Genomic DNA, 144,179 nt, shown 5'->3' with positions numbered 1-144,179 from the left:
GGGCAAAAGACTAAGAGAATTCTTCAAACTTTAAATCTTTATTCTATCATAATTTCACATGTGTGGGAGGGAGAGATATTAGCCTTTTTTTCTCTTTTTTTTTTAATAATCTTTGAATGAAAAGTATCCTTTCTGCCAACCTTGATATGTATAAATGACAAAATCTTTGGAGTAAGGACAATACATCTTCAGCACACAGGCTCTACATTAATTCCAGAAGCCCAGAAAGGTTTAACCATTTGTTGCTTCAAAAACCTTTTACATAACTATGAAAGTCAGAGAGAATGGCAAGAATATAACCAAAAACATGGAATAGCTTCTGTATGAGGAAACGACTAGATAGATGGGGATTTTTGAGTCTTGGAAAAAAGATGGCTACAGGGACATAGTAAGAGACTTACACCATTCTAGGTGGTCTGAAGAATAAAAACCAATTATTCACTGTTTCCCAAATTGCATAATGAGGAATGAAGAAACAGGTTGAAATAACAAGTGGATAGTTTTTCAGAAGTCCCTTAATTCTCTTTTGACCTGTTTGCTAGAGGATACTGTGGGGACAGGTTTATAGAAGAGCCTGGATTGCAAAATCCCAAAATAAAAATACAAAAATCAGGTACCAAAGTCAAGGAATAAGCTGCTACTAAAAATAGCTTTATTCACTCTCTAACTCCTGACTACTCCTGGGATGAAGTTCCTTGCTTTTCATTTCCTCAACCAACTTTCGTATCTATTCAACTTACAGACTTTCTTATTTCCACCTTTGTGAGAGGCAGCCCATGAACTCTGATTTCAGTGAATGTGAGAGAACATTGTCACTACCTTCCAACAAGTCAGGATTTAATTTTCCTCTATGTGAGCAATAAATAGAAGTAGAATTTGGCCCATCTGACTTTTTTCTAGCCAAACTGAGCAATACTTGCACAACTTCTACTGTGGAAGTCTAAGGGTCTGAAAAGAAATAATGAGTATTTAAAAGGAGGAAAAAGGCAAGTGTGTGCTACAGTACCACTGAGAGTCAAACACATCTGCTTCTGAGCACTAGCACCAAGCAACAAGCACAGTGCTGTGTATGAGGAAAATGGGTTGTGAACTCAAAATAGGCCAATCTAAACCAAACAGAAGTATATTGAAATGTAACCACTCTTTAGGTCCAACCAGAAAATTAATAATCTCTATATTTGTTAAATTTTGGCTTTTAAACATAAAGGCTTTGAGCCGTGTTTTAAAAATACTTAATTTTGATCAATAACAATTCTTTCTTCACAGAGCATCACATATGAAAGGGGAGAGGACTATGGGTTAAAGGGTGACTTATTCTCACTTCAGTCAGGTTTGTTTCTTTCACAAACTAGGACTCATGAAGCCTTATGAATCCTGATGTGGGAAGGCTTTGGCGTAGGTGGAGGAACCAAAGCACTGCCTGCACAGAGGTAGGAAGGGTCTGTAATAACTGCCTAGTGCTTGAGGATCATTATTCTGCTACAGAGCTCTGTTTCTAAGATAAGGATATTTGTACTGAACATATCTAGTTTCTTTGCAATAGAGCTTAGGTATCCTGAGCATTTCAGGGCTGAGAGTGGTCCCAGAGACATAAATGAGGAGAAGGAAGGTGAAGCTGTAAAACTGGCTGCAAGTCCTTTGCCTCCACTGAGTTCTGAGCTGCCCGGGGTGATGAAAAGAGCTACCAGAACAAACTGGATCAAACCCAAGGTGGAGAGCAGGATGAGCCCTGTAATACATTACTTATTTGAATTCTGCCCTCTCAGAGTAACCTCTTTGCTGCTGAGTGCTTCCCTTTATTCTAGTGGGGGTTTCACATTGCTGAGACCTTTGGAAATATCCTGACTGTAGAGCTATAAATAGCAAGAATTTCCCACTGACTAAAACCTGCAGCATAGCAGCAGGCTGATGTGGGTTTATTTTCCTGCTTGAGGACTACATAAGTGCTTGTGTCCTCTCTCCACTGAGACATCTCTTCGCTTTAGGCACTGGTCTCTGCTCGCTGCTGGGGTGTGTTATTGAACCTGGCTCTCATTCCTGCTCTTTCTGATCTTTTTATCTCTAATGAAAGACCTCTCCCTGGGCACACTTCCTTTTTTTCCCTCTCCCTTCTCTTATGGCAGGTCTTTGCTTTTCATAGGTATACTAATTTCTACTGTTTATCAATTTATGCTAATTCCATTTCAATTCATCTGCTGTTCACACATACTGTGCACTACCTGTGCATGCTGCTGTGTCTGAATGAGCTTTTAGTCAAGCTTCTTATGGTTCCAGAGCTTCTCTCGGCCTTATCTTGCATTTAGATGGTGCCTTTCAGTTCCCTGAAATCCAACTCTAAAAATAAATGCAAATGTGTACCCCTGCACCCATCAGCGCTTCCCTGAGCAGGATCTTGACTGATAGCTGACAACATCCTGCATTACTAGAGTTTAGGAGAGGACTTGTCCAGTCAAAACAGCACAAGGATCAGAAGCGGATACAAAGTCATCACAGAAGTGAGACTATGCCAATCTAATCCCTAGAAAAAGAACTGCAAACGAGCACAAATGTGTGTGCCAAGTGCACCTTCCTCCCTCACATCACGAGCAATAGCACTTAACTGCCCTGCTCAGCATCTTGCTTGGGGACTATTCAGGAGCCAAGCACCCAAATACCCAAGTTTGCCCTTGGAGGAAAATGAGGTTACTTGTTAGGAGGAAAGGAAAAAACTGCGCTTGGCCATGATGTTCAAGTGGGGTTAAATCCTCGAGAAGCCTCTCCTCCCTGTTTGGTAATTCAAGCACCACTTTGTGAGATAAGGGAAGGTGTCAACTCCAGCAGCACCTGAACTCACACTCCACTTAGTCTGATTTCTGTACCCTCTTCAGTTTGCTAATGAAAACAAGTTTCCGCTGAGTATTTCTTATCCCCAGAGGGTGGAACTATCCTCAGAAAATTAAAGCTGTCTTATCTCTTAATGTGTCATCACAACTAATAGCCTGGGGACTGTAAACAAGTTTAAATATCAAAACAATTTGGCTGGTGATTGTCTGTGATTATGGATTAAGAATACAAAATTTGCGCTCACTGATATTCAAGGTAGATTGAAAACAAGGAGCCAGATCCCCAGCCGGTGTAAACGGAGGTGTCTGAGCTGAACTTGGGAGAGAGATGCTGCTGAGCATCTGACCCTGTGAGCTTTTCAGAAGTTTCCATTCTTGTTCTTCAAGGTGCCAGATAATACATGACAGCATGGGGCTGATCAGGAGCAGTGCTGAGGGCCCGTGGCAGAGCCTGGACCACCCTCCCCTCTTCTGACTTCCCAGGAGCTCAGATTCTGCTGGCTGAGCCCTGCACTCACAGCCTCTTCAGGGAGCTTATAAATAATGACTTAGAAGAGAAATGATTTAAGATTACAAAACTTTTTCAAGATCAAGTCAAGGTGCCAGCATATTCAAAAGCTGTCAGATATGTCAGGGCAGGTACTTTGTGAGGGATGTGCTTTGTATCTTCAATGTGACAAACATACTGCAGTAAATTCACAAACGTGCACTTGCTGCTGCCTTTTCCAAAGTCCTGCCATCAAGCCATCACCTTTAGATCAGTCACACTGAGAGTGAAGAGACACAAAAAGGATCTTTTGCTAGAAATGCTTTTGCTAGTTCACTGGACTCTTTGCAATGGCAGTGATGTGCAGCAGGGCCCACAGGGGTAGGAGGTATATTTTATAGCACAGTTGGGTTTGAAACTTTTCATGTTAGCATCTCCCTCTTTTAGAAGTATTTCTGGGACCTCATTTTTATTATGGATCATTTTCTGCCATAGGCTGAATAGTCTGTTCTTCAAAGAATCCCATAGACGAGAAACTGAGGCAGAGAGACTAACTGGATTTTCTATAGATATAGAAGTCAGCAGTAGTGCAAGGACATGAATAGTGTAAGGAGTGTCCAAACCACTGAACTGTCCTCGTCTCCCTGTATAATGCAGAATACATGGAATATCCATCTTTTAATGGATAGCTTTCTAGAATATGTATATTTTCAAAAGGCTGATGTTAGATTAATGATGAATCATACAAAATGAAGTAGGAAAGACATTAATTTTGATGTGGTAGGAAAGCACTTTCCTAATGAGGTAGTAATTAAATAAGAAGTATAGTTATTTAAAAAAAAAAGGTAAATCTAGTGCTCTCTAGACCTCCTATCTCAGCAGTTCTAGCAGCAGTTCTGAGTAACAAAAAGGAATGTTTCTGACAAGCATGAAGTACCACCAGAAAAATATAAAAGGAAAAATGTGTCATAAGAATCATAAAAATATTAAATAATGTCAAAGAAATTAAATCAATTTCCGGAAAAGAATAATAAAGGCTGAGAAAAGGTACCCAGAAAGCCAGATGACTTTTTTATCTTCTTAATTAGGGTAATTATACTAAAACTGACAGCAAGTATTTCCCCAATAGCAAAAAACACCCACAAACCCCAGCCAGTCAGAATACCGCTCTGAGCATAAGATCTGTGAAGGTTAAAGGCTTGAGTCAGCCATTAGGAGGGTGCTCCTCTTCTCCCAAGGTCAGTCCTTACATATAGAGAAGTAATTTTGATTTTGGTCTCTTCACAGTTCAAAGTCAATGCTTACCTTGATTTCAACTGTGCTATATTTGGCAAAGTATTAATATAATTGTATTTGGTCCCAGTCATGTTCTGTTTGAATGTTAAACTCCTCTTAATACCAAGCCATTTTGTGCTCCCTCTTGTAGTTTAGGCAATGTATAAAATAGGGAGCAGTGTGGACCCTCTGGACCAATCTCTCCAGAGAAACCAGTGGTGCCAATGCCCACACTACACATGTTTTGGGGGTTTTAATTCACACCAGCTTCTGTCTGGACACCTACTGTCATGGACTGAAGTTTTCATAGTGCACAAAGACCTCCTGGAGCACATCTTTGGGTGTAGTTTCATCCAAAAAGGACACGGTTCATGCTGTCCCAGGCTGCATCATAGCCCAAGCCAAATACAACACATAGGTACACAGAGATGACCTCTAACAAATCACACTGTGCATCAGCCCACGTATAAACTCTCAACTACTGATGCCTCTTTGCTGATCCTTTATGTTTTTCATGTTTCAGCCACCAGCTTCTCTGCACATATTTCACTGCATCACACTGAGGACCTTCTCCCTCAGTTAAGTGGGGAATCAAGTGTCCCTTAGCAGGACAGAAATGATCTGGTAGTTCAATTAATGTTGGTAGTGTCTAAATTTGAAACCACTCAGTATTTCCTTGCTAATAAACAACTTGCAAAGAGGAAAAAAGTGATTGTACGACCTCAGAACAGAGATCATGAAGCCCAAGGACCCCCACTTTTCCCATTAGCCAGTAATGGGTGCCTGAGAAAGACTTTAATAACAAGGCAAGGATGTGGTGGTACTTCCCCAGAATGGTTTTTGAGCTTCCAAAAAATTCACAACTCAAGGATTTCTTAAGCCAGAGGCTTTGTCTTTGTATCTAATAACCTTTGATATGTTTTCTTTCTTTGTGAATTATTCAGGTACTTTTTAGATTTATGTTAATTTTAGGATCTAGTGTTCTGCAGGAAAGTTTGACACTAACTTCATGCTGCAGTTTGTGTTATTTAAGAAAAGACAGGGGTTCAGATGCTGTCTGAACCCCCATGCTACCTCTTCTCACAGTAATCCTAGAAATAGGATTGCCCAGTGCACGTGGTGCAAGGTCACCATAGCAAAGTTAAGAGTGCCAGCGGCTTCAGTTCATGTGCAAAGTCACCCCAACTGGGGCTCTGCACCACTCCTGTGAGTTTGTGTTGATTTGAACAGGAAACTCTGCCCAAATCATGGGATGTAGAGAGATTTATTATACTTTCTCTGGCTTTTTTCAAGCCAGAAGGGTTTGGGTGTGACCATATTTCTATGAGAACTGGAGTGTTGAATTAAGAATGTTCAACTCTTGTGGGAACCAGCCAGAAAGAACTTTACTCTCCCCTCAAATCCTTGCATTCCAGGCCTGGGGTTTTTATTAGACTGTATTTGTAATCCCAGTGGATTTCTCAAATAAATGGTGAAATGCAAACAGTTGGCCAGAGGGAAAACCTCCATTTACTGAAGGGGAAAAGAACACAATATCCAAATGACTCATGGCTCTGTGGGTGAAGTAATGGCTGCGTGTCATATCTTGAGATGTGGGTTTGTGGTCTGATGCTGCATTGAGTGGATGTGCTTGGGTTGTGACGTTATTGTAAATGGCTTTGGTAGGAATTCTCCTGTGACTTCCCAGACACAAGTTGCTTGTTAAGATATGATTGACTGCACAGTGGCAATTAATAAGATAGGTAAGTAGCCAGGTGCAGCCAAGCCCTCCTTTGGACGCTAGCTGGGGGTAAATATGACAAAACCCTTCTGCTGCTAGAAGAGGTAGGTCCTGCAGGAGTTGCAGGTGGCTGTAGCTGAAAGAATTGTGTTCTTTCCAGGGAGTTTCCAAGGGTTGGAAGGAAACCTGAAGAGGCATAGCAGGAACCAGTATCCCTGGGAGGCACCTGGTGCCTCTGAAACTTTACTCTCCTGGGGCAGGTTATCCTAAGACCCGTTGAATGAGCATGCTCTGATGTTTGATGCAGTACCCCTCTGCCTGGTGCCCCCTGCTCCCACTGACTGTTGTCTACTGTGAGTTCCCTACGGTTACTGACTCCCTTGTTCTTTTTTTCCCCTGAATTCCTTGGTTGTAATAAGATAAAACACATAAATTCTAATTCAAGTGTAAGTGCAAAGGCCAGTGGCACCTCTGCAGAGCCCCACTTCTACCTTACCACTAGCAGCTGCTGTGATTCCACCACTTCCTAAGAAGTTGCCAGCAGTTACTGTCCTATATATGAACAACTTGCAGATATGACAAAATACAGGTTGTTTTGCCTGGATTCTTTGTTTTTCCTCTCAGTTTCTCCATTGCAAGACTTCCTCGCCTCTCCCAGTCCTTTCCGTCCTTTCAGTACTCTGGTTGCTGCTCCTCAACTGCGCAGCACTGGAGCTTGGAGGAACTGCAGGTCAGGGCTCCCCTCTGGTGATGTGAGCTGGAGGGGACATGTGCCCACAGAGGTGGTGGCCTGCTCTCAGGGCACCATCACCACTCTCAGTATATACACTGCACAGGATCTAGTGGTTTTGCTCTGTGAGTTAGTGGAGGGAGGAATGAGGGTCCACTAAAGGATCAAACCAAATCCCTCCTTATAGGCAGGAGCTCTGGAAGAGCATTTTTTCCCTACATCCTACCAGTGCTTTCTACAGCAGAAACATGATGAGAGATGGTTTATAGCTTGGGAGACAACAGCAGGACATTGCCTGAACCCAGATGTTGGCAGATCAGTAGGCATTGGGAAATCAGCCAACCTTTCTCAGTTTTCTGGGACACTCTGGTTTGCCCATGTGATTAAAATTTGCAGTAGATAAACACAGATACATAGAATTTATCCAAACAACCAGATGTTTACCCATGGCTGGAAGACCAAGGAAGCTTCTTTGTTTGTGGTTGCAGCTGTGCTGGGAGTAAGGGCTCATCCCACATTTGAGGAATCTTCTTTTTTTTAAGCAGTTCAGAGGCTAGGGCTGCTGCTTGGGAAATGGTTGTTTTCTCCCTGCAGGCAGATCGATACATTTCAGCTCACTGCACTGCAAGTAACTTTTCATCGTACATTAAGAATGAGGAAAATAAAAGCCAAGATGGATGTTATTTTGGTTTTGCTTTTATTTTGAATTATTTATTAGGAAGTCACTGCTGCCTTCTCGTCAGGAGACAAAATGCCTTTGTCTTTGGTGATTTCCTCTTGAAAAGAAATAAGGTCTTTCCAGTTTTATTTATCTCACTCGCTTCTTGGTACTGAAGTGTAAATCTGGGGTCTCCACAATGTGACAAGATGGTCTCCTGCAGTCTCAGTGCAGGCAAAGCCCCCACTGATGCCAGTGGAGTCACACCTTGTCAGTACACTTCTAACCAGTTTTACAATGACATTGCAGATGAGTTATGTGTGTTAGGAATGATTGCTGTCACTTAAGCAGAGGGTGTTATGGAGGGTTATAAGTACACTACAGGCTAGCTGAACTATCATTTTAATTAAGCATTTACTAAATAGCTAGTAAAAATATGAACCCCATGTGTTACTGGGCAAAAATTCGGCAACTGGCTCCACTACTCATATGAGTTTGGAAACTCAAACTAACAACCCATTTTGATGTTTTTGTTCCTAAATCTAGGTCATCCTGAAGGGGACGATAAAGAAACTGGCCACCAAGATGGTAATCACTAGTGGAAATGAAGAAGATAAAGGCAGTCAAGAAAAGGAAAGCAAAGAAGAAACCATCTTGGCAATGCTTGGAATTATTGGGACAATTCTGAACCTCATTGTGATCATTTTTGTGTATATTTACACAACATTGTAAACTAGGAGGCATGCAAATAGACCAGATAAAATGGTCATTAAGAATAACAACAAACATTGCTGACTATTGACAAGTTCTTTAATCAGAATTGACTCTGTATTATATTAACACATCATAAAAGCACTGCCTGCAGGCAGCGAAGACTGAAGCACAATTAATTTAACAAGACTTTTTCACACAGTAATAAGCTTAACTCTTCTGTCCTGCCCTCTCCCTTTCGGTTTGGTTTTCAGTTTGGGGGAGAATGACTGCAGTTATGTAAGCTGTAGCTTTGAAGAAATCCACCAGGGATATGTTGTTTTAACACAATTTAAAAAAAAAAAAAAAAAGAAAAATAGAAAGAAAAAAAAGAAAATAAAGAAACTGTACACTATATATAATTAGAAATGTTTGCTGTATACCTGCAACGATTGAACTTAAAGATAGCTTCATAGCACAGATCACGTGTCTGTTAGGTCTAATGGTTTTTTTCTCTTGGTTTTTGCTTTTACTTACATTGAATCTGACAAGCCTTTTATTTAGAATGAACATATGGTGCAATCATGAAAAAAACAATTCCATTGAGCAAGGTCTGCCTAAACCTGATAAAATGTTGGGAGAAATACATTACATGGTTATTTTTCCTTTCTCGTTTGCTTAACATCTGTGTCTGTTCATACCAATGTTTATAAATATATATTTTTAATAAATGTGCTATATTTTTAGCATGAACCAAACATTTGGAGACACTTGTATTCATGCAGCTAAATTTTGTTTGATGAAGTGCCCCTTTTGACAATGGATGTTGTTTTTCTCAGCAATTATACAGCAGTCTTTTTTGCAGCCCTCTCACTGTGGTCTGAAGCAAGCTCACATCATGCTCATATGCATGACTTGAAGTTGGAATGTCAGCTGAAAAGCATTGCTGCTTAATACGGGAAATAGCAAAACATTGTAAGGTGACCTTTGGAGACTGGTTGCAGAAAGAAGGCTCTGCTTAAAAAAAGAAAAAGCAAATGAAAGGAATATTGAGGAGTCTCAGAGAATATTACAAAATTCATCGAATTTATGGCTTTCAAAATCTGGTCACGTTCTCTAAGTACTTATGCTGAGAGAAGCCAGTAGAAATTTCTACAGTTGAAATGAGAAATTTAAAGAGCCTATAGTAAGGGGTTTAAGGGAAATCCAGACTGTAAATACAGAGTTGTATTTTAAATGTGAGGATCATTAACTCTTCGCTTTTCTGACATGTGCTTTAACTGAGGTTGGTGCAGTGAAATTCTCTGACTTGTGTTTTTGACAGGAATGTGCAATGATGATGCTCAACATTTTTCTTCAGAGTTCAGTACTTATAAATATACAAAGCATTAAAATTATGAGACCTCAATTCTGCCTCAAGCTGCCTAAGTACATTGCCCATTAACTCTGACATATCTTCTTAAAAAATAGGTCAATTAATTGTTTACTGACTTGTGGTTTGGATTGCATCCTCAGATGCACAAGGAGGATTGCTGTTGAAGTCAGCTGGAGCTGTAAAATGTTTGATCCTAGAGTCTCATTGATTTTAGTGATCAGTCATGTCCCTCTGGAATCAGTAAAAAGTTTTCCACCAGTTTCAAGGGGCTAGGAATGGCCTCAAAAATACAGAATTTCATTGCAGGATATAAAAGCAAGCTTGGAAAACCCTGAGGGGCACCTCTTATAAACAGAGGTGATAGTCTGTTGTGTTATCATTCATTCAATAACAAAGCCATTAGGAGAAGGGAAAAGGTCAGTAAATCCAGTATGAAGACTGAAGGGAAAAAAGAGCAAAAGTAATCTCATGTTAATGAAAGCATGACATGATGAGAGAGGTGAAAAAATGAGCAGAGATTGAAAACAGGGAATGGTGCAGAAAGACAGTGGCATGCATGCCAGCATGGCTGAGGAATCATTTGTGTTTCTACGGTGCTGGTAGAGCTGCAGATCTCAGAGAGGGCAAGAAACAGTAGTGGCACCATTTAGTGTAGCTGAGTGAGGGTGATCTTGGTTTTGAACTTATAGTTATTTATTGATAATTCTAAGGAAATAACTCACTATGATCATCCTGATAGCTAAAATATATTTTCCTCCACTTGGCATTTTTTCTTCTGTTTAAACCACTGCTGTGCACAGCCTGTGGCAATGGTGTTGGCGCTCATGTCCCAGAGCACACCTGCACATGCTCCAGGCACCTGCCTATCTCCAGCCTGCCTCTTGCCTGGCAGGATCCTCTCTGCAGATTATTCCTCTTGAACCTCTCCTCCTCCTCCAGCAAACGCTGCAGCAATCTGCCTGAGGCTCATACTCGTCTTCTAGAGGGGAAGCCTGGATAGAGCAGCGTCTGAGTTAAGAGATGAGCTCTCATGCCAGATATTTCTTTGCCTCCCTCTGCATCAAATGATGACCTGTCATCCTCTTGTGGGCTTGAAGATGCTTAATGAATCAAATTTCATTAAGGGCTTCTATTAATATTACAAATTAAAGCTCTGCATTGTAAAACAATACAGAACACCTCACCCACCAAAGTAAAGTAGGAAGTTTCGCTGCTCATCACAGTTGCACTCATTCAGACATGGGCTAGAACCTTCACCAAGGCTCGCACTGCAAAGAGCCCAAATAAACTGAACTGGAGGATAAAAAGCATAAGGACTTCATGTTTACTCTTGTTTTATTTTGCATATTAGTCTTGATGCAGGCAGTGTGTTCAGGTGTCTATCACACTTCACCAGCAGCAGTCACGTGCTGTGTACTTTGCCATATGACTTTTATTCCTCTGAAAGAGGAAGGAAGGTTTATCCCATTCTATAAAAAGTTTAGCACTTAATATTTTAATTTTACAGGTTTCTGTTCACAGATAGTTCTAGAAATATCCTGGGGCAAGTTCTTAAGTAGATTCATTAAGTATTCAGTTAAATAAAAATGAAGAGTTTCCTTCAAGGGCAATTTCTTTACCTTTTATTTGGTATTCATGAACACTGATATGGGAAAAGTATGTTTTCAAGAATGACTGTGGAAGAGGAATATTTTATACAAAGATCTGAAGGTGTGCCTACCCAGGCAGCTGTGGGCAGGCCTGTTCTTGGCTGAGTGCCAGCTGAAGCCAAATTACCCTCATGCTTTTTTTATGTGAGCAGTTTTCAGCATGCACCTATAAGAAATATTCAACAAGGTAACATATATATCATGGATACATTATAGTCAGTAACTGTTGTATAAACAGATGAATAAAACTTGTCATTACAGGTGCTGAATGGTAAATCTGCTTTGGCAAGGAAAAATCCGGTAGTCTCATTTTTGGCTTGAATTGTAGGTAATGCAAATAGTTTCCAAAAAAAATTTTTTAATATAAAATATTAGTCCATTAGTGGTGACAGGAACTTCCATGTTTGCATTTGAGTAGAAGGAAATTAATATCCAATATCTTAATAAGATATTAAAGCATCACCTTTTGCTTCAGTCAACTAAGAATATGATTGTATTTTTAAATTATCCTATTTAGTTTTTGATGGTTTGTATTAGGGGAGTGAAAAATATTGTCCTGAGGTGATGGGAAGGTGACATTCTCCTTGCTAGTGTCTGGTGTGTTGGCTGGTGGGTACAGAACACTTTTAAGAAGGAAGAAGATAAAAATATTTAAATCATGTTATACATGCAACGAAGTGAGGAGAAAGCAGACATACAGGCTTCTGCCATCTTCTCTGATTCCTACAACTGCCACTGAAAACAACATCTCAGGAACAACATCTTCATGCAGGAATGTACCATCCTGTGTCTGGCTGTCAGGGCAGCCCTTTCAGTCATTTACCTTCTCCTCCTTCTACCTGCACCTCTGTAGCAGTGCACAGCTCATTGTGCCTTAGGAGAGTTTTAACATGTACCCAGCCTGGCAGCCTCTGGAAGCAGCTGTTTGGGTTTATTGTGGTGTAAAGGTCTACTATGGGGCTGAGTTTTATTATTTTAAGGACAGTCAGTAATCACCATCTTGTTACTGTCTGATAATCTACGAGATACTTTGCTTGTTGAATTCCCAGACCCATCCCTCCCCTGACCCACAGGTAAAATTTTGATTCAACAGGTATCCAAATACAAAAGAAAGCTTCAGTTACACGATGACAAAACTTTAGTATGAAGCTTTTTTAAAATCCATGTTTCCTGTATTTGCATATATTATATTAATCTGTATCCTGGAGCTCACTCCAAATGCCCCAAGGTCTCATCTGTGTCAGAAGGTCTCATTGCTTGAGTCAGAGTTAACATTTCAGTGTGAATTATGGCATACACAGAGCCCAGAGTGGGCAACAGGGATAAAAATTAACTGAATTAAAACTCCAGGGAGGTAACACTGCAGAAATTACTAATTAGTTTGAGGCTTGGCTGGAGTACTTTGTTTCTATATAGCCAAGATTTTGGAGAAAAAATGTTATCGTTCCTTGGAAATTTTCTGGAATATGTCTCATTCAAAGAAAGAACCTAATTGAAAATGTTTTAGCAGCAATTTCCAGCAGCAATCTTCCAAGAAAAACACTGACCAGGCCTCTGAGTGTCTGGCTTCCTTCCCAAGAGTAGTGTTTGGCAACTCTGCAACACTGCACATATATGTAAGCACCTCTTGTTTACAGAGAGGCTTTGTCTTGTTTGGAACAGAATGCACAGGTTTACAAAGATTTACAAATTTATGGAATAGTACTTTACACAGTCAACAACAACAAAAGGTTCTGTTCACTTTTATTTCCAGCAGATATGCCAGATATGCTGCAGACACCCTGCAGAACCTGTACTGATTCCATGCCTGGCTGTGTGTTTTGGAGGCTCCTCCCAAAGGGTCTTATAGACTCAGCGAAGGTTTTCTTCCCCACCACTGATCCAAGAGAAACAAAACCTGTTCAGCGTGGAACCCTCCCCTCCAGGCTGAAATCCCACATGCATCCATATGCCTTTATCTACATATGAACCATCTGGTATCCAAAAAGACTTTCCTTGCCTTAAGCATTAGGTTTGCTTACTTGCATTTCACCTGGGGACTCAGATGCTGAAGGCAATCTGTAGGGCTGAAAACCCTCTTTCAAATGAAACAACTTTACATAATGTAGCCATTTCCTGGAGAGGTGCCTGTTCCTCCTGAAACACACCTGTGCAGTGCCCTGGGCATGGCACACAGCACACCACCCTCCGTGTGTGGTCTCACACTGACAGAGCATCATGACAGTGAGGGAGTCACTCTGGGCTGCAGCTGGCCCATACAGCAGGGTTTTGTACAAATGCCTGGATCCCAGGCTCTGTAGAGTGAAAGGAAAAGGACATCCTGCCTTGTTCATAGGAGGTGCTTAGCTATGCTCATCAGGATCCTTTCTTCTGCAACCAGTCCAAATTCAGGTGAAGGTGATCCTTGCAGCACTCTGACCCTCTTGTGGCAGTTGCAGAGCTTCCTTCCGCCTGAGTGAAATAAACAGCTTTGGGCTTCCCTAGTCTCCTAGAATAGGGGACAAAGTCCTTCTTACGCAGCAGAAATAGCAGCAGGAGCATCCATTTCCTCATGACAATGACAACATCACCCGCCTGGAGCACCGATGGGAACCTTTTTTCTTCCCATCATCCCTCATAGTCTGGGAAATGCAAGTTAGTTACCTGGACTCCAGCTTCTCCACAGGCTCAATCACTGTTCAGGAAGACTTGTTTTGTGATGCTGAGACTTTGCTATGCTCAAATGGCTCCTAGAGCCAGGTTTTCAGGAACATATTAAAGGTCCTGATATCTTAATCATTAAGACCTCACCATAACAAGTCTCAGGCATTGTTAGTCTCTGGCAGCAAGGCATTAAGGGATCAGCATTAGCAAGACACACCATATGGAAGCCATGGGTAGCCAGAGATAGTGCAGTTGAGGCTGGCTGCTTTCCACAATACTTACCTTCTTGAGGACCAACGGTATAATGGTGGTTTGAAATTGGTGGTGGGTAAATGTAATAAAATGTTTGTGTAGCAGGGCATGATTTCTTGCCTTTACTTCCTGCAAACTTAATGGGAAAGGCTTTATAAATAATTCTGGCTTTGTCAATTTAAAATATCAATTAAAATTTACTATATATGTTTTCAAATTTTAATGTGCTGCTTTTTTTTTTCCTCTTTACCAAGCAATTCAATTTTAGTTTTGCAGATACTATTCTTGTTTCTGTAATAATGATGGCTAATGCAAAAGCATTAGTATTGGATGCAAAAGGAAAGAGTGAAGATTATATTGTCAATGTTTTATTAATCTGTACTTGTGAGCAGGACAAGTGGTTTTCTTTGCATCCAGTGCAAACTGTTAGCAGTATTTTTATAATTTGATACCATTATTACTGGAGTCTAAAGGAATTCTATGGGACAAAGTTTCATCATTTAGGTCTGCGTGTATTCAAACAAATGTCAGCAAATTGAGAAGCATATGAAATTTTTGCATTAACAAAAAGAAAACAATGTTAGACATATGCATTTTTAGCAGATTCAAACTCAAAAGTGAGACCCCACAACTATCATTCATTACATCTTTGCTGACATTGCGTAACACACACCAGGTCATAATTTAGAAGCTCACTCTGCTAAGACTATGCATGTACATAACTCAGACTAAGGGGCTAAGTTCCTTTACAGTTAATATGCATATGAATATGTATTTGCGGGTTTGGGGCATTAGTTGACAGCTGACAACTTGGCTGTAGCAAAAATGCAACTAATCAGACAGGGGAAAATAGGAAATTTCCTGTACAACGAGCTATTTCGCTTTGCCTCATTGACCTTATTTTCAGCTGATTTGTTTCAGACTGTGTGATTGATGAGAATGATGCTAAGGCCTGCCTAACCAATGAAAGAATAAAGACAATGGAGGATTATTCAACCTACATCTTCTATCAGAAACTAAGCATTTCCCTAAACAGCTTTAAAAAATGTCAGTTCTGAATGTTTAGCATTTTCCTTTATGTTTTACCATCAGCCAATACACTATTTGATTGTATAATAATATTTATGTAGAGTTTCACTAAGCTGTGCAAACACCAGCAAATGGATTTTGCATCCTTTGCTGCTTTTTAAGTTTTACAAGCCTCTTCCTAATATATACCCATCTCCTGTTTTAAAGATCAAGAAGAGAAATACACCACATCCTAGAGCACTGTACAATTATGCAGGCCTCACTACAAGTTTAGGTTGAAAGTATACAGCCATTTACACAAAAGAAGGAGTCTTATTTCTTGAGCCTGTTCATATGGCCCAAGTGACCCTGATATGATGCTGAGAACAATATTACATTCTTTTATTCCTAGAAAAAAAGAGTCCAGCTGTGAAACTCCTTGAAGCAGTGCATTGCACTATATTTGCAATTCACAGAGCAAAGCAAAAAATCTGATGACCACAGGCAGTGCTCAGCTCCTGGCTGACCTTCCCCCATAGGGCAGCAGCCCTTGGTGTACCCTGAGAGACCAAGTGCCCAGTGCCCTGTACACTTTATGAAAGGCAATAATAATCAGGTAATTAACTTTACAAAATTTGAAATATCACCACTGCTAACATGTCTGGTTTCATTGGTGCAAAGGCATAAAATACCGCCAGAGCTATTATCAAGGCGATAACCAAACACTGGCACCACTCAATGCAAAACTGTTGCTGTTGTGTTTAGGTGTTAAAACACACTAACTTGGGGCTTTCCTCCCATTGCTGTGACTTCCTATCATCAGAGATGGTAAGAAAATGCTTTTTCTACCCACTCAGTCTTATTCTTTGCAATGGTTTTTGACCTGAGCTGAAGAAAAACCTCAGATTTTCAGAGACCGTCACAGAATGGCATTTACAAACAATTTTTTTGTTGCAAATTGGTTTTATATGTTTTAAACATATCGACATTCTGGCGATTTTTCTTTTTAATAGAAAAATTAATTTCAGACTGAAAAGTTGGTTCAGATTAAAATCAAAACTCAGTTCCAAAAAACTGTAATCCTTTGCCCACCCATTTCCTGCATGAATTTTCATTGGCATCAAAGAAATTCTGTAGAGAAAAAAAACCCAACATTTTGTTGAATTATCACTTGCTCACTGAAAATTACCTGGATTACAATGTTCAGATGAACTCTCTCAATCATCAGTAGTCCTTGTATGTGGTAGAAGGTATCAAATAAAGATTCCTAATGCTCTTTGATTTCTTCCATTATGTTTTCCTGTTTCTCCACTTACTTTCACACAAATAGATGATACCTCTCAGGTGCAGCAATAAACCTCATAGCTCTTGTGATTTAACTCCAGCATCATGGTTTCCTCCCTGAGATGGGCAAGCCCTAGATATGGAGCCCAAACCAGAGCCTGTATACAGGCAGCTGGAACCTCCCCAGCCTTGCCTCCGCTCCAGCATTGGTCCACCCTGGAAACACTGTCCCACAGACAACAGAACTTCTCAGCAAGAGGCAATGCTGGCTGCAGGAGGCTGAAAGTTGGCTTATAAAAATTGCTATGTCAATCAGCAGAGTATTCAGGACTATTCAGCAATGAATGCTTTTTTTTTCCCCCATGCATTTTGTTTTGTGGGTTTTTTTGGTCACTCATAAATCTTTCATAAACTCAGACCACTCCTCACCACATAACTTCTGCGTCAGACTGCTTGTCCCATGAGTTTGGGAGCACTAAGGAGAGGTGGAATGGAGAGGTTGTTGACAAGACTGTAGCAAGTCTTCAGAGGTACAAAATTAAACCTGCAAGCACACAGCCTCCTCTTCCCCGTGCCTGGCTGTTGGCCATGTTGTCCCTTGTGCTCTCGGGGGGAGTGAGGGGAACATGCACATTTTTCCCATCCTAATCGAGTTACATGCTCTGATGGCCTTGCTGTGGTGAGAGTGACTATGGCAAAACCTAGGGCATCAGGGAACCATGGCTGGGGTGTCTATGGGCTTTGAAAGGTTTATGTTCAGCACTGAAGTCCTGCTGCAATCAGTGGCCACCTCATTCTTCCACGGAGTTTATCTATCACCCACTGGTACCAGAGCTCCCCATTTCATGCTTCCCAGAAGAAAAACTTGTCACATCTTTGTTTGTCAGTGGTTTGTTTTTGTTTGGTTGGGTTTTGTTGTTGTTGTTTGGCTGGGTTTTTTATTACCATGCTGAAGAAGGAAAAATAAAGCAATGTGTATTATAAAACAGAAAAGCAGACAGTGAATTCTTAAGGTGGTCCTGAATGTCTCTCCTCAAAACACATTTTTTTAGAGAAGTGCATCTCATGAGCTTTGAGGGGCCCTTGGCAGCACCTGGTGTTATTCCCATTCCCAGAAGTCACGACTTGTCTGACTTGAGCGGACTGAAAAGGTGTCTTCGTGAATGGGACCATGCCAACGCCTCTGAGGATGTTGTGTGATGCTGCAGATTTCCTGTATGTGTATTTTCCTATAGACTAGACTAGTTTAGACTAGATTAGAATACTTCAGTTGGAAAGGACCTACAGGACCTACAGCAACCATCTAGTCCAACTGAGCTGTCCAAAAGCTAGAAGACATTATTAAAGGCACTTTTCAAATGCCTCTTAAACGCTGACAGTTTTGTGACATCAACCACCTCCTGTTGGCCTGTTCCAGACCACCCTCTTGATAAAGAAGTATTCCCTAATGACATGTCTGCCTCATGCAGCTTTGACCCATTCCCAGGCCATCTATCACTGGACCCTAGGGAGAAGAGCTCAGCACTTCCCTCTCTACTTTCCCTCCTCAGGAAGCTGAAGAGAGCAATGAGGTCCCCCCTTATCCTCCTTTTCTGCAAACTAGACAAACCCAAAGTCCTTAGTTGGTACTCGTAGGAGCTGTCTCACTTCTTGGTAGAGTTTGAAAAGGGATAGGGTTTCTGCATCTGTATTTCTCAGACTCCTGCCACCTCCATGTGACAGTGTGGGTGTGATGACCACAGGTGAAGGTCTGGAAATCCAGCTGATACTCTTGTCTAAAATTTCTTTCTATTTGGTTTAAGTTCTTGGATCGTTTAGGGATAATTTTTAAGTACAGCTTGGCTTTTAAGTCATGAGTCCTATTTGACTTGTGACTTTCATGACATGGTGTTGTAAGACTTATAGTAGTAGCATGTTTCATCCACAGTGCCTGGAGTGCTCAAAAATCCTTCATGTAATTTCTGGAATACTCCCATCATGTGAGACACTAAATGAAATAAAATACTAATAATCACAATAGAATCATAGAGTGGTTTGAGTCGGAAGGGACCTTAAAAATCATCTAGTTCCAACCCGCCCCTGCTGTAAGCAGGGATGCCTTCCATTAGACCACATCAGACCCCCTTCCAACCTTGCCTTCTACACTTGCAGGGATTGAGCATCCACAGCTTCTCGGGGCAACCTGTGCCAGTAAAGAATTTCTTCCTATGCAATCTAATGATATATTGCTTGGCAACTACATCAGCCAATTCCCTTAGGATTCTGGGATGCATCTGATCAGGTCCCATAGACTTGCATACATTCAGGTTACTCAGGTGGTCACAAACCTGATCTTCTCTTACAGTGTGAGGCACTTTGCTCCCCCAGCCCCCGTCCTGCTGTCCAGCCGCTCAAGAGGTGTGGGAAAAGAGGTTGCCATTGAAGACTGACACAAAAAAAAAGTTGTTAAGTACTTCAACCTCCTTCTAATTTGTTGTTACCAGTTTTCCAGCATTGTTTGTCAGGGGGATTACAACCTCTTTGACCTTCATGGGTAGAGGTTAGTAATCTGAATTGATTCAAACACTGTTGCTTATCTGAAAAGAAAGGGTCCTCACAAAATTAACATTAGGGTTGTTTTGATGACATGAAACCTGAAGAAGGTCAAAATCTCATGTTATTAAAACACCATAATTAATACCAGCTCAGAATTAGTTTTGGTTCTGACACATCTCTGTAATTGCCAAATGAGCTCAAAAATTTTGTATACCTTTTGGTCACTTCACAGAATAAAGCAAAACGGCTGAAAACAGTGATCCTTGTGCTGTAATTCCACTGCCTGGAAACTAAATAAAGAAATCAATAGGCATGCAGAGTGTTTCTCCATTAGCCCATGCTGGGTTTGCAGGAGGATGTACTGAAGTGTGGCTAACAGTAAAACAGTCTGTCTGGTACTTTCCAATATTCTTTCAGATCAGTAATTTTTTATTTATAGTCTTGTCCTCTGTACAGAGGATGGATAGTCTTCCTCTCAACCAGATGGTTTCTTCCTTCTGTGTGTCTTTTTACTTGTCAAGACTTGTGTGATACAACTGTTGATATGTCATTGCTGAGAAGTAGTTTTAAGAAAAGAAATTAAATAATCCAGCTGTAAAAATAAAAGAGATCTGTTTGTGTCAATCAATTCAAGCTACACAGAACAAAATGTATAGATCTTTGTAATAAATAAGTATTTTTTAGATTGTACATTTAGATGTATATGATTTCCTGAAGAGTGGTAGAAGAATAAGGATGTACAGGACATATTCAAGGGCTCTTTGAAAACTACCTTGAAAAATATAACTTTATTACATAAAAGTTAAATATATTAGTCCAATTCAGTAGCTTTCCTTTGGTAAGGTTTCTTTCATTACATTCATGTATACACAGGGTGGTGTTTCCCAGCTGTCAGTCCAGCCTTTATTGAAGTTACATGACTGAAGCTGAAGGCAGAATCTAGCTTCCAGGTCTGAATCCAGCAGAGCATTTATATTCATATTTCTCTCCAAGAAAGTGCATAGTCCTGTTGGCTTTCTGGGTTGCCCATAAGCTTGAAAGTAAGTATGTGCTTAAGTGCTTCACTGGAGCAGGGCAGCATCCCGTAGCTGCACTAAAGAATTCAGTCCAATTTGCTTTTCAGGGAGGTTATTACAACTTGAAAGAAGTATTTCTCTGAAATAGAAGAAGGGAAAAAATGTCCCAGAGCACTCATTCATTTCCCTCTCAGTCCCTCTCCTACTTTCTGCAACTCCCTTCTCCTGGTTTCCTGGCTATTAACATCAGCCTTGTTGATTTCTTACAAAACATCACAGCTAAACAGTCATGCTTAAATTGCTACCTCTCTCTGCTTTATGTGCCTTAGATTTAAAATGAACACCTCTTATTTGCCCAAGGCCCTATTTTATCTTCTGGTCCCATTTCAACCCCCAATGACACCAGCTGTGTTGAGCATCATCGTTTCCTGCAACCAAATCAGCTGTGGGGTGTTCTTATTGCATGCCTGGCATGTTTTGCTCTTTCTACCATTTCTGTTCCTTCCCTTATTTCAAGCTTGCGAGAAATACATCCGCACCTTGTAATGGTACTACAGCTACCCCTCACCAGAGCTCTTCTGTCTGGGAACAAAAAAGGCTAGTGAGGGAGACACAGTACCAGGGTAGCTACAGAGAGGACTCTGCAGGGTGGTAAAAGCTACCAGAATCCCTTGAACTGAAGTGCAGCCATCAGAGCCCCTGGTGAAATGCTGTGAGCCCGTGCTGGAGTAGGTTTTTCCCGGGTAGGACTTGTGGCCCTTGTGGGGGACCCACATCAGTACAGCTCATTCGTGAAGGACTGCACCCCATGGAGGAGTGACCCATGGGACAGCAGTTTGGGAAGAGTTGCTGCCCGAGGGATGGACTCACGCTGGAGAGGTCCATCAAGGACTGTCTTCCATGGGAGGGACCCCACGGGAGCAGGGGAAGGACTCCTCTCTCTGAGCAGCAGCAGAAACAACAACTGACTGCAACCCCCATTCCCCTTCCCCCTGAACAGCTGGGGGAGAGGAGGGAGAACATGGAAGGAAGGAGGGGTGGAAGAAGGTGTTTTTAAGACTGTTTTATTTCTCACTCTTTGGCTCTTATCCTGTTAGTAATAAATATAAGTATTGTCCCCACTTGGAGTCTTGTTTTGCCCATGAAGGTAATCAGTCACTGACCTTTCCCAGCTTTTATCTCTACTCATGAATTCTTAGCTGTTTTTTTTCTCTCTGTCCTCTGTCCAGTTGCAGAGAGAGAGTGAGAGAGCAGCTTTAGTGGGTACCTGGTGTCTGGCCAGGGTCAACCCACTACAACTGAAGTTCAGCCATCAGAGCCCCTGGTGAAATGCTGTAAACCCCAAAGGAAGATCAGTATTCATGGTCTGTGACCACAATGATGTAATGAGTGCTGCATTGCAAGGAGTTCTAAAATTCCTTCCTTACACACTTTGGTTAATAGAGAAAGAGCTGAGGGGTGGGGATGTCAGAGTCTGTTATAATGAGGCCTCTGAGATTTTTGATAAAGCTGCTTAGAAAAAAAGACATCACTTTGGTTTATTGTTTGGTACAATCCCATTTTTCCCGGCAGTGTTAGTCTCTACTTACAGAACTAGTGATGGTGATCAAGCTGATTTCATGCTCACAAGGTCACAGCTAATCTAATCGAACATTTGCAGCAGTCTGTAAAGAAGCTGCTGTCCTATAAATCTGTCTGTTTGTGATTCTCTATGGGTTTTGAGCTGTTTTTTGTTTCAGGGGATTGGAAAAACTCTGGAAGACACAGGCAGATCTGTGGATGGTCTTGAGATCTTACGTGCTCTGTTACAGCAGATGTGGTCGTGCTGGTGGTGAAGAGGATCTGGAATCAGGCAAGTGCTCTTAATGAAGGCAGATGGCTCCATAAGCAAATACATTTCCCTCAAGATGACTAAGGGCAGGCTTCAAGGAAACACTGGAAAAAAGCAAGGAAGTATGAGTCATCTGTAAAATGTCACTTTGCATGTGTCTTTATGTAGCATGTAATTATTTTTATACACATGTTTAATTAATTTTTCTTTGTGTTTCATCTGGGACTAGATTTGTTTGTCATTCTCCTTTCAGGGTACATTGTCATGCAATGTCATTGGCTGTTTTGGCAGTGGGAAGCCCTTGAAGAACGCTGCAGTGAGTGCGACTGCCCTTAAAAGCAGTCTGAGTTGGAGACAACAGTCTGAAGGTATTCTGTGATGAAAATTATATGTTCTGTTGCACAACTCCATCCTACACCTGTATCTGAGGCCAAAGCTCCTGGTCAGGCCAGAGCTAGAGATGCTTCAGCTTTGGGACCTGCTGTGCTGGCCCTGGCCCTCCCCTGACTATAGAGAGACAGACAACTGCCACATGAGCACCCTGCTCGGCAAGAGCAGCCTGGGGAAGGGCAGCCACATTAGGGGCACAGCTAAGATGCTGCTGAAACTTGTACACTGAGGTAGCAAGGACTGCTTGGGAAAACAAGATGTATAAAGCCAGCTTCAAAGTACAAACACAGAGAAGTGGTCTCAGAGGAGGAGAGCTGAAAGTGTGGTGTGGTAGCTGGAGGTCTATGGAGGCAGCTGAGGAAGGGGCAAGGGCTTGTTTCTCCCTGTTCCTTCATCTCCACGGGGAGAAATCTGAGACAAAGGACTACTGAACTGTTTGGAGTAGGAAGAAAGAAAACTGTTTTGTCCAAAGAGAAGTAAAAGATGATAGGATTTACCTTTGCCATCAGGAGAAAGGTTGTATCTTAGACAGAGCATGGGACTTTTCTAGGGGGTTTTGGTTCTTTTTTACCCATTACCCATGAGAAGAGAGCTCTGACTTTTCTGGAAACATAAGTTGTTAAAGCTATTTTCTGATGATACAGTTTGCTCATGCAAGGTGAAAGCAGCCCATGGCTCTCTTGTGTAATAAAGCCTTGGACATGAAGGAGAGAGGAAATCTTCCTGCAGTAAACTACGGTGTTACTTTTAGCTATTAATATACTTACTACTGTTGTATATAAATCTTTGGGTTTTCCTCATGTAAATGAGCATGTGCCATTGGAGTCTCCTGCAGTGGCTGCCCTCTGAGCATGTGGTGGGTAGCAAGTGGGAGGGGGTCTGCTCTGCCCAGGCTGGGATACCACCAGAGCAAAGGCATGAGGACAGCTCTGGCCAACTCTGTGAACCCCGTCATCTCACCTAGATCCAGTGCCATTAAACCAACATCTGACAAAATTGGGCAAATTAAGGCATACCAGCTTTCTGTCAGAAGTGCAAAGAGTTTTTGAGAATGCCCCTACTCTCAGGAGTAAAACTGAAATAATCCAGTTCAGCACAGTAGAGTCTCTCAAGGAATGAAACTAGTTTAAGCAGAATGAAAATCCTATCTGCCACTTGTTTCTGGCATTTTCCCAGCATGTTTTCTGGGCACAGGATGCTCACTGCTGGCCATCTCCCCTTGTCCTCTCTCTCTGCCATCTAATTGGCATTATTTCAAGTTTTTCGTTGCTCTTCTCAGCCTTTGTTTGCTGGCTGGTTTAGCCTTTAATTTACAAGAGATGTGAAAATTTGCTTTCCTCTTGAGTGTTTTTGATTTTGGCTTGTGTTTAGCCTATGTGCTTTGAAGCATATAACTTTTTCTTATATGGTTTCTTCTTTTGCAGTGTCTGGGAAATCAAGATGTTTTGATATTGTTCCTTTAAAGAAAGGCATGATGCTTTTATTTCCATTCTCTATGGCTACCTCATAACATGGATTTGACTCTTCCTGTGCAGAGTTGTTGCCAACATTTTGCTTGTCCTAGCCTTTTAAAAGCCATAAATAACACTTCTGCATTCTTGCATATTTTGTAAGAGTGAAAATGCATTGGAAAATGTAACTTTTCCTATCCTTTGTTAGGGCAGGAGAGGCCTTTAGCAATTCTGTCATTTATTTCAGTATCCCTATACTTACAGCTAGAGATGTGAGTCCTGGGTGCTGCATCACTGCTAACAGAGTTGTTTATACTCTTTTCATAGTAACTTCAACTGGTGTATCTCCACCCATGTGTGAGAAGAATGATGTGCTTGGATCTCATCTCTTTGTATTTACAGAGTATTACAGGTAATGACTTCATCTTTCCTGGAATAAGCCAACAAGCCTCTGGCAACCCATGTGCTGCACAAAAAGATTTCCCTCTATATGAAAGTAAATCAGGACTTTCATAACTGCAGGACCCAGACAAGGAAAATTGGAGAAACTGTTGAACTTGCCAAGACATAAGGCAAAACATAAAATAAACTTTTCTTGTCTACAGTCACAAGTGGAATGATCAAATTAGTAGCACGAAAGCTTCCTGACGTCATATGTATTAAGATGTTACTTACTCATCTACACTTTTCTGCAAGTACTTCTTATCTTTCTAGAAAAAAAGATACATTTCCTGTGTTTAACTGTTTGGTTCAGAGCTTCCACTTCAGAAAGATGCTTGTACAATGCAGCATGCACTGTGGACAATTCAGTAGAGACTGCACATCTTTATAGAGCTCAGTCTGACGTGTAGCTGAATCACCACAAAGAGGAAAGTTAAGTGTTGCCATATCCCACAAAGATGACTAGAAACCAGAAACCTTGATCTAAAAGCTTGTTAATATTTTTAGTTGAAACTTTTGAAGTGAATTTTGCATTTGACTCCATCTTCCGTAAAGTTAACAAAATCGGCAGAAAGTATTCCACAGTTCCCAGGTGGTACTTGACTATGGAGGAAGCCCACACTGTACAGCTAGTCTGTGTTTGGGGGAAGGTTTGACTGGTCCCTAGGATTTAGCCTGTTTTAGCAGTAGTTCTAATTCAGATGAATACATCAGTGTTTTCCTGAAAGTGAATGTTGGGCATTGGTGACACACAAGCTGTTTGAAAGTGTTGTATGGTCCTTTGAGACATGCTGCAGGTTCCTGTAATATTGTTTCCTATTGCAGTGACACTGGTGGCTGTTCCTGGGCAGAGAAATATTTGTCAAGCTGGGGGATTAGTCTGGGCAGCTGAATGTTTCCCTTTCTTTGTGACTTCTGTCTTCATTGCTGGTCAGGATGTCTCCTTCATGGAGATACAGGGAGACGTGGGGGCTGGCAGCTGGCTGGTACAGACTCTGCAGTCCAAAAGCCCTACGTAACCCAGCCAGCCCTCTGTGGGGCACATCAAGAGTATTCAAAACTGAAAATTATTATCCTGTTGATCCTTTTCCCCTCTTTTGATTTGGGAGCCTATGGATCTTTTCTGTGAGATGTGAAGCACTGGGCTACTTAGGCTTGTGTTCCTCTCCCAGTTGTGGAGGAACCCAGCATCCAAGCAGGATCTGCCCCTGTAGAGCTGTTTGTGGAGTAAGCTGCCAGCCAGCTTACTGGCTTTCCCCCATGGCTTGAAATATTGTCAGAGGGAGAATCTGTGGAAGATTGCCTGTCATCTGATTGCATTATTTTTAAACCACACAAGCAATAAATATTTAAAGTCTGGTTGTAGGCAATGTAACAACTCTGTAAATACATGCTTCTGAATACAGAAGTAAGAGGCTGATCTTTTCTTTTAAGAGGAAACAAATACATCTCTGTTTGGCATAAAGTGTCCTCCTCCCCATTCAGTAAGGAAGAATATGTTGAGGCAATTTTTCTGCTATGAATGAAGATGAAAACTAAAGGCAGGAAAGTACTGCTGCATATTTATTGCTACCTCCTGGCGATCCTCTGTTCTTTTCCATTTGTCAGATCGAAGTATTAGATCAAAGCCTAGAAAGAAAAGGCAGAGAATAAGATAGGGAACTGAGAGAAATGAACAGCTTCACTCTTGCTCCTGCTGCATGTTCTCTCCCTGCCTGTTGCCACCATGTTTTTTCCCATGACAGAGAAACTGTGATCAGTAATAGAGGCAGGAAGCAGTATGGGAGTTCTTGCGAGGTTTTCTGTCTTCTCTATAGTATTACAAGGACTTCCACTACTGCAAGTAACTTGGTTTTACAGGAATACTTACAGGTGGTTTATGTAAACTGAAATCAATATTGACGTGACCCTGAAGATGCTGGGCCCATATCAGCACTAGTGGAAGATGGCAGCAGTGGCCAAAGAGGTGAGAATGATCTATGGAAGTGACTCAAAAATAGGTGCACTATCCTTGTCCTTGGACACTGACTACAGAATTTCAAGTGTGGAAATAAACTCAGGCCTGTTTTGATGCCCTTTATTATTATTAAATTAAATTTTGTGCCAGTTGATTAAAGTCAAGTAGCAGAGCTACGGCAGTGGGGGAGGATCTAGTTCTGCACGTTTGCCCTCTCTAGCTTTCCTGGTCTTTTTTGGTTGGGTTTTTTTTGTTCGTTTGTTTCTTTCTTTGGGTTTTTTTGGGGGGGGTTGTTTTTTTTTTGTTTGGTGTTTTTTTTTTTTTTTTGGTTGGTTGGTTGGTTTTTAGGGTTTTTTTGGTTTGGTTTGGTTTGGTTTTCAAAAGAGCTTCCTGTATTTTTTGGAAGTGATTTTATGAAGTGCTTTTGCAGTTCAGAAGTAACCTGGTGATTTGACTTATGTGGTTTGTTTCTCCTCTGTGAGGAATAGTTAGTAAAGTTTTTTGAATGCATAAATGAATAGCTAAATGTGATGAGATGGGATGAATCTTATAACCCTGCTGTTTCTAAAATCCATTTAATGAACTAATTCCTTAGTGGTCATCTCAGAACAAACAATTATCAAACAACTCTTACCTACCAAGAGAAGTTCTTTTTCAAAAAGACTAGCTGAGGCATAGTAGAATATTTATTACATGGCTGGCAGTATCCTTCTGCCTGAGGGATGGACTGCAATTACAGCATGGTAAATATTTCATTAGAACAAAGCAAAACTGCATGAGAAGTAGTCTTCCCTTTATTTAAAACATTTATTAAAATACAATGTTAGAATCTACATGGGAATAATTCTTTCTAACCAATCTATCAACTAAGCTACAATTTTAGGTGAGACATTTTGTTATTACAAAACTGTGCATATTAGAGTAATCTATCTTTTCCTCTGAGGAAGATGGACACCTTAATACAAATTAAACTTAGTGTACAGTGATGTTCCTTATACCATTCTGGCTGCATTAAGAAAGTAAGAGCAGGTGTAGCAGATTTCAGTGCCCTTACAAAATCCCTTCTCCTCACAGGACAATGTAAATGTAATTTAAGTGCATGACCTAAACATAAATGACTGTTGAAGTCTGCACACAAGAGTGGGAAGTAGCCACTCAATAGTGCGGAATGATGCATGTGCAGTTTTGAAGAGTAATATTCTATATTAAATACTTTCTGAGATTGTTTTAAAAATGTTTAAAAATGTCCCCTTCTTTGGACAGTGAAAAAAGGCACAAAGACAATTTTTGAGGGCTCATCCAACTGCAGCAATTTTCTTAGTGAATACAGAACACATGCAAGAACACACATGAAGAATGAGGTCTCATTGAGCAGTAATCTGGCAATAAATTCTTTTCATGGGAGGTCATCTTTTTACTAGAGTACCAGATTACACAATGTTTAGGCAATACTCCACTTTATCTGCTAGAGGACTATGGTGAGATCCCAAGTCGGTAGCCTGGTCCTACAGTGATAACAGCTTTCTTGCTTCTTCAAAGGCTAACAAACTAAGATAAAATTATCACCTCTTCACTGTACCAGTCACAAGCAGCCTTAAACCCTTTTTTGCCCCTGTTTTCTGAGATTATTGGAGAAACGGTGCTTCCAGTTCAGGTTTTTAGGCAGCTGAACTCCTTTCCCATGATATCTGCTGTCTGAGCTGACTTTGCTCAGTGCCTTTCTCTCTCCAGCCTCCTGGTTAGTCCTTTTCTGCCAGTGATGAGAGTGCTACCTACTTTGCTTTGTATAACTTGTAGGTCAGATGCGCAGTTTCAGTGTGGAAAAACACGGTTTCTGAAATTGCATGCCACAGTCACATAAGAGTATGGATCCAACCTCTCTGTTGAGCGTCCTACTGTCCCTCATGTGTTGGAAACTCAGTTTTGTTCTTGATCTTTTCTCTAATCTCTCAGAAAGTTTCAAAACTACTTGACTGTGCTGCGGTATGTGCAAAACTATTTCTCATGGATCAGCGTTAACCTCAAAGCATGACTTTCCATCTGTCCCAGCTGCTGCCTCTGCTGCTGTCCAGCGACAGGGAGCTCCGAGTTGTCTCTGGGCCAAATGCACCTCTTGATGACTATGTGAGTGACCACCAAAGCCTTTTAAGCTGTTGTGACCTGTAAACACGCAGGATGACTTTAGCAGAGAAGAGTCAACCAAGATTTCTGGCTCATGTTAGCTAATCCAGAAAATGCTATTATCTTATTGGTATGCTTTGTCCTAACACCCTGAGCTCGGATAGTGACTTCTCCAACTGCACCGTAAAGCTGACACACTGCAAAAGTTAATGTACAGTGAAACCTGTCTCTAGAGAGCCCTTGCCATTCTTGATGTTAGAAGAATACAGATGCCAAAGAGATGTGTCCCCTTGTTTAAAGCCATGGCAGTTTCTCATCCTGAGAAAGGAATCCCACAATAAATGTGCTCCAGGGCATAAAATGGCCATTCATTGCAAATGGCATGAGCTAGCTCCCAAAACGCAGCATCAGCTCCAGAGCCCAAAAGAAGTTTAGGTTCAATGCTGTTTTCTTTTGGATGGCCTCCAGGCTCTGAGGATGCAACTGCAAAGCATTCTAGCGAGACTCACAAAAGTAAGTAAACAGAAAACAACCGAGTCTCCAAAATTGCATTCCTAGGGCTGGGCTTCCTTACAGTGCAGTGCAGAGGTCCTGAGCAAACAGAGGCTTAAGCCAACACATTGCCAGAGGACCAGACAAGTGAGGCCCAGGAACCCTCCAATATGCTGCTGACTCTCCCCAGCCTGATGGGCTGGCGGTGAGGGGAGGCCATACTCTGCTTCCCAATGCGTCCTCCTCCAGGGTTAGCAAATACAGAATCATTTCAGAGCCCTGTGAAGCAGCTCTGAGCTACTTAAACTTAGATGCTTTAAGGTTTTGTTTTTTCTTTTTTTTTTTTTTAATTCCTTCTGTTAGAGGTAGAAATGAGTTACTCAGAGACAAGAAGTCTGAATGCATAAAGCTGGCCATTGGAATGCTAGAAGTGCCTGAGCAGTGGAGGTCGAGGATTTCACGTGATAAATAAAGTAATGCTAAAATAACTTTTATGAGCCTAATTTTTTGGGAAACCTAATGCTTGCACTCTCCGTTTGTAGGTCACAGTGTTTATGCAGCAGCCACACGGCTGCTCTCCTTGAGAAAGGTAGTAAGGCACTCTGTCCCTGTCTTTATATTTAGCACTAATACATGAAGCACTCCACATGCAAATAATGATGCCAGGATTTGTGTCAAGTCCTGTGCCAGAAGACAAACCGTACAGCTCCATCTTGATAATGCTGCTTTCCTTCACTAAGAAGTCAGAATGAAATCCCACAGAAATGCATTAAACCACACTTACATTGTATTTAAAAGCAACAATGGTTACGTACAAACGTAGTGCTCAACAATGCCCAGCAAAAGAACTAAAGTGGGTTTATAGCTTTAAGTTAGCAAAACTGACAGTAAAGGAACAAGTTTAGTTGCTTGCTGCCTCCTGGGAGGTTTATGAGGATGTACCAAAATGGAGATGGGTCTTTGGAGTTGCACTCCTCCCAGAGAGTGCTCTCCCAGTGGGGATGTTGTTGCACTTCCAACAACATTGCTTCTGGATTTTTCTCATATAGATGGATAGATAGATAGATAGATAGATAGATAGATAGATAGATAGATAGATTGATATGCATGTGTCTTGGATGGAGTGATGCGCTTGACTCGTACGACAGAAGCAACCATACAAAGTAGTGAGCAAATGTTCAATGGGAAATGACAGTGATTTGATAAGATTCGATGGCAGGGTACACTTGATTATTTACTACAGAGAGAACAGGGTCAGACAAAACTGTCAGGGAGACCCTCCCATTGAGTCATGAGGTTCAGAATAGACCTTCTTGCTTTCTAAAACCGTTCTCAGAGAAGAATCTAGGTGCAGCTGGATCCTACTCCTAGTCCTGACTTGGTCAACAGTTTATGTCTAAAGGATTATGTGTGCACAATCAGTCCTTTATACCACTTAGCTAAGATGTCAAAGTTCATCATGCTATTAATCACTTAGTGAGGATCTGTTGTGGGAAGGGATCTCTCAAGTTTGAGTAGTAATCTTGGGAGGTGTTCCTGTTAAAGGAGAGATCCTGGCATGCAGCCTGCTGCCATACAGAAGAGCTCAGTGGGCCCTGGGCTGCCCGCTATTTATAGAGTAAAATAAGTGACTTATAGTCATATTTGCACATCAACAAGATGTCTGGGTCACCATTCCAGACAGCCCTTGGCTACCATGTTGCCATCTATCCCCAGAGTCCAAAGTAAGCTGGATGCAGCCATCACCACACCCGCTGGTGGTTATTGCTCAAACAGGGTGGGGGAAAGCACGTCTCACAGGATGTTAGGAATCCCAAGGAGTCCCAACACTAGCAATTTGCAGTTATATTTAATGCTTCAAGTAGATACTGAAGGCATGATATGTTGCTATCAAGTGATAAGGTACTCCTAAATTCTATAAGCTAACATCTTTTCTGAAAAACAAAGCATGGGAACAGCTGCCTTCTGGAAAGGTGCCTTGGTTTACCTTTTTGATCATGAATTCTATGTCTCTGTGCTTGTCTGGATTTTGTTAGAACAATTTTTACATCCAAACTCACATGTATGTCATCTGTCAACCAATTACTGGAGGTTATTCAAAGGTTATATTTGAAGTACTCGTTGGAGATATAGAGCAAGTGTTTCATTCATTGATAACGATTGCTGAACAAAGGCTTGAAAATCCTAAAGGAACCATCAGAATAGATTTGAACTTCTACACTATGGGAAAAGTGTTGTGAATTCAGTGTGACCTTGACAGAAACAGCAGGTAGCTGTGCTCACACCTTCTGAAGTATGAGGGACACGTTTGCATAATTGACTGAAGGTGCTTTTGATGTGACTGACAAGTTGACAACGATTAATTATCTTAATATTTGCTTGGGGTTCTGAGCCTGAAGCAAGCGATTAAAGATACTTTTGGAAATTAGTGGCTCTGTTTGCACTCCTTCCTCTAATTGTTTGCTAAATAATTTACCATCATTGTATTTCAAATCTCTGAGTACTGCAAATAGTACTTAAATAGTATGGTTTCATGCAGGGGGAAGTAAAGACAAATGTGTAAAGGGTTTGTGGAAGAAAGGAGGAAGGATGAGCACAGTAGGCTTTAGGGGCAGACCTTAAAAGGAACAGGAGTGCCTTCCTGACCTAAATTGGAAGTGATCATTTCTGGATGGCAGGTACCAAACAGCTGTAATGTTTCAGGCAGACCTGCAGGATCTATATTCAATAAATGGATGTTAAGTGGACTGTTACAAACTTGAAGACTAGCAAATTTTTCAACAGTTTGCATTTGTGGATATCAAGTAACACCAAACTAGGTCCCTTCAGAAATCAATGTCTCTACCCCTCCCTGCCAGATACCTCTCTTGCTGCACCCATTTTTGCTCAGTCACCCTCATCTGAAACTCACCAGGTATCTTTCTATGTATTCCACTATTTTCTTTTAGATTATAGCGATGCCTGCGGTGTTCAGGCTGTTCTGTTAACATTACTATGGTAGACATCCTTTCAGTATGAATTTCACCTCTTCATGGCTCCAGTTGGTAAGCATGTCATGCATTGATGCTGTATTTTTGATTAAGATGAACTAAAACATGATGCAGTAAGGTTTTTTTAAGCAGAAATTGAAATTCTGGGAAAGAGGTAATGATGGAAAAGCTTTGTCTTTGTGATTTCTAATCTGAATTCAGAGTTGTGAGCAAAAGGGCAACTATGAGTCTCTTACCTTTTTGACTATCATTATCTTACTTAAATCACTGAAACCTCCATGACTTTGCTAACACCATGCAGTCCGGAAGTCAATTAACAAATTGAAGGCATTGTTCAGTCTGAGATGTCACTGCTATGCCTCATTTACAACAGAAACTTTTAGCACTAGGAAAGAACTCTGGCAAGCTCAGACATTGCATCCTTTGTTAGTCCTGAGGCAACTACTTACCTTCTGTGTGGCCCAGGATAAGCATATATAAGACTGATAAAATTGATTAGGCTGATGTGTGGTAAAACAATGGGTGAAAGCACTAATTTCCACAAAATACTGACCAGCTTCCCCTCCTCCTGTGTGATAAGACAGCCTTTCATTAATCCTTAAATGATTCCACTACTAAGGTCAGCTAAGGTAAGCCTTAAACCATAGCCTGGCATCACTGGATGCTGAATGGTTGTGATAACACCTTTTTTGTTAGATTTAATTTAAACATTGGTGAGTATTTCCCCATTTTTTTTATAAACATAGGAAGAAAAAATTAAACAAACTATTAAGAAAGAATGGATGGGAATCCTCTTACATATTTATGAACAAACCATCTGCTTCTATCCTTTGGCATGTCTGGGTTGTTCATATGCTAAATCTTTGGTAAATGTAGTTTCACTCTACAGAATTCTTTCTCAAAAAAAAAGTGGAGAAAAATTTAATAGGGATAATGTAGGAAAACGCCATTTGCAAACCTCAGAGCAATCCTGATTAACTACGTTTAGTCATTCTTTACTAGATAAAAAAATAAAAGGAAACAAGTGTGGCATGCATTGTACCTCAAATTTCCCCATGCCCCTGTTCATGTAGCAAGTCCTTCCCATTCCCAGTGGATGTATTGGTATTGCTCTCCACCCAGCCAACCCACTGTCTATCTCTAAGCTCATATGGGCTAGCTCTGTACCTGTATGTATAGACCTATATGGTCTATTCCTGTAGACTTCTGGCAGTATATCAATCTACATAAGACTTTCTGTATGAATAAATAACAACGGCTGAATCAAAAGACACAACAGTAAATACCCTTATAAAAAAATGAAAAGTAATCTATACAGTCAGCATCTCTCCTTCCTGATTTTCCGTCATATTTCACCTTGGCCTTTTCAAGTAAACCTTTTTTAACACTCTTCATGCTTTACCTTGGATTTCTGCCTTTTCATTTATTCTAATTTTTCAAAGAGACTTCTTGGATCTCTTCTTTCTTTAGCTAAATATTCAAGGTATAAGCAACATTTTAGCATCATAGAAATTTCCTTGTCTACATTCAGATGATTGAACTTAACATTTTCCAGATTTTGTATTTAGGAGTGTAAAATGAGGTCTGAGATATAAACCTCAAGTGAAAGAACCACAGAAAACTTTTCCTAAGCATTACACTGTCCAAAGGAGCCCTTGGTTTGTTTCAGATTATCTAGGTACAGAAAACAGCATGCTCACCAGATCACAAGATTGTTTTATACACAAGTGTCACTTTTTGCAATTACAGTTTTCTTTTTCTTTCTATAGGAAGAATGAAAAACAAAACTTCATATTGAACAACTTGCTGAAAATGTCTCATGTCAAACCCAGAACAGCACAGGCAGAACTGCATCACCTAAACCAACACTGATTCATCTTAAAATGAAATGCATGCTCTCTCAAGCAAAATTCTTATGCTTTAAGCACATTAAGACTGGTACTGTGCTCTTCTTGCAGCAATTGTTAATACTGCCTTCCCCCCAGTTACCTTCTGCAGGTGTCATCAAAAGCCCTGTCCTTCACTGGTACCCAGTATATATCCCCTCCTTTGTGAAAAGTGCATATATCTGTCCTGTGTCCTAGGTTAGCTGGTTGTTGAAAGCTGCTTCTTCCTCAGACTCCCAGTGTATCTCTTCTTGTCTATTTGGCTTCTAATATTCCAAATGTCTCTCTCCCAAACTGCTTTCCCAAAAGCTGTTGTGTCTATGTTCCAGGGACTTGCTTATGATATAAATTAAAGGAAGGACATCTTTACATATGCATGTCAATGTGATACAAGAGAAATCTAAGCCACAGTCTTGGACACCATGATCTGGAGTGAGCTTTGAAAGTTGTGTCACATCTCCTTGTGCCTGCACACCACTACTGTTGCACACAGCAGGAGAAGGTAAACTGAGCTGCTGTGTGCTGGTGGCTCCAGCACAGCAGTTTTCCAATTGAAAGCCACTCTTTGGCATACAGCCCCCAACCTTAACCACTTAGTAGGCACTATGAAGGTAGTTAGCTCCAATATTGAGCCATTGTGTTACTACATCCATACTAATAAACCATGATACTCAAACTTTCTAAACAACCAAAAACACTACTGCTTTTCGCTGGATTAATACAGGCAGATCCTTCCAGTTGTTATCTGGCCATCATCTGTTCCTCTCTGCTGTGTGTAACAGGGCTGACAGCTGGGGACAGGAGTCAGAGCTGCAGTTCTCCAAATTCAGAGGGAGACAGCAGTCAGGCTTCCAGCCCCTGAAGGCTACTTATTTCTTGGCTGTTAAAGCAGAAAAACCATTCACATGTAGAGAGTGGGGACAACCTTTGGAGACAGAATGGGAAGACAAATTCTCAAATCTCGTTGAATATCAAATAAATAATTATCATTCTGCCACAGAAATCCACAGAACTGTTGCAATGCTATGCACAGACTCGTGCATGCCAGACATGTTCTTACCTTTGGTCTAGGCAAAGCTATGCACTCTAATGGAAACAAAAGAGCACACAGCCTGATTATTGCCTCTATTATGCAAGCACTGTATGTGTTCTTCTTGGCTCCATATAGATTCATAATGGCCAGAATATTTTTGACAGACCCGAGGCAGAATTCATTCTTTTCATCCGCAGAAAATAATTAAGTCCTATTTGGGAGAAAAAATGTTTTTGTTTCACGGATGTTTGTTTATGTACCAAATAGCAATCTTATGAGTTCCTTGAGCTGAATTTGCTAGAGGAACTACACTTATTTGTGTTCCTTCTTTTGTTTGCCTCCAGCTGCCTGTTCCAGAACAGGGACTTTCATTCTTCTCTGTCCACCTATTACAAAAGCATAGTCTACAGGGGAGTATTTAAGCAGAAAATGGTACTGCTGCCATCTACTCGTTGAAGAAAGCATTAACATTTCCTTGTTAATCAAGAACACAGCTCAGTTTATGTCCCAAATCACCTTTGTTTTCCCTAAGTCTAAATATTTAATCAGAATTTTTATCTCAGTTGCGATGTGCATCCACCAGACAATCCACCCACACGTTTTCTTTTCCCTTAGCCACAGCAACACAAAACAAGTAGCTGCATGAACATTACAGATTCCTATTTCACGATGGGACTAGGAGTACCTAATAAGATGCCAGCTCTGTCCTGCAGCTGTGCCATTAATAAAGCCTCTCTCTCACATGGATTCTCTTAACTTCTGTTGTTCCTGAGCTCTTAGTACAGTGGGGACCTTCATTTGGCAGGCTGCCCTTGCAAAATTTATCCATATGATGTAATAATATACATCTATTGGAAACCTAGCTCCTAATTTATTTTTTACATTTGTCTTTGACAGATCTTTGGGATTCACTGAGGTCCCTGACTGTGATTAAGAGAAAGTTTTGTTTCTGTATGTCCCAGTCACTGCGACTCAAAATTTAACTAAAATTGAAAGACTCCAGAAAGGGCTGTTACTTGCTCAGCAGGACTCCAACATCTCTTTGACATGAGCAGAGGGCTTTTCCTGGTGTATGACATTCCTTCCGGATGCTGCTGTGATTAGCACACAGTTGTGTGCATTTTGCTATCTGTGTGTCTGACAGGAATTCTGCAGTGAAAATTTTCTCTATAATACCTTCAGCTAAAAAACCCCTTGATTTTCTGATTTTCTTCTTGTGCTGCTTTTTAATTTTGCTACCTGTTTGATTTCTTTATAGAGTGAGTATTGAGGACATGCTTAAAACATTTAAGGGATGTTGTTTCCAAAGTGTCTCATTGCTGAGCCTTTCTCTGTCTGGGGATTTGCTACACTAAACTGCAACTATATCTTGGATTTATTGGAAAGTCAGTTTGCAGCTACTTTGGTTCTGGCAATGTTTGTGCAATATATCAACGTCAAGAAATAAAGACGACATTTTCTGGTTTACAAGTTTAGCCCTCTTTAGGAAAATGTCTTGATCTTTCCTATGATACTCTTTTCATATGGCACAAAATCACTCTGGGTTTTAAAACACCCTTGCTGAAAGTTTTATACATTGAAGTTTCCTTCTGGCCTCCATAAATGCCATTACAGCACCCAAAGGAATACTGTGGTCTGGAAGCACTTCTAAAAGCCTAAACAACAGAAGAAATATGTTAGATCCTGAAGAAGTAGAAATTCATTAAAGCATCCCACGTTCTTTCTTTCTTCTCTATCTTGTTTTAGAGCCCTTTACCACTGGGATGTGAGTTCCAAGTGAATTTAAACCTGCTTGTCTCAATTTTCTCTTGGAGCAGTGCTAAGTGTTGCAAACAGAACAACTCTGGATTAGTCCAGGGAAGCGATGTGCTTACCATGAGGCATCTCATTCACTCAAGGAATTATTGTCTGCTTAAGGGCAGCTGGGAGGGGCAGCTGGGAGTCATTCAGAAAGACACATTACAGTAAATGTATCCATAGGTTGTGCATTACTATTTACCAATTAACTTGTTTGGCAAAGAAGAGAAACAGTGTCCAGCATCAAATGATGCCTCCTGTTGGTACTGGTCAGAGTCTCCACAGAACTACAGCTATTCTTCACTATGATCACTTCAGAGAATACTACTTTTTATTATGATTTATTTCTAAATATCTCTGCTTCACTTGTGTGCTGCTAAATTAAAAAACTACTTTCCTTTTAAGCCCTCACATGAGTAAATCTATTTTTTAACTGCCAGATTCAGTGATCCAATGTGTCTTTCACATCTAAAAACACTGGGTCTATAATAGTAACTTTGCAACAGGGTATTTTTAATTGTAAATATTTTGGTAGATACACTGTAGAAAGCTCTTATAATAAAATAATAATTTCATAGTAGTAAGATTTATATTTGGAACACGATGTGCTAAATTATGTCCAAATTTCAAAATGTAGATTTGTAGGGTGTGCATTAGCAATGAGTTTTATCAATGGTTTTGAAAGAAAGAGTTGGAGGTAGGGATAAAGAAATAAATTAATATGGAAATCAGGAATGGAGAAGTAAACATTCGAAGGAACCTGCAAAAGATCTCATATTTAAGAGACACCTTAGTGCTTCAGCAGTCTTTTCTTCATGCTAGAAAAGGCTGAAGTTTCTGTCCCATCAACTTGGAATGTGACTATTTTTTGTGTGAGCACCAAGAGCTCCAGCAGGGAGAGGGGGTGAGCAGGTGGGTCTGGGCTGAGAGGAAAAATCCAGCTGTGGTAGACAGTCACTGTTTGATGCAGCAGCTGACCCAGGTAGGAAACTCTTGGCTGTTCCCTCTACTTTATTTTCATCATCTTCTGGAATCTTTCTCATGACCTGGATGTACATCTCTGTCCAGCCATAATTCACAGGGAAAAGAGGAGCAGAGCTGAGAACAGGAAACTTAATAAATCCCATCAGTACTGAATATATGTTATTTCACTAAATCCATCGATGCCTATGGTGTGGCACTGTACAGGTCAGTTAAAGACAGTAGTTTCAAATATTTCTTTTGTAATAGAGAAACATAAAAAGCCACAGAAAGGGCATCTCTGAAAGCACAGGAAAGGTTTTACTGAGAATTGGAATCTGGGAGGATAGGAAGAAGAAAAGATTATTTTGTATTTCTGTATTATTATATTCCTTCCTCAAACATTTGCTTCTGGGGACTCAGGAAGAGGCCACAGGGCTGGAAGGACCTCTATGCTGACCCCGTGCATCTGGGCTTATTCCGAGGATCAAGGATCAAGGGAAGATGCTGTGCAGAAGGCTGGCATGGAAATTCCCAGTGGAGTAGCAACACACACTCCCAGAGCCACCACTGAAGGCAGGCAGATGAGCACCAGGTCACTTTTCTTTGCAAAGTATCTCATGGTCACCATCACATTCTAAGGTTTCATCAGAATATTCTCCCATATCCATTTCTATTGGATCACACGTGACAAGAGCAGTAGTAGTAAGTGTGTTACAGAAATGCTGGAAAGCTGTGACAGCCTGTACTGTTGTCCACACAAACCATCTCTGTTCTGTCACAGGCTGTGCTCGGGGAGGGTGGGAGAGAGGCAGGCAGGAAGGATACTTCCCATATTTCTTCCCATTTTGGAAACACTACTCCAGTTGATCCAAAAAATAAGGGTTTTCTCCTCTAAGGTGATTATCTGGATGGTGATTTCTTACATGGCAGGGACATCTGCTGGTGCTAAAGGAATCCTGCAGAGCACCCAGCTGATGCCAGAGTGCCATCCAGGTGCATGATCCAGGGCTGGAGGAAAGGGGCTAGAATGAAAGGGAGCAGCCATCAGCCCCTTGGCTACCCTCTCTTTGTTTGCAGAGATGCATGATAACGCACCTTGGGAGTAAAATGTGTTATGGAGATGAATTTAAAATTTTAATAATTATGAAAACTCACTATAAAACAATAATTATACTTGTTTTAAGGCACAACCAAAATATAGACCATACGCTTGCCTAGCTGCAGTGAACTATGCTATATGAATAACACGGTTAGTACACAACTCCTGTATGAACAGCCAGGATAAAAATGCTGGTATTTCAAACTCAAAGCAAAATCCTTCACATTAATGTCTGTAATAATTTCAGATATTAGGAGGAAAAATGGAACAGGGTTGATGTTCAAGTACCTGCAGAAGTCACAAAAGGATGGCTGTTTGCCACATGTGGTCAGCACATCTCATGCACATCACCATACCTGTTTGTGCCAATCACAGCTTCTTTAATGACCCCCATGAATGTTTTCCCTGCTCCTGAAGGTTGTGATGCTGGAATGGCTGAGCTTTCCCCTTCCCTGTCTACACCCTCATTCTCCATGGTATTATCATGCAGAAGGGATTTCGGTAACGTGACTTGCAGATCACTAAGGAATTCCTAGTTTATAGTGGCTCTGGAGAAGTTCATATGATAATAAAAAAATTATTGTGCATTATTATCATTACTGAGTTTTGAACAATATATTTAAAATTTGGAGGGCAGGAGCTTACATAAGGACCCTGACACTACCAACTTGCAATGTAAAAAGCCTGTCTTGCTTTAAAAAATTTACACTTTTGTAAATTAGGCCAAGAGAAATTATTTTTCCCAACAATCATGAAAAAAATAATTCTATGAATTCATGAAATTCTACCTGAGGAATAAATTCCACTTTTTACTTTCCCACTTTCTGTGTAGAGGGAATCATCAATATTTTATAAATAGTCTGTGTTCTGATAGGTTATGCTAATATATGTGAAAGCAGGTGTGTAAGGGACAAAAAGGGGGGCTGCATGTGGTGGTATATATGATATGTGTGTGTATATATGTGATGTTCTGAGGCTGTTACGGTGTGGCCTTGCAATCTATCTCACTTCAGCAACTCTGTATGTGCCTGAGGGCTTTGGCCCAGAGCCCAAGGAGTTAAAGAGCCTCTCCCTACAAGTGCTGGGGAGAAGGATGGTGCAAGCAGCAAATCTCTGATGTTTTTTGAGCAGACACATATTCAAAAATGGTAATGGAAGCTCACTGGAATGAATCACAACTGAGTGGCTTATCTGGGCTCCAAGCTTTGTGATATTTAAGGACATGTCTGTTAAATCTTACTGTGTTTGAAAGTTGCTTTAATATAAGCAACATTAGCAAGGAGACCCTGCACAGCACCACTCTCAGAAGGTATCTGCAGAGGCAACTATTATATTGTGTTATGTTATATTACATTGCATTACAATTCCTCCGTTATTATTTTCATTATTATTATATTATGATGCAAAACCTCCATTTTGCAGCTGGAGAAAACCAAAGTTATCAGAAATCTGTTTTACGAGGTGAGTTTGGGGTTTTTGATTGTGTGTCCTCCTCTCCACCCCTCCCCCTGCCTTCCTCTTCTAAGTAAATTTATAAGGCCAAAGGCTTCTGCTTTCCTCTGGGCAGGGAGCCCAGGGATGGGGGAGGTCTCTGCTTGCGTAGCCACAGCCACCTGCTGGCACGCTGGCAGCCTGTTTTGAGAGTGTGAACAAGAATAATTGTGGTGTATTTACACAGCAAAGAACTGCAGAAAATATGTCACAGTGGTCACAAGAGGGCAGAAGCAGTCCAAGATCAGGTCTGCAGCTCAGAGGTGGCTTTCCCTACCCTGAATTTCTTTAGCGGTCAAATTCATAAAATTCTCTGTGAACAAAAATGTAAGCACATGACTTAATACAATTATGCCCCGCTGTATTAGGAGCTCAGTCCTGAAAAAAAACTCAAGCAAAATTCTGAAAGGATTTTTGTTTATAGTCTGATGGAAAGATCAGCTTTCCTGAAAGCTGATTCTTGGGAACAAGGGGCTCTAGGGACCCCAGGGTTTTAGTAGCATCCTTACTCCCTGTCTCACTTTTCTCTTAAAACCCAGTTAAATGCCAAGTTCTGTCACTCAGGAAAAGAGAAAATGCAGAAAATATGCTAATTATTTCAGGTGCAATATGCTTAAAAACATGATTATCTCCTCTTGCCCCTCTTTGTATATTCAACTTTTGTTTCTGATACCAAGAAGTTGTTTTTATGCACTCGACTTTAATTATGTAAATATCCTTGTTAATTCCACTGAGGAATTAACAGTAAAGCAAAGATACAAGGCTTTTTGGGATTATGACCCTATGGTGTAATCTTTTTAATGCACAGATAACACCACTCCTGAAAATCTCTCTACGCACAGAAATTAGCTCCAAAATTATTTCAAATTACTTCAAAGAAGAATGATGAGATCGGTCTCTTTGCATCGAATTATATAAGTTTCTGTTTTTAAAGCTGAAATCCAAATCTGAATCTGCTCCTTCCTGCCGACAGCTCTGGATCTGACAGGCATACAGCATCTCCCTGTGCCATGTAGAAAAATGTTTTCATGAGCTCTCAGTCTGCTGGCAAATGGGTTCCAGTAGCATAGAGGAGCCCACATGGGCAAGCACAAGCCCTGTTGGACTGGACACAGAATCTGAGCCACTCCAAATCCATTCAGAACTTCTGTATTAATCAATAGACCTTTACTTTCAGAGGTCTGAATAACGACTGATTTTTTCCGTATTGCTGAAAAACTTAGCGACTGAAATATGCATTAGGGACAAAACTTGTAATAACCATATTTAGAAATTACTTCATTTATCATGTAATAAAAAAGGCAGACAGAGCCCCGAAAGGACCCCATTCCCTTAAGAGTTGACTTGATGATCCTTGTCAATACCTTCCAACTCAGAATATTCTGTGATTATGTGTGTGATTTTGTGAATTCCTTGCTTAATTTAATGCACACCTAGTGAATCAAATCTATCTGTTAATAGGAAACTTAATTTACTGGGGAATGGAATAATATAAATAGTAATAATATAGTAATACAATAATTAAAAACAAAAGAAATACAATAACATGAACAGTGAATAGAATCAAGACTAAACTCCTATCTTTTGGTCTCATTTGCATGTTACTCTGGGGTAAAAAGACAGACCTTTGCACATGCTAGACCCTTGGGTAGCCTGAGACACCAAAGAAACTTCCTATTGCACCAGTCCAAAGTGTGTGACCTTCATTACAACTTAGAAGTGGCATGACATGAAATCTTGATTCTTTTCAGGGACTTAAAACCATGATTCATCTTGTAATGTAGTAATGATGATGGTTTATAGTTTCTACTAATTAATTCTTAAATTAAAATTGGAGATGTCAGTAAACCAAGGACAGAAATTCTTCCGATGATAAAAATAGAGTTCAAAAATGTTACTGGAAAATTTGAAAGTGGACTTAAAAATAGGATGAAATTAAAAGGAAGCTAGAATGAAATTAAAATTATCCAAAGACATGATATGCAAATTGGATTAATAATCCCTAATGATACAGGATGGGGAGCAACTTTCTTCAACAGCTTTGAAGAAAAAACTCTGGTCAAGTAAGGTCATAAACTGGTCTTTGGTCAACCATGTCATATCATTACAAAAATTGGAATTGTCATCCTAGGATGTATTGTCAAGAGTAAAACTTCAAAGATACGTGAAATAATTTCCTCCAGTATACCCTTCATTGGTAAAGATTCAACTCAAATACATTATTCAGTTTTCAGTGTTGTCATCCAAGGAATAGACCAATGGGATCTACTTAGTTTAAAGAAGTGACAGTGAAGAAGAGTATTGATTCCCTGCTATGAAGTGGGAAGCAGCAGAATTCAAGGAGACTTACCCTCAAAACTGGGCTTTTATGGCTTTGACGTGTAAAAAAGCCCACCAACCTTATCTTAAATCTCCAATTTGAAAAAGGGAAGAACAGTAGGATACAATAAATTAATAAATTAATGTGTACAAATTAGGATGATCAAAAGTAATTAAAAGCAAAGAATTTAGAAAGTTATAATCTGTGTTTTAGAAATCACTAAATAATGATTAGTACATTTGAGTTGAAAACTCTGCTAACTTCCCTGACATCCAAAAACCAAAGCTTCTGAGAAGCCCCAATAATTTCTCTGTCCGGCCATCTAATCATGAATTCAGCTCCCAAGGAACACTGTTTGAGAAGGAAGCTCTTCCTGCTTACCATACCAGTAACATAAAACTGTTCTAATATATTGTATGATAAGTGGGTCTAATAATGTTGTTATTTGTAATCAAGCTCACTTTTTGAACTGTGTGCCTAGAAAATTCTAGTTCAGCTCTTGCTTCTGAAGAGTTTTATCCTGGTCTTCTCTTTCTGATAAGCTTTACTTAAGCTAAATAATGCTAAGGAAAAGCTTTGGTCATCTATAATTCTTATTGCTCATGTTTTTCTGTATTTCTAAAGCTACCTTTAGTTAAAACTCACTTCATTGAATTGGATTGAAGAGGATAGATACTGTATCTCTGGTCTATAAAATGATGTAGTAACATTCTCTAAATGCTTAATAGGTAGCTGCAAGGAGGTGTGGGGGGTTGACATTGACTGTCTGCCAGATGACCACCAAGCCATTCTCTCACTCTCCCTTTTCAATAGGATAGGTGAGAAAATAAAATGAAAAAGCTTGTGAGTTGAGATAAAGACAGAGATATTGCTTAGCAATCACTGCAATGGGCAAAACCAGCATCCTGGTGTCTCCTCACAGACGCCAGACCTCCTGCTGTCAAAACCTTGCCATGTAAACCCTCTACAGAAGGACAGTCTGTTCTCCATGATGGTTTTGAACAGGATGAGGAATATGTGGTTAAATTGCCACAGGGAAGAAAGGCTTTAGCCATCTTGGTGGTGGGGCCAGTAAAACAGAAGGATTTCATAGGAAGGATATGAAATTTTGGTTATAGAATGAGTTTAAAACAGACTGAAAACCCTTCTATCAAAGTGATTGTGTTATACAGTAGGGTAGAGGAGGGGGTCCTTTGAGATCTCTTCTAATTCTGTGATCTTGTCAGGTTGAAAGAATTAGTTAACTGGTGTCACATAAGGCAAATTTATGCTGTAGGGGCAAAAGCATGACCTGTGACTTCAGCTGACTGTTTTATTATATTTGCTTATTTAGTATTTTGTCATAATTTCTCTGGAGGTTTTTTGCCCCTTCTTTCTTACCTTAAAATAGATTTTTGCCCTTTTGTCCCTTATCTGTAAGGTATTATCTGTTTGACTGTCTGGAAGTTTTATAGTGCTGTCCATGGCCATTACTGTTCTAGTTTAGTTTTTACTGCATGTATTTGATAGCAATAGCTGTCTCTATCAGGCTTCATAAAGAGTTTGGCTTTTTTCTGCTTTCTGGCTAAAACATTCTGCTTTGGGGTTTGCCCTTTAAAATGTAGAATATATTCATTTATGTTTTGTTTGTGCCATCAGCGTGGCTCCTGTTAACAAGCAGACTGTTTCTGAGAGTGGATATTTTCTGGTTATTGCATTTTTCCTCAGGTGCAGACATCATACACTCGAACATTCGGTTCTGACCTCTTTCTTTTGCACTGTCTACACAGGCTGTTAATGAGCTTGAATATTGCATTAAAGGTTTGATGACAGTTCCCCAGAGAAGAGTAATCTGTGGATGGAGTAATAGCAAGTAAATATTAAAATCTGTTCCCAAGATACTCAGCCTGTCAGCTCTGCAAAGTGAGGAAGGCATTTTGCTCTCCGTGTAGTGCTGTAATGGTAGAGGAGGGAGCACGGTACTGCTGCCCATGTTCTGGTGTGCCTTCGTGGAATCCTGCAAAAACCTCCAAGATGGCACAAACCAGATAGCACTAGCCATTACCTCTTTCCCTGCCCTTTCATCAGTGGGTCCACAGGAAAAAAGTGAGTTGGGAGAGCTCCCAATCTGTACAAGTAGAGAACCAGGAGTGCTGAATGTGATGTGGGAAATACCAGCCTGGCAGGCCACGCACAGCCTGTGTGAATCTTGTTTGGTGCAGTAGACGCCCAGCCCATGCCTAAGATTTTCAGGCACTGTGGATATACCCATGAACCCAGTAATACAAGGTCTCTTAATAGCTATATTTGTCTGAGAATTACTTTCACATTAAAAAGAATATCCAAGGCAATTAACTTTATTGCAGTGCTGAATTAGAGACACTAAACTCCTCAAGGGCAGGAAATTTAGATAAACTATAAACTTTTCTAAAACACAATTTTACCTCTCATTTCCTGCCCCTTTCATAAACACTCATAAAGGTTTCCCAATACATGATGATACAACCAAGATGACAATTTACTTTAGAAAATGTCCTGGATTTTGGAAAGCAAATAATATCACTCTGAAGTTGCACAGTGTAAAACCACAGCTGGCTGTATTGGGGTAGAAGGTTAATTTGCAACATCTGTAATAAACTAATGACCCCCTTCAAGCCATGAAGAGAAGGTACTGCACTTTCTATTTGTGTTTGTTTTAGTACTAGGGAATAAAACTGCATTATTGGGATAGGAAGAAGGAAAGGCAGGCAGGCAGACAGGGAGAGAAGGAGGAAGGGAGAGAGAGGGAGGGAGAGAGGGAGGGAGGGAGGGAGGAAGGAAGAAAGGAAGGAAGGAAGGAAGGAAGGAAGGAAGGAAGGAAGGAAGTTATTCTGAAAAACTCTCTGGTTTTGGGTAGATTGAGAAAATCTTTGCTCTCTCAATTTTAATAATGATTGGCAAACTTGTGGTGTTCAAAAAAAAAACCACTAAAGGCTTCTGCCACTTGTTTTTTTTCTTTTATAGGAAGCAGAATGTAACAGAATTTGGCCTATAACAAGTGAGATATTCCTACTCATTAGGCACTTCTGCTATTCCCAATCCCAAATGAAGCTTGCTAAGTTTAGTGTGTGCAGAAATACAAGAAAATCAGCATCAAAACCACCAAAGTGCTTTTAGAATATGAGCAGTATCCAGAATTAACTTTTAGAAGTGGTATTGAAAAGACTGTTTGACAAAGATGTGAGCATTTGTAACTATCCGGGAAGGGGAGACAGAGACAACTGCCTTAAATCCCTCTACCAACAACCTGCTATGGTGTACTGAGCAGCCTCTCCAACTGAATTAAAACCACTAGAGGAAGCAGAACAGTTTTATTTACATGGTGCCAGGGTGTTATTCAAACCCTTCACTGGAAACACCCAGAACAAACACCAGTAACAACCAGGGCAAGAATGGTGCACACTGTGAGACTGAGGTTTTGGTAGTACAGAAAACAACACTTTCTCTGTAAGTCTCATAGAAAAATAAGAAATGGAATCAGATCATGTTCTGACTACATGAGGATTATTTAGACATGCCAGGTATGACAAAAATATACATTCACTCCTGCTGCTTTTCTTGCGTGCACTGGTTTTTTTTCAGGACGTAGAGATTCCACTTACGATTCAGTAATGAAACTGCAGTAAACGCTATTTTAAATTGCAGTTTGTAAAATGTACAATTCTCATCTGACTCAGAATAAAAAGATTTAATTTGGATACACAAATACCTCTTACTACCTAGAATTACAATGCTAGCAGATTGTCACTGTAGTCCCCTAATGAGCACTTTGAGGAAAGACAGTAAATGAAACAGAGTCTGACATCCAGTGTACACCTACACAGCTGCTCTATCACATGACATTTCTAAATGGACTTCCCTACAACAGTATTTGACAAGTGATGAAAGCTGGGTTGTTAAATCTGACAGTATCTCAAGTCTATATCTCCAGGACACTTTTTGTTAAAAGGCTCTCAGCTTTGGGTCTTCCTGAACAGAACTCCTACTTCAAAAATTGCACTGGCACATTAAACAAGTCCACTTGTTTATCATGCCCTATTTTCTAGAAGAAATCAAGGATTTAAAGACATCTGCCTGAGACACCAAAAAGAGGACCTGAATTCTTGGACAGTGGATGCACAAGATAATTTATCACCTTTCCAAGAAGCACATAAAGTAATATAAAATATAAATGTGTAGAATATAAACTTTATATTTTATATATGTTATATTTTGTATAATATATATATAATATATTATACAATATACTATGTAGGCATATATATTCATGTTATTACATTTTGAAAACCCTGATTTTCATTTAAATTTCATTTGCCAGTGTAGCTGATTGGGGTACATATTTCAAAATTGTCATTTTTAAGTATGTGATAATATGTAGTGCATATAATATTCATTGAATGAATGAATGACTGCCCCCTCCTACCTTTCCAAATTCCAACATTCCAGTCACTTAAAAAAGAAGTATTTATGATAATCTGTTCCTCCAAAATGTTTTAAGAACAATAATAACCCAATTTCCCCCTGAAGTAGGTGTGTACGTTCATCTTCAGTAATACTTGGTCCAGCCATTTAAGGAATGCCTGGAGTTCCTTGCTCTGAAGGCACTGGTGTCTTGCTCTGAGGACTTCAGATGTGACCAACTCAGCAGATCTGAGGGGCTGTCCCATAAAATATAGCATCAGTCCTTAGTGTGACGACAGAACCCATGGCCTACAAGGCCATATTCCTGCTACTCGACCGTGATCATGCACCCTATTGTGCCCTCTCCATCTCTGTGGATTGAGTTCTCTTTACATAGAATCATAGAATGGTTTGGGTTGGAAGTGACCTTAATGTTCATCTAGTTCCAACTCATCTGCTATGGGCAGGGGTACCTTTCACATGATCAGGTTGCTCAAAGCCCCATCCAACCTGGCCTTGAACACTTCCAGGGATGGGGCATCCCCAGCTTCTCTGGGCAACCTATGCCAGTGCTTCACCAGCCTCACAGTAGAGAACTTCTTCTTTATATCTAACTTAAATCTACCCTCTTTCATGTATCATGTTGAGGAGGAAGAATAGAGAATAACTGTCCAAAATAATCTAGTTTAGTATTTAGGAGACTCTAAAAAAGATGGGAAAAGACAGATTTGGATATAAAACTAGATGACACTATCCTATGCCCAATGTCTTACACCTTTAAAACACTGCTTAGTTTCTACAAATGCTTGAATGTCTGTCTTTGTTGTAGGCAGATTCCCTAAATATCTCCTTCTGGACAGACGAAGAGCCACCTTCATTTTGACAATGTAGGCGTGACCATCCAGTTGCTGTGCAGACTCACAAGCTAGGCATTTCTGTGGCCATCTATCTCAGTCACAGGGCTCAAACTCTTGTTTCAGCCCATGCCTGCCATATAAAATACTACATGAAACAGCAGCAGTGCCTTCTTTTCCCTGAAAGCCACCTAAAGTACTCATCCTTCCTCTGCTGCCAGAGTAAGCACATATTATGCCTCTCCTTGGAGAGTTTCCTGATCATCATGAATGGTTTACTGGGGACCAGACTATTCCTTCTGTTTCTCATGGAGTCCCTTCACTGCCTTCAAGAGACCAAGTGATGAAGGACTAAACTCAGTATTCAGTAGCTATTGCACCAACTAAGGGGGCAAAGACATATTTTCCAGTTTCTACATCAGTAAATGGTTAGATTTAAATATTTGAATGTTCAGCACCACAGCACCTAAAATGTCACAATAAATACCTGCCAGACTCTGGGAGAGGTGTGCAGATGTTACAGCAAATAGCAGAATTGGTCTATACCTTTTCTTTTTCAGAAATAATCTACAAAAAACTTTGATCTCTGCAAAAATGTTTGCCATGTCTAAAGCAAATTACATGAGTAGTGTGAATGGACAGGCTCTAAGTGTCAAAGTCTTGGATATAAATGAACATACCTAAATAAGATCTAAACAAGTCTTGCAAAATGGTTTGTAAAAATATTACAGGCTCATCTGTAATTTCCAATCCAAAGCACCTTGAAATTTCAAGGTGGATAAAATTTGTGTCTGAAAGTATCTCACAACCTGGTCCATCTCTGCCTGAAAGGGAAATGTGAAATACTTTGTCCTTATCTTTAAGTATGTGCTTACATAATGCTATGACAAAGACTGTTGCTTTAGACTGTTGCTTAATGCCATGTTCATGTCTGTGCAGCTGAGACCCAAGAAAGTGAGAGTTTTGATGTCTTTCTGTAATCAGCTTTCAGATGGTATTAGATGTTTCCTGTGAATGCGTTATTTGACAAGTTAAAATAAAAAGCTCCATATATACACGTTTTCTCTTGAATAAATTATTTGTGTTTGAAATTACATGAAACCTCTCTGCTTCTGTTCCTGAGATGAGAAGCAAGACTGGACTTGATTTAATGGAGAGCAAGCCAGAGCTTTTGTGATTCATAAATTAGTATCATTAAACAAACATAAAACATCAAAAGTACTCAGCGTGAAGAAATTTAATGTAGCTCTACTGTGGTTTATGAGTGAAGTCTGTTGCAGATGCTCTCCTCTCAGTTCTTCCTATAGGAAAGAGATTTGTCCCTTATTGTTCTCTTTATGGAAATTATGAGTTTATTAACAGTTAATGGTAAATTCAGTAAAAGAAACTGCTCAAGACTGAATTCAAAAATAGCTAATCAAACTGGCTTTCCAGTGATGGGATTTATTCCTTAAATCTTCAAGGAGAAACTGTGTGTAAGTAAAGAGTAGAAAAGAAAATGGGGATCTTCTTTGAAAGGCAAGGCTAAAAGGAGTCCTCTGTGTTCAGAAGACGTAGGGCTCTGTCAAACCATGTCATGAGCTGTACTTGAAGAGTGTATGAAAAGGTTGGAGAAAATTATCTATGCCCTCTATTCTGCATTTGTGAGACAACCTCTGGAGTACTTCATCCAGTTTGGGGATCCCCAGTACAAGAAGGATGTGGACATAATGGAGCAGAGCAAGATCTGCAGAGGGTTTGTAAGATACCTGAGGGACTGGAGCATGGGGTTTATAAGAATATGCTGAGAGACCTAGGATTACTCAGCCTGGAGAAGAGAAGGTGACGGCATCTTAGTGCTGTCTACAACTACTCATGGAAAAACAATCTCTTTCTGTTATAAACCTCACCATCTTGCTTTATGGAAGACTTTTTCAAATGGAGTGAAAAGCATTTTTCATTGCACAAAAGACTACAAAAAGGATTTTTTCCCATCAACTCAAGCCTAACCTTGCAAGATTTTCAATAAAGCAGGTAAAGCTTTCCTTAAGATTAGAACAAAAGACAAATATTGGAGTTGGACATCTGCCACAGCAAAATAATTCCTGTCCCTCTTGGAAATATCTTTATACTCATTCAGTGTCTGATTTGATAGATGATTTCTTTTATTATATGGTCATTGTATCTGGTTTGATTAGATCATAGTTTATTTGACTTGATAGGTAGTACATATTGGTCCACAAAAGATGGATCAGTTTGGACAGGTGCCATGGTTTGGAGCTCAGCCAAAAACATTGATATTTCTGTGAGATGTTCACTTTGGATAGGGATGTACCATTCCCCTTAGCAAGTGGCCTTATGCTTTAATAATTATAGGATATATTTACAGTATGTAACCAAACATACTTTTTCTCAGATTCTGAATTATGGAGACCCAAAGTGCCTTCCTCACTACCTTTGGTTTAAGTTTACTGTCACAAGTAAAGTATGTAGCATCTATTAAGAATTATTGTACTGTGTTGCTATTTTCGGTTAATAAAATTTTTTAAATGCTATTTCTTGCTCATGTCACTGTGCCATGTTTATTTGTGAGCTCTTTAGGAAAAACTTTCACTTACTCGATGCTCAGATGATCTACTCTCTTTTTTTTATTATTATTACTGATAGAGCTAAAGCAAAAAAAACTTTGGAGTATCACTTGTAATGCTGTACTTGGTGTATAATATCCCATTCTAGGCTTTGTTTTCAAGAGTGATGCATATTAATTGGAGAAGGTACAGAGGAAAATTAAGAGGATAAGAAAAGCCCATGAGGTCTGGAGAGTGTGAGGTGTGTAGAAAGACTGAAACATTTGGGGTTGTTGAGCTATGGGAAAGAGGAGGATGAAGGAGAAATGATAGCAGTCTTTATATCTCTGAATGTTTGCTGTAAGAAATAAGGCAATAAAGTATCCTCCATATCAACTGGGGATGAGAGGAAAGTAATAACTTTAAATAACAAAAAGGAAAACTTAAAGTTAGGTATTAGGAAAGACTTTCTAAAAAATAATGTAGTTAAACTGAAATAGGTTGCCTAAAGAGTTTGCATATCTTCACCACATGACCTGATCACTGAATGTTTTCAAACTCATCTCAGGAAAACACTGAATTCTGGCCCAATGTGGGGACCTGAATAGTCTTTTCAGGTTCTATTTAGTCTTCTGTGCCTCTAAAAACTCCAATAGCCACAGGTACAACCTTTGCTCCCCATAAATATGTTTCTGGGACACTTGAACTGCAGCTTTTTGCTGCCACCACAGATGGAGCTGGCTCAAATGCTGACTAGGAGCTATAGCTCCTTTTCTGTGAGGGGTGAAAACCTATTGAGAGATACCTGTCAATGTTTTGCATCTCAAACAAAGGAATGATTTTAAGGACACTGTTTTAAAGTGTTCTGTTTAAATGGTATAAATTTAAACTAAATAAATTAGTCTGCTAAATAAATTAGCAGACTAAGCTGACCATAGATTGTCAAAAATATGATGGAAAATCAGGCAAAAGCCTGTGGGAGGACTGCATCCTACAGGCCAGCCCTCTGTTAGGTCTGTTAGGTTTTGTTTCTTCTTCACTGTAAGCTTCAGTTTGGGTCCAAGCTGTGTAATTCTAAGATAGAGCCTCTCCTTCCCCCAGAAAACAGAACCTGGGACAGTCCTAGCATCATCAAAGAGCAGCTCCCTTTGGAATACAAGAACTCTGATTTGTGAGTGTGGTAAGATGACACTGCATTGGGCTTGATGTCTGGCTGGGCTTAAACCACAACAACAAAATGTTTTCAATGAGTTGGGACACTTCTGCCAAAACCAGTCAAAGCCTAATTGTTCATGGCAAATTCAATATATTATTAAAGAAAAACAGAAAGACAATAAAAAAGAGAATAAAATAAGTTAATGTTGTTATAAAGCAGCAAGCTCTAACTTATGCCACTGGAGAAAGAGCTGTATCTGTTGGAGACATTGCTCTTCACAGAATCATAGAATGGTTTGGATTGGAAGGGATCTTAATGTTCATCTCGTTCCAATCCCAGTGCCATGGGCAGGGACACCTTCCACTAGACCAGGTTGCTCAGGGCCCCATCCAACCTGGCCTTGATGCATCAGTATATAATCTCAGAAATTGTTTCTCCTGACATCCTTTTTCTCTTTCTTCAACTGATATGAATACAGTTGCCATGAATTTTTCTTGGGAAGACAAAAACATTACCTCACAATCTATCTGAAATGAGATGGACCCTTTTCTACCAATCTTGCAAAGTCAGCTTATGAGGAAAGTGCAAAACAGGAAGACTGAACAGCAGTGTCTCTTTGTACAGACCAGATGGAGAGAGTAGTGACACGGGATATTGCCGTCACTTGGATACTGCGGCTGGCAGCAACTGGAAAAGTGTGACTTTGATTAGTTTTCTTTGTTCATGCCTTTAGAAAGATTTGGGCTTTCCAGATTCATTCCTATTCTTTTTAAGGAGGATTCTTGTTGCTCCATTCCAAGAATGTATTATTTGTTTTGCTGTGTGTTCAGCATTCATTACTTTACATCCAAGAGAAGGGAGGAAACAACAAACCAATTTCTTCCATTCATTTTTCACTTTTTTAGCCCAAGGGTCAGCTTTAGCATTCAGGGAGCAATATGCTTTGTGACCTAAAATCCTGAGGACAGTAAACAAAGCGTAATCTTTGCTGATCATATTAGTAGCTTGCTTTTTCATGAGGAAGAGACTATTAGCTTTGCTTACACTCATTGTGAATTCCATCATGGGATCCTCTACTTCTCAGTCATCTCCCTTTAATGAGTTCATGGTCTTTTAATTAAAGTGAATGAAGCTGAGCGTGACAAGCATTGGCAAGTGGGAGGAAGGAATAAAATTATGTCTGCTTGTGTAAGCAAGTTATTTTGTATTATTTACACATAACACCACTGAAGTGTCTCACTTGTAAAATGCAGTGGGAGGTACTGATGTGTCAGGAATACTAATTTGTTCTCCAATAAACTGAGGCATTTGTCACAGTTACATTTGCACATGAGATAGCCACTTTTTCTGGGTTTTTAGTTTCATTTTTAAACAAACAAAAAAAAGTTACAACCATTCCTTATTGTTTCTAAAATCTTTACAATACACAGACCATGACACCCTCTCCACAGATGCAGCACTGGCAGCAACAGAGAATGTTCCTCTTTCTCCCTATCCGTGCTGTCAAGTACCTTTGGTCTGGCCAATGAAAGCCTCTGCACAGAGGTCCCTGGTTGTTATTTTCCTTTATGTAGGTATGTCTGAGGTAGGAAGGTTCAACACCACCTTAATCATGACAAGTCGGGAGAGAAGCAGCATCTGAAAATAGATGCCTCACAACCTAGAATAATTACTGCTCCTAAATCAGACATATTTTGCCTTCAGATGGGAAGAACATATCAAACTGTCTCTATCTGCAGATGTTTTTCAGGTGGGTTAATAGGATTTGGACTTTTCTATTTCATTTGCTACAAAGTGCCAGATATATTGATGTTCTCTGTGATGTGGGAACAACCCTGATGAGGACTGGACTGAGGTCTCTAGACTCCAAGGTTTTCTGTTTTATCAAAGGCATATTTTGGAAGGGTGCAAACTATTAGAAGTTGTGGAAAAATATAGATAACGTGTAGGGAAAAAACCCATTCTTAAATATTTTGACAGGTTCATATTCAATAAAAGTTTCTTTAAAACTATTAGCTTGTGGTATATTGTCTTAAAGGAGTGTGATACACATAATATGGTACTGAGCATTGTCCTACAGAGTGGTTAGTGCAATAATCCTGTCTTCTGTTTTTCAGTATCACTGTCTTTGTGAAATGTTTCAAGATATGTAGAAGATAAAAACAATGCAGATGCTGTAGAGGTGCAAATAATGCTTCACAATATTTAAAAGAAAAATAGTTTTAAAACACACTATGCAAGACATCAGGAGTGAATTTGGCTCACTGTGTGTCTTCTTCTCCCCATATTTTTAATTCTTGTTTGTATTATATCATCTAAAGATAAAAGAATCTGAGTGTTTGATGTAGCACTTTTGTCTTTCAGTGTTTGGAGAACTGAAAACTCATTATTTTTTCCCAATTGTATTCTCTAATATGAAAGTCCCAGAACCTGTAAATAATTTACACTCCTTTTGAAGTTTCTTTATCAGCTTCACTTCAGCAATATTCAAACAGAGATCAGAGGCAAGATGAATATTCTCGTGATAGCCTTTGACTGTAAGGTAACGTGGCAGAATATTTGAAATGTGATGGGAACAGTTCAATGGTTCAAAGCACAGTGCAATGTAGTAATGTTCACATTTAATTCATTATGTTACTTCCCTGCATTTAAAAGTTCTTTGTGTCTTTTAAAGAAGGAAACTCGATTTCACAAGTGCTGACATGTTAAACACATACTACACTGCTCTGAAAGATGTCTTCATTAGCTTTGCCTCACTGGTGAGCAAAATTAAATGGCTGATGATGACCCAAATTCAGCTCACTTTTGAATACCATGGACAAACTTACATTGTATTAGAAAACTACCAAGTGACAGAAACACTGAAATTCAATCTGAGTATTTCATGAGCTCGGTCTTCCAGGGACAGGGAGAAAAAAGGGTTGATCTGTATAAAATGAAAAGGGAGCTTTTTCCTATTCCCTTGCCTCAAGTTATTTAAAAAAAAAAAAAAAAGCTGCCAAAAGGCAATCACACTTAATTTGGTAATTTTCAAAATTCCATTTCCTGATGCAATTTTGATGACTCTTTACTATACCTTCTACCTCGTCTTCTTTAAGGTAGTTTTTTATTGTGCAGTAGTGTAGTGAAATTTCACTGCCGTATCCTCCTGATTTCTTTTCCCTACAGATCTATTCCATTCCCTAGAGACCTCCTACAGACTCCTGAACTTGGTGAAACCTGATTTTCTGATGTTTGTGGTCTTCATTCAGCACTTTTACTTTTTCTGTTCCTTAGAAGATTTAGCACCATTCCTTCAACCCAGCAATAGGGCAGAGCACTATCTGGCAGTATGCCCTATCTGCACTTCAAATGTTCACTTTAGCACTTCAACACTTTAAAACTTACATCCCTTAGAAGATTGGGTTACCTTTCGGGATATGCAGTTGTTATGTCACAGTCTCTGCAGTTCCATTCAACTGCAGCTTTCACCCAAACTGTATTTAATTCTATCAGTTCTTCCCCACCAGTCAGACACAAGTCTAAAATAAATACTTTGAGAAAGGCTTCTGAAATGGAAATTTGTATTTAACATGGTCCATAGCTTCCCGTAATGTTTTCCCAATTTATATTTGAATAGCAAAAATCCACTCCTTTATCCCATTACCACTATTTGCTCTCATATTAATTACTTCTATTAGTCACTAAAAATACTTCAGTTACCACCTCCTTTCATAGCACATTCGTGGCAGATCCTAGCATGGCATAGTTCCTGCTTTTTCTTTTTCCAAGCCAGTGCTGTCTCAACATTTTTGTCTCTGCCCATGGGATATTAGCATTTTTTCTTTATTGTTTGCCTCTAAAATACTCTAGACAGAATTAAATCCATTCTCTATTATTTTGTACAGTGGGGAAATAATTTGGACTCCATACTAAAACAAAAGAACTCCTGAGATCTGAGTTCTGCTATGAGCTTACAACTTTGCCTTTGGTCAGTATTTCAGAAGGTGTCTGCATCATGCAGTAGGCGTGGAGATCTCAGAACCAACCTGATATAACCATACAATACAGCACAGAGCACAACAAAGGGCTGTGTTGGCATGGCCATTCTGCACTGGAACCTCCACAGGCTTCTTCTTGAGATACTTTTGAGCTGATAAACCTGACCCATTGAGTGCCCACCAACACTTCTGGTTTTGGATGGGCTTGTGGGGAGCATCAGCACCTATGTTGTAGATATACTCACGACTTCTGTGTTCCCATTTGTTTTTTCATTATAGCCTAAAAGTATTTGTAAAACATGTTGAATGAATGCTCAATTAACATCTGTGCTGTGCTTTTAGGAGTGGGGACTTATTTTATGAACCCTCTGCCTTGGATAATTGCCCTACTTTTTCTTCTCTGCCTGTTCTGCCCCTTTTAGAGGGCTACTGGGCCACCCGATTATGTATTTAATATATTTTTCTCTAATGTGTGAAATAGGATGAAGAATGAAACCAGTTCAAAGGATACTGGCTCTTTCAAGTGTGTATGAGGAAAATGAGAATGTAATATGCTGTCCTGCTCTTTGAGAGCCCAGCAGAGCCAGGTCTTCATAGGCAGGACTCATGGCTATTGGGAACAATATAGTAGAACAACATACATAGACCATAGTTTTTGGATAAAATATAGTATTAACAACAGCTGTGGCATTTATGATTGAAACTACCTGTTTGTGTTTTCCATTTTGGGGGGAAGGTGATGTACTAGGGGTTTGAGTAGCAGCCCAGCTCTTCTAGGAGGTATGCCAGAGGATGAAGTCCTTTTTTTAGCAAGAAGGAACTGGTCCACCGGGGCTGGTAAATAACAGTTGTTCCCCATTCGTGGCAGAGGACTGATGTAGATAATTTCTTAAGGTTCTGTGCAGTGCTGTCTTCTTCTGGATATTTGATTAGCTTATAAAATGAGTCTACACATGTTAACAGTTTCACAGTGGCATCCCTTTTGCAAAAGAATTCCCCTGAGAACTCTGACTGGGTCCATAAAATTCTCCTTCTCAAGGCTGTATGCCCCCTTTTCAATACTTTAAATTAGTATCTTGGTAATTATGTCATGGAGTATGGTTCTTAAATGTATGCTGACATTTCAGACTCAGAACTGAATTCACATTGTGGTTGCTGATTATATTGTTTCAAAGTGTGTCCAGAGTGTGTCAATGTCAAGAAATCAAATGTGCTGTGACAGGAGACACACTGCAGAGCTCACTGTTCATCTCAAACAGATCATCTGATCTCAGGACAGGTGAAAATTCTGTCTGAATGGAGTAAAGGAAGGAGTGTTTATTTTCATTAGAAATGTTTTAGACTTTAGAAGCTTTTTCATGGACATTTAAATCTTGGTGATAAACAGAACTGCTGGAGACAGCTTTTCCTTCAGGATTACAGGAGGCTACTGCAGGCAAAATCCCCCATGAACTGGGAATTCTAGCCTTACTGGCAGCAATCTTTTATTCATTCCTTTGTATCAGCTAATGCAACCTTGGGGTGGGAAGGAATGTTTTCAAAAGCCAAGAAAATTCTCTTCCTGGATTTTTAATAATGTATGACTGTGCAGCATTTTCTATTTTGCCTTCCCCTCAAAATAGTGCCTCTTAAATTAGTGCCAATCGCCAGATCCATCATGAATCTTTCTGTCATCTAACATGATATAAACTGATCCGGAGCCACTACTTGAACAGGCAATCTCTAAGACAAATTGTTATGTAGCAAAATACTTACAGGACTGTAATTGGGAAGAAAGACTACATTATATATCCCTTATTCTAATCTACCCATCACAGCAATACGGGGCAGCATCAGGGATGCAAGATATATTTTGATGTCCATGATGTATGTGTATCTCCACTGAGGAAAGGTAACACCCTACCAATTAATTACCTTCCCACTTCTTTCACCTCTCTGTCAGCTCTTCTCTACCAGCTTCTTTCTAAGCTGGGAGTGCCCCGTGCAGGCCAGGCTGCAAACACAGATGGTGACCTTGTCCTCCCTGTGGGAAGAGCCACCAGTGGGCTCAGGCGTGTGGCAAGCAGATTAAGCTAGTTTGAGGAGCCAGATTTGTCAGACTGCTTTTGCTCCCACTTCAGTTGCATTTTCAGCTCTCTTTTATTAAAGAAAAAATGTCAATTTCTTTAAGACATGTAGCAGCCAAGGAGCTGGCTGGGCTCCCTGGAGAGTGCCAGCTCCTACGGGGCTGAATACTCATCCTTTCCTCGGTAGAGACCAGTATTGAAGTAGAAGGCAATGTTTTTTCTTGTCTCTGCATTCAGGTACTTCTGCATTTGTCCCTTGTGTCACTGCAATTTGGACTGTTTGCTTGTCAAGTTGCAGTGCCAGCAGTACAAGGAGAAGCTTCTTGAACTTCAGAAGCATTCTTGGCCATTAGAATTAAATTCTACATTAAGCTAATGGCCTGAAATGGTAAGAATTTGAGCACTGTTACAGTTTGTCTGTGTGATAATTATATTGTTTTCAGGAGAATTTTAAACCTAAAACTCTTTTGTGAAAAATATTTTGCCCACTGGTGGTTTGAGGGTAACATCTGACTTATTATTCTTGTGTGAGCAACTGTGGGGAATTCGGGAGTCACACAGAAAGTTACAAACTTAATTTGCCTTTAAATTACTTGGCATTAAGTAAATTTATGATGTGTGTGAGTGAGTCCTTCAGTACATAACAGCTGCTGATCGTGGAAGTTTATAGTGATCAAAAGGGATGTAATTCACACCATATTTGTTGGGCAATGTTGCTCCCTCTTGTGATTACTGTAACACATAGTAAGGTCAGCAGGGATGCTGCAGCCTTGACTTACAAAGATGTTTTTGCTTGTCAGGCAGTAGAGATTGGTAGGTGTAGATCTGACCTCCAGGCTTCCATTGCTGGTCCAACCAGACCCATTGCACTGTGAAGTGAAAAAAAAATAAAAGGAAAAAAACAACTTTATTCTAACCATGACTAAAATATGCTGATGTGGAAGTTTACAAAGATTACAGTGTAAACACAAAAATTTGTTATTGTAATCTCATTTACTACTGTAAAGGAAGGGAAAGTATGAATTTACAGTGCATTAGGTATGGATATCTGGCGGAACAGAAAGTACTGCAGACTTCTCCTGCAGTCCTTTCTATGTTTCTTTGCCCAACACTACCTAACATAAAGATCAACTTCCCTGCCAGTGGAGTCTGGGCTCCAGACTGTTCTCCTTGCATAGGAGTGCCTGGAACACTGGCCTACAGGCACAGTTCTTTCTCTCTTATGTAGTGACTTACCTGTCCTTCTGCAGAGACATCTGCCTTCAATGTGGTTTGAGGAGCAAATCTTCTTCCCAATGCCAGCCTTTTGTAGAAGAAATACCTCCAGGGAACCAGGATCTGCTTGGTCTGTCTTGGGCTTGGCAGGTCAATGAACTGAAGTTTCCCTCTTCATCCTTTATCCTATTATTGTAAACAGTGAACCCCTTCCAATGTATTCTAAAGAGGAACATTATTTGCCCATCTTTGTGAAAGAAAAGCTGTGGCTATTCTCTCTTGGGTGAGGGGCCTGGGTCTGGAGCCAGGAGAAGTGAGGCATCAGTCTGCAACATGGACCGAAGCACTCACGCTTTGAAAAGCAGTATTTGTTTAAGCAAACATCTGTGTCTACTGTTTATTAATGCCCACTTCAAACCATCTCAGATCCCAGTTTGACAGTGACTCTCTGAGTAACTATCCCAGTGCTGCTCAGGGGACCTGTGAAGCAAGTTGGGGCATTTGGATTCCACTATGTGAAATTGGCTGCTTGAAATTTATGCACTGTGTTAAGCTGCAGGTATCAACATTTTTTGTTGAAAGACAAAGTGCAAATGAAATCAACATTCAGTTCCCGAACGAGTGTAAAGAAAGAAGTCAAATGCTTCTGAGTGAATTCCACTTTGGTAATTCAGTCCAGACAGACTTCACTCGAAAAATTCAACATTCTTGGCCTCCTTTATGATATGCTTAGCAGCAGGAGTCTGTCAGAGAGAATGCACTCTGTCTTCAGACTGGATACCACATGTCACTGTGGCTGATTCTTCATTGAGGGAATTAATTGCCTTGTGTAACTGCAACCTGATGCAATGAGGCAACAGTAGGTTTAAAATGGGGCTCAAAGGGAATAGCATTTAAGTATATTAAAATGCAACAAGGAACCAACATTACTATCTCTCCTCAAAGTGGGAACTTAGTCTCCCTTTGTATAAATGTAAGATTTAAATGTGATATCAGCGATACAAAGCTAAAAATTGGTTCTGTATTGCCTAAGGTATCTAAATACAACATATGGTATGTGGGGCTGTACAGATACGAATCCATTTAAAATCCTTTTCGGCAGCAAGACTCAATTGTCATGTTTTGTTAGGTCTGTTTTGTTAAGCAAAGGCAGAGCTTATGTGCACATGCAGTGCAAGAAAGGATTTCCTACTATGCCCCAGGAAAACTGACAAACCAAACTATTCTCTAATTGAGTTGTGTTCCACTGTACTGAAAAATGTGGTCTTTTTAGCAAACAGCTTTAAAGCTAATTAAAGAGCTTCTTTGCTCATTTTTAAGAATAATGTTATGCAACCGTGTTTGCAGTTTTAGCTGGGTGCTACAATGTCTGTCCATACAAATAGCAAATCATGACATAATCTTTTTAAGTGATCTAAATATTTTGATGAGAAAGCCAGACATAAGGCTGGCAGGACAGCTATCAGATCTCAATTCAAAGTGTGCATCATCATTACTGGAAGACAGAAGCATGTCTGAAATACTTGTTTTACAGAAGAACTTCCAGAGCTATTATAAAGCAATTTATATCCAAAATGTATTTTGGGGGAAGAGTAAAAAACAAACCTTTACATTTGTAGTATCATAATAAAAGATTAGAGAGTGGTGGCAAATGGAGTTAAATTCATCTGATGGCCAGTCACAAGTGGTGTTCCCCAGGACTCAGTTATGGGGTCAGTCCTGTTTAATATCTTTATAGATGATCTGGATGAGGGGATCAAGTGTTCAGTCAGTTTGCAGATGACACCAATTTGGGTGAGAGTGTTGACCCGCTGTGGGGTAGGAAAACTCTGCAGAGAGATCTGGACAGGCTGGATTGATGAGCCGAGGCCAACAGTATGAGGTTCAACAAGGCAGTGCCCTGCACTTGAGCCACAACAACCCCCTGCACTGCTACAGGCTTGGAGCACAGTGGCTGGAAAGCAGCCCAGTGGAAAAGGACCCTGGGGGTGCTGGTCGACAGCAGCTGAACATGAGCCAGAAGTATGTCCAAGAAGGCCAATGGCATCCTGGCCTGGATCAGAAATAGTGGGGCCAGCAGGACCAGGGCAGTGATCATCCCTCTGTACTCGTCACTGGTGAGGCCAGACCTGGAATCCCGTGTCCAGTTCTGGGCCATTCACTACAAGAAAGGCATTGAGGTGCTGGAGTGTGTTCAGAGAAGGGCAACAGAGCTGGTGAAGGACTGGAGCCTTAGAAAGAGCAGCTGAGGGATCTGGGGGTGTTTAGCCTGGAGAAGAGAAGGCTCAGGGGGCACCTTATTGCTCTCTACATCTGCCTGAAAGGAGGTTGCAGGTGGGGAACGGTCTCTTCTCCCAAGTAGCAAGCAAGAGGACAAGAGGAAATGGCCTCAAGTTGCATCAGGGGAGGTTTAGTCTGCATGTTAGGAAAAATTTCTTCCCTGAAAGGGTGGTCAGGCATTGGAAGAGTCTGCCCAGGGAAATGATGAAATCACCATCCTCAGAAGTGTTCAAAAAGTGTGTGGTTGTGGCACTTGGGGACATATGGTAAACATGACAGTGCTAGGTTAAGAGCTGGACTTGATGATCGATCTTAGAGGTCTTTTGGAACCTTAATGATTTATGATTCTATGAACATAAATAATTTTGTTTTCCTCAGAAATTGTTTGCAGCTTGAACAGTACAAAACCAAGCTGTTCCACAAACAAGATAGTGAACTAGAGAAAAAGTAAAAGTGAAAACTGAAGAGTGATATTTTTTTTTTCCCTTTGTCAAGCTTAAGAAATATGAATGATAAATTAACAGCTTGGAGATTGAGGACATTGCGACAGTTAATAATAATTTTCTAGAACAAAATTTGATAATGGTTTGGACGGCTTTTGGAAATAGAAATGCTGTTCCAATGAACCTAACCCTCCTCCAAGTAGGGAAGCATATTAAAAACCTCTGCCAAGTAAAGGGGCAATTTCACTACAAGTATTTCTACAGGAACTGGTTTTGACTGGCACTATTTTCCAAGAAAATTTAGCCAAATTCCTAACTCAGATCAAGAATAGGAAGTAATACTTAGTGGCATCTAAAGGAATATATGAATGGTCATATTTACATCACAGAAGCAGGTCAGCTGGCATATGCAATAGTTTTTTCATCTATTATTCCCTTACCATCTACATCTTAAATCAAACTTGCGGAGTGCTTAACAAATACAGCAGTTTTCTATATTACTGATAAATTTACAGCATCTACAAAATTTAGTGATGACTACTACTTTCCACTGGCACTGTATGTAGTTCACTAGACTAGGAGGAATTTATATACATAGACATCAGCCAGCAATTTTTCATATTACTGAAACCTCATAAACAAAGATGGAAAAAAGTTATATATTTTTGTCATCGAAACTGAAAGTAGCCAAGATCACTGTCCCCTGTATGGAACAATGCTTCTGTTAAATCAATTTTTTTACAGAGAAAGAGTTGTTCCAGTAGTCAGTATGGAAATAAAGAATTTGAAACTTGAGCAGTTCACGTTTTTTTTTCTGCAATAATTGGTCTACAGGGTATTCCTGAAGTGAGTAATTACATGACACAAATACGAGGAAATCAATTTTTGAGATACCAAGGATAAAAAGAATTTTTTCCAGAATTACATGAATCGACCAAGAAAAATGCTGCTCTATTTCTCAGTGGAAAGGCAAAATTAATAAAATTTGATGCCAAGAAAGCCAAAGTGATGATGTGCCATCAGTCAGTAAAACAAGAAAGTGTCTTGTATTGTTACCGGTGATAAAGAAGATCTCAGCCAGGACACCATTAGGTAGCTGAACTTGCTGAATGTCACAATAAAATTTTTGGAAATCTGACTGAAAAATCTTGTTACCATTAGCAATCCTCCTTGAGCACTTTCAGGTGTTGGACAAGATACCACAAAACTGGAGAAAGACAAACACAAAGAGCAGTTCTCAGGAGCCAAGTGGTTGCCCCAAAGCAAATAACTTATTCTTCATATTCCTCATTGGACACTTTAAAGAAGACTTTAGGTAAAGATAAACCCCCTGTTTGGAGGGTCACTGTATTTTAACCAGATGCATGGACTAGATTATTTCCTGAGGTCCTTTCCAGCTCTTTCTTTCCAATTCTCATGCTCCACAGAATTAAACAAGTACAGAAGTCAGTGTGGTTTTGAAACCTTAAGTGTTTTGTTATTCTGTTATTACTGTAGCTGTTATTGCAGATGCGGTGACTGACCAGGCTACATTCACTATGTAGAGATGTTTACCCAGTGCATTTAAAATTTATCTGGATGATAAAAGATTAACACTGCTTTGAAGTTAATTTATGGCTTCTGAAACACACACATCAATACCCTTTCAAAACTTGGAGAGACTCTACAAAGAGACAATTTCATTATTTACACAACTGAATTAAAAAATCTTAAAATGGCATTGCCTCTTTGGGATTTTACTTGTTTACTTAATGGGCCTCGACATAAAAGCATTTTTGGCAGACACTTTATAGTCACTGAAGTAAAGGACTGATTTAAAACAGCTGATTTTCTTTTCACCACCTCCTGCTGCAACAGTATACTGGCAAAATAGCATGGAGTTAACAGTACGTAGGATGAATTAGGGCCTATTTTTTCCTTGAGAGTTTAAAATCCCAGTGCAAAGCTGATCCTCCAGGTGCTTTTGCTGTTGGCATATACTCCTGGTTCAGACTCCCGCAATATGCTGAAGCAGTAAAAACATGATCAAAGATTTCAGCCTTGGAGATGGAGCCAAGAAGTACATGTCAGAAGGGTGATAAAAAAATCACATACAAAAAAAGCTTTCAACATATAGAACGTACATTTTTATTATCCTACTTTTTGGATTGGTGTCAAAGGTTTTCCAGAATCAATCGGTAAGCGAAACCACTGAATTTTCATGCAAAGTGATAACAATATCTGTGAGACACAGGGGAAAGCATAAGAAAAGGGACAAAATATGTTCATTGTGAATTGTTGAATAGTAAATTCTGCAAACAAGAGAGAAGTTGAAAATAAAGTTCCAACAGCTAAACCATGAAACGGCGTAAGAATGAGCTGTCGGGAGCTCTTTTCGGCCGTGGTGAGCAGTGGAGCTGGCCCCGAGTATTTTAAAACCAGGTTGATGGATTAGCAAGCTGTGCAAGAAATCAGGCGTGTGGCAGCCAAGTATGGATCTCAGAGATTTGTGTGATGCAGAGGACCTGCACATGCCGCGAGAGCGGAGCTGAGCTGAGCTGCCCCTGCCCCTCGGTGAGGGCATCACTTTGCTCCCCAGCACCGGCTCCGACCGGCGGGACCAGCCTGGGGATTCCCGGTGCCGCTACCACCTCCCTGTGCCCGCGCACCCAGGCTTCTCGCTCCCAGCGGGATGCCTCGCGCGAGGCCGGGGCTGTGGGGCCATTCCGCGTGCACTCCAGCCCCTGTTCGCCCCCGGAGACCGAGAGGCTTTGTGTCAGCTCAGGCTGCTCCGGCGCGGGGGTCCCGAGCGGGTCCGGAGCCCTCAGCATCTGCCGGCCGGGCCGGTGCGCGGTGCCGGGGCGGTGCCGCCCCACAGGTGCTGCGGGCGGGGCGGGGAAGGCGGTGCCGCCCGCGGGCTCCCCCCGCCGCGGGGCGGGCTCAGCCCAGCCCAGTGCGGGGGCCGGGTCGCCGCCGCCACCGCCCCCTGCCGGAGCCGCTCGCCGAGCCGCGCCGGGCCGGGCCGGGCTGTGCCGGGAGCTGCCGGAGCTGGAACTGGTACCGGTGTCGACTCCGCTGCCGCGGCCGCGCCCGCCGCTGCTGGGGGAGGCGGCGCCGGTGCCGCGCCCCCGCGCCCCGCCCGCCCCCGGCAGCAGCAGCAGCGGCAGCGGCAGCCTCAGCACCTCCGCCAGCTCCGCCAGCAGCTCCAGCGGCAGCACCATGGACCTCTCCTTTATGGCCGCGCAGGTGGTGCGCGATGGCGGGACGGCACCGGGCGGGACGGCACCGGGCGGGACGGGACGGGAGCGGACCGCGGGCGCGCATCCCCTCCTCTCCTTTCCGCGCCCTTCCTCTCCGCTCCAAAGTTGCGTCGGCGCGGGGGTAAACCCGAGCGGCGACGAGCCTTGGGAAAGGGGCGAGGACGGGAAAGGAAGGAGAAAAATAAGCCAGCTGGAGCTGGAAGTGCTGCCGAGGAGAAGTTGCCGTGCGCGGCTCGGGGTGCAGCACCTGTTAGCGCCCAGCGGCGGGGCCCGGCCGCGCCTCCGGTGCGGTGCCAGCGGCCTGGGGATGGGGAGGGAGATGCATCATCGCGCTGTCGTCCGAGGACAGGCTGTAAACGGAAATCGTAGATGTGATTTTTCTGTTCTTTTCCTCCCTTCCCTACTGCGATTGTACGTGCATCTGTGGTTTGGTTTTTTTAAGTTGTTGTCTTTGCATACAGAATCCAGCTTGGCGTGTATGGATATACTCCTCTGTTTGCATGAACAAATTGTTTAAATTGCAGCTTAGTTCTGGATTCTTGCTCGAGGCATGATTGTGGGTGTTGGTGTTCGATGTATTCATGCTTAATATACTGAGAAGTATGTAACAGCCACCCAAAGCCAAAAATCATCATGGTGAATCCAGGTGAATTAGGTTTTTAAACTGACAAACAGTGCTGTGCTTCAGAAAGAGTCACACTCACCATTGCCTTTTCCAGGATAAATTCTTCTATTAATGTGGATACCCAAGTGTAGTTGGCTTTTTTAAAGAATGATTTGGATCCAAGTTTGAGATTTTGCTGAAAAACATCACCCATCATTTAGAGGCCAGGGCAGCCTTTCCACATGGTTGCTGCCAGATGCTGACTTCATCTGGAGGTTTTTTGTGGAAGCCAAATCTAGTCTTTGTGCTGTTGTTTTATTTCATTAGTGCAATGGCTATTTTGTCTTGTTCCCTTCTTAAAGTCCACTTCTGAAGGGGTGTCAGGCCGTGCCTGAATGTAGAGTGAAGCTGTCTGAAGTTAGCAGTGAGCTGTCCAAGTATCTCTTCCATTTGGAGGTATTTCTAAGAAAAATATTTTTTTAAGGAAAACCACAGTGGGGAGGAGGAAAGCATCATTTCTACTGATATGAGGTCTTCCTGGGAACTGGAGTGTTCTTAGGAAATTTTGTATGTGTCAAATCATCTTCCCGTGGTCTTTCTCAGCACAATCAGCGAGCTCCCTGTATCCGTCTTTTGTCGCCTAAGCACTGAGCTGAAGCAGAATGTCCCTGTAGCACAGAAGTGCAGCACAGCAGCAGGTTTTACCTGTAGTCAGTGTGGTGTGTGCCGAAGCTGGGACTAGTGCTGCCCATTCCTTTTCTATACTCTCCTTTATTCTTGCTGTCCCACAGTCCATGTATCTTCTACTCTAATTGTGCACTGAAAGAGCCACAAAGCTGGGTGCTTTAGTTCTTTCAGAACAGTTCCCTGTACAAATATGTCTTATACTTAGTAATGTTATTAGTGCAACAGTTTATAGTGAAATGTGGGCTTTTCTTTCTCCCTAATCCTCTGGAGTTAATTTATTGTGTTCCTTATTGTGTTCACAAGAAGTGACAAATGATAGATTTGTTTCAGTGTGAGGCAATACGCCTCAGGAAGAAAGGATGGAATACCTTGGAGCTCTCTGCCACAAAGCCCTTTGGGTGGTGAGGAGAAGGTGGGAAGCAGTCGGGGCTCCCAGGTGTCTCTCCCAATGGGAGCTCACTGGGCCTGCACAGCACCTGTTTCACAGGGCATGTGGGGGATTCCTCCAGGGGTTATTGGTGTAATTAACCTTAGATGAGCTGTAGGAGATTTCCTGGGCTCTTTTTCTGCTGAAGGAGATGAATTCGGTTGTTAGGTCACTATGTATAGCAGATGCTGCACTTACCTCTGTTACTCCCCTGTCACAGGTCTCTTGTACCTTTCTTTCTGAACTGTCAGTTCTTTCCGTTCCTGTCACCATATTGGCAATTAACTGCCAGTGTGTCACTCCTTTGATTTAGGTATTGCTTTCCTTCAGCTTTCTTTTCACTGCTATATCATTCTGTCTTTTTTTTTGAAAAAATGCCATAATCTCTGTGGCATCTCTGGTGGTGCTGGAGTGGCAGGGTGGGGACCTTCAATAGGAAAATAGGTCATGCCTAAACTGAGATGCTTCATGGCATACAAGCAATGGTTGCCTCTCAGGTTAATTTAGTTTCTACAGAATACTGCAGACTATTTATGTTCCTATAAATTGCTTTTGGGTATTATCATGCCTTTGCACTGCTCATTGTGGACCAAGTTGGCTTTGCTAGATATCTTGTGAGACACCATAAACGACCTGTACCTTAGAGCCCCAGTGTGATGGATACGTAGAAGCAGAAGGTGTAAGTTAGGTTACCACTTGCAGCCTCAGGGATCCTATAGTGTGTTACAGAGACTTAAAATATGGCCTCCTCCTAAATGCACAGGATGAAAATGTCAGACCAGATAATGCAACAGTTAACAAGGGGTTTTAAGTAAAGTTTTGGTGTGTTTGCTAAAACATTCAGTGGGTGAGAGTTTGCACATCTGGATAACTGTATTGGTATGTTCACCACTCTGGACACCTGAACACCCTGCTTTCTAGAGGCATCGGGTAGCTATACAAATAAACTTCATCTTCCATATTCAGCACCTCTCCTCCTTTTTAAGATGTCTGTGAGATGATTTTTGTCTTGGAGGCCCTGAAAGCATTCCATGTACCAGCAGAAAGATAAACAAAATGCTCCCTAGAATTATATATTTTATGCTATAGAAAGGATAAGACTTTGCTGATAAAAATTATTGTTGTGGAACAGGAGACTATCAGGGAGTAATGCTAACAAATCTGTGCAGTGTAGATGCAGCACTAGGTTTTGGATATCCAAAACCTCAGCTGTATTATATTTATTAGCTATGCCATGGAGAACAGCTTTTGACTGTAACAATTAAATCTGTTGTTAAAATAAGCCTTTTTGCATCAGTGTGTTCATCAGTAGTTGGTTGTGCAGGCTTAGGTGTCCTCTGTTCTGCATGTTCTCTAATTGACTTTGGGTAAGGTCAGTTGTGCTAATAAGTCTGACTCTCACCTAGTCAAAGCCTATTAGCTAGTGATTTTTTTTTTCCATTTTAAATCCATGTTTTAATTTAAGTAATGCTGTAAACCTCAAGATACTATGCCAAAGATGTTCAGCCACTGCTAAGCTGTATGACTGGCTCATTTCTGCATATTGTTCAGTGATTTCAGAGTGCTCTTGTAGTCTAGGTAACCTCAGAAATAGCCACTTCTTTTGGGTAGACACTTTTGCTTCCAGCAAAAGCCTGGGTTTGGGGGATGCTGAGCTCTGCATCCAAGCTAAGAGCACTCGAGGCTTTTAGTAGGGGTTAAGGGTTTGCTGTCAGATGCCCAGGGGTGAGCTGCCTCCCTTCCCTGCTTCTGACACACTAAAATTAATATTCATTTAACAGCCAGCTGATGGAAAAGAAATAACAATCAAAATTGCATCTGGGTTAATGGGAGCAGGGTTGAAACATATTCAACTTGGAAAAAACAGAAGCTCAAAATGGGGGAAAAAACTGGGACGATTGAGAAGAAAAAATGATGTCATGGTGTTCAGTGTGGAACAAATCGATATGAGCTGAGCAGCACCTGCAGTCATAATGCCAGTTATGTGTTTTTCAAGATTTATGTTTGCAATTTAATTTTCCTGGAGTTTTTTTCTCTATTTTTTGTTTCATAATGAAAATAAGGAATGAATTTCTTTATTTGCAATGTTTTTATGGTTGTGTATATCTTCATACAGTAAAAATATTATTTTAATTGTCAAATAAATGGCCTTTTCTTCTTTTACATATAGAACAGGGAAAAGGTAGTAAGATCTTCTGGAGTTCTGTGGATAGAATATCTGTGGATATTTTTTGAACTCGGTTATATACAGTTCATGTTGATTCTCCATGTTCAAAAGCTCTTTGTAAACAATTTCTGAGGATTTGGAGTACAAGAATTTGAATTCCTTATGTTTAGTTTAATGATTAAAAATTATATTTTTACAATCTTTGATTTCAATTGGAGTGTTGGGGATTTTTTTAAATAAGAAAAATGATGTCATGGTTCAAGAGCTAGCGAAACAAGTGAACAAGTTTGGTACAGGAAGCAAAACCATTAAAAAGTAAAGATATTTTAAATGTCATTGCTTTTGTGTTCTGTATTACTCTTCTGGGGTTTCAGGTCTGGTCAGTGATCACTTAAGTCACTTTAAGCCTTTCATTGCATTGACAGTAACTCAGATCCCCAAAACAGGGTGATAGTCCTTAGTGTCACTTGAAGAAACCCTATAGCTACTTATAAGCCTGGCAGAATAACAACTCCAAGGCTGCCATGCTTCTGCATGAAACATACATTATTAAGAAATATGCAATTTCTGGAAAGCACTGGAATACACAGAGTAAATGAGTTAATTTAGAATCAATAATGTCATGCAAGTTATTTTTGAAAATATAGTAGCAGAATCTACAAAATTTGATTTGAAATAAGATTTCTTTTTGACTTATTATGGAATCATAGCATCATTGTCATTATGTCATTTTTATGTTGGAAAATACTTGTAAGATCTAGTCCAGCCATTAGTGTGGCACTGCCAAGTCCGCCACTAAACCATGTCCCTAACTGCCACATGTACACATTTTTTAATTACCTCCAGGGGTGGTGACTCAACCACTTCCCTGGGTAGGCTGTTCCAACGCTTGACAACACTTTATATGAAGAAATGTTTCATAACATCCAATTTAAACCTCCCCTGGGACAACTTGAGGTCATTTGAAATTTGCCCTGTCCCTTGTTACTTGGGAGAAGAGACTGACCCCCATCTTGGCTACAATCTCCTTTCAGGTAGTTGTTGAGAGTGTTAAAGTCCCTGCTGAGCATTCTTTTGTCCAGGCAAAACAGCCCCAGCTCCTTCAGCCACTCCTATTCAGACTCATGCTCCAGATCCTTCACCAGCTTAATACTCCTATTTTCCAGACGGCGTGGGCTGCCCATGTGCATGCTGCAAAGCTGCTGTGTCCACAGAGGGTGTACGTGGTGTTTTTGGACACCCAACCACCTGACCAGAGCTGCCGCATTTCCAGAAATCCCAGACATAGGTTCAGTATCCTTTAATTCCATTCTAATTACATTTCTGGATATTGGAAGATGCGCAATTAGAATCCGCTGTACTCTGCTGTACCAGCACAGAGGAACCAGAGGCAGGATAATTCTGCATTTGTTTTCCCACTTTTTCTTTATCTCTTCTTCATCTCCGGAGTCAAGAGGGATTCAAGGCCTTTATTAACTGTGTGCTCTTTTTACAGCAAGGTAATCTGAAGGTATTAAAAACCAGAGGTTTTAGATTTGTGGGTTTGGTAGGTTATTCCCACTAGCTCAAAACAGAATCCAGGCTACTTGCTCAATGTGAGCTGGCATGTCTGTGTGCACCATACATGTGCCAAGAAAGCTGAATTCATTGCCTGCCTCCAGAGAAAGACAGACCTTTCAATCATGTCTGCACTTGGAGAATCTATGTGTGGCAGTGCTGAATGGAGTGGGCATTTGGAAGCTTTGATGTTTCTGGTGTATGCTCAGGACTGATGTAGTCTACTTTTTTCTTTTAAAAAGTGGGATTGCCAAAAAGTAAGCTCTAAGCCAAAACCACACGGAGAATCAGGAGTTAGAGATGCATGAACAAAGACATGATCCTTGTCAAAAGCTGCCCTGATTATAATCCAAGACCTAAGAAAAAACCTCTTTGATCTATAGCATTAAACATTAACAATGTTAGCTGGGAGCATGTAGTCATTCTTTTACATAACCAGTTCAGTGTTCACTTCTGTACAGCATAATAGGGCACTGACCATTACTCTAGCACCTCTGCTTTCTTCCAAAGGTTAAAGTAATTTTCTCTGGCTTCCTTTGATTCCTCCAGAATGTCTTGACCTATAATAAAGAGAATTAAAGCATCAGAAGCTGAAAAAGCAGATCAGAGTTTAACTAAGGATGTCTCAGGTGCTTTGGTTCAAGCATCAGTCCTGATGCCTCACTGTGGTATGGCACAGCCACAGGGACCAGCTGTGTAATCCAGATGTTGCAGAAGTCCTGTTCTGTGGGCAGAAATCAGTGGTGCCCTCATCCAGGATAGTGCCAAGAGTTGAGGTGAGAATCATTTTCTGGAGAAGTGTTTCTGGTGGCTACTTGGCATAATTGCATTAGATTTTTATTAGTGAAGGGAACATGAATCTTTTCTTACCACTGCAGTAACACTGCAAAAACAGCATTTCCAAGTCTTGTATAGGAGAAATTTCTGTTCTAGCGAAGCTTTTGAAAATTCATTGGAGCTTTGGGCACACTGGTTTTATAAAGTGTTGATACTGCATTTTGGAGGAGGCTGTTGTTACAGGATTGTGCTTGTAATTGATGTCAAAAGATGTTAAAAGCAGTGATTCCGATCCAGCAAAACACTTAAACACTTACTGCACTTGGAACACATGTATATTGTTCCGGTAACATCATCAGGACTGTCTGCTTGCTCAAAATGAAATATCTTAAAGTTTGGCACGGATGGAGAGAGAGTGCTTTGAAATTCATAAGAAAACATCCTAGGAGAGCAAGAGGAAACCTACTATTGATCATATTATCAATTCAGGGAAGGCTGAGATTATGTGTTTCAGAGTGACTGTATTTTCATCAATTAATAGCATGACCAATTTCTCGTAGGACCTGCTGAATATTGGAAGAGGAGGATGTGGTAGGAGGTGGATGGTAGGGAAGGGAAAGTGGGATGTGGCTCATGTGCTTGCATGTGTTTATGCAGTTAGTTATGTGCACCCTTACACAATGAGGGTTAGAAGAAACTGGAAATAATTTATTTGTCTTTGATGTGCCCATTAACTGTAAGATTAATTCTTTGAAACATATTTTCTTTTTTTTTATTATTTACATGGGTTTCAGCAGTTACATACTAAAGAATTCACAAAGGGAGCAGATCTCACATATTTCCATCTTTGTTAAGTATGGAAAGGAGGGTTGTAATATAATTGCAAATGGACATTCACATGTTTTACACAGATAAAGCATGAACCTTTCACAACACAGCCGATGGCAGCAATAGCTTGGATCCTATTGTACACAGAGAATAGCTAGAGATGGCAGGTAAGAGGAATGTAGTGCTGAAGCAGCACTACATTCATGCCAAACATCTTGCTTTTTCAGGTGCCTGTTTTTTTATTGAGCAGTAAGAGCCCTACCCTGTTCTGTAGTGAGCAAAATTATCCTGGCAGACTTGGTGAGAACAGAGTTTCTGGTAGCAACCGGATAACCCCATGGTATTGGGTCCTCAGAATCCATAGGCTAGAAAATCTAAACTGGCTATAGACTGGGGGGGGGGTGGGTGGGTGTGTGTTTAACCTTGTTTTTGGCTAATCTAGGCTGAGTTTCTCAATTCATTGATGAGCTGCAAACATGGGGGTGAAGATTCTGATTTAAGTTTTGTTGGAAATGGGATGGATGCTCATCAGTTAGGGAGCTAGTTTCACCACCTTGCTAACCCCATTCCCATAACAGATAAAAGCAAAAAACTCCAAATGATTCAAAGGGTTGTATAGGATTTAGTAAAGCAGTGTGTGCTGTAATGACCAGACACCATCAAATTAAATCATTGATCAAAGAAAACATTACAACATTCAAATGGAGTGCAGTGATGTGGAAGCAGAAAATGAGAGCATCAACCCAAGTAAATTCAGAAGTGACCAGCTCTGTTAGTTTGCTATGTCTGTCTGCTGGACTTTCCTAGAAATTCTGTCAGGAATTGCATTTTCTGCCTAAGCCAGTGACATCTGATAGAGTCCTCTGTCTGTTGTTCTGGCAGACTTCTTGGTTGGATGAGTATGGTATCCTAAATGATTTTTAAAGGTATCATTAGAAATAATGATGGCTCTCCGTGGTTGTTTTAAATACTTTTTTCTCAGTGAATAAATGCTCAAGTGTGAAATGAAGGTCCTTCAAAATTGGTCATAAACTGATGATAGTTGTCACCACCCATCAGTGGCTTGCTCTACGTCTTGTGCTGGTGAACACATCAGTAGTGGCTCCATTTCCATGGAGTAGCAGTGGGATAAATGCAGTTGAAGCTTTTGGCAAACATGATCTCGACATTATATATGCAAGTTATTAGCACTTCAGAACAAAAAAGCGTCAGAATGAAGTGAATTAACTCCTTGACGTCTGGTTTGAAGGTACTGCGTGGTCAGGGTGTTCCCTCCTGTCCCCTCTGGATCTGCAGTGAGCAATGCCTGTCCTTACATTGAGCACTGAATAGGAGTGAACAACATGGCCAGCTGGGACACAAAGACCAGGAGCACTGAACACTTACTGAATGTATGCTTCACAGTGCTGAAAGAATTACAGGGAGCAGAGGCAATAGAGGGTGGAAGATCTCTCGCTGTGAATACGACCCCTTGGCATGCACACGGCAGCCACAACTGATGCTGCGAGTGGTAGTTGTTACCCACGCGTTCCCTCGCTGGCTCGCACACCCACACAGTGCTTTCAGGTCTGTCTCACAGCACTGCCTTTTTGAAATGACACCTACTCTTAGACTGAGTCTTTAGTCTTTCGTTTTTGAAAGCTGAATTCCACACTCCTTGTAGCTGCCAGAGCCCAAACCTGCCAAGCAGAAGCTAATTAGAAAGCATTAAATTACAGTCCCTTCAGAAAAGCTCAGTGCCTCTGTGAAGCATGGTGCTGGATACAGGGCCACTTCCTTTTGTTTTGCAAAGTGTTTATCTCTAGTTTGGAAATGTTTTAAAAAATAATAATAATGAAACCTTTTACTCTCTGCTGGTTTCGTTTGTTGCAATTTTTTTTGTAAGCCTTTCAAATATTACGAAAGGGAGAACAGCCTAGGAATGAGCTGTACATGACTAAAACAAAACCTAACTTCCATCAACTTCCACTGTGGCTTTTTTTTTCTGCCAAAACAACTGAAAGAGCATTTGCAAACTGTGGAACAGTATGCTGGATTCTGTCACTGATAAAAGCTACCAGCCCCACAGAGTCACTGCATGGAAGGGGAAAGGACAGCTCTGTCTCTTTGATTGATGTGTAGAGGTGTTGAGGTGTATATTCAGAGAGAAAGAGCAACAATAGGACTAATGAGGAAGGAAAAATATAAAAATTTAAAGTTTTAAAGGATTTCTGAAAGTGCAGCTGAACCCAAGGACTTGGGTCAGCTGATCACATTGAAATCCTCTCAGACCTCAATTAAGTGTATGCCTAAAGTATGTAATTCTCTGAACTACACCTCTGCTTAAATGAAGTATATAATTAAATGCCTTGATAATCTGCAATAAGTGGCAAAGCATTTTGAGGTATGGTACTATCTCTTCTTTAAAAATGAGCTCCACTTGAAATAAATTGGGTTATATTTTGTCTTTTTTCCTTACTCTCCTTGATGCAAGACATAAGTTTTTATGGATCTTTCCCATGAGTTTTCTCCCAACTTTTCTCTTGTATGACTGTATAATATGTTTTCCTTCCAGCTCAGGTATGCAGTTCTCTTTGGGTATCTTCTTTCTTCGTCTCTCATTTCCTCCATTCTTACCTTTTATAAATTATTTCAGATGCTACAGTTGCCCCAGCTCAAGTCCAGATCCTACAGAGATTTGAGCTTAGTTCTGCAAAATGGGGGCCAAAGTGTAAACAATTCTCATGTTCAGGGACAAGGGATGAAAGCACAAAGTCAAATGCTACAGTCATTGAAAGTGTAAGCAACACAGCAGAAGCTTTCTCAGTTGTCTTATTAAAGACAGAAGCATGTTAGAATGTCTGCATGACTTTACTGGGCTGTAGGTTAGTAAAACTTGAGTGGCGCTTGATGTAGACTCTAAGCCTCAGGAATGGAAGTGTCACCTCCTCTGCTCTGTTTTGTGTTTTGGTTGTTCTCCAGCTGGAACAGAGCACATTACAACCTCAATTTCAAAAGTTCTGAATTCTCTTCTCTAGATGCTAATCCCAGGAGTCAGTTGGAGAAAAATATTGAAAATTCATTCACGAACACTCTTCTCTCTTTGCCTATCCTCAGATATCTTCCCCCCACAGACGTAGAGGACATCTTTATCAAATGTGTGGTTATTAACATGAAGGCATGCCAAATGGTTGCTGTTCTGTGATAGGATCCAGGCTGTGAAATGGTTCATTCTGTGTTGGTCTCTGAACCATCTGATTGAGCCTGCTGTGAAACTGTGCAGATGAGCAAGGCGGTGAAATCCTGCACTGATTTGTTGTCAGGGTGGCAGATGTTTTATTTTCCTGGTGTGTTCTCTGGCATTTCTCAAGGACGTGAAACAGAAACAGAAGAAATTGAATTGCTGCTCTCTCTCTCACTCCCTTGTTCTCCAAGGTAGTTTTGCAACTCATTTCTCCTGTAATCTTATTAAATGTCAGAAGAGGCATGCACCTCCTGACTTCTCTTACAACTGTGCTTTATACTTTCATAGGTAACCTTCTTTACCCAGCCAGCTGTAATTTTCAGCATGGGTGGTTTTCATGGTACATATCTTGCTTATCACTTTAGTGTACATAATACCCTTAACGGTGCTTTAAAGATGAACATTTGGATGACTAAATAAACATTCCTGCCTCTAAAACATTTGTCTCCTGACCTCTAGTCTGCACAGGATGTAGCTGGCAGAGGGGGAGGGCATGGAGAAGGCAGAAAACAACATACTGATGTAAGCTGCTGTGTGGGCTGCCATGATAAGCAACCCCTTGCCGTTCCTTAAAGCTTTTGGGTGGCAGCATATGCCACAGAGAATGCTGGCAAGTGAAGGGAAATGGGAAACAGGTAGCAAAGGTAGATTTGGCCAAACTCTGATGTCTTCCTTGAGCACACAACATGGTATGATTTGAATTGATGTATAGAATGCTGGCCAACTCCCAGGAGCCAGCTCATTATTTCTAAAACTGTTGGAAATGTCAAAGCCAACTGTTATTAAAAATCTTCAAATTGGTTCTAGAGGACAATAAATGGAATTAGGAGATTCTCTTCTGAAATGAAAGTTGGTCTTATCTTGCCATCTGATCTTTGCTGTTAGAAAACTAATCACGTAGTTTTACACTCTAAGTTTATCCTTGCCTAAGCAAGTGTATAAGTTCATTGATGCAAACAGATTTAATAATTTTTTAGTGTTAAATTTTTTAATTAAAAAGAAAAAATTCCATACCTTGTGTAGCCTATAAATTATGACTAATTCAACACAGCTCCACTACACCCATGATATCTTTTTTTACAGAAGAGTGTAAAGATTCACCTGAAAATAAAGGATACTGATAGGGAGGCAGAACTGCCCCGTGATGCTACAGAGGAGATACGGGTCTTAGTGAGAACTGATTCCCAGTTTGGGGCTTCTTCAATGTGGAAGCTTAAACTGGCATGGGTTGCAGAGGCAAAACAGCAAATCTTTCTTATGCCTCATGTGCACAGTCAGGTGGCCCAGCAGGTGAATGCTCAGAGCATTCCTCAGGATCTTCTGGATATGATTGAAGTTATAGCTTAAAACCTACAGCTTTGTCTTTTGGTACTTGATTCATGACCATCAAGCTCTGAGATTCTTATGTTTTTTTGCTTTGTTTTTTTACCTATGGAGTCATTTTCTTCAAAATGAATTTGGCATGTGATCGTACAGAAGCTTGGAAAACTGGGACTTTCACCAGTTCAGCAAAGCTTGGCCAGCTAGCAGAACAGGGTGTGTTCTTTCCCAAAAATAAGCAGCATCTTTCTGCATGCTGATTTTGACAGAACCCCCGACACCGGTTTTAGAGTAATACAGCTCATGCACAACTCTTTGCCTCAGGATTATACTATGCTCCTGTCTGTCCTAATAGCCATCCTGTTCACTGCCTGTCTCTCAGGAGGAGTGGAGTGGTGACAACAGAGGAGATGCAGCAGCTGTCACACCTATTTACAGCTTCTCAGTCACTGATGTGAGAATAAACAGACATGATATTCCTGCAGTTGCATTGTTAGCAATTTATTTTTAGAATCAATCACTTGAAAAATATCAAGGCACAGGTAAAATAGCTCTGTCATCACTTTCTGTGTGGTTTACAACCTGCTACTTGACCTGAGGATTTTCCTCTGTTTCTGTTAACTTAATAGAAGTGTTAAGGTCAAGGCCACATATTTACCTGGTGAAAGCACACATTTTTCTTCTGAGTGAATTGTACCATGATTGGATGTGGCTCACCAAATGTAGGAACATACTGATTCTTGTCCACTGCTGCCATTATATTCCCTGATTTTATTACCTGCTCTGCAGTGATGAGTAATTCTCACATGTAAGCAAGTGATATTTACTGTAAAAAAGGCCAAGTGAATTTATAGTTGAGCAAATGTTTAAAGAAATAACAGTTAGAGACTGCTTTCCTGTTTTGTTTGAAAATGTGGAGGGGAAAAGAAATTGAAAATATAAACATTTTGATATCCAAGAAACAAATGCTTGAGCTCAGATCTTCCAGTATTGCATCCCCAGAACCGTGGGCATGAAAATGGTTATATTTAGTCACTAAATCTTTATTAAAGTCAAACAATGGCTGACAGTACATTTGTAAACAAAGCAGTTAAGTCAGGAAAGTTGACAGGATTAAAATCTGTGGTCTATTTTGGGGGCTGAAGTGGAACAATTTCAGATAAACAGAAGGAGGGTGAGCCCCTAATACCCCATGCAGACACAGCATTTGGGGACATGGATCTTGTGCTCTCTTTTTCCTTTTGTCTCTGCTTTCCTCCTTCTCAGAGCTGCAGAGGGGACCACACAGAACAAGCGTCTCATGGTAGGAGCTATATTTTTGGCTTGGAGATGAGAGCAATCATTCCTTGAGCGCAGCAGATTGCTTACACGGTCTGATCGCTGGTAATCGCCCCTTCACAGCTGCCTCTTGGAGATGTACTCCAGCACAGTGGCAGCTACAAAGGGGCTTTGTAATCAGGCTGGCCTGCGGTCAGTGTTCCTAACTGGGACTTACCTATCGGTGTTTTTCTGAAGTGTGTGGGAAACAGTGTGACTGTGTATTTAAAAGCTCAGCAGGGATGGCGCTTTCAGGGCCGTGACTTCAGAGCTGCCATGAAACTCCTTATGCATCTTTATTTCCTCTCGTTTTGGGCAGCTTCATCTCTCTCACTGCCACCTTACTTTAATGTGCTGCTGCAGCCTTGCACTAAATTCCTGAGTGACAGCAGCACATTTCAGTGTTAGAGTATCTCTTCCACCATTAGTCCCTCTTTTGCCATGGCTCTGTGTGATGGCTGATGTCCTGCCTCATCAGCTAGTACCAAATAAGTTGGGTGCTTGTCTTTTAGAGCCACTAAGGATGCATTTATTCAGTAACTTACATTCTCTGTAGGATCCTGCATCTGGAAACGGTGTCTCCTGATGTTGTTCCCACTGGTTCATCATTAGGAGAGCTCTGCATTTCCCTGAAGGCACCAAATTGTAGCTTCCAGAACATAGCAGTTGGCATGTTTGGTCTTTTTTTATTCCCACATACTTTTTTCCTCCTGTTTGTCTATTTAATCCTGAAGAAGACTTGGTTTTGTGATTCTTGGGAGTGCTGGAACTAGTGCTGGAACCAGTGCTTCGAGCAGTACAACTCCAGTCAATTTTCAAATGAGGTACTCTTTTGGCTATAGGAATATTTGTTTCATACACAGTCTGGGCTAAATTTATTTTTGTAGATCCAAATTACACTGTGCTGTGCTGCTCAAACCCAGCACTGGATTTATGTTGTGAGAACCATCAGCAAAAACCCCTGAATTCTCCAGAATTGGATTTTTTTTTAACGTATTTCAAAGAAGGCACTAGATAGCCTCCAAATCTGTTCTTTGGAAAATGCAACAGAAGAGAAAGGATGTTTGTGAAACACGTGCTCCCAGATCCACATCTCTGTGTACATGAGTGTTGAGTGCTCAGTGCTGAGAGCAGCCATAAAGCATCAGTGGGAATGAACACAGGCCTTGCCTGCATGACATACATATGACCAAGGGAAAACAATGCACGTTAAAATTGTCACATGCTGGAGACACATAGTAGAGTTGGAAGAAGATACACAGGAATCACAAGCAGATGTAAATCCACTTGCTCTTGCTGTCTTCCAGGCAGTGCCAGGGGTCCTTTGGTGGTAGCTGCTTCTGCAGTAGAGTAGGCAGTGTGAATGCAGTGCCCACAAACTGCTTGTCAGTGGCAGAGGCCGTAAGTAAAAGGCAAATTAGCCTTGCACAGACCTGTGGAGGGAAAAATACAAGCTGAGGAAATAACAAGTGACTGCTGAGCACTCTGTTCTTTGCTGGATAAGGAACATACTGGAAATACTATGAAGATTTGGAAACCTGAAATTATTAACTGAAGAAACAAGGAATTTTTTTTTCTTTGTCTTTGGCCTTGTCCTTTTCTGTCTCGGTTAGTTTTCTGCTTACAAATGAAGACCATTTGAATCACAAATAAACTCGTGTCAACCATCTCATCCATCCTTCTGTATTTCCCTTCAAAATGTCATCTAATTCCAGCTGGCCAGCAATGATCTCTTCCATTTTCCACTTTTTATATTTCAGGACTGCCTCTTCCCATATATCCCTTCAACCTTGCATTAAGTTCTCACATACAGCAGAGCAACTTCATTGTTTTTTTCCCAGCATACGTTCTGAAAACTGTCCTTTTCTAAAGTTGACAAAATACCGGGCAATGGCTGGACTGCTGGTGCCTGTAACCTTCCAATTGCAGTTCTGTCTCATTGTCATCTTTGCCCTACTCCCAGTCCCTTATTTTTGGGATTTGATCAAGATCTTTTTATTTATTTTCATGGTTCCAATGGGATACTTATATTTAACTAGAATTGTTAGTACCTAGATAGAGTAAAAAAAAATTAAAATTTTTCAAATCACAAGTATGGGAATATTCAGCCCACTGAACACCATTTTGAAGGATTTGAATTTTTTTTTCTTCTTCTCCATATCTGTGGAGAAAATGAGAATAATTATATTCCCATACATGCATCCATATATGTGAAAGCTGTCAGCCTGTCAGTAATCCTCCCCAAAAAATGCTGCATAGTCACTGGCTGTTTATCATCCAGCTACTGGGTGCCAGGTAGCAGCACCCTTTTCCTCTAAGCAATGAATTGGGTAACTCAGGAGCCTAACACCATCCTGGATGTATCTTACTTTGGCCAGCCCTCTTCAATGTTTTTCATATTAGGGGTAAAGCCAAACAAATAAAAGAGCAATCAGTTAAAAAATGGAGATTAATTAGTTTAAATAATTATGTGAGGTAACCTGAGAACAACTCTGAAAGCTGCTGACAGTGGTGGTAAATCCTGTTAGTCTTTCAGTTTTAATGCTCTCACCTCAACGGCAATGGGAAGAAGCTCTCAAGGCAGTGAAGCAGACAGGAACGAGTCACTGCTTTGTGGATATCCCTCTTTCTTTTGCTGAAGCAGTCTGAGTTCCCATGCTGCTTCATTCACTTGTGGGGCAGTCCTCATGAGCACCCAGGTCAGCCCTGTGAGTGGGAGAGAGCAGCCTGTTTGCATCTGGTCTCAGCTGTCTGCTAGTACACACCCCTCTTCTTCCAGCAATGTGGCATTTTTTGTAATTGAGACAAAACCAATCCTGTGCTATTGTGCATTGCATCGGTTTTCAGATCTGGATTTCCAAATCACGTGTTTAAATCCAGTTTTCATGCATCAATACATTAGAGAGACTCCATTTGCGTAGTCCATTTCAGGTTGTAGTTGACTAGGTGAAAGCTGAGGTTGTCTTGTTTCTTTTCAACAAATGCACTAGTCCTGAGGACAGGAATTGCATGTCTATGCTGGCTCCATGTCTTTGGAGAGGGTAGAAAAACCTCATGTGTGGGATATGAATGAGGGTGTCTAAAAAGAAGGGGCTATCACCTTGAACTGAAGTCAGCATCTCTATGTTTTGTGTCAGATATGCTTGGAGTGGTTTGGGTCCAGTTAGCTTTGGTCTGGTTTAAATTAATTTCTTTTTGCTTTCAGTATCTTTATGGCAAAAAGGGGCAGATTCATTATGAATTTGCTGTTCATCATTTTGTGTCATGATATGAGAATTCATTTGAAATCATGATACAAAATAGCTGTTCATTTTTATTAAAATTCCATTTAGTCTTGCTGGTAGCTTCTTTTCACTTGAAAGAACAAGATGGCCAGCAGATGCAAAGGGTATCATCTGGAAAAAACTTTCTTAAATGTGCCTTTCATGCTTATTGATTTCTCAGCTGTGGAGACTAGTGCATCGGTGTTGCTTAAGTCAAACATTTACATTTATATTATAATACAATGCAGAATCATTATGGTCATAGACTTCCTGCTTTGACATGAGAAGTATCCTTTCCTTATGTTATTCAGCACTTTGTGTAAAAATGTTTGATGTTTCACTGGGCGATGTTGTTACTAGCAACTGAAGCATTTATCTTAGTGACATCATGTGTCTTAATCAACAAAAGATCACAGTAACCTTTAGAGAAAGTAGAGAACATCAGTATCCCTATAATTCACTCCACCAATGTCAAACTTTTCATGTGCAAAATATCTCATTTACATTTCTGCAAACAAAAGAAATGTCATCATCTAAATTACAGATTTAAATGAAGGTCCAAGATGAAAATCATATGGATCAGATAATATTTTACAGTTGTCAACTCATATTGGTTCATCTTGTTCTGTCTGTGGATGCCCAAGTATAGTTGGCAGATGGCAATCCTGCATTTTCTTGTTTTTTCTACTGTAATAACTAGAGATCAGCAGGGGTCAGCTGTGCACTTTTCAGCCCCAGAATGCCAGACAGCCTTTGACCACAGCCACTGTGTTTTCTGAAGAGAAGAATGAGCATGCCTTTGTATTTTAGCCTCTTGGTGAAAAGTGTTCAAAATCAGCCTTTGGCTGATCTGTGATTCTTCTAACAGAAGCAGGAGAACAGCTTGCTGTCTTTTGAGTTTGTTCAATGTTGTGAAGCCATTGGTTCATTAGGATTAGTGAAACAAGCTGTAGATAAGAATGATTGAAAATTAACATCAAAATATCAATAGTCCATTAAGGATTAAGGCAGTTTGGGAATTAGAGCTGAGATGAACCCTGAGAATCCTTCAGAGATTCATCAGCTTGTCTTGTGGTGGACACCAAACAAGTACAAAAAGCCCTGAAGAGCTTACAATCAAAGCAGATATGATAAGACAATAAGGAACTTTAAATATGAGTAAAAGGGGAAGATTAAGGTCCATTAAAAAAATTAGTTCTGCTTTTCCTTTTTTTTTCCTCCTTTATTGTGCAAATAGTCCAGTTTGTGACACAGATCTCTTTGTGACACAAATCCTGGCTGGCTGGTTTTGCTGCTGTTCTCTGCATGTGAGCAGATCCTGTCTCAAAGCCCGTCTCTTTTGGAGCCTTCATAGGCCACAATCATTGGCAGACAGGGCTGGGTTCCAAGGCTAGGTAAGGATTTTTGTGACACAAGACAGACTGTACTTTTCATTGAAAGGTAACAGTGTATTTTGAAGACTAGAGTGACCCAATGATATTTCCTCAGTAATGAGTTGTGCACTCTAATGCTTTCTAGAAATTGTATTTCTCCTTTTTTTCTCTCCATCTGATCAGTAAGACATGGATGAATTATTAATGTCCCTTCTTTTTTTCTTTTCTTACTGTACAACTGTAAGGAGCTTGAAATAGAAAGGATGGGCAATGGTGAGATTTACAGGGAGTGTGTGTATCAATGGATAAGGGGTACTGGTGGTATTTTCAAAGTAAAACTTTAGTTTTTCTGCATTCCTCAAAGAATGAACACCTTCCCTTTGGGGAAACACAAGTAGTGCCTGCACAAGGGGATTATAGAGGAAAATGGGTCCTAATGGAAGGTGAGAGGTGGAAGTTTACTCTTCTGCTACAGATTGAGCAGGTTAGTGACCAACCCTTCTGTCTCTGAAGCTGGCATGTGAAATCTCAGCTCTATTTTCACCTTGGAGATGATGCATATTGGTTTTGGTATCTCAGTGCTGGGGTAATTTAGTGCCTCTTGGGGGAAAAAAATGCTTCTGTGGGCAGAGCTAGGACACACAGATGGGATCCAATCTCTGCTTGGTATTTGAAGGACATGTTTAATATCAGTTATGTATATGTGGGAATTGATGTGTAGTCACACTAAGGCTCTGTCCACCCCCAGAACAGGAGAAACAGAAGTGTTTGCTTTTGTTTCTGCTTCCTTCTCTGTTTAAGCTGCAAGAACAAGAAGTTGTTTTCAATAAAATTTAATGAAATGAGATTCATGACAGCAGTGCTGCACAACAACAGACTGGAGCTCCATTCTTGAGCTGCATTTTGATGTGTTGTCATCTGAGCTCGTAAGACCCAAGTTGAGAAACACAGCCTGGGACTGGGAATGAGTGTATCCATTTCCCATCTCATCCTTAATAGATCTAGAAACAGAAAGATGAAGTTGACAAAGGCCCACTGTAAAATCTTGTGGGGGGTCGTATCTGAAATAATCAAAATGACAAATTTCTTGGTGGGAGTTTACTCTAGGGCAGTGTGAGGTACACCAGGCATATATGATTTCCCAACAGATTGCCTTCCCCTGCACATATTTGTGATGCACCTCTTCCTTCTGACCCCCTGCCTATCTCAGTCTTCTCGTATCACTACCTCGTGTTATCCTTTCAGCAGCAGGTGATGGTCTAGGAACCCAGACCAGGTGGGTGAACAGGAGGAGCACACTGTGGCTTCCCAAGCACGATCAGGAGGGCTATTGCTCTAACATGCAGAGGCTGTAACAGGCACCAGCAGTCTGACAATTATTCCGCTTTCTGGAGCAGCATGGCCCAGTCTGGTTCTCTTACCTCTACTGCAGTATCTGAATATCCCTGTTGGATGAAGCAGGGTGTTGGATTTTGTGAATATTCTTTAGTTGTGTCTTGTCAGTTTTGCCTGCAAACGTGGAAGCCCTGCAGCTCTATGAAATCAGTGACATGATTGTGTATGACAGTCATTAGTGGGTGAAACAGAAATCTGTCTGTGAGCATCTGTTTTGAGGGAGCCAAATATAATTAAAGTTTAACCATGCTGCATTTGCTCTTTTATTTACTGGGACCCAGGCCTTCTTAGGGATCGCAGTCACGCTCCTTGAGGTCCTTCTGAGGAGTTTGTCATTGTGTGTGTGTTTCATATAAGTGTGTTTTGTATTACAGGCTGGGTCAAACAAGTTTGTTCAGAGATTCACTTGAGGATAATGAAACTCTACCTTCTTGGATGTGTTCAAGTTTTTCCCACGGGGAATACTTTTTGGTTTCAGGTTGTTCTGAATGGGCAGACACCATACTGCTTTGTTTCCTAGCATAAATCAGGACAGGTGTCATTTTTTGCATACATTTCCAACAAACTGATAGTATATTGTTGCAGTAAATGTCAATATAAAACTAATATAAAGAGAAGGACTGAATTCATTGAATCCAGTGCTTTGATTTTCTCATGCACATAGCAGACATGGGTATGCTTTGAATAGGCAGAGGATATCTGACAGCAGTTGGTTCCTTGCACTGTACTGGCTCTTGGTATAAAGAAGCCACTGAGAATTCTAATTACTAGTTATAGTCGTAAATTAATTACACTGTAGTCAAAGTGCCTAAGCATGACTGGAACCTCTCTGTGGCTTTGTGCAAACTAAAAGCAAGTGAAACCAGAGTGGAGCTCAACCATTCTGCCAAAAAAACCCCTGAACGTTTATGAAGAAATAAGAACAACAAAAAAAAAAAAAAAAAAAAAAAAAAGGACAAATGTAAGTTTGTGAAGTTACTGACTCAGAAAATAGCAAGGATGCAAATACACGTCTCTTGTTGAGTATTGGCCTGGTTTTCCATGGCACCCAGTACATGTCCCATTATTCTTTTTTCAGTTGGGTGGCTATCTATGGTCAGTAGTGTCTCTCCTGTGAAGTCAGTAGAACTTTTCCACTGGCTTCTACAAGCTTTCTAGGTTGTACTGTAATGGGATGTGGTTTGGAACTGGCCTGAAACCACATTGTATTAATCTCTTAAATTTGGGTTGTTTGTTTCACTAACTTAACTTGTATTATACAAGCAATCTGTATAAATAAAAAATTCAAGAGACATTTGCACATTTCCTGCACAACCCCAGCCTGGGAGATTTTTTTAATATTATATTTTAATTTCACACTTCTCTGGGTCACTTTTTCCTGGACTGAGCTAGAGCTTATTTTTATGTGGTGAATCTCTAAGCTGGGCAGTAGTCTTACATTGATGTACTGCATTTTTTTAGTTGTATTTCCATGATAATGTTTGAGCAACAGGGTGGATTAAATATGGTTTTATTCTGTAATTGATTCTATATACTTGACAATTAGTAAATAATGTCTTAACTTAGTGGAACTTTGAGTAATGGCAGGATGTAATGCAGAGGTTGATTTTGTACAGACTCCCTAGTCAGGAAATGTCTTATAGCATGATTACCAGTTTATTTTTAAGGGAGAACTGGATCAAGTATTGAATTATGCTAGGAGGAAAGCACTCAGAGCAGCATCCATGCTTTTAGGGAGCTTGAAGATCTTACTAGGCCTTGGAAAAACTTTATGTAAAAGGTTGACTTGAGTTCAGCTCTACCAACAAATACATAGAAAACTTTGGTTTATTGCTAATGTTTTAAACTTTTTAACTTGATCTCATTTTTACTTGGATGAACGTGGTCATCTGTTTATTATGGTCATCTGTTTATTATCTGATGTTGCTTTTATCACTTTGACTCTGCTTTCTAGGTACAATCATTCATATTGCAGTCATGACTTGCAGAGAACTTTCAAAAAGACAAAAATGGAGAACTGCTTTAAAGAAATTATAATTCATTTGAAAAATCCTTCCCTTTTACTCTGCTATTCCTTGTATTATTAGTTTATTGATTTAGTTACATTTAAGACGGGTCTGTGTAGTTAATTTTAGATGTATGTGCCGATACTTTACTGCAACTCTGAAATCTTAAATGTGCTAATAGCAATAGGAAATAAGTTCCTACTCCAGCAGTTAACAAATTAAAAGGTTTTTGCATAAATTTGCAAATAAACACTGATTTGCAATTCCATAAGATTAGGTGCTTAACTTCCAATGGAGAGCAAAAGGTGTCTTCCCAAGGTAGCTCTTGATGTCCATCTTAAATCTCTAAATTTGCGTCCCTTTGACTGGCTGGTAAGTTGGAGAATGTTTTTAAAGAGACTGCTCTGAGGGGACAAACCAGATGGAATGAGCCTCTCTCTGTGGTGGTTTTTTTGCTGATGACTTTAATTGTTTCTTGGGGCATCCAATCTAATAATTTTTCTTTGTGGCTTTTCTTCTTGAGCTCTGAGTACCTTGTTGTGTTACGGATTTATCCATGCAAGACACAGAATGGTGGTGTGGGATACACAAGTCTCTTGGAGATATTTTTGAAAAGAACAACAATTACAGGCAATTAAAGATGAAAGGGATGCTTGCATTTTTGCAAGTACTAGATATTGTCACTGTTTTACTGAACAACTTCCATGCTGTTTATTAATATGTTTATGAATATTTCTGTGTTGAATTTTTGACAGGTGATGCTCAGCTTGAAAAGGGCTTGAGTTGCAGTTTGGGTGACTTCATGTGGCTGGGGAGGGTCCCTCTGTGGGTAAATGGATAGCTGTCAGGCCACAGGGGTGAAGGATATTGTTTTTCTCTCCAGGACACAACAACCTTCAGAGTGTTTTAGGGTTAGCGCCAATCAAATTTCATTTGCCTGTTGACTTTCTTTAAGAGGTCTCCATTATTAGGTGCTCCATCAGATTCAAAGGCTCCACTGAATGATACGGGGATGTGCCAAGCCTCAATTTTTAAGTGAACTGCACTTGTATCAGAACCACTGGCTCCTCGGTGAGAATCTTTGTGACTGCTCCAATTTTTGTCTCCTCTGTCATTTCTTCTTTTAACAACACACTCATCGATGCCCTGATAAAATGAGATTGTGATATTTTACTTAAGCTGGGTTCAAAGGTGTCATAAATAAAACCTCAGTGTCGGTAAAAGTATTATAATCTAGATCAGTGAGTTCATAATCTGAGTATGTAAGCTTGGACTGAAGAACACAGCCAGCTCTTCACTTCTGTTCAGAACTGCACTGCCATGTGCATACACATCTCCTGGGGCTGAGAGTGTTATGCTTCTGCCAGGCATTTCTTCTTGAAACTGTTTTTGTATAACTTGTATTCAGGGCTTAATAAAACAGTTTGGGATTTTGGTGCAGTTCATTTGCCTAATATTTCACCTTACTTTTTGTGTTCCAGCTGTTGATAATTATTCTCAGTCTTAGACTGCTTTTGACCAGATGGATTATTTTAAAATTGCATCTGTAGTGCAAGAGACCACCACAAAATTGTGTGTGTAGTCATGGATGTGCGTATGCAAGTGTCTAAGATGTACATGTCTTGTTTCAGTCTGAATTTTGTCTCTTTAAGCACCGAGGTATCCCTTAGCTGTTTTGTTGCTTTGACCAGAGGGCTCTGAACTTCAGCTTGCAGATCAGTCTGTGTATTTACTTTGGCTCTCAGGCTGTGGAGAAATCCTGCCTGGCCTTGGAGCCAGCTCGTTTTCTGATTACTTTTCAACAACTTTTACCTGAAAGACTTTTCAACTGGTACACTCTTCTGGTGGTGGTGATTTCTTCTGTACCTGAATTGCAGCAGACTCAGGGACAGCTTTCAAGCTCATGGACAATATCATTCCTTTCCTGTTTATGTACTTTAAAAACATTGCTGCAAACACCCTTGGATCCTAAGACAGCAGGGAAGTGTGAACTTGCATCTTCTATGAGACGTGGGAGACCACCAAATCACTCCTCTCTAGACTGTTCTAGTTCTCCAGGCTGGTAGTGAGCTATTCCATAATTAATATTCCACTGAGTAAAATGGGGGTAATATTCAAATAAAATACATTTTAACTTTATTTTCTTTGTTCCCTGCTCAGCCTTCCATAACACAAGAAAAACTGAACAAGCTTTTACAGAAATCACTTTTGGGTAGGAAAACGTTCATTCCTGAGGAAAACTGTTACATATTCATGACCTTAATTATCCTGTGCAGCCCCAAGTGTTCAAAGCACAAGTATCGAATTACAAACAGAAGTATGATAAATTATACATAGATTTGTGCCCCTCCTGTGTGTATGTCAGGCACTAAGGAGTGCTGTTTTGCCTACACGTATATAGGCACGTTTATCTAGAGAAAAAGAATCAATGTATAATTTATTATCTTTTTCTGTAATGTGCTCTGAACTGTTTGAACAATCTTAAACATAAGTACACAAACACAGATGGCCTGGCTGTTCTGTTTTGGTTTGGCGTGATAAAGCTGTCATCAGCTGCTGTCTAGTTCATCCACACTTAATCATCCCTTGATGATCTTAATACATGAGCAAAACCTAGGTTGTGAGAATCTGGGTTTGTGAGAACATATGGAATATTTGGCTCTGATGATGGCTGTTGTCACACTTTGATAAAGGTTTCTGCCCCACTCACAGAGACAGTGAAATGTCCCGTATGGATGCTTCTCTTTTGATTCAAAGCAAAGTAATCCAGGCTTGTTTTAAGACATTTGTGAATTGTGTTCATGTCGTTCTGCTGACCTTGAATTGAAGGGGATGAGAAACACATGTTACTTCTCTTCCTTGGGCTCTGCTGTGGGAACTGTAAATCCTAGAAGATGGTTGAAATAGTTGTCTGGTGACACTGAGCTATTAAGCACCCAAGATTTACATGTGATTGAGTTTTATTCTCTTCATGATTTGCAACAATTAGTTCTGTTGGATGGCACTTTTCTTAGCCTGATGAATACTGCTCTTCAAATACTAGAAATTAGGAAATTGTCAACATTATTTCACCTTCTAATTTTTATTCTCATGTGTATTTTGTGATTGACTCACTCAGGTAATTACTAATCACTCATAGGATTAGTTTTTAAGCACATTGTGTGTTTTCTTCTTCAGGTGTAAACCACTACTGAGGCATTACAGAATAAGTTGAGGGGAATGTGCAGTCTATAGGTTATTCAAGCCATGTGCCTTATGGGATCAAGATGTATGCCAACCTGACACGTGTTGGTATTCTATCAAATGAAGTGTATGCAGTTGGAACATTTGGCAGTCCTCCTTTCTTTCTGGAAGCTGCTTGACCTTTGTGCTGCCCAGTACCCTTAATGCCTCCAGACATTAAGAGGGCTAACATTGTGTCAGATTTTTCTCCTTTTTTGTCCATCTCAACTGGAATACATTGTTGGTTCTCAGGCTTATTGTGTGTCTTGAACAAGGTGCCAAGTAAGCAAGCAAAAATGTTGATAATAATAGCCTTACATAAATAGTCCTCCCACCTTTTTTTGTATGTCAAGATGTAATACAACATAAGAGTGAAAGGGAAAGAAAAAAATAAATAGGAAAAAATGTTGGATAAAAATGCTGTATAGCCAAAATAACATTTTATACATCATTACCAGTTTTCTCTCTCCTCTGTTTTTTCAGAGTCTGATAGGCTGTATAAACTTAAGAAAATCATCATTATGTAATAAATTGAATCAATTAAATTGTTTTGATTTCATTTCTGAGGTTTTTTATTGGATACCTGCCAGTATTTTCCATGAGAGAATTACTCTCTGGAAGCCATCATAGAATAGTATTTTTCCCAGTCTGTTTGCATTATAATGGGGTGACTGACCTAACTCTTATCATATTCGAAGGTAGATTCCAGGTGGCTGTCTCAAAGGTTCTGAAAATGAGGCATTTGTATCAGAACTGCCATGGTAGCAGTTAATTCCCTCAATAGACAAATGTATCCCAACTTGTCTTTGCAGTACAGCCATCACTGTGTAACATAAGATATATGTGATCTATAGTTTGAAAGCTTTTGAGTCTGCATGAAATAGTAAGTAATTTCTCTGATGAAACAGAGCTAAGCCTGTTAGTGTGGTTTAGTTAAATCTCAGCCAATTAATTTTTCATAGGCTGTGTAGCAGGGATTGAAGGAGCATGCAAGGTTTTTTTATTGCTCCTGGGTTTTGGTTTGAACAGTGGTCAGCATATGCAACACAGAAGAATTTCTGTGCAGTTATTTTTTCTTTAAAGGAATAAGATGATGTCCAGAATTTTGCATCCTTCTAGTTTGAGCTCCTAACACTTGCCCCTTGAAATTCTTTTAGTGTTTGTGAAAAGCATCCTGATTACTGTATACTGAAGGATACAGTGATTTACAAAATTGTTGGTTTTACCCATGCCTGAAGACTAGTGATTTAAACAATTTTTCATCTGGAACTAGTTCTATTTGAAATTGTGTCATTGCTTCCATTACTGTGAATGTCTGCCAATTCCCATCTTTCCCCCCTCCAGGAACAGCCTAAGCATCTTGTAGCAGCCTAAGGGCGAAGGATCAGAAGGAAAATCAAAAGAATATGAAGGTCAGCCCCTTTCTTTGCTATCAAGGTACCTTGGCCACATCAGTAAACTGATAATGAGGCATCACCATTTTGTCAGAGATGAACATGGCTGCAAAAGTCACGGTGGAGGAAGGGCCTGTGCAGCCCTTTTTCACTTTGAGAAATGGGATTAGGTTTCATTCAGTTTTTTTCCTATACATCTGTTCTTGAGCACTGCTTTGTGGTTTCTGCTTACACCTCATAATTTGGCTTTTCTGTTTATGATGGGAATGCCTTTTCCTTACGCAGATATGAAGTGCCATTATAATCAGCTTGGGTTACTCTTATTGTCCTCTTTATCCTCTGACGCATGGAAAACCACTTATTCTCTGCCTAAGAACTGAAACTGTCACTGATACCGTGCAGATGTGTGCTTGCTTTCTGTCAGTAATACCGACTTGCATCCTTAGAGCAAAACTGTCCCTTGAGACATCAAAACATTATGCCCAAGCCACTGTTCCTTTCTTTTCCCCCAGATTATTCTTTTTTTGTTTGGTTGATTTGGGTTTTTTTTGGTTTTCTCTGACACCAGAAAGAAATTGCCAGCCTGAATCAGAGCAGGAGACCATTAAGGCCAGTTAAATCCAGTAGTTTGGCTTTGAAGTTACCAATGCCAAAAATATTGGAAGCAGTAGGTGGGATAATCAATACCTTTTCTTTTCATGTATGATTAGAGTTTAAACTCAAAGGCTTGCTATTTGAAGCCCTTCCAAAATCACGTTCTGTATTAAACTGATTGCTCTTATCTCTAAAGGAATTCCTGCTTTCTCTGAGTTTCCCAGTATGACTATACATGGTGTGAAAGGGTCCTCTGTTTTGCCATTTTTGGAAATTATAAACAGATTTTAATAGCTTCTACTCATTATAACATTGATGGTTGGTTTTATAACCTCCTTCTGAGTTTTTCCATTTTGATAAATACTTGTCTTTCTGGTTCCCTCTGTTTATACTTTTCTTTTGTGTGCATGTTCTCCTGGAAGCATGATAGTTATAATTGTACAAGACCCAGGCATCTTCTACTTCCCCAGCATGGTGTCCACAATAGGATGCTAGCATCAGTTGGATTAGTTATGTGGAAGATCAGCTAGTGCTGCTGCTTTAATAGTTGTTCCAGGGACATTTAGATAGTTTAATGCACATCCACTTGATTATCCTGCAGGCTTTTGTGATATTCACCACTCCCTCCAACTGAGGGTATACAGATTCACAATAAAAATATGTGTGACTTACAGTTGCAACTTCTTCACACAAATTTGTATTTCTGTTCAACTCTGACAAAGCATGCTCTTTTACTAGTTGCATCATTGCTGGCATTGGCATGGAAAGAGAGGAAGAATTCTTGGGACCAGGAACAGGATGAAAAACTCCTCTATTTCCTTTGAGACTTGTCAGTTACTGTCAGGTTTTTTAATTAGAAAGGCTTTTGTTCGTTCTCAGTCTTCCACTCTTGGAAGATGAAATCCAACAGCAGTTGGTCGAAAATAATAGTTTAAAAGCAGTAAGATTCTTTGAAATAATAAAAGCCATTTCAAGGAGGCACTAGACAGATGTAAATTGCAGGAATGGAATCACAGCGTGTTTATCATTAGGGCATCTTGGATGCTACCTATGCAGAAATATGAGAGTGAAAAATTCACTTATCTTCATCCCAGTTATTTACACTGTTTTTTGCAGCTGATTCAGTAGAGGAACTTTCCACAGAGAGATGCTCCAACCTGCACAGGATGTGTACTCACTTAAGGGGTAGGTTGGGGCCAATGATCCAGCTGAGCTCAGTTCCTTAGTTAAGGAAAACTCGTTTCTACAGCCAAGAGCAAACTCAGCATTGAAGTCTCTGCTACAGCATCTTGGAACATCTTGGGTTGTTTCTTCCCAGACACCTGTTGATGAAGGCAACTCTTGGTGTGGTTCAACAACAAGGCTTGAACTTCTGGCATCTGAGATACTGCTGATAAGGAACAACTCTGAATACTGATACCATCTAAAAGGATGAAGACATAGTATCTAGCCTAGCGTGGTCTGGGGAAGCAGTGGAGGAAGTAATACACAGGTCCTAGGAATATAATGAATTGGAAGAAAAGCAGAGATTGGTAGAATTAATATAATGGAATGTTTTTAACAAGATTAAAATAACAGATGAAATCCTAATGCTTCCAAGTTGGAGTGAAAATTTTCAATTGCCATTGGTAGGGTGAACATTTTGACAACTCTATCTTGAAAATAAGCAGCTGTTTTTCCAAAGCTTGTCAACCTAAGTCTGTGATTTCAGGGTGAAGCAGGAAACTGAATTAATTAAAATGAGAATTTGAAGTTAACTGCGTAAAACATTTGCATGGACCCTCCCTCTTCAGAATTAGGCCTATTTAATTAAATTAAAGAGACTGCCTTAGGTGGTGTTTAATTTTGTGTGTGGGTTTAATGTGTTCAAACTAATCCACTTGGAGTGAACATGGAACAACTGTCTTGATTGTCACTGTGGAGCCGGTCTTTGCATTGTAAACAGTAGGGTGATATTCAGGCAGATGATGTACAGAAGAACTTGGTTCTCTAGATATTAGCAGTAAATCAATAGTTGCCAGGACATTTTCATCTACAGTGCATACTTTATATGAGGAGAATATATATATGCGTGTTTTTGTGAGACACAAGAGAATTAGTGTGAGGAGAATACTGGTTATGTTGGGTATCTCCTTAGTACAAAACATTTCTTTAAAAAGAGCTTAAGAATTAAGATGTTCTTGTGATGCTTTTGTGAACCTGTATATTGCTGCTGCCTTCGGCAACTGTGTTAGATTGATTTGTGATTGCAGGTGGAAGATTTTCAGACACAAATATGCACTGCAGCAATCACACTCTGCCAGGGCAAAGAAAATAATAATTTCACTTTAGGTATTCGGACAATACTGTCATGTAAAAATATGCTATCTGAAATTTAACCAAAATGAAACACTGGAAAGTCAGATATTCTGAAGTAGCAACAGGGATTTTACAAAACAACGCCTGGGGTTTCGTTTTACCTCCCAGCATCCCATTCCTAGAGTGGTGTTGGTGAGGCCAGGGCAAAGATACAGCACAGCTGTTAAAGCTGCTGCTGAGGTTTCTTAGTTTCTGGAAGATGCCTAGTAGAAAATTCAGCTACACTTTCAAACACCTGTGCTGGGCTTGGGTTCCCAATAAGGTAGCAGCAGCTAAGTGTTACACTTCCCTAGCTGACTATGAAGAAATGACTGACACCTGATTCTTAAAGAAATGGAGCAATGTTTTGCTGAGTGATGAATTTTATGTGATGCTACTTAAGAAAGCTGTCATTTTTAGAGTATCAGTGACTGATGCCTGATGTGTTGTTTGTTCCTCTTATGAATCATTTTGGTTATAAGATAGGATTTTTCTGCTAAATGCAAAGAGTATCATGTAACTGTTCAAGAGCCTTGTTCTCCTTGTGACCCAAAGGCATGTCAGTAGGAGGTATTAAGCGCAGTGGGTGTTCTCATTACCACTTGACATTTTGCTGTTTGGTTTTCTGCCTGTTGCTATTTAATGATATCAATTCTTTCTTTGCCAGTCCCAGAAGCCATTTAGCAAGCGATGTACTATTAGCGCTACTTAACAGTGTCGACATAGTCACTAGGAAAAGAGTTTAATTTTCAAACAGTGTGCTTCAGCATTCCCTCTCACCATCTGCTCCTGTCATATCCCTCACTGTTTCCCAGTTAACCCTTTGCCCTGGCCTCCTTGCCCAGTGCTCTTGGAGAGGGTGGCAGAGGCTCTGCACGGCTTTGCCTGAACTATAAATACCCTCTGAGGCTAAAACAGACTGCAGGTCACTGTAATGGCAGTGACACGGGTGAAAGTTTTGGATTATGCAAATTGGCATATATTTGCTTTGTAGAGGCATGGGCAGAAAAATAGAGCAGTCACGGAGTGCATTGCAGGCTGTCTGAACTTAGCCTGCTGTTAATCACAGGCACTTTGCAACTCTCATTAGTGTTGAGTGTGAAGGTCTCACAGTCTTTAATGTAATATCTCAAATAAGACTGCAGAAGGAAGATACTGTACATTTTGGGAGAACAAAGACATCAAGACTGAGGATGAGATTCATCTCACTGAAGTTAATCTACCAAAATGATAGATTGCAGTTGGTACTAGTCATCCATGCTTCTCTCTCTCCCGTGGAGGGATGGCATATCTCCCAAGGATGATTTCATGGCTCTAATCACTGGGTAACCCTGACTGTTAAGTGGCACTAAGAGGCCAGACTGAGAAGGATGCTCGGCTTCAGATGAGCTCAGGTGGAGGCTGGACAAGTTCATGGTAGCAAAATTCTTTGCAAGTTATTAAATCCATAGCAGTAGTATCTGGCTTATGAACCTCCTAAGCTGAAAACAGTTGGAGGCTGTAAGTTCTTAAGGGGAAATATCAGACATGGTTGTTCTGTTGTGCTATTCTCTTTCCTAAGCATCTATTTATGGCCACTGTTCAAGCTAAAACACGAGGGAGATGGACTTTCTGTCTTACACCATATGGCCATTCCTGTGCTCTTATATGAGGCCATTTTAGCAGTGAGAATACACGTTTTAGTAAAAGATGATTTGTCCAAATGGGAAATTGGCAGTAAGGTTTATTTCCAGACCTTTGGTGAAGTGCTACTGACCTACAAACAAAAAAACTGGAAGTCAGTTTTACAGAAAGAGCCTGTGCCATGTGCTGAATGTCAGTGCTTTTTATCAGGTCACCTCAAGGTGATTTCGGAGATTCAGATGAGCTGTTTCACCACGTGTTCCCCTCAGATGGTGCAGACAGCTTGTTTGAGCCTTAGACAGTACAAGGAGATTCATATTCTACATAAATTACAGTGTTGTGTAGCTGTGCTGCTACACGGATGCTCCCTGCCTTTGTGACAGCACCAGCTGGACTAGCAGGATGGAAGCTTGTCATTTCAAGTTACTCATTGAGAGCACAGAATGTGTGGCCCCAAAACCAGGTGTCACTCACCAGAGCAGTGTTCATGACCTCCCACTGTCTTGGGCACATGCAGATATGTGTGTACCTTTGTATTTTGGATGATTGTTCCAGTTGAAAGATTTTGCAGACTTGACCTTCCTAAATGCTGATACCCTTAAAATGGTTTGCTAAGGAGGCAAGTACCTCTGATTGAGCATTTTGCTGCCAGTATAGTAAATGTATGGCCATCATTTGCTGCAAAGATCTTCAGAGTCTCCATAACTGTTAAGTAGCATCATTGCTGCATAAATATACTTCTGTTTGAAGTCAGAATTGCCTTTTATGGCAATCTCTACATAAAAAGAAATTTTGATTAAACTGAAATGTTTTCCTTATCAAATCCCAACATAAAAAAGGCTGATGGAATTGGATTCAAAACATCAAGCTGGGCTTTCGAAATGGAAGGTCTCATTCTCTTTAAAGGACACTGTGTCAAAACTGACAGGACAAAACCTTTGATGCAGGGAGAATGTATCAAACTACTTTTGCAATTTCCTGCTTGAATTCTTGTGAACTGCTTTTGTCTAATCATATTTGATATCAAAGATAATTTTATTTAATGTGGATTAGGTAGTATGACATATCCACTGTTTCATCATTCTCTGTTTAATTTTGAATGTGACATGATATTTTCTAGTACAGATGAAATTTGTTCAGTAGTCAGCTTTGAAAAATAGCCTGTCTTTTATATCTCTGTAAAATGTTATGCATGGCAAACAAAAAAAAATACTTCATTCTCAAAATTCTCAATTTTTTTACTGTAATCTGTAGATTACAGCCAACACTGTGGAAAGATGGTTTATCATCACATCCTGTCCTGTTCAGTAGCCTCCATAGCATAGCTGCACACAGCCAGAAGGAATGTAGTTTGGTACCAAAGGGAGAGGTTACTGGGGGAGTCAAAATGTGATGCAGAAGCTGAAGGACAGGGTTTTAAAAGAGATTGATTTTTCACCCCAGTGAGTATTGGGCATGACAGCTTAGGGCTGAGGATATAGCAGCCTTCTGTGATGTGGCTGAATGAAGGCAAAGCTTGTTCCTCTGTTACTCATAGGCCGTGGTAACTTCAGCAGTAGTGTTGAAGGTATAGTAGAAGAGAACCCTGTTGAGAAAAGTGAAGAATAATACCAAAACCCCAACAGCACTAACAAATAGGGTGTAAAACAGGAGACTGTCTAAAGGTTGGAAGGTGACAGCAGCAGTGTGGAAACCATTGTGAGGAAGGAAAGGTTGGTTGGTGTTGCAGTGAGGGTGTTTTTTAAGGACAATATTCTCAGACTTTTTTTTCAGCTTTCCCTGAAGCCCTGGACTCCTACCAAATCTGAAAGGAAGGAGGATGTAGGTAGGATGCACTGATATGTAGTTTTTACTCGTTGCTCAATATCAAACCACTCGTCAGTATGATGGAATTTTTTCCTTCTGGTCAAGCTGGCAGAGAGATTTATACATACAGCTCTGTTTGTTTTTTTTAATCCGGTAAACCCATGGCTTTGGCCTACCTACCTACTACAGTCCTCCAGGAATTTAGTTATGCAGTACAGAAGAGACTTGGGGCTATAGCATACCCACACTGCTTATGCTCTTTCTACAGTACATAACAGTTGCAGTTCATGTGGTTGCTAAGCAGATCTTTGGCTTTTTACAGGATATTCAGAAGTGTGTGTCCTCACCATTTACAGATCTGCGAAGTACATGTTCTGCAGCTTTTTCTGAAGCAATGTCCTATACTTACATGAGACTGTAGAGCCTGCATTCGGTGAGCCAGGGGAGACTCTTCTAGCTCTGCATTCCCAAACATACAAGGGACAAGGATAAAAGAAAAAGCTTTTGTGTGAATCTTTTTTAGTTGTATATGGTCTTAGTTCTGCAGTAGTTATCCTTCCCTTGCCTGAATGAGGTATCCATTGATTTCACAGGATCACAGAGTATGCTGAATTGGAAGGGACCCACAAGGACCATCGAGTCCAACCCTTAACCCTGCAGAGGACCTTCCCCAAGAGTCACACCATGTGCCTGAGGGTATCATCCAAAACCTCTGTCAGGCTTGGTGCTGTGACCACTTCCCTGGGGAGCCTGTTCCAGTGCCCAACCACCCTCTGGGTGAAGAACCTTTTTCTAATATCCTTGAATCAGGAAGAATATGTCCTGATCTAGGATAAAGTTGGAAAGACAATTAGAACATGTGTAAGGACAAGGTTAAACAATTTCTTCTTCCTTTAGCTTTTCCATATTGTATTGAATAACAGCTGTCTTACCGAGAACATTTTCTAGTACCGCTGAGAAACCACTAAGAGCACCAAAAAAATGTTGTCCTTCCCAGTAGAAGTCTGGGATGGGATAATTGCTAGAAATCCATCACTTACTGCTTTATGATAGAGCCTTTCAAAATCCTGTTTGAAGTTTCCCATTGTATAGATTTATAAATCCTGGATTGTTGCAGTGGTGTGTTCTGCAGGTGATGTTAGTGCACTGAGTACACTCCACCTGTTTTACAGTAAGAACTTTTTGCATGATCTCTACATAAACCGAGGGTTTGCTTCTGACTAATACATAAAAGGAGAACGAATTCTCTGCATCAGACCCCCCCTGTGCTTGCACAATGTCTTGCAGTGTTATGATACCATTGCTGGTAGTCACAATCATATCGTTATAAACTTAGATTCTGGTATGTGAGTACTTTGCATACAGATGTACTTCTTTCAAAATACATATGATTACTTAGTTTGAATTGAAGCCTGCGTGCTAGCTCTTATATATATTGCATTTAATATATGTAGGTTTTCTGCAATAATATTGACTCTGACAGAAATGGGAGAGACACTGTACAGTGCGTGTGTGTGTCTGTGGTATTCCTGACAGGTAAGCACCACGTACATGAAATCTCAGTGATTTTGCAGGTTAGCTAATGGTTAGTTTTTTGTTATTACTTTGAGACAATGCAAAAGCACTTTTTAGCCCACAGTCTGATTTTGCCATATCTTTCTTCACAGCTTCCTGTTATGGGAGGAGCCTTTATGGACTCACCCAACGAGGACTTTAGTACAGAGTACTCCTTGTTTAACTCATCAGCCAACGTCCATGCAGCTTCGTCCATGCAGAATCCACCAGAAGAGACATCCCGTTCTTCAAATGATGCCATATTGTTATGGATTGCAATAATAGCAACAATTGGAAATATTGTGGTTGTGGGAGTGGTGTATGCCTTCACCTTCTAGGATGACTGTCACTATAAACACTGGAAGAGAGGAAAACTTCAACAGTATTTGTCATGTGTATGTATGTATGTATGTATGTGTGTATATATACATGTATATCAATATAAATACATATAGGTAGGGACTTTGTTGATTAGGTGCTGCCACAGTTATGGAAATGAAATGCAAGTTAATCATGTTAAGTCTTGATGGCAGAAAGTTTGGATGCAAGTTGTATGGAAGTGAGAGCTTTAATTGAAGAACCAATATCAGTTTTGTATAGAAATGTAATAAAAGAGAGATCAACTTGGGTGTAGTAAATACAGAGAAGGCGATATTTATTTAGAAAGTGCTTATTTTCTACTGTAGATTTTTCTAGCAGCTCTTCTACTGTTTGTCAGCTCTTTCTTTGTGCATTTTTTTACTGTGGTATAATGTTGTATGGAATTGTTCCATGTCATGTTTTCTGGACATCTTAGTTTTCTAGATGGATTAAATGGTTGGCATTGGCTTGGTTCTGATGAAGTCCAGGTTCATCATGTGTGAGTCTTCAGCATGTGCATATGCTCCTAGGCTGTGTTGAAAATCATGGGTCTTAGAGCTCTGACAGGCAGAGGCAGCTATCTAGGACTTGCCTTCCAGTACCAGTTACTAGAGCTGATAATTGATGAAATGATGCTGAACCTGTCTGTCTGGGAGAAGGCACAGCTATTGCTGCTCTGCAGACCCTCCCTATTCCAGAGGAGGAAATGATAAACAGAGCAGCAGCACAAGCTCCCATTTCTGTCTAGGGGCACTGAATTGCTGTGGTTTGTATATCTGTCCCTTCCAGGAAACAAAGGCTTAATGCCATGCTTTTCATCTCATTTCAGTGTAATCCAGATTTCTTACAGCAGCTCTGTACTTTCATAAGGTTATTAATGTATTGAAAGAATGTGGGAAAATTGGGAAGGCTGATGGTTATGAGTAAGATAAAATTGAAAGAAAGATTGGACACTTATGCACTCACAAGGGAATGAATACATCAATCAGGTGCGTCATGGGGTAGAAACAATACAAAAAAGGTTAAAAGTGACAGATATGCAAGTGCTTATATTTCAGTATTAATATATCTCTGGGTTCTGATGAGGATTCTGGAAATTATTCTTATATAGCCTGCTGTAGGTAATGACTCTGATTATTTGGATTTGTTCTATTGAGGGAAAATATTTTCATTGCATTGTTCCTATAGGCAGTTCCTTTTCAAGAGCTGTGTCTTTTCAAAACAAACTGTAGCCTTATTTGCTTGAGAAATATAAAATCATGAGGAAAAGAAACAAAATCAGCTCTATTGAAAATCTCCCTCCTCCCCCTTAAAAATTAAACATAAATATATAAAATGTCACTTTGAGAGTAGCAGACAAATTCTTCTTCTATGTCTGCATGTACTGTCTAGGTTTTCTGTCTCATATAGCTACTACCCTGATTCCAGAATGCCTTATCTTCAGGCACAGAGACTATTTTTGACACTAGCCTGCCACTGGGCTTGAGGCTGGACTAAGAGCTGCTGAATGTATAGAGAGGTTTGGATTTTCTTCTTTTCTCTTTAAACCCATTTTCCTGCAGGGCTGGTGGACAGTTACTTGAATCAAAGCAGCATGCCCCAAATCAGTATTTATAACCACTCAGTAGTCACTGTGTAGTTGCAAACAGAGATAGCAGTGGGGAGAAAAGAAACTAAGTTATTTTGAGGCTGAGAAAAACAATGACAAGCTTCTCTGCGTGTTGTTATTTTCCTCTTTGGAGGCAGGATTTTGTGAAGATGGTTGAGGACAGACAAAACCTGTGCTGGGATAAAGTTTGAGAAGCCCAGTTCTGGAAGATCAGAGGGAAATAAAGCAAATTCTGTCTAACAAAATAGCTTTAGTTTTAAGAATTACAGAAAAATTATGTTTTCCACAGTGCTAAAATAGCTATTGATTCCTTCATAGGCAGAGGACAGTGAAAAACAGGGGAACTGCATAAATAGTGTACTTTACCTGTTCTTATACCCCTCCTTGCTGAGCAGAAAGCAAGCTGTAAATGAGGCTGGAAAGCTCCAGAGAAGTTCCCAATGCAGAATCAAGCAGGACAAGGTCTAGTGTAGGAACATGTAGGACCCATGGAAATATTGCTTAATGTACTGTCCTGTCCCCAACCATTTTCTAATATTCTGTTGCCTTTCTAATTGTATCAATTACTTATCAACTTCCTTCAGTGTTTTTGTAGGCTCTCTACTTAGGCCTGCAAGCATTGTTTTTGCATAAAGAGCAAAACATTTCCACCATGATTAAAACCAGTTTGACACTATGGTACTTGCCCAGTGGGATTATTCTGCTGCCTAATGAATTTTCCAGTGGAGTGCTTTGTTTAAATTTCCTGGAATATTAATCTTAATGCAATTAGCAATGTTTGCATCTCTTTCCCAGAGCACTGAACTAAACTCTTCAACCATGAAGAAAAGCATCAGTGGGAAGAGCAAAGAAAACCACTCTGCTAATGAAACTGAGTGACACTTTTGTGTTGTTTTTCCCAAAGAAAATGCCCTACTTTCATATGAAATTGATAGTAATAGCAGGAGTGTTAGAAAACAATGAGTTTCACCTCCTGAATCCAGATTATCGTCATACATATTTTTGTCATTAGAGACTGAGTTGTCAAGAAGGGCCAGACAGAACTTAAAGTAATTGGCTTGACAGGGTGACATGGCAAGCTGAGTGGAAGCAGCAAGTGCAGGCATTTCCTGTCTCATAGCTAAACTGCACACTAACTGTGCAGCTCCTCTGCTGGGGAAAAAAATAGTTTTAGGATGCAGGTACTGCATGCGAGGGCCTATATGGAATATTGTTGAAGTGTATTAAAGATCCCTATATCTCAGTGGTCAGACTGGTTCAAGCTCTGATCTACTTCAGTAGTGACAATATGTACACCATGTTTCTGGATGTTATGTTCTGGCTTCACCCACTAAAACCACTTCTGTCTTCTGGGAGGTTAGGGAAGGTTTAAATTGAACCATTGATAAAGATGGCTTATCCATCATTAAGTTTAGAAAAGCCACAGGGGAGTGGAGAAGTGGATGAATGGTGGATGTATGGTCCTGTGAACTATGTTACCTCTTCATTGTGTAGGTATGTGTTAAACCCTGAACTGTTAACACAACTTGACTTGGAGCACTGTAGCTTCTCCTGTCCTTGGAGCCAGGCAGGTGGCTAACTGCTGTCACTTGCTGAGGGGTGATGAGGAATCCCAAATGCATTCCCCAGAGCTGTTTTCTGAAGCCCTTCTGTAAAAGAAGAGGGCTCTGTGCTTTACTGAGCCCTTTGTGTATCAGCCTGAGAGAAGGACTCTACTTGTACAAGATCTGTGCTTTAAATAACAATGTCTAGCACAGGTAACAGTTCCAAAATCCTTGGCTGGAATTTGTTCTGTAGTAGATGAAGCAAACCACTTTCTATATGTGGTGTTAGGCCTCTTACTCTGTTGTGGAATTTCATGATACAAACACAAGAAGCAATACTGAATGTGCTCTGCAGAGTTACTAATGACACATGGGAAGCAGGAAGACAAGCTGGGGTGCCCTAATGAGTCTGTTCTAGCCAAGGCCTCTAGGGATCTGTGGCAGTATACCAAATAATCAAACTCTCTCTGAAGAACTTTGTTTATCAAAGCAGCCAGCAGCTCAACAGAGCAGCTGTGCAGTCACCACAGCAAAGAGACTAATGGCTGAACAATTTTGCAGGTGGGTGCAATGGCACATTAGACAGGAGAACTGAGTGGGGAAACCCACACAGCTTACTCCTTTTGTATTTTTGTCTGCAGGACTAGGAGTCTGTGCTTGTCCACAGTATTAACATCTTCCTAAAATGAAATGAGAGAGGAGGATGTATTTCTCTGTCAACACGTTTGCAAAACTGAAAAAAAGATTTTGAAACTGATGCAACAGTAGCAGAGAGACTTGTCTGCTACAAATAACGTATTTACCTTTTGAGTGGGCAAGTAAGTGAGGACATAGATACCTGAGAAGTAATTACATCCCTGCCCCAAAATCCTCGTTTGCAATGGGACTTGAGGGCAATCAGCATCCCACCCACCTGCTGAGCAGCCTATAATAATAAGCTCTGAATCAAGAGTGAATAGAAGCAGCTAGCCATTTTAGTCTAATCCTGTACATCCATTTGAAGATATGTCTTTGTGTCTGGGGCCAAATGAAAGCAGGGCCCTTAGTCTATGGATTTTTATGTATTTTGTCTATTATTAGAAGCTTTTATTTTGCTATTCTCAAACAATTCCAGTTGTTAATATCCTCTTCACATTTCTCTACAGGCTGCTGAGAGTTATTAATTTTGTGTAGCACTGTCCATTTATCCGATGTAATTTTACTGAGTTTCCTCTGGCTAATCACAGAGTAGAATTTGGAAAATTACTTTCTTTAAGGATGATTTATATTTGAGGTAAATAGACCAAAAATCAGAATCCCAGTTCAAAATGCATCTGTGCTTTTGGAGCATTCAGAGCTCTGGAGAATTGGATTTCATCTGGTTAATGTGCAGAAAGGAAAAGGGCAGTCAGGTCCCCGGTGATAATGTCAGACATGAGGGTTCTGACAGGCAGAGATGAATGGTTCATTATCTACTGCTCTGTCCCTATGAGCCCCACTGGCTTCCTGGACTGAGCCAGATCTGAGTATAAGTGAGCTAACCGTCAGGTACAGCATGTCCCTCCTCACAGCTTGCTAATCCTCAGGGAAACAAGTGCATTTATTCCACTCACAGAAAAAGAGCCAGAGATCCATATTCTGTTAGGTCTGTTGTTACTGCTACATTGGTCAGTCACCATAAGGTCAAGATAGGGGTGGTTTAATATGTAGTTAGCCCTTTTGCCCTTGTCTGGGAACATCCTAAAGGCATCAAGGCATCCTGAGGCCTTAAAGTGTCCTACTGCCCTTAATCTGACACTAACTTTTCATGTTTCCTCATATAGCCCATCTTTGCATTTTACTTTGTCTTTCCAACTCAAAATAGGGAAAATGAAGTCAGCACTATGCTCTTCTCTGGCCATGTAGAGGCCTCCTTACAGCTAGGGACTAGCCATGTCCTATTCTAGTTTGTGGTCCTTCAGACACAAGGAATGAAAGTGTCCGATTGTCCACCCAATCAACTCCAGATAAATATGTGCCTTTGCAGAACAAAGTGCATGGCAGTTTTATCTCATTCTGGGCTGTACCAGAGCATTTACACTGAGATGCATGACCAGACCTACTTTTGCAGTAATCTCTTTTGGGAATTAGAACAACAACCAGGAACTGGAAAAGAAAACCCTGATAACACAAATGTGTTACATGTCTAATCATCTCAAGGACATGCCTCTGAAGACAGGTTTGCCTGTGTGACATAGGAAAACTTGAGCTGTTGGTACCAAGGCAAATGCCCTTTCATACGAGCACAAAGGGTCTCCTTCTCTTTGGGATGTCTTGGGACGTTGTGCCACCCATCCTATCTTTCCTATGTAGGTTACTAGTGAAGATATTTTTCAGTTGTAGAAAATACTCAAAAAGCTTCCTGTGTTGGTAGAATACATATAAGAATTACCTCCCAAAGATCTGCTTAGTTTGTCTACAAAAGCAAAAACAGCCCAGGTTTCTTAAGCGTGGAATGTTAATGAGTCAAGTATCATCTGTAGAGTAGTGTCACCTCATTTTAATCATAAGCTTTGTGCCAGTAGATCTTACTATTGCCCAGATTTGAAAAGGCTGAGAACAGAAACAAGTTACAGAATTACAGACAATCTCACTACCCAGTCCTTTAGGCCTCATTCCTCCCCACATTACCCTGATGTGAACTGGCATCCATCTCTTTAAACCCGTTGTCACCATCATATTGCCTCCATTTTATTTCTCCACTTGTCTTCTCTGTGTTCTTTTCTTTCCCTGGTATCAGAGCATGTTATGATTTGGAAGCCAGCAATGTTCTACAGACCTTTTTAACCATCTCCTTGACTGACCTTCACTGAGAGTAATGTTAGTGATATGTAAGGTCGTTGCACAGTAAGTGCAAAGAACAATGACATAAGGTCTCACCATGTAGGAAAATCTTAGTCATTATCTGCCTTAGCAAACTGCAGAGTGTTTCCCCCAAGCAGAATAGTAAGTTGTGACCATGAAACTTTGTAACTGTATTGTCAGTATCCATACAATGCAAAATTACCTTTCAGAAATGCAGATTTTATACTACACTGTTCTGCAGTCAGCATTTACCGAGCTTTTCTCAACCTAAAATCCTTTTTTATTTTTAGCAGATCAAAATCAGTGGTAATGCATGTGGGGTAAGGTGAGGGGAGTGGGGTTTGGGCATTACAGAGAATAGGAAAGCTCCATGTGATTTATTGTAGGGTCAAGGCCATTAAATGCTAACTTAGTAAAGAAAAACAGCCACAATGTGCTAAGCCATTTCCAATCTAGTCACACCTACACTTCTCAGATGCAGGGCCAAGCTGCTACAGCCGTATTGAGCATTTCTAAATCTCATTGTGACCAAGAGGAAATACCTTCTTTTGACAAAACTGAGGGAGCTGTGCAGCCTCCTTCCCAGGTCCCCTGCTTGTGCTGGTATTGTTTCGGGAGCTGCCTGAGCTGCAGCCATTATGGTGATGTTGAATTTCTTGAGGAGTTCTGTCCCACTAATGAGCAAATAAGACTGAACTGTTTACAGATCTAGGCCTGAAACTCCTCTCAAGTTACTGCCTTCATAAGGATGATAGAAGTTCCTGAGCCTGCACGCTGCTCTACCCAAAGGGACCTTTGCCTCCACCTGGAGTCAACTGGATTAATAACACTTCTACACTTCTGACATCTGCTTCAGGGGATCAGTGTGCAGGACTAGCTGTGGGTTGCTGGAGTTTTGTTTTAGATATATCTAAAGATGTCTGTAATTTCCTAATCAAAAGCAAGCAAGAAAGCAGAATGCTGTATTTTTTTAAGTGAGAAGGTAATAAAAATGAGTCTAAATATTTTGATAGATATGCTGGAAGGGTATATATATAATGTAGCAAACAGTTGCACTATTTTTCTACTGTCTGAACACCTAATCTGAGAAATATTTGTTCTTTCTCTAACTAAGTCCTCTTCCAGTTCTGATGTTGGGAAGTTTGGAAGGAGTGGAATACAAAGTCTCAGTGAAATGTTAAGCTAATGTAAATAAAGCCGGTAGCTAGTTTTGTGGGGTAGCCTATGTTTGGTTTTCAGTTATCTCAAATACTGCCTAATTGTTTGGGGATTTATCCCCAAAAATATGCTAAATAGTGACATTTCTGGGAGGAACTGTGCTTCACACAAGATCACAGTCATATGGAAATTACATCCTTCAGTTCACATAAAGCAAATTTACAGGAGCCCTGTAGTATGCAGTTATTTTTTCTTAATAATCCCTGAGAATTTAATTCTCTTGTGCTTTCTCTCTGCTACCCTGTTTTGTACACTATCAGGTTTGTGGGGCTTCTTTGTATTGTTTTTGTAATATATGGGTTGGTTTATAGAAAAACCTTTACTGTTGTAATCATTGTTCTTGGATTGTGGAGCTCTATCTGTAAAGAGAAAAACAGCTTTAAAAATGCCCTATGTTTTCTCCAAGTTTACTGTAATTAGCAGGTTTAGTTAACAGAAATGTATTCTTTTAAGCTCCTGTTACATTCTTTTCCAGTTATTGACTGTTTTCACTATGTCTGTACTTAGTATTGGTTCGTTTCCTTTACTATGGTGACAATGAAAAGTTTTGTTAATATCAGATGGAAATCGTGGTTTTGGATAAAGTTCTTCAAGTTGATAGTGGTGTGTGATTTTTCATTTTATTCTGTTTACTTGAGAGTAGTTAGAAGTCTGGAATTGCAGTTATTTAATTATTACCTCCAGTGATACACTGACACTAATTTGTTACTGTTTACAAATCTGCATGATTTGGCAGCCTTGGGAAACCATCTCTATTGCATATATGGCATGAAAAGTACACTGTGGCTATTTCTACAGGAATGGATTCACCAGCTCTCAAAGTCCAAGAAGTGCCTCAGCAATCTTGGAGCCAAAAAAAGAGGTCTCATCTTCTTCAAACATAAACTCAGAAGAGTTTATACCACAAACCCTTGTGTCATTGCTCTCTCCCAGTTCTCTCCTCAGTTGATCATGGCCATCCTGTCTCACAGAGCTGTTGGGGTGGCTTTGTGTCTGCGGCCTCAAACTACTGTCCTAGGACTGCCATTCCAAGGGCTTCTGGGGAATCAAGGGGAGCATCAGAGCTTGCTAGAGGATATTCTGCCAGCTTCATAAAGGCAAATAGTGGCAAGAGGAAGAAGGGAAAGCATTTGGCTTTCATGCAGTATAGCATATATATTATCATTTGCCTTACCTTATGATTCTCCAAAACGGATTCAGTGAGGCAAGATGAGTTCAGATCTGCTGAAGGACTGGCAAAAGGATATGCTAAGTGACCTCTTTAAATTAAAAAATTGACTTACCTTTGAATGAAGCAAACTAAGAACATCAGGAAGATGCATAGGCCAATCATGATAGCAAGTCTGACAAAAATGCTTTTAAAAAATGAAAATAAAAGGCATGTCTTATTCTAGTCCCAGTCTTTCTCAGTCTAGTAATATAACATATTCCAGAGTTTATCCATCAGAATTTAAGGCAGTGCAATTGCTACACTACTTCAATATCTAATTAAAATTCACTTTTCAGTTGCAGCTGTGGAATCATACAGATCTAAATTATGTTCATTTCTAAATTCTGCACAATAGTTAGAAATGAGAATACTTCAAAAATGAAAGAGAGTGTTCTGTTGAACAGTCATTTAAAGGTTTGGCTGTGTGTGTTCAGACTAATAAAACTCTCTGAAGTAGTTGGTTTTTGTACAGCATTATATATCTAAACAAACTGTCTGCTAATGTAAATTGTTCCTTATTGAGACTAACAAAGAGCTTTTAGCCCGAGAGAGCCTGTCCCCTGTAGCAGTTCAACTGACATATTTTGCTTTGCCTAATGCTACGTTGCAGTTTTCTTTAGGATAAAAAATAATTAATGCAAATACGACCGAGTGACTTTGCTGTGTTAACTGCAGCCTGTGCACGTCTTATATGGGGGTTGGTGAAGTACCTCTGTCAACAGCCTGATATCCATTTCACTGCCTGCTGTGACAACAGAAATATCAGACTCAGACAGGAGCTTGGCTTTGAGTTCCCACGAGGTGCTGCAATGTTTCTGAAAGGCAGTGGGCTGAGATCACCAGGCTGTGAAATTGCCAGCTCAGGTGCAGGGCAAGCACTGGCACTGCAACTTGGCCCCACCGTGGGGATCACAGCCAGCTGCCCATCCTCCTCCTGCACCTGTCTTCAGGAGTCAATTAAGGCTATTCCCTATGAAGGTTTTATTTTGAGCTAATTGATGCTGTTGCTTGTACAGGCCTTATTTTGAGCTAGGCAAATCACCCACGAAATTTGTATTACATTTTCTAAAGATGCACCTTATAATTCTGCATACATATTTCCTTTACATATTCAGATAATCCTCATCTATTAGAGGCAAGAAAGATTCTCCTCTTTTTCTGTCGTTTCTGTTTTGAATTACAAAGGTTTTATGCTCACAGATGTTAGTTGGGTGCAGAAATGTTTACTGCTCTGTGAATTTCCCTAGTGACTCCTTAAAGGATAGGTATATAGATATCTAAATGTATAGATATAGTCCCAGGTCCCTCAGTGTAACAAATAATTTTAAACAGAGCATTTTATTTTCTCAGCAGCTCAGCTCTTCTTCCAAGCACCTTGGTACTTTTCACAGAATCCCAAAATCACAGAATATTCTGAGTTGAAAGGGACCCACAAGGATTATCAAGTCCAACTCTTAAGTGAATGGCCAATACAGGGATTGAACCCACAACCTTGGTGTTATTAGCGCCATTCTCTAACCAACTGAGCTAATTTATTTCTTTTCATCTCTCTACTCTTTCATTTCTGACTCTATGCTAATGCCCAAATTCTTTTGGTCTCTATCAATATTTATTACTTGAAAAGACTTTGAGTAAATATCCCTTTAAGTCCTCTGCAACAGCTGATGCAAAGAAAGTTCTTATAAAGTTCTTATTTCTTTCAACTTCTAGTTGCCTCACTTCTGATTGTGGGATACTCTAGATGAAACCTTAATTTTTACATCTTTAAATGCAATCTAGAATTCCTATCCTTCAGGCAATTTTGGAAAAAAACCCCACCATTTTAAATATACAAAAAAACCCCCAAGCAAACATAAAAATAAAAGCATTTTGTCCTAGTTCAGAGTAGTTTTGCTTAGCTTCGATTTTACTGATAAGATGTTGAGGCCTCTGATATGACAACAATCAGAACATTTTTAGTACAGTACCAGACAGCATAATTGTAATTACCTTTGGACTTTCACATGCTAAAACTTTCAATGTAATCTTGTCCCTGAAGCAGTTTTTAAATGTATCCGTATGTGAACAGCACACTGTGTCAAATTACGCTGAATTCTTTTTTTATAATCTATTAACTGTTTGGTGTTAGCTCGTCAGGTGTGCTGTAATGTGTTCAAGTGCCCAGTTCAGAATGTCTTCCCCATTGAGGCTGATTTAAGTTAGTGAGAGCCATCCTTTATAGCTTGACAACAATCCCCTGTTTTGTCCAGTGCATCTGTACTTACTATGCACTAATTCATGCTAGGTGGGGAAGAGCTGTCTCAGAAACCACCTGTGCCATGGACAAATTACTTGGGGATCTAAAAAGTTCTGTTTCCAAACTGGATGACTGTTGAACAGCACAGGAAGTCATCACAAGTGCTAACAAAAACCACAGCAGGGCTGCTCTGATAAGGAACTCATGTGCTTTCCGAGGGTTTGTATGCAGCACGGGGCTGGGAATGAGGGCTCAGTGCTGGCTGCTGCCTGGGGCTGCACAAGGGCTTGTCAGGTCAGAGGCTGGGCTGCATCCCTTCGAAGTGGGGTACACACAGACTGACCTGGGAAATTGCTGCAGAGTAACAGCTGGTTGTAGGGCACCCCATTTTCTCTGTGCAGATAAACCCTATGACTCACTCCAGGGAAATAGGAAGTACCTCCTTCAAACCTGCACTGGGAGAGACTTCCATTGTAACACATCCATTTTAACAGGAAAGAACCACAGGAAAAGAACAAATGTTACATCAAGTGGTGAAGCACTATTTTATGTTAAACTACCAAAAAAAAAAATCAACAAAGCAAATTTGGCCTAGAAGTGAGGATAATGTCTCCCAAACCACTTGACTATTTCCTCTTATGCCATAATACAAACATGGGAAAATGCTACCACATCAGATTAGCAGAGCCAGAGTGCAGGACCATTCCACAATTGGAAATTAAAAAAAGCCCTACCATCAGAATCTTTCTTCCTGCACTGCAGGTGTCAATTCCATTTTCCATGTACTTCCCAGAGAAAAAATTATATCGCAATAGCAAAATTTAAAGAAAGCCAAGTAAACAAAAACCAAAAAAATCAAAACACAACCCAAACAGGAAAAAAAAAAAAAGGGGGAACAAACAAAACCAGAAACACTCAAAGAAAATCCCCCAAACCAAAAAAAACCCAAACCAAAAAAAAACCCCACCCAGACAGTTCCAGAGCACAGAAAGGCAAATTTTGCCTGACTGGCTTCTTGAAGGATAAATTGTGCTTTTTGTAGCCTTCTGGAAGGATGGCTCTGACAAGGCTAGGACCAATCCTGTGACTGGCACTTCAATGGCAAGAGTGACTTTGGGATGACTTTGACTTATCCTGTGGACTTCACTTTCCAAGGGACTTTGCTTTCCGTTTTTCACAGCATCTTCCATTTAATGTTACAAGTTTTTCATTATACCAAAGATTGCAAAATAGGACTTTATTTTCATAACCAGCTTAGTATCTTATCATTGCAGGCATTTTTCTTCTCCCACTTTATTTAGCATACCAGCAGTCATGTTAATCTATTCCTAATGCATTTGGCTCACACCAGTGTTAAGCTTTCACTGAAAAGCTGCCAGAATTGATATCTCAAGTCTCCACTTTGCTGTGAAAAGTGCACAAACTGTATTCAGAACAGTTTGTGTTTGCCTTTATTTTCAGTTCAAGTGCAGGAATACATAAACTCATCGTACCATTTCTCTGTCCAGATCCTATCTGAAAGCTGTCCTGGCCAAGCCTTGTTTTCCACTGCCTGGCAGAGATACGTAAAGAGTGCCTCTGGGCTAAGAAACATGTTACACCCAGAAGAGTCCTGATCCTCACGTGTCCGGACTGGAGACCTCACTAGACTACAAGTTATGTTTTAGCTTGCATGCCAGGGCATTGCTTGTTTAGGAAAAGTCTGACACATGCTCTAGTCTTGCCCAACTACTTGGTCGGGAATTCACCTGAAGCACTCAAGGCTGACCAGTGATGCAGCCTAAAGACTGATTATTACTTCCTCACGTTGAGGTTTTTGTGGATGAAAGTTTTGGTAGCACAGATCCCAGTATTCAACTAATGATAGGACCCACATGGTTGAACAGCTGAGGTTAAAGGTCTTGAAACTCGATGCCAAGGTGAGTCAGCTAAAGAGTTCCACATACCACAGCTGGCCTTACTGGTTACTACAGTATCATTTTGAGGTTTCTCCTCTCCCAACCAACTTGAAAAAGCATAGTCACTTGGCAGTAGATATTTGAAGGTAGTAATTTTTTTCATGCAAAAAGAAGTCTCACGTCTGACCACTTCAACTCAGGGAAGTTAAAAAGTTAACACCCAGCCCAATTATTACTATAGGAAAGTCTGTGTAGGAGAGGCCAGAATTGCTTCAGATGCATATTCATCTGTGGGAAACTGGGAGACTTAAAACAACCACAGTGGCTGTGTTAATAAACTATGGCTGCAAAGCTACATAATGGTGCTTTTTGTCTTACCCTTCTTAAAATATGCAATTGGTGATTGGATAAATAGTGTAAGACTTTTCTACACCCAGCTGAGTGTCCTATCTGCTAAAACACATGTATTCACTCTCTTCTCCAATTAAACTTTATTTAGTGCCTGAACACTAAAATGGGAGTATAGCAAATAGTCTTCTACAGTTTAGTGAGTGCAGCCTTAACCTCAGAAACATGAGTTCACCTCCCCACGTGCAGGAGAGGAATCCAAGCTGCTCTTCTCCCCATTCAGGTAAATGCTCTGACCAATGAACTCTGGACACTGTGGGGGAGAAGAAGGAAGGAGAAAGAATATAATATCTTATTCTCTCATAGTTAATTAGTTCTAGTGATGCCCTGAATCTCACAGATGAAATCTGTGGTTCACAGAACACAGGCTGCCTGCTTGCGACCATCAAAAGAGTTATCCTTTGGGTAATGTCCCAAAGCAGACTTTAAGAACCGACAGATACTCGGATAGTTTCCAGGTTAGACAGCTTCCAAGAGAGATTTGAAATGGTTTGGGGATTTAGAGTTTTGAGGTTCTTTTTGATTGGTTGGTTGTGATTTTTTTAAGATGCAAACAGTGTTGACAGAATTTGGAATCTTAGTCTTATTGTGGAACTCTTCTTAAATCATTTGGAAACCTAAGTCTTACCTATTGATTGATTTATACTTGAAATTCATTAAAGATCAATACAACTATGTGATTGGTTTGATTTCTATCACCTGTAGGATATATGGCCTTATAGGGTTTTTTTCCAGTAAGCTATATTATTTTTAACTGTTGACATGTGTTACCTTTTCAGAGTGGAAACCTTTCTAATAGTAAGATTCAAGACAATATGTTTTTGGAGTAACACATTTCAGTGTCTGTTCCACAAACCGTAGGGTTTGCTGTATTTAATTGGCTTAGTGCAATCTGTGTGGCTGTCAGAGGATGGCGTCGTGGTTTCTTTGAGTGGAATTTCAGAAAGGAAACTGTTAAAAAAAGTCTTGTTCTAATGAGAACTGAAGTACTTCTTTGGAATTGTTAGATTTTCATTTACAAAATGCCATTCCATGTAAACCTTGCGTGGTCTGCATCACTTCAGCTCCTTAAAGTTTCAGAAACAGCAGTTAGCTTGGATCTGAGGCATTGATATACATGTATTGAGGCATTGATATTATGTATTGTTCTTTGCTATGAAATCAGAGGCAAAATCCCTGTCTGCCTCCAAGAAAGAGCAGCCTCTAAGCCTCTATTGCTTAATTTTCCAGATGCAAGGATCTTCCTGCTCCTTTTTTCCCTTGACCTACAAAGTTACCTCAATACATTCATAAAAACTATTTTTATTCTATAGAGATTTACTTCCCTTCTTTTTCTTTCCTATCTTCTTTAAAATATGTCAGTGAACAAGTGCCTTCCATTCTTCAGATGATTTAACATTGGAAAAGTACATGGGTTTCCCTGGACAGCTGCAAAACTGAGACATGAGATTGAAGTATTATTCCTAATGAAAACCATCTAAGACTGCACAACCTAAAAGCTAAAGTGATATTTTTCCTATCTTGTTTGGGAGATCAGTAGCTTTGGGTTAACCATAACCAATGTATTTCCCTTCTGTTGCATCAGTAACGAGTAGAGTGCAGTGTAATACTATAGCCTTGAGACAGCATTAGAGCTCTCTCCTGGAATGCTACATTATCTGCTATGAACTAATCCTTATATCACATCACAGTTGCAGTGACTGATGAGTCTTTTTCTTTATAGGTTATGAAAACAGCATAATTTATATTCCATCTGCTCACCACAACATGAGGAATTCACAGAAGGCACCTCCCACCCCACTTACTGCTTGTTTTATCCTAAGTCACGTAGGATACAGTCAGGTTAGTTACGTAGAGATGAATCACAAACTTAAAATAGATATTAAAACAAAAATATAGCGCATTTCTTCTCCTAGATACACTTTTCAAGAAAGTGTGGCTTTGAAAAACTAATCCTTCTCAATAAATGTCACTTACTTACGGAAAGGATTAAACACTGTTTGGAAATTTGTGGTCTATTTATATACAAGATCAAGTAAAATAATCAAAGTGTCTTCTGGCTTTGGAACTTTTTTAAAAATTCCTCTTACATATTGTTAAATGTCTATAACACAGCCTTGAAGCTTTCCTCTCTTGTTCAGTTTAGAAACACAGAAAAGTTACTTTCAATGGCTTCCTATGTATTTTGCTGAGAATCCTTGAAAGCAAGGACATGAGAATCTTGTTTCCATTACTCAAAATAGCACCATAATTTATTGATTGGAGCGAATTGAGCAATATTTTCAACAGATACCCAAAAGATAATCTTACTTACCCTCTCCACACACATTTTAAATTACTGTACTTGCACAGTGCTGGCTTCAGCAGGGTCCTTCTTGATTTAACAGTAAGCTCAAAGTGAGACCCTTTATTTCACATATGGCCCAGAAAATGCCCAGTAGGGTGATTGCTAAGTGCATGACTGAGAAGTTTCCCAAGTTATTGTTCTTCAGTAAACTCAAAACCCAGGGGAATTTGAAAATTCTCCTTAATTGCTTTTACATGATACCTGTCAATATTTCTATTTGCAGAATAATGACTCCTCTTTCCCTTTTCGAATTAACGTATTAAAGGAATGAATCTGTTCCTCGGGTCCTGCAAGTACTTTTTCTCCTTTGGTATGGGAACCTGCATCCCTGAAGGCAACAAGAGGAAAATTCTCTGCATAAGGATATGAGAACTGACAAAAAAATGCCTGTTGTCCTTCAATGGCTCCGTATTTTCAAAACAACCCACCCCAACACCAGTGGGCCTTGAAAGAAATTCACTGATGTTATGTTTCCTGTTGCCACTCCTTCACACTGCTTGCCCAGTTTTCCATGAGTGATATCCTGTCTCACTAGGGCAAGAATTAACAATAAAAGGTTTCCTCTTTCTGATGTTTCACATCAAAAGAAGTAGCACCTAGTGGACATTGTACCTCTGATCAAAATTTTTCCTTTCTTTTTAAATTTTTCTTTCTAAAATATATTCAACATCTCTGTCGCCACTACATTTGGTTTGGGGACTTTTTTCTTTAATATTTTTGTTGGTTGGTTGGTTTGGTTTGGGTTTTTTTTTTTTCAGCTTCTCACATGATGCTTTTTTTTATTTTAGTCCCTTTCTATCTGTGGGGTTTCATTCTATAGTTTGGTAGTCACCATTCAGGAAACGTCAGAACCTCAATTTAGTGAGTGGGAGCTCTTATCTCCCATTCTCAGTCAGTGAATCATATACTGATCATTGTAGATGCTGAGAGCCACTTTGGGGGTGTTGTAGGTGGGGGTTTTTTGGTTTTTATCCTACAGCAGCAACAACAAACCTTTCAATAGAGATCAGACACAGGCACAGATTATCCCAGCACCAGCTCTCTTGGATCCAGAAAACCAGTAGAGTTGTTACATGACAAGAATATCTGTGATCTGAAGCTTAATTGCACAGGTAGGCAGAAGCTTGCTTGATCACCAGTAGCTAGTGGAACAGCACCCTGAAGTTGCTATCCATCAACTTTTAGAGTAGTGTATTGGCCAAATAAGACTAATTTGAAGTTTAATGGAGCCACACTGCTGATTTTACTGAGAGTGAGTAAGATTATTTAGAAATGCCCGATACGGATTTAAGCAACCCCATGTTAGTAGAAGTTTGCAATTACTTTACTTGAGCCACAAAAGTTTGCCTCTCCCAACTATTTAAGTCATCAACAGAGTAATTACCTAATAATTCTCAAGATACTTGAATGTGTCCAGAGGAAGGTCATAAAGGTGGTGGAAGGACTGGAAAGTGTGTCCATGAGGAGTGTCTTGTGTTTGTCTAATTTACAGAAAAGGAGACTGAGGGGTGACCTCATTGCTATCTACAGTTTCCTGAGGACGGGAGGTGTAGAGGGAGGTGCTGAGCTCTTCTCCCTGGGATCCAGTTACAGGACACATGGGAATAGTTCAAAGCTGCACCAGGGCAGGTTTAGTCTGGACATCAGGGAGCCCAGGAGGGTGGTCAAACACTGAAACAAACTTCCCAGAGAGCTGGCTGATACTCCAAGCCTGTCAATGCTGAAGAAGCATTTGGACAGTGCCCTTAATAGAAATCTTGAACTTTTGGTCAGCCCTGAGGTGGCCCGGCAGGTGGACTAGATGATCTTTGTAGGTCTCTTTCAGATTAAATATTCTATTCTAATATTTTGAAGAGAGAAGGAAGACTGTATGCTGTGGGATCTTTTGTTTATAGATTCAGGTTATTTTTTTTCATTTTCCTTCTTTTAATTTCCATCACCTCTCCTATGAATATGGGTTGAGAAGTTGGGATTGTTTAGCCGGACAAGAAAAGACTCTGGGGCAACCTTATAGCACATTCCAGTACCTAAAGAGGACCTACAGAAAAGCTGGAGAGGGACTTTTTACAAGGGTATGTAGGGATAGCACAAAGGGTAATGGCTTCAAACCTAAAGAGAGTAGGTTTAGATTAGATATTAGGAAGAAATTCTTTGTTATAAGGGTGATGAGACACTGGCACAGGTTGTCCAAAGAAGTTGTGGATGCCTTATCCCTGCAAGTTCAGGGCCAGGTTGGATGGAGCTTTGAGCAACCTGGTCTAGTGGAAGGTGCCCCTGCCCATGGCAGGGAGGTTGGAAATAGATGGTCTTTAAGGTCCCTTGCAACCCAAACCATTCTATGATTAAATGTGTTGGACATAAAATGATATAAAGTTGTAACTTCAGGCTCAATGGAAAACTGCAATTACCATCTGCAGTGAGAAACCTGAGACATTTGGTATATTCCCACATGTAACAGAAGTGAAATGGGAGATAAGCTTCCTCAGAGGGACGTTGACTGTAAGGAAACATCATTGTAAATGATCATGAAACAGGCAAAACAGTGCTGGACAACAAAGCCACATGCTGCAGCTCAGAATTAACTAAAAATAAATTGTGTCCACAGCACAATTAATTATCAGCAAGACAGATGATGGCCAAGAAGAGGAAAACCATAATTGTTTCCTCTGGGTCTGGATTTCTGAAAGTAAACACTCAGTCTTGTCCCGACTTTGTAACGGAAAATAGAATTCAATAGCATGGAGGAAACTGGAGAATCATACAATAACAGCACAGTATTTAAAAGCTTAGCCATATGAGGGAAGGGAGCGATAATGGCAATTGTTCTTTACATCTGTGCTGAAAACAGAGAGAGAGGAAGTTTGATCTGCCAGAGGGGTAACAGTCTGGGTTCTGAGAGACCTTGTCCTTGCTGGCTCTCCTGTTTACTCCTCATCTCTGAACCAGACATTGAATTCCCTTGCTTATACAGTGCTTCCCAAGTCATGCCTCTTTCTGGGAGGAGGGTTGTTCTCAGAGATTAAAGAGCAGAAGAGAGCTGGCAAACAGTTTTTCAAAGTCGACATAGTGATGTAATAAATAGCTACAAGAGACCACTCTATGGTGATGGTAAAGATCATAGCTATCAAAGAACTTGGGACACCTACCAGTTTCATTTTAAAGGCACTGGTAACACTTAATGAATTCTATATTTTCATTCAAAGGCTGTGATTTGTTTTTTTCACCAAATTTCCCAGAAAGTCTCTGCTTAAGTTCCCCATGCTTATATAGTTAACCTTTGGCCACGTTAAGTAAGGGTCTCTCCAAATTAAGAGAACATTTTGTTAGCACAGATGAGATGATTGTTCTGGGAAAATCTCCAGCCCAAGTAATTTTGAGCATGCTTAATTATATGGCTGGAACTGCCAAAAGACTGCTTGGGTCCCCACCTAATTTGGAGAATTTTCTAGGCCTTCCCACATAGAAACAAGTTCATCTATGAAAGTGGATATGCAAATACCTTTTCTTAGGAGCAGAGTTTAGACACATAGAGATCCCTAATGCTCTGATCCCAGAGCTAAAAAAATTGCTACAAAATTCAAGTGCGTGCTGGTGCTTCTCCATTGCTTCCAATGCAAATTTTGATGTTAACTAAAGCCATTGAGCTTTGTTGAGCATTTAGCTCCTTAATAAATTGCTTGTCAAAAGAAGGGACTTGGCCAAAGTACCGGTTGATTCAATTAGCCAAGTACTGCCTCACATCTGGGGACAAAATCTGCTCACAAGCAGCCACATGCCATAGCATAACCTGGTCTTGTTCTCCATGCTAAACCTGGACTAGGAAGAAGCAAAGGAGCTGGATACCTCAACTGCATATCATCCAAAAGATGTCCTCTACCAAGGAAATTCTTGACTGAGCAAACCCAACTATTCCCCAGCATCATCCTCCTCTTTGCAGATAACACAAGGATGAGGAAGTCACAGTAATATGACCCTGTGTCACAGCCACATTTCACAATTGCACGATTTTAGTAACAAGAGGAAAGAGCAGCATGGTCAACCCCACCACATGCATCACAGACAACTTTATCCCTGAGATCCATTGCTGACAAGGTGGAGCAACAGTCAGGATCAGCTGAGGGGTAAATGGGCAGAACTGCCCAGCCACACATCCACCACTGTATCATACAACCAGGAGCAGATGTACTGGACTACACTGAGAAAATGGATGGGTCAGCTGCATCCTGCCACTGGACTCCCTAATTTTGTAGCTGATTTGGGGTTTTAAGTTTTGTGTTAGTTCTTGGGAGTTGTTTTTGAGCTAAAATTCTTGTGACAGTACGCACTGTGTGAGCTTTGTGCAAGTTTTAGACACCATTGACCCGCAATGACATAAATACATAATGAAATGAAAAATAAATTACCAGCTGTTTGGTTCCTCCATTAGCAATTATACTTAAAGGAATTTATTAAAAAGAATGTCACTTGCAGTGCTATTCACAGCTAAACATAACTTACTCCAAATACCACAGACAGGTAGTTAGGAGTAGCGCTGCCTTTTTCTCACATGCAAAGGACGACCTACAACTCACCTCCCTGTGGGGGTGAGGAGAAGGCCATCCTTATCCTCGTGCTAGGCTTCTGTGTCCAAACTGCTACTGCATTGCAGCACTGACAGATAGTTACACACCCAGGAAAGTGGTGGATTCTCCGTCCCTTGCGGTTTTTAAGATGAGACTGGATGTGGCATTTAGTGCCATGGTCTAGTAACCATGGCGGTGTTGGATCAAGGGTTGGACTTGATGATATCGGAGGTCCTTTCCAACCCGGCTGATTCTATGGTTCTGATTCCTGTGTCTGTCCCACAACACTCACACGTATCACCCCATCTGCTTTAGGTCTCATCCCTGTGCTTCGAGAGAGAGTGACAAACACTTCTCTCCTGTTACAATACCTCCTTTTCCAGAGGAAGTGCCCTGAGGCCATGTGAGAGCTTGGGAAAAGTGGAGGTGGGGTCAGTTGTTTCCTCTGCTCCCTGTGTGCTGTGGCGTAATGAAGTATCCTTATTTCCTGGCAGCCCGGAGAGGTCTGGACTGCATCAGTTGCAGATTGATGTGCTAAAAGAAATTTTGAGAGTTTGCTTCAGTGTTAAATAATGTTTAGAATAATTGAAAATATGAGCTGGTGATACATTAAAACTCATTTAAATCAAAGGCCACTTTGGGGGAAACAGGTTTTGTACACTTCCTTGCAGTTGCTGTAAACACCTCAAGGCTCCTCAGGTCCTGGACAAGGCAAGGGGAAGCACATACCTTTCTGACACATGAACATTCCTTGGTTCACCATGAGATGAAACACCCTTCCTGCTGCACTGTTTGCAGCAGCAGTTGGAATTTATCCCATGCTTTTAATCTGACCATAAACAACGGCATTGCATTTGTCTCTCTCATTTCTGAATGTTGTTTATACTCAATTGGATGTAGCGAAGGCTGACTAGTCCATCTGGATTACTTCCCTTAGTGCTTTTCCAGAGTAATTAAGGAACTCTATCCTGTTTGCTGGTATCACTATGAACCCCTAGAAACAGGGAGTTGTGGTGTTTCACATCAGTTTTGAATCCAGGAAGGGGGAAAAATATAATTTTACCTGCATGACAGTACTTTCTAAAGAGGTGTAAAATGGCAGTGGCTCTCAAGAGGAGTCAGCACCACTTTTCTCATATTTCAGTGAGGTCAATATAGCAGGAAAATGCACCCATGGCATATGTATATTTAACAATATGTAAGAAACTGAAGAGAGCTCAGATCATGTCTGATCACCTCCAATCGTGTTCAAAGCTCTCAGCAATCCAATAGAAGTATGTTCATCTAATATATGAAAGGTCTTTGCATCCAGTGAGCTGGGCTGCTGTAGAAATCTGGACATTTGTCGGAGCACTTGGCAGAAGCATGCAAGGGCCATTTCTGATAGAAAACCTGTATGAATACTTATATACACACAGAAATGCGTGTGCCAGGAATTGCTGCAAATGCACAAATTTTGACACTTCTTAGCTTTATTTTGAATTTTTTAAATAGAAGCAGAAATCAGAGTGCGAATCACTATATTAGGCTAAAAACTTGTCCCACATGCCAGTTGGTACTGTGAGGCATGCCTACCCTTACTTACTCTCATAGTAAAGTTGTCCTGTGAAGTGTTTTTCTTGGCTGCAGTCTATAAAAATTAACTGTAGTTTTCTAAGCAAGAGAAAGTGGGAGAGTGGGCTGGTTACTCTCCTAATTGCCTGGGAGAAATTCCTAGGCAAAGAATTCTCTGTCCAGTTTTAGTGAGAGCGACCAGACTTCTGAGCATTTTGTTATGCCAGAAACTAATCCTAGTACAGTTTATACATGCTCAAGGACTGTCACAAAGAGTACTACAGGCTAATTCATCCCAGCAATTTCTCTATAAAAGAGGCTGCTGTGGTACCTTCAGAACATCCAGTCACATCTGTGCTGCAGATTGCAAGGATGACATCAGGCACAAGCCACATAATTCCAGAAACACCCTTGGAAAAAAAACTTATCTGTAATATCCCTCAACCTAGTATAGCAGCACAACATTTATTAAATCTGATTATTATTGTCACAGGAACCTGCAAGAGCATAGACTGCTTGAAGCTATGTGCTTTCCCACCCACTGTCCACTGGAGACAATCAGATGGAAACCACATTTCTTCCTGAAGAGATGCAGTGGAAACTGCACCACCTCCTGGGCTAATGTCTACTAGACCATCATCATGCAGTGGGAGCACACCTACCTGTGATGTGTCAGGGTCATCTCTGGTTACACAGCTTTACACTCTCTGTTTTATAGAATACAGGTGGAAGAGGAAGCTTCAGATGGTGACTCGGTGGCCCACTGGGACATGATCTGGTTAACAGTCTGCTCTGGGGTCAGCAACAAGTTCCTTCTTCACCGCCAGTTATGTGTTAACTGTTCTGCAAACAACAAAAGGAGGTAAAAAAAGCCTTGGATCCAGATGTACACAGACACAGCTTCTTGTTCTCATTTGAAATGGAAAATTTAAGTACAGATGTTTAGATGTACACTCCTCTAGCAGCTTCTTGCCTGCTGCTCACTTTCACAAGAGCCTTTTATAATTTAAAACATGCTTGAGGCTTCTGATTACTCAGGAGTGCCTTCCATTACAGCAGTCATGAAACTCTGTTCCTCTGACTGTCCCCAGCAACCCTACATGGGCTGTGGTTCATAACCCCCCCGGCCTTCTTTGTTACAGGCTTTTCTTCCCAGTCTGCCTATGTGCATTGCAGAAATAGTCTTTCACTTTCCAAAATGCACCATAATATAGTACAGGACAAACAATTTGAACTGGGATCTCAAACTAAGCCCCTGAAGCATGATTTCAAAGTGCTTTCCAGCCCAGGCAGACACGTCTCAATGTCAAAATGCTCAGTACAAAATGTCCATGTTGTTTGACAGGAAGTAATAAAGGATAAAGTTTAGGTGGAATTGTTTTAGATTTGTCCACAAAGAAAATAAAATATTTAGCAAAACAAAAAAATGTGTCTCCTGTAAACATTGATTACAGGAATTGTAAATAAAAAGAAGAAACAACCCCAAACCCTCAAATCCTTATAAATAGATTGAAGTGAAAATATTTACATGATTTGGATTAATTATTCTCCACCAGTGTCTATAGTAGACACAGTCATGGGGACAGATTTATTTAGACGTATTCAGTAAGATTACATAGATACAGAGGGCAGTTTAGGAAATCCTAAACCTGCTGAGGTTAGGAAGAGTTTTCTATATATTGTTATTTTTTTCTGTAAGTTCACACCATCAGCTGCTTCTGTGGACAGAATAAAGGTCTAGACTGACTTTTGATTTGAAGCTGCACACCAGTTCTACTCCTGCATGTGTCCCCTGCTCTTGCTGCTCCTCAGTGCTTAGGAGATACACCAGCTCCATCGCTTTCTCACAAACACAGACCAGCTTACATGGGAGAATATTAAAGTAGTTTGAAAAACAAATGTGCAGGACATGGCCAGGAACCATCTCCAGTTTTCAACAGCATGACAGAGGAGTGAGAAACTTTCAGTTGCAGAATATCAAATCTGTCCTTATGACCGAAACAAAACAAGATGAAGACACAGTTAAATTTTTTATTCATTCCAACAGCTCTAGGGAAAAGTATTCCTGGATGGAAACAAAATGTGTGGGAGCATAGATCAGTAAAATGAACTGGGTGAGTAAGGGAGCAGGGAGAAGATAACACTTGGGAAGGGGAATGGAAAAAACCCACAGTCTTTTCATAACTTTAGATACTCTTTTTTTGGTGCTAAAGTGGTGCTAAAATTGGGAGCACCATTTCCCTGGGTTCCTCATTTTGCTGTGCTGTGACATAGATGAAGCAGATGCAGAACATCTCAGCTAGCAGCAACAATGTGGCAATGCTCTGAACTCCCAGGTCACATGGAGAGACCTGCAATTAGGGGCCTTCTTCCTTGTCATCAAGACCTCTGAATCTTCCGAGGAGGATAACAAATATATATATGACAGAGACAGGCACTACTTGTGTACTTATCATAGAATAAAAGTACATCTTACTGGGCAAACAAACAGAAAGATTCTAGGAAAGTGAAATAATGATGTTTTTTAAAACCATGAAAGTCAAATCAGAAATCCTAATTTGGGGGGGGGAGGGAAGACTTAGCTAAAGGAAAGATGTATTTCTCCTCTGATCATTCTTACTAAGACAGGAACAGTGCTGTTGATTTCCATGATCAACAAAGGCACAAGTGGAGATGCGGCTATAGTGGTAAAAGTGCTTTTTCCTAGAAAAATTTATTTTATTCAGCCAAAATGGTATCAAGGAAAAGAATCAGTCTAACCTATTCTTTTTCTTCTATGAAGCAATTCCACAGTAAGAGGGATTACTAGCACGGACAGACCAACTATTTTTTTTTTTCTCATCAGGCTCTCAGTTGCAGATGTAACACAGATTTCACTTTAGCTGCAAAGCATTTACAGTTTGCTCTTAATCAGATTTTCCTTCAAAGAAAGAAATGAGTAAGTAACAGACGAAAGTTCATGAACTCAAATTAGTGGTGCAAATCTTTTAGTTCAAAATCATCTGAACTTTGCTGAACTTCCAGATCTGAAGTGTAATGTATGATTTATAGTGCTGTTGAGTGCAGCCATGACACGGACACAGACCAGAGCCAGGTATGTCTTAAGCGTTAAAACCAGTGGTTACAAAGACATTCAGCCTGTGGCTGCACACAAAGCACTGTTTGTGGGAGCAGAAATAGTTTTCTAGGAACTGTGATAAATAAACCTTTCCTTTAATTTTTTTACTTTTAAGGTAATTTACTGTCTATTCTTGATGACATTTTCCCATTCTGATGATTAGATGCATATTGGTCAAATCCCAAAGGACAGAGAATCATTGCCTTGGCTAGTTCAACACAGGAGTTTAACTCAGTGCTGCAAGCTTTACAAGCAGCTTTCAAAGGAGTCTGAAATTTGCAAAGTCCTTAGTTTTGCATTCCATGTTGACAAAAAGCTGTGAAAGAGTTCAGCCCAAATGCACTAGATTTAAATACAAAGAGCAGACAGGAAACAACTTTCAAAGAGTTGTAACAGCCTTGGGTATTAGTGCATCACATTTATCTCATAGTAAAATTCCTCAAAATCAGTATTTTTAGCTAAAGGATATATTGAAAATAGAAGGTTGACAGCTCAACTATGCAGAGAGAATATTCTTGTCCTCAGGCTCAGTTTTAGCATATCAACTATTATTGACTTTGAATTTCTTTTCCATGTGTCTGATAGAAATAGTAAAAGATTAATTATTTCATAGCTGTCATTTGCTTATAGCGTAATAAATTATTTCAGTGGAATTCTGTGTCAGTCTTCTGCTCCGATACATGCAAATTGATTTCATTTGAAGTCAAATTATACTGTGGAAACCAGTCCTTCTCATTACCCATCAGGGTGGAAACAAAGAGAAAATTTGTTCAAGTGATCTTTAGAAGGAGCATCAGTAACTACCCTTCTCAGGACAAACCCTACAAGGGGTTGCTATGGCATATTATCTTTAGCATTGCTTTTGAAGCTTGTAACAAAGTAGAAAACTGTTTGTGTTCCCCTAGACAGATTCACAGCAAGACGCAGCTCTGCCCTGGCAGGCGCTGCAGTTGCTCTCCTTTAAAAATATTTACTGAGACCTTTCTTCTACAAAACAGATGCAGGTCTACAGCAAAGAGGAGAGGTCAGATACAGCGCACTAATACTCAGCCCTCAGTGACACAGCCCAAGCAAAAGTAATCTCAGAAGGAGAAATTAACTTAAATAGAAAAGCAACTGCCAGGAGTAAAAAGCACGGATATGACTAGGTACCCAGGATGCAATAAAATACCATACCCATTACAAAGTTCTTCACTGATAATCTACAACAACAACAAAGTAATGCTATACAGCAAGCCAAAATGATCAAATCAATTTATAAAACTTTACTCTCTGCTTTTGTATTGGTTTGCCATATAGAAGATACAGAAGAAATATATTGACGTTTTACCATATGGAAGATACTCAAGGAACATGCAGAGCATTGAGGAAAGCTGTGCACACAATTTGCTGCCAATAACAGGTGATGTACATTGTCAGGGTCAAATGTCAGAAAACTGAAAGACATTCGCAAGTCTCGCATATGCCTTCTAGAACATGACAACCCTCCAGATAATCTATTTTTTCCCTATAGTTATACTGTATTTACTTGAAAATAGTTGCCCAAAGTACATACTTGGATTAATGATTGTAGAGGAAGTCACAAGTAAGACTGAAATAATCTCACCAAAATATGAGGTGATATTTAAACAAGATAGTATGACCAATTCTCCATGGCTGGTGCCAAGATTTGGCCTACATTAGCATAGATCAGACCAAGTATCGCAAATACAAAATTTTGGAATGTGGAAATTCTGTTATGACAGTGCTGAATTGATGGAAAACACCATGAAGCGACGTGTAAAATGTATGAGTTTAGAAGCTAATGAAGCTAAAAGCACTGAAGATACACCAAATAGGTAAAGAATGTTTCTGACTTAACTTTTGTTGATAGGAGTAATATGCCCTGCAGAACAACTCGCAAGTGCAAGGCACGAAGTGATCTTTAGCACTAAAACTAACAATAAATCATTTCAGAAACATTCTGCTTGTTCACATGGGAGACTGTTGCCTGAAAATCTCGATTATAAAGACTGCCTGCTTGCAAGTTAATACTGAACGGGTGGAAACAATGAGTCAGTCAGTGGATAGGTATGTTAAATAAACAAATAGTTTTTTTTTTTAAATTATCCATTTCATGGTCATTAACATTTATGGATTGACATAATTTTTTTCTCTGAGAAAAATTCTTTGACTGCACCAACAAGGCAGATAAAATAAAAACCTAGAGATAGGATCCATTTAACTAAAACCATCAAGGGAACAAAATATTTAGAGAAAAGGGGGAAAAGGTTTTTCTCCTAGGAGTGGTGAAGAGCTAATGAGACACAAATTTCAACTCTTTATAACTTTTACTTCCCAGTAACTATTTCAGCTATTTCCTGAGACCGTAAATCTGGATCTCTTTCCCCCCGTGGTGTGGGGAGATCCAGTTCTAGTTCCATTTCCATCTGAGGAACCATTCCGACGTCTTGAAGGATAGGGAAAGGGAACTCCAGCATCAGGGCTTTCTTCAGGTCCTGAGCCTGGAGGGGAGAGGTGCCCTCCCCTCTCTCCACCCACGTGGCCCCATGGCAGGTACAGAGACAGCACACCTGCATGGAGAGGAGGCAAGAGAGAGTTTATTGTTGGGGGTGTTACATTTATAGGGTTAGGAGGATTCACAGAGTAACCAATTACAGGTTGCAGGAAGGGGTTAACAACCAATAGGAAAGGGGTTAAAAGGGGCCAATGAGAACACCTCAGGATATCTTCTCAGGACATTCTTGCATGGGATAACACTTGTCGTGGGGGGTGTTGGGAAGAAGAAGCATGTGTTTTCAAAGAGACCACCAAAAGCCGTTTTAAGACATGTTTATACAACAGTTTTCTCATATACTGCAGATTTCCTGCCACACATAAATTGCACACAGGGAGGTGTGAATGCTTTGAGATTAAAATGACTGATCCAGATCAGACAGAATGATAGAACTGTAGAATGGTTTGGGTTGTAGTGGACCTTAAAGATCACCTGGTTCCAGCCCCTGTGCCATGGGTAGAGACATCTTACACTAGAACAAGTTGCTCCCAGCCCCACCCAGCCTGGCCTTGAACACTTCCAGGGATTGTGCATACATGACTTCTCTGGGCAACCTGTTGCAGTGTTGTCTCCTGTTATCTAATCTAAACCTACTCTCTTTTAGCTTAAAATCATTTCCCCTCCATCTCTTTTACAACATACAGAACATGTAGGGGCCAGAAGAAAATCTTTTCATTCCTAATCTTTAATTCTTTAATTGCCTAATCTGAGACAATATAATTGTAGATAATTAGTTCAAAAAATTTTATTTGAAATTTTAAAACTTCAAAACAATTTTTAATGTAAGTAGTAGTTTGAAACAGGGTGTTTTAATATTTTGGAAAATTTCTTTTATCTTTTTTCCTTTTTCCAAAGTAAGAAATTCATCAAAGATCACATTCTGAATTGGTTTTATTTCTCTTAATTTTTATTTTCCTCTAAAATTTCATAGGGAGCACAACAGCTGAAGAGAAATGCTGTAAGTCTTCTTGTGGAAAAAGCAGGAGCCCATCAAATAATAGTAAGTGACCATTTAAATCTTAATTAATAAAGTACTCTTTACAGATCAGTAAAGATAAAAGTTCCTGTAATTCAAAGCCATTATTCTCAAACTAGGAGATATTCTCAAGTGTCATAAGGATCCTAGAGAACATTTTCCAAAATAACCTACTTAAGGAAAATATACATTTGTGTGCAGGTGGAGGAAACAAGAAGTTATTTAACTTCTTTTTATTTAGTTTTTTCTCAACTTCCAAATCTGGAGGGGTAAAAATAAAAAAGCTTTTTTATTTTTCTTGGGGTAAGCTTGCTGAACTGTAGTGCTTGAATGTTTCCAACACTCTCCTCCCCTTGAATTTTCCTTAAATTTTCCTTTTAAGTCTGATGTTACTAGCAAAATATACTGTCTTGGTCAATGGCTCAAAAAAAACCATAAGAGAATTTTGATAGATCCAAACTACTGATGAAAGAGAAACAATTATGAATTAAATGTACACTGACACTATGTGTGCTAAGAAAGCAATTCATGTATGCTAGCTTTAAACAAATAGAGTAAAAAGCGTCAATATCCTCTTTTAAAGGGTTCTTGGATTTTCCTCATAAATGCCTCAAAACTGAGGAAGTTGGCATGAACTATTCATTTCTCAGGTTCTTTCTTGAAAGATACTCCAACTTGTTGATCCTTTTAAGACTTCTTCCTTAGAGAGGACTTTCTAGAGCTACTTTTGTATTGCAAAACCTCTCTGCAGATGAAACCTGGCAGTGCACTAAATTCCAAAAGTGGAAATGAAATTTATTATTAAATGTGGATGCATCTTCATGCAGCTGGAGTTCCTGCCTGGTGTCCTGGCACAGGACCACATGTCATGGACACTGAAGCACCAGGTCATTGCCAAAAAGTGGGAGCAGCCATTGAGGGCCCAGAAATCCAGGCATAGCAGAGAAGTTGGGCTACACTTCAGTGCAGTTACAGAATTGAAGGGGGGACACATGACTGTATATAATTTACAGAAAATAAAAGGACATTTCCCTGCACAGTTTCATTTCCTGCATCCCCAAGCTCCACACAGAGTTTTTTTTTCCTAAATAATCTCTTAAATAAAAATAAAACTGCACTTCTCTTTCCATGCTCACTGTTTCAGTTGTGCCAGCACCACTTGGGGATTCCACAGAGGATCCTCACATCGTGTCTTGGAACCAACTGTCCCAACTGTCCAGATTCATGCCCTGGGCCATTCTCAGCCCAGTCAACCATAGTAGGACTATAAGACAAGGTTTTGAGAACAAGTGATTAGGTTGTTATCCTTGCAATCTACCTACTCAAATAAAGCAAGTAACAAGAAAGGTGAATCTCAACACAGGTGTGCCACTCTTCCCACTCAGACAGAATTCAAGTGTGAGGTTGAACTCATGGCTCTGGCCTGTCCTGAGCAAGCAAGACTGTCCAGGTGTCACATGTGGCAGTCACATCTGGTTTGGGGGATTTCTCCATACAGTGACACTGAAGCATCTGAGATCTGCCAGCCTGTGAGACAGAAGGAGGTTAATCTGACTACAAGCTTCCAGTAAGTGCAAGCAGGCACCCCTACCGTGCCCTGCTTCCTATTATGTCCACTAGGAGTTCTGCTGCTGCTGGAGATTCTTGAGCAGATAATTAATTACTAGAGTTTTAATTAAACGAATGTCTGCCAATGCCAACTGAACACAGGAGAAACTGTTTGTCCAAAGCAGCTCATCTAGGATGCTTTCAAGCATTGATACGCTCGCTAAAATGGCAGATGCTCAACATGCCTGCAGGCTTTTGTTCTTTCAAGATTCCAATTTAATAAATAAATTGGCTTAGAAAAATTATTTGGAAGGAGAGAAGGGAATAGAGAGCAAGGATGGCTTTGTATCATTTAAAAAAAAAGAAAAAAAGAAAAAAATCCATGTCAATAAAATCAGCTGACCATTTGGTTTAGCTTTCAACTTCAGAAATACCCTGCACACATATTTATAGATGGAGAAACAGGCAGATTTTTCATGCACTTAAGTTGGAACCTATTCCTTTAACCATTCCCTTTTTGCAACAAAAACTATTACATAGAGATTCTTTTATTTATTTAGAAAACAAAATGAATAAGGCATGCACATGAAGTCATAACAAAAATGCAGCCTGATCTTTACTTAGAATAAACAAATAAATTTTAAAGAAGACCACCAGTAATCCTTAGCTTCTTCACGAGTCATGCAGTGGCCTTTGCCTCTTGCTGTCACCCCACTTAGTGCAGAAAAGCCATCAAGCACCACACTGAACACAACAAGGAGCACTACTGTATCAAAACAGCTGGAAGCTGATTTCCCAGGATTGATTGCACATGGAAGTGCTCTCTTCAGCAACCCAACTTTCCTCTGTTACCCTCTTCTTTCTGGCTTCTCTGCAATTCAGAGAAGGAGGACTCCCTGCCCAGTCTTAGAATCACAGCCAGCTGGCCTGTTAGCATCCAAGGGTGCCAGAGTTTGCAGGGAAATAGGACCCTGCTTTCCTCAAGTCTGGCCCTGTGTCATAATTTCCTCATGCATGAGACAGAGACAATACTCAACCACCTCACACGTAAGTGAAGAGGTTAAATGGAATGTGTTTGCATAGCTCCCTGGAGCAAAAGGTGAGAGACTGCATAAAAATTAAAATATTAGATAGCATTTGTTATTATTTATGCACTCTATTAATTCCTTTTATGAATATTTCAAAAGCACTCCATCAAAGCGCACCAAGATAATAAAAGAATTGTCACCTCATCCAATCTCACAGTTTCTGGATGCTGCTCTTCATTGTTATGAAGCTTTTTCCCTTCCTTTTTAGTGAGAATTTTTTTGTTTGGATATTTGCATTAAGTCAAGCTGAAGCATTTGGCCATGACTGCTGTTTATTCCTCATTTGCTACAATCCCTATTTTTCCTTGCAGTACAGAAGCCAGTCAGATTTTAATACAAGGACAGTGGGAGCAGTAAAAATAAGCAAAGGCAGGCAAGCTCTCTATAGGAAAGAGACCACTCATCAGGAACGACAGATACAAACAGGGAATAACCAACAGGCTGAAAATTCATTGACTTAAACACTGAGCAGCAGTCCTCAGACCCTTTTTGCTCTCACACATCAGGCACTCAAGTGCCCGCTTTTAGTGCCCGCATCTAAGATCTTGCCATGTAGCCACCAGGAGGGATAAACTCTTTCCCCAGCCCCAGATCCTTGGTATATTTACAAACCATTTTTCCTTTTTCCAAGCAGAGAGAAAAGAAAAAAAAAATCATAAAAGGGATATGACAGTCCCTAGGTACTCCGATTTGCTTTGTAAGCAATCACAGCACTTTGCCTGGTACCTGTTTCTTGGGAAGTTGAGCCCTTGGAGTCAATTGCCCTGTATTCAACAGGTACCTGCCGAGCACATCCAGTGCCAGAGCCACTCCAGCACTCCTTTAGTGGCAATGGAAGTGGTTTGCCTTGTAAGTCACAGTTCACCCTGTTCAGGACTTTCTGGCCTGACTGATAGCCAGTTTGTCTAGTTTCAAGCTTCAATATCACAATGACCACCAAAGATAGAAATTGATTGCCGTCAGTGGAAGAAGCATCTGGTTTATACTGATGAAATACCCATTCTTTTCTCAGAAGGAGACATCGTAGGTTAGATGATCTGATGCTGTCTTGTTACCCTGGTTATCAGCTGGGAACCTGGTATAGACTGGACAACTCACTAATCCAAACCTTCCATAGTCACAAGCAGCAAAAGTAGCTCCTGCCCTGAGGTTGCACAGGACATCAGAGGAACACAGATCCTGGAGCAGTCCTTTTCCAGCACCCATCCATGTGCAACTTAGGAGTTAAAAATTCTCAGACATTGCTGTTTTAGTCCTAAGGAGCATGTAGCTAAACATTATCTTGACTGCAGCAGAAAGACTCCAGGTTAGGCAGCTGCCATTCCTAGATCGAAGCAACAAGACATATGTGATAAAAAAGAGCTTTGACAAGTGGATACAGACTGCTTTCTGTGCACTGCCTTCACTTTGTTACAGCTTTCCTTTCCTGGCCCTTCAAGTCTTCTAATCCTCGAGTCTCATCAACATTACTCCCTGTGGGAGCAGCACATCCATAAACTTGAATTGTTTTGAAAAAAAGTGCCTTGTCCAAACACTATAAATACTTAACACAGCAACTCTCAGAATTCTACTAAGATCTGTATGGCTAAAGAGCATTTTTTAATTCCAGTTTTTCATTCTCTTGGGAAAACATCTCCAAAAACAGATGTAAGCATTTCATCAAGCCCTATTAAACCGCCTGAAGAAATCCCACATCAATATTTTCATCTGAACCACAAATTTATATTGTTTGTATTGCCATTTGATGAAGCTTTCTAGATACTGGCACTCTCACCCTGTTATCAGCAGACCATCTCCACAGATGGGCCATGAAAGCTTTTCTCTATGCTGGGAGTACTGTCAAGATCATCTTGTAAATCCTGGTTAAGCACACGTGTGTATGTGTGTGCACGTACACTGCTGAAGGTCTCGCAGTCTGTGTGTGTGCACATGTCGAGGCAGGGGCTGCTCTGCTGGAAAACAGCACAGGCTTCTGGTGTTGGTGCCTGAGATACAAAGCAAAGCACCCCCACTCCATCCCCTGCACCTGAACCCAGCCTGTTAAGAGGCAAGAAACAGTGACAGTGCAAGTCATGATGACTTCATTGACCTTTAACTTGTAGTTGTACTAGTACTTGGATATGACATGAAATTTTGGAAATCCAATTGTGTTTTTTTGCTTTAGGGTTTGGCTTAGGGTTTTTAATGTGATTTGATGCCTTCCAGAGGGAGCTACACCATTTTTAGTATAAGTAAGGTCTAATGAAAAAGAAACAAACAAAAAAAGCCCCTTTGAACTTGCAGATAGCTTCTGTGTGAAACATATGCTAATGCTGCCTCAAGATCAGCCTTACTCATTATTTTTTAGACCTCGTAATAAAACTGAGACATGAAGGGATTTCCAATGTTTAGAAATATCCCAATTCTTCTGCCAAAATGAGAACAAAAATGATAGAACAAAATGTCTAGCATGTGTAATAAGCCTTAACTTTGCCAAGATCCATTATTTGACAAGAAAATACTGACAAGAAGATGAGCAAGCCAAGATTAGGCTTTCCTTATGATAATTAATTAAGGTATTTGTTTACATCAGAACTGGGCACTGGATTTGAAGATGAACTGGACCATTTCCAGAATGTGAGGGAACACACTGTTCCAGTGGTTGCTTCATCTCGGCAGATATGACTTGTTGTGAGTCAGAAGCCAGAATCCAAACCTCAGGCTGCTTCCAATCAATAATTTATTGAACCAGACTAATGGGATAGTTAGCATTCCCAGATTTATGGTGAGAGTTACACTAATTGTCTTCACTGTTAGATATTGTTTTCTCCACTTAGTTACTTTGCCAGTAAAAGATATCTAATGATAGTAGTTCATCAGAAGAATTTCTTTGTGGGTAAGTATACATAAATGCAAATGAAATCCAGGAGTAAAGTAAAATACACATATAAAAAAGGCACATTTAACATTGTATCCTGTTAAATCATTAGCAATCGTGATCAGTGATACTAGTGAGATAGATATAGATATGAGATATATGTACATAGATAATTTTACACAGATAACAAAGTGAGTAGCCAAATGGTTGGATAATATGTTTGTATTTGGGCATCAGAAGTTTTCAATTAGTTTCTTTAAATGTGATTTCCAAAGTCTCCTGTTCTACAGCCCAGGACAGTCACTCATCTCCACACATCAAACCCCTTGGAAACACCCCAAAATATGTTCTTGTCATATCTATTGTTCTCTAAGAGCTTTTGTCTTCTATCTTTACATGGCATCAAGCTGAAGCCTCTGCTTTTTCACCTTTGAGGACATTTTACCAAGTCTCTCCGAGTTTCCTTAAAATGATTAAAATCTTAATCCTGTTTTTTTTACCTCACCATGTATTGTAAACATTTTAAACAACAAATAGAGTCTATAAAAATGATCCTGTTTATATAGATTACATCAATCATAGAATTATATGATAAATCAGCTTCAAAGTTATATCTAGAGATCATCTAACTCTATTGCATTGCTCAGGGCTTTGTCCAGTTTAGGTTTTAATTTATCCTCATCATCTTGTGCTCCAGCCCCCTAACTAGCTTATTGGCCCTCCATAAAGCTCTCTCAGGTTTGTGAATGTGTTTGTCATACTGTGGGGCCCAGTATGACACAGTTTGTCATACTGTGTGCAGCTTCACAAGTGCTGGTATAAATAGAATATTCCTTCATCTGGTGACTGTGCTGCACACACCCTGGTCCTGTTTTGTTACATCCTCCCTTTCTGGTCTCTCCCAATTGTTTGATACAATCACTCAAGACCTGATGTTTTTCAGGAAAGGTTTATTAAATAAGAAAAAAAAAATCATACAGCAAAAGGTATATATCTGGTTTGAGCCCCAGAGACAGGAAGAGAATGATGCTAAAAATAAAAATACCATAAATTAGAAAAAAAACAAGCAGACTTAACTAAAGTTAATGAAAGCAGATTAAATTAATGCAGAAGTGCAGGTATATTTCCATTTAACTGTGGACTAGAGATCACCCTCCTGTTAACAGGATAGGAATTACTATTATTTATTACATTCTACTTGATGAAACCTGGCAACAAAAATAAAAAATCCCCAACCAAACCATAAAGCAGGAGAGAATAAGAAATTTAATCCATCCAGTATACTTTCAGGCATCCCAAGAGCGATTCTGTGCCTGAAAAAATGAAATTTTCCCTCAGAACAGCAAAGCATCTCCAGCCTTTCCATGACACTTCATGTGTCACGCAGATTCAACTGTTCCATAAATACACATGTAAAGGGAAGGAGAAGAAAAACAAAGTGAATACAGGAATCTAAGTTCCTTCTGAGACCTTTTGCTTGGTCACTAGTAGACCCGTCATATAATATTTTCCTAAAACCAGCTCATCAGACATGACGGCTAGACAGATTTGGTCCTTCTCGTAAGAAAGCCGATTATAAGAAGAAATTAGTATAGGACCATAAGTAACATTTATTATGTTACTGTTGCTACCAGTAACATTTATTATGTCAACTAAAGCCCAGTTCTATTAGGGCCCTTTGTTTTCACAGCAATCTGAACCAGTTTTTTCCTGTTGATCTGTGCTTTGAAGGCTTCAGCCTTTGACAAACCATCATGCTGCAGGGGCTTGTATTGGAGAAAAAAACTCCTTTACTCTTTATAGAATCACAGGATAGTTTGGGTTGAAAGGGACACTTAAAGGTCATCTAGTCCAACACCATGCAAGGAGTGAGACATCTTCAGCCACAGCAGGATGCTTAGAGCCCCATCCACAGACTTTGAGCATGTCACTTCTCTTTCCCTTATGGGCTTTCAGATCACCTAGCTCAGCCCAAGGCAAGCAAGGGAGAGGAATGAGGAAAGACAGTAACCAAGCTGTCCAAGAAGGTACATTTCCATCTAGCCACATATAGCCACAGTGTAGCCTCTAGAAGATTGGGTCACTTACCCGTATTTTAACATTACATATGGTAATGGTAACAGAAATCCCATGTTCAGGCAATCAGGCAATTTCAGACTTGAACAGCAGAGGAAAAGGAGATGTCTGCACTGGTTTGGAAATGACCCCATCCCTGACTTAAGAGCACAAGTAACCCTCTTGGCTCTGATTAACTGCTTGTATGAGAAAAGCAAGGAAGACAGGGCTCAGGAACAAAGAGTAGGTGACTCTCCAGATGCTTCCACAATAAAGTTTTATTTGTATTACTGCTATTAATTTCCTAAGTTCTATTAAGTGGCACTTAGAAAAATATTGCAAACAGTTTTAATTTGTTAACATAAGTATATTCAGCTGTTACTTATTTGTGCACTTTCTTCAGACAATACTAAAATAGCTGAGAAATTAGAACTCTAATTTATCACTTATTCTGAAATTTGTTGTAGTCAGGGCATTTATTTATTTTGGTCACTAACCACAAGCGTTTCTAGGTCTTGTGGTTGGCCAAATGGGAACAAAAAGCTTCTAGAAACTTACAGAACTGTGAGGGAGAGATGCCTGTTAACCCATTCTCACTAAAATGAGCAGAGAAACTGAATGGGATTAACACCCTAAGTGCCAATACAGGAGATAGGCTAAGTGCAATTGCATGGTTTTTCCTAAACATGGGGACTTGGCACATTGTTGTCTTCTCAGTTTGTTACGGTCTTCAAAAGGGAAGACCATTAGTTAGCCAAGTGCTTTCCATGGGTAAGTTTACAGCATGCAGCTATTTGTCCAAGAAATTTTTATTTGTGAGATCCCGGCTTTTCTGAATTTATGTCCTTTGCTGCACAGTGGACCTTTTCTAAACAGAACTTTCAACCAGGTCAATTTTTTTTTCATAAACACTGTATTCCCTGTTCAGGGTTCAAATGTGAAGGAAAGATCCACTTTGTTCACTTCCTCCCTGCACATTAAAGATATACTCCACCACCAACACCCCATCAAGGGCAGTTTCCTTGTTTGCTGTTCTATGCGAGAAGTCAAGAACAAAAAGGCTGCATCCAGTAAACCCAGACTTTTCCCCATAACCATAGGTCGGAGCTCCAATGGGCCTTTCACCAGCCCAGGAGCTGTTGCATTATACCTTAGGGATCTGTTTGCCATTACTCCTCTGATATATATCAAATCTCATGCTCTCTGCTAGTATACTGGTACTCCCAATACAGTGGTTTGAATAAATAAAAAATTAACTGTAAAAAGCCTAAAGAGATCCATTTATACCAATCCCTTTTTTTCCTGTTCTCTAGAGCATTTTCAAACCAGTTTGTCCTTTTGCTGTGTATTTCCCTTGGGCCAAGGCCCATATGTAACAGCATTGGGAAAATGTCTTCTCTTTCATGTTGGCGAAGTGAAAAGTTTTTGATGTTTTCTCTTATTTATATGGCAAATGGATTTCCATTTTGCTTCCAGCAAACAAGTTGCTTTCCTAATAGAAATAAGCAAAGATTTGTTTGTATTTCGAATAAGTTTGAAAAGAGTTCATTGTACACATTTTTAGACAAAAGTTAATGGAAGTAAAATGCATTTACTATGTCAATCTGTAGCAGGTTTCCTGTTTCAGAGCATAAGGTGGACAATCTGAAATCTTTTTTAGTTGACCTCTATGAGCTAAAACTTCATATTCCTCAAAGCCTTCTGCTCAATAACAGAAGTAAAGTTTTGCAGTAGATCTTCATCTCTGATTTTAAAAAATCCTAGTAGTTTAGATGCAAGCAGCGAGACACTGAGTTGCAAATTGGTTTTCAAAGCCTCAGAACACATTGGTGGATACTTACACATGGAGAGAATGAACTGGACCCTCCCACCTATGTTCTAGACCTGCCTATCTGAATTACCAGTCCCCGGAGTGTACTAGGGAGTGCTCTTAGCTGTTAGGATCACTTGTATTAACAATGACTTAAAACCTACCAGAAACTAAATCAAAAGAATAACTGTTTATTTTAATCAGGTCCTACATCTTTCCACCATGTGTCTGTAAAGGTAACAGATGTCCAGGAAAATTATAAAGAGCCTGTGGCAATATTTCGTACTGTTAGTAATGTAAGTTGTCCGTATACGACCTATTCTCATCAACAACACCACCCATTTTCTAGTCATGCCTGCAAGTGTCAAGTGTTCCCACTGCATCCAGAGGGAACCATCCTCAGATGCTGCTTGGAATTAGTGCTTCACAGAGAAATTTCCACATTTTTTTGCATACATTGGGTTGTTTAGTCTATAACATTTGTCTCATACTGCAAAGACAGCCCTAATCTCAAAGTATCTATAGGCTGTTCTCCTGCCTGCTCTCTTTCCTCCAGCCTTTCAGAGTTTAGTGCATATGACAGCCTAAACAAGTGACTGTTATCTGACAGCAAGAATGAGTTAAGATTATTAAGTCAGAGTGTGAAAATGCTTTGGCTGTTGTTGCAGAAGTGAATACACTCTTCAATGGGCTACTCAAGGTGCACATTCCTTAGTGGCCAAAGTGCCATGACAAACTGGACACTAATAGGTCTTACCTTGGGTTTCCAGCAGAAAATCCTCCTTTTGCACAATGTATCAGGGGATAGCTAAACAGCAAGACTAAACCAAGGATTAGCAAACAATATTTATCTGTGTGCAAGTCAAACCTCCGATTATGTACTTCTTTGCATTACAGTCATGCTATGTTTATCTGCTAAAGAGTGAAACAATAGTCATGACAACACATTCGTGAATAGGTTTCATCAACCAATGAATCCTCCTTCAAAGACCTCTGTTGGCTGAAGTTCAAGTGTTGCATAAGGGAGCAAAGGAATAAAATAAAGACTTTGAAATGCATCAGTTTATCAATATTTACAATGTCTGCAGAGCCAGCCATACCTTTCTTTAAGGTAAAAAGCAGGATTAATTCATTTCCTATCCTTCCCAATTAAGTCAGCATCAATAACTTAAGCCAATTCCATCTTTCTAGAAGGAAATGTTCTAGTATGTTTTTTTTTTTGTCTGAACAGAGAATTAACACCAGACAAGAACTTTAGAATATGCTTTTTTTGAAGTCTGAAATCAGTTTCCCCAGTGTGTATTGTTTACCTTTTTCTGTTCAAAAGAGAGAGCAGAGAAGTAACCTTGTAGCAAATCTTCATACACGCACACAGTCTAATTCTAGCTCTGTTTGTAAACAATATGAACTTCTACTATATGACCATGTGATTTCAACTGTTATTTACAGGAACTTTAAACACAAGTCCAGAAAGAGAGGTACACACAAGCACAGCTTTTAAATTACTCACTGCAGTAAAAGCTTGAGTCAAGAAAGCACATGTCTGAGTCAGAACTCCCACATACAGACTCTTAAACCATAGTTACAAATATTAGGTAACAAGCATCCTTGAGTAATCCTGGGTAAAAGGAAATTTTGGATTTTTTTGATAAATCTATTATGAACTGGTTCCACCTCATGCTTCTAATTAGTGACCTCCTATTACAGAACAAAAAAAAACACTATAAAAAAAAATAGAAGAAACCAAATCAAACAAGGAAAACCCACCTACTCTCCAATACATGCATATAATCACTCTCACAAATTTCCCAGTCTCATAGACTTTCCTCTCATAGCTTGCCTTCTAAAAACAGTTTTAAGAAAGACAGTCCTCTCACCTTCCTCCCTGCCTTGCACTCATAACCTCCCAAATTCATTGAGTGAGGTACAGTCTAGCTTCACTCCACATCTTGAAAGTATACAGAACAAAAGTGGAATTTACGGCTACTTCAGCCTTTATCCCTTCTTGCCCAATACTTCACTCATCTGTAGTCCTTGAGCTCTGTGGGGTGGGAATTGTGTTAGTCTCCAATCATATTGGATCAATCATCCAGGTGCCCTGCTCATGACCCTGTCTTTGGCAATCCTGTGATTAATGAGGTTGTTTTGCCACAATGTAGTGTGATACACATACTAGACAAGCAGTCATTTCAGATTTAAGAAGGATGAAGTTTCCTCAGAGTTGCCTGTAATATCAAATCAGCTCAGTCCTGAAGGGATGGTATCTGAAGAAACGAAGTACTGAGGCTCAACATAATTTAAACAGCTGTTTAATCTGACACTTTGCAATAACTGTTTGCTTCATTTAGTCCAAGTCATTTGTTTTTGTCTTCTGACACATTATTTGCAAGTTGACCCTATCAATTACTTGGAACCAAAACCACCACTATAACTTAGCATTTCCCAAAGGAAACTCCTCTCCAGCTCTAACAGAGCACTTTGTTTCCTCCCCGTGCACACCTTAATTTGTACTGAGCATCTCTGACACACACTGCAGTTCTCATTTTGAATCTGCTTCAACCTACCATCTCAGATAATCTTCTTATCGAGGTCATTAGCATTTTTTGACGATACCAACTGTTCTTGTAATCTCAAGGCTCCCCAGGTTGAAGAAAGTAACATGTCTGTTGTTTCAATAGATGATTTTTTAGGAGCTGGAAGCCCAGAGGAACCCCTCAAAGTGTTTCTTTCTTCGGTCAGAAATCTCCCTCAGAGCAAAGGCCATTTCTTCCAAACCTCGACCTTTCTATGAATGAATGTTTGTTTCCAACATTACTTCCCCTTAAATATAACACAGTAAATGGTGATGGCTACCACATTGGAAGTTGTAATGACCATTTGCCTTGAGAGAAAAAAATATGTTAAGTAGCACTGGCAAAGGCTCCAAGATTCACTCCTTTTAGCCATATGGTAGTTGACCCTGTCAGACTGTGTCATGACCACAAAAGCAGTTTCACGCTATGGAAATTGAGTATAGTTTCCTTCCCTCCTCAATTTATTTATTTTAAGACATATGTGTTTGTGAGCACTGGATAAAACAGTATGTCTCTCAGGAAATCCTAATTTAAACTCTAGCTCAGAAAAAGTGGTAATTTGGATGAAGTCCAAGGATGTAGAGGCAACCAATGAGATACTTATTCCTTGAGCACCAAAGAACTCCATGTTTGTGACTTTCCCTGTTCATCTTTCTTTCAATTTATTCTACAATTAGCTACATGTTTGCAACTAATCGTTCATCTTAATCTTCCGTGTCATTACAATGACTAAGGATGTTACTCTGCAGAATTTAGCAGCCTGTTTGAAAACAGTGGAGAAAGATAATTATCTTTCTGAATACATTTATGTGTATATATAAAATTTTTTTAGACAGTCCTCACTTCCACTTGCAGTTGGGAGAATCAGTAGGACTCAGCTGTTCTAGCACAGTAGCACTCACTCCGGCATTCAGAACTGCTCCTTCTAGTGATCCACAAGGGACTACCATTACAAGCCAAGGCTTGGGAGGCCTTAAAGTGGTCATTATGATTCCATTAAGACAATATATGCAGGCCTCAGAGAGCCTTTCTGAACTTCCAACCACACAGTTTGAAGCAGACACTGAATTCATAGGTGCAGTGAAACTCTTCTTTTATATCCCACTTACCAGTGAAGCAAATACAACAGAAGTGTTCACCATACAAGGGACTTTCAAATCACTACAAGTTCAAAGACAATTAATTTTACTGTTATGATATTCCTTCTTACACTTATTGCTCTATGATTTAAAACATCTCCCCTCCATCCCTTAGTCAGACATCAGAACACTGACCCCTTGCAAAACTGTTTAGTCTGTAAGGATCTATTCACCTGCATTCTTCCGCCCTGTTATTCTCAATAACTTCTGGCTTAATGATTGTGCTGTCATTATGTTTTAGGAGAGGAATTCAACTTCTCTCTCCCTCTTCCCCTTAACAAAAGAACAACAAAAGTCCAAGACACTATGTAAAAATTTAGTCATTAATTTACAGTGCTAGGTCTTATGTTCCAATGAATGTGAAGGAAAATTAAGTAGTTAGCTAGTCTAATTTAACTCATTTTGTTCTAGTTAACTCCAATTATATTTCACGGTTGTTTTGTCCACTCTGTTAAACTCTGTTTTCAGTCCTGTATCTCTGCTCAGTGAGATGAGAATTTCACTCCACTGACTTCCATTAGGAGCAGCTCTCTTTTCCCCTCTAGGCTTAATACTATTCACTGCCCCTTCGAATTTGACTAGTTCAACTGCAATCATCTTTCTTGCTTACCCCCAAGTAGCACTAAACTCTTGTCTTTTGCCCATTGCAGCATTTTCAACTGCAGCACTTGTAATGTGATAGGACATCTGAAGCTTCCCTTGTTTAACAGCTAGTTATTACACACAGAGAAAAACAGGCAAAGAGAATCAGGAATTTACACTCACATTTCAGCTGGCTCTCCCTGGGCACAGAAGCTGTCCAGTGGCTTCTCTCTTTGGAGGGAACTGAGCACAAGAATCAGCACAGTACAGCGAGCAGCCACACTTGCAGCCTTTATGGTTAAAATAACCTTATGACATTACCCTTTGTGACTGCTAAGGGTCCATTCAGGAACCCTGTTAAGGACTTTGTGGCCTTGGTATTTGGAACAATTAAATAGATACAGAATCCTAAAGAAGCAACACAGTTTTGTGTTACTAAGTATTTAATACCCATAGTTCCAAGATCTTAAAAAGGTTAATACTGAATATTTGGCTTGATCCTATTGTTAGTATAAGTCACCCTAGTCTGGATAAAATTAATAGGCTCATGCACAAAGCCACTGTCCTCATTTGACACAAAACCAGATTTCTGCTTTTACCACTGTAGAGACACTGTCAGCTTCAATGGAAGTAACTCAATCCCTTTGTCCACTGGAGAACCAGCAAAGCCATATGAAAGAAATTTGATTTCAGGCTTCAAAAGGGACTCTAGGTCAGCTGTGGATGGTCAGGACAGGTCCCACGGTCTGGTACAAAAGGCAGCTCAGCTAGCCTCCAGGAGCACAAAACTGGAGGCTCGCGGCTTAGTCTGCTCTGCCTAGATGGAAGTAGGAAGCAGAGAACTTATGCCAACTGCAGAAAATTAGATGAAGTCTCCTGACTATATTACAGATTTCACTTTTGAATAAAAAGGAAATGGTCCTGCAGCATGGAGAATTTTGCCAGAGAATTAGGTATATATGATCTCACTTACAAGTCTCAGACATCTTCCAGATCCAGCATCGTATCAACTGAGTGGTTTCTGATTAGTTTCTTGCTTTGGTTGGGCTAATTAATTAGTTAGTAAATTAATGTTGTGTCCACAGTTTATAGCCATAGGATGTTTAAAGCTCTAAGATTTAAGAAGAAATATGAAATCTCTGTGATAGAAAGAAGATTTAAGACATTTTTTTATTCCTTTCCTATTTGGGTTCTTTCTCATTTCTTAATTTCTCTCTTCATTTTTAAGCTGACGAATAAGAAAGATTATAGTACTAAAACCCTAAATATTCTTCCTTGTTTTCTACAGGAAACAACACATGTGTAAGACTACAAAAAGAACAAAAGATGACATCAAGATAAAGCAATTTAATTGCATATGCAAATTTATTGTCTTAGCCAACTCAGGGTTATTAACTTCCTATCAGATGTTCAAATGGAAAAGGATGCATTTAAACTATTTTCCCAGTGACACCATAAGATCACTGAGGTGAGATGCATTTGAGGTGTGAAGGATATTTACAGAGTCTATTTTCAACATATACATGTATATGAGCCGTTGTGCTTCATCTGAGCAGAGTTTTGTGAGCCAGAGTATTACACTTAGTTTTTTTCCCAGTTACTTCTGCTGTGGTCTCTTGCTAATTTGGACCTTAGTTTTCACAACTAACTTGTGAATACCAAAATAATCCCTCTACACCCACTGATGCTGAGGGTTCAGCTGGAGTTTCAAGCAGGCACTATCCGTCCATCGTCTGTCAGAAATAAGAGCTAAGAGAAAGCAACAATGTGAGATACAATTAAGCTCAGCTTATTCTTTTCTTTTTACTGTATATGGGTGAAAGTTTCTTGTTTGCAGCACTAGAACACTTTATGTATTTTATGTTTAAGCTATGATTAAGTTAAAAATAATAGTAGTGCTTCTGGAAACACTTTCTCCTTATCAAAGTGGGTGTTGTAGACACCAACTGAAATGCAGAGTCATGTTCTCTTCTTGATTTCATAGATCTTGTATAGGAAAAATTCTTTTACACGAAGAACTACAAATGCATCTAAATGCTGATGTTTGGGAAACACTCAGAGAAAGGCGCAGATGCTGTTTTCAATTTCTTAGTGGGATAACTATGCCTTGGAACCCTGTTCATTTCCTAGAGCTGTTCTTTAGAGGAAAGTTCTTCCTAAAAATGCCCTTGTAACCTTCTGGAAGTATTAATTTAAGAGTAAGAGTGCCTCAGTTGTATTTTGTCAGGAGTCTCTAGGCTGGGAGTATATGAAAACATCCACAGAAAGCCTACCAGACTAGGCTCTGCAACAACACCCTCCCAGCCCCACCCCTGACAATTTTACCACTTCTCAGTTTACAAATTCAGTTGGGCTTTCATGGGAGAAAGGCATTCAGTTGTTCAGGTTGGGTCACATTTGCTTCTACAAATGGTTGATGGATGCTTGGGGTTAACAATCTCTACAAACTCTCAGATGCATCCTCTGAGAGACAATGTCTGAAAATGAGAAGGACATTTGGCTTCAGGGAACTTTGCTCATGTTGACAATCTCAGCCAACAATCTCAGTTGTCTCTCCTTGAGCACATTCCAGTAATGTTCACTTCCTCTGCTTTAGAACAGTTCCAGATCAAATAATTGCCAAATTATTTGGCTGAAACCAAGTATGTGAATCTTCATTCTCTTGCCATGGGAAGACTGCTCACCAACACACCAAATCTCAGGTTTGGTACTTCTACAGTGTGTATCCAAAATATCTGTGTCATTCTATTACCTCACAATTGTTTTAGATCATCTTAAATTACTCTTTCCTCTCAGTATTTATGCCTTTTGAATAAATTGCCTAGAACTGTTATATTTGGCTGCTGTATAGTTAAACTGTCCAATCAGTATTACTTCCAGACTAGCAAGTCTTTCCAGACCCCACATCTCTTTACCATGACTCCCTATAACTTTACTCACAGACGCTAACACACTAGTCACAGTGCAGTGAGCCATCATTCCTCTCTGGCCTGACATACTGGCAGATGGGGGTGAGGTGAGAAATCAAATGAAAACTGCTGTGAAGGAGATGCATAGCAGATGTTCTAGTTGTATGTGAGGCCAATTAACTGTAACAACAGATCATCAACTTTCCCTTTTCATTTCTGTTTTAATTCTAGTCCCTATGACTGGCATGGACAACTCAAATCCTGAGGCTTGCGTCTTTGCCTCACATCTCCTTTCACTGCCCTCATTCCTGTACAGTCTTGAAAGATAAGGCAGTAGCACAAAAAGAGAGTGCAAGACAAGTAAAGGTAATGAGAATTGCTGTTCTAACTCTACATCTGCTTCCGAGTAATTCTGTATCCTCAATTCATTCATTACCTCCCACAAGTTTCTAGGAGCTGAGATTCTACTTTTTCAATGCATAATCAGAGACGTTTTCCCTGAAAACTAGGAAATTTCTTTGAAACAGTGTTTAGAGATTAAGAGAAATGTCTAAATTATCAGATCAGAATTGCAATGAAAGTAAAATATGCAACTTTTCAGCTCTGATTTCAGATGGTAGAGAGTGCTTTCAGCTCCATGTTTCCTGGCTCCTGTCCAGCATCAACCAGCTCAGAGTTTTTGATATCCAGGAGTTCAGATTTTCATCTACTTCTTTTGACTGAGGTAAAGGGGCTTAGTTCTGTGGGGAAAGTCCCTTGCTTGAAGAAACAAAACACATTTCTACTACTAACAGCAGAAAAGAGAAAGAGGACATTTTCCCTCCCTGCTTTTGCTAGTAACCCAAGTCCTTGAGATTCTCATTGAAATTTAAGGTACACCCCTTCCCAGCATCTAGCCCAAAGTTTGTGTAGCCATTGAAATGAGAAATAACAAGCTGCATTATTAAAAAACTTCCAACTCATGCAGCTCATTTTGACCTCTCTGCTCATTTCCAAGGCTTAGTTCTCCCAGAAGTGTCTAAGTAATATTATGATGGCATTAGGAATCTGGTTTATATGCTATTTCTTAGCTCTTAGACATTCCATCAATACAGTTTCACTGCCTATGAAGCAACACACA

The 144,179-nt window shown here is 40.2% G+C and overlaps 1 protein-coding gene and 1 long non-coding RNA gene across 3 annotated transcripts in view; both read left to right on the top strand.

Annotated features, from left to right (window-relative positions):
* LOC113944458 overlaps positions 1-14,518 on the top strand; it is a 165,799-nt gene extending 151,281 nt beyond the window's left edge. The window contains exon 5 of the long non-coding RNA XR_003526696.1: positions 8,239-14,518. This is a non-coding gene — a long non-coding RNA (uncharacterized LOC113944458). The remainder of the gene's footprint in view (positions 1-8,238) is intronic.
* Positions 14,519-64,414: 49,896 nt separating this feature from the next.
* On the top strand, positions 64,415-120,524 carry CUNH14orf132 (chromosome unknown C14orf132 homolog). Of its 2 annotated transcripts, XR_003526761.1 has the most exons (3): positions 64,415-64,593; positions 98,192-98,473; positions 120,341-120,524. XR_003526761.1 is itself a non-coding variant. In XM_027638160.1 (2 exons), the coding sequence occupies exons 1-2, from the start codon at positions 64,564-64,566 to the stop codon at positions 98,414-98,416; spliced, it is 252 nt and encodes an 83-aa protein (XP_027493961.1). In that variant the 5' UTR covers positions 64,416-64,563; the 3' UTR covers positions 98,417-106,232. The 2 variants fall into 2 exon arrangements, 1 of the variants encoding a protein (XP_027493961.1); XM_027638160.1 differs by lacking the exon at positions 120,341-120,524 and having other exon boundaries at positions 64,416-64,590; positions 98,192-106,232.
* Positions 120,525-144,179: the final 23,655 nt, after the last annotated feature.

Source organism: Corapipo altera, unplaced genomic scaffold (assembly GCF_003945725.1).
Source record: "Corapipo altera isolate COAL_440 unplaced genomic scaffold, ASM394572v1 23, whole genome shotgun sequence".
Taxonomy (NCBI): domain Eukaryota; kingdom Metazoa; phylum Chordata; class Aves; order Passeriformes; family Pipridae; genus Corapipo; species Corapipo altera.
This window is presented reverse-complemented; position numbering and strand designations above follow the sequence as displayed.

Coding starts and splice junctions, on each gene's coding strand:
- CUNH14orf132 (XM_027638160.1), top strand. CDS start 64,564: ATGGACCTCTCCTTTATGGCCGCGCAG. Junction 64,591..98,191: donor TCTCCTTTATGGCCGCGCAG/GTGGTGCGCGAT, acceptor CTTTCTTCACAG/CTTCCTGTTATGGGAGGAGC.